The 143,838-nt window shown below is 40.7% G+C and overlaps 8 protein-coding genes across 16 annotated transcripts; 7 read left to right on the plus strand and 1 right to left on the minus strand.

Annotated features, from left to right (window-relative positions):
• Window positions 1-583: 583 nt before the first annotated feature.
• LOC307015659 (uncharacterized protein) lies at window positions 584-11,148 on the plus strand. 4 transcript variants are annotated; one of them, XM_079644420.1, is made up of 17 exons: window positions 612-958; window positions 1,169-1,377; window positions 2,271-2,445; window positions 2,983-3,210; window positions 3,328-3,447; window positions 4,901-5,034; window positions 5,122-5,166; window positions 5,259-5,298; window positions 5,523-5,597; window positions 6,101-6,217; window positions 6,317-6,453; window positions 6,835-6,903; window positions 6,990-7,126; window positions 7,648-7,762; window positions 7,849-7,920; window positions 9,542-9,685; window positions 9,850-11,148. In XM_079644420.1, the coding sequence occupies exons 2-17, from the start codon at window positions 1,234-1,236 to the stop codon at window positions 9,946-9,948; spliced, it is 1,851 nt and encodes a 616-aa protein (XP_079500546.1). In that variant the 5' UTR covers window positions 612-958; window positions 1,169-1,233; the 3' UTR covers window positions 9,949-11,148. The 4 variants fall into 4 exon arrangements, with proteins under 4 accessions (XP_079500549.1, XP_079500547.1, XP_079500546.1 ...); XM_079644422.1 differs by having other exon boundaries at window positions 613-958; window positions 1,258-1,377; XM_079644423.1 differs by lacking the exon at window positions 7,849-7,920 and having other exon boundaries at window positions 584-958.
• A 647-nt stretch (window positions 11,149-11,795) lies between these two features.
• LOC307015661 (uncharacterized protein) lies at window positions 11,796-18,587 on the plus strand. Of its 2 annotated transcripts, none has more exons than XM_079644430.1 (5): window positions 11,796-12,593; window positions 13,114-13,182; window positions 14,022-14,195; window positions 14,825-15,117; window positions 15,887-18,587. In XM_079644430.1, exons 1-5 carry the CDS (start codon window positions 12,398-12,400, stop codon window positions 16,733-16,735), a joined length of 1,581 nt encoding a protein of 526 aa, XP_079500556.1. In that variant the 5' UTR covers window positions 11,796-12,397; the 3' UTR covers window positions 16,736-18,587. The 2 variants fall into 2 exon arrangements, with proteins under 2 accessions (XP_079500556.1, XP_079500555.1); XM_079644429.1 differs by having other exon boundaries at window positions 11,797-12,593; window positions 13,114-13,287.
• A 67-nt stretch (window positions 18,588-18,654) lies between these two features.
• On the plus strand, window positions 18,655-25,061 carry LOC307015686 (GTPase IMAP family member 7-like). The gene is made up of 3 exons (XM_079644470.1): window positions 18,655-19,042; window positions 20,047-20,235; window positions 21,859-25,061. Exons 2-3 carry the CDS (start codon window positions 20,169-20,171, stop codon window positions 22,848-22,850), a joined length of 1,059 nt encoding a protein of 352 aa, XP_079500596.1. The 5' UTR covers window positions 18,655-19,042; window positions 20,047-20,168; the 3' UTR covers window positions 22,851-25,061.
• A 10,637-nt stretch (window positions 25,062-35,698) lies between these two features.
• LOC307015697 (uncharacterized protein) lies at window positions 35,699-40,244 on the plus strand. 2 transcript variants are annotated; one of them, XR_013801616.1, is made up of 5 exons: window positions 35,699-36,000; window positions 36,222-36,287; window positions 36,377-36,510; window positions 36,596-38,439; window positions 38,587-40,244. XR_013801616.1 is itself a non-coding variant. In XM_079644483.1 (4 exons), the coding sequence occupies exons 1-4, from the start codon at window positions 35,793-35,795 to the stop codon at window positions 38,744-38,746; spliced, it is 534 nt and encodes a 177-aa protein (XP_079500609.1). In that variant the 5' UTR covers window positions 35,710-35,792; the 3' UTR covers window positions 38,747-40,244. The 2 variants fall into 2 exon arrangements, 1 of the variants encoding a protein (XP_079500609.1); XM_079644483.1 differs by lacking the exon at window positions 36,377-36,510 and having other exon boundaries at window positions 35,710-36,000; window positions 38,340-38,439.
• A 971-nt stretch (window positions 40,245-41,215) lies between these two features.
• On the plus strand, window positions 41,216-51,217 carry LOC307015687 (GTPase IMAP family member 7-like). The gene is made up of 2 exons (XM_079644471.1): window positions 41,216-41,388; window positions 49,203-51,217. The coding sequence occupies exons 1-2, from the start codon at window positions 41,322-41,324 to the stop codon at window positions 50,192-50,194; spliced, it is 1,059 nt and encodes a 352-aa protein (XP_079500597.1). The 5' UTR covers window positions 41,216-41,321; the 3' UTR covers window positions 50,195-51,217.
• Window positions 51,218-52,700: 1,483 nt separating this feature from the next.
• On the plus strand, window positions 52,701-59,420 carry LOC307015658 (uncharacterized protein). Its single transcript, XM_079644419.1, has 9 exons — window positions 52,701-53,327; window positions 53,555-53,856; window positions 54,281-54,462; window positions 54,686-54,748; window positions 54,838-54,926; window positions 55,142-55,256; window positions 56,555-56,911; window positions 57,022-57,121; window positions 57,269-59,420. Exons 1-9 carry the CDS (start codon window positions 52,743-52,745, stop codon window positions 57,426-57,428), a joined length of 1,953 nt encoding a protein of 650 aa, XP_079500545.1. The 5' UTR covers window positions 52,701-52,742; the 3' UTR covers window positions 57,429-59,420.
• Window positions 59,421-59,436: 16 nt separating this feature from the next.
• ccdc97 (coiled-coil domain containing 97) lies at window positions 59,437-64,650 on the minus strand. The gene is made up of 7 exons (XM_079644473.1): window positions 63,949-64,650; window positions 63,614-63,790; window positions 62,846-63,005; window positions 62,180-62,268; window positions 61,892-62,087; window positions 61,060-61,183; window positions 59,437-59,744 (listed from the first exon to the last, which is right to left on the minus strand). Exons 1-7 carry the CDS (start codon window positions 64,117-64,119, stop codon window positions 59,612-59,614), a joined length of 1,050 nt encoding a protein of 349 aa, XP_079500599.1. The 5' UTR covers window positions 64,120-64,650; the 3' UTR covers window positions 59,437-59,611.
• On the plus strand, window positions 63,806-110,591 carry LOC307015647 (myocardin-related transcription factor A-like). Of its 4 annotated transcripts, none has more exons than XM_079644400.1 (20): window positions 63,806-63,820; window positions 67,292-67,461; window positions 82,430-82,495; window positions 91,181-91,236; window positions 92,009-92,084; window positions 93,145-93,306; window positions 98,233-98,393; window positions 99,639-99,755; window positions 100,367-100,435; window positions 100,538-100,722; window positions 101,101-101,269; window positions 101,988-102,243; window positions 102,859-102,986; window positions 103,649-104,551; window positions 105,222-105,404; window positions 107,364-107,474; window positions 108,638-108,772; window positions 108,895-108,978; window positions 109,542-109,590; window positions 109,807-110,591. In XM_079644400.1, exons 2-20 carry the CDS (start codon window positions 67,323-67,325, stop codon window positions 110,310-110,312), a joined length of 3,555 nt encoding a protein of 1,184 aa, XP_079500526.1. In that variant the 5' UTR covers window positions 63,806-63,820; window positions 67,292-67,322; the 3' UTR covers window positions 110,313-110,591. The 4 variants fall into 4 exon arrangements, with proteins under 4 accessions (XP_079500526.1, XP_079500525.1, XP_079500528.1 ...); XM_079644399.1 differs by lacking the exon at window positions 63,806-63,820 and adding an exon at window positions 65,088-65,522; XM_079644402.1 differs by lacking the exons at window positions 63,806-63,820; window positions 67,292-67,461 and adding an exon at window positions 68,949-68,967.
• The last annotated feature ends 33,247 nt before the right edge of the window (window positions 110,592-143,838 follow it).

The following is a 143,838-nucleotide window of genomic DNA, read 5'->3' on the forward strand; positions in this document are numbered from 1 at the left end:
AGATCTCTGTGGAAATGCCATGTCACAGTCATGGTTTTAGAGTCAAAGCTAGTGAGAGGAAAGTCAAATGTTCACTAGTTATTTTACAATTACCCACTGTTGGGAAGGTTAGTTTCAAACTGTAAAAAGTTAAAGTGTTCAAGTTACACTGTGGACAAATGTAAAAGGCAATGATACTTGTCTAAATACTTCCAACAAATGTTATTATATTTGATTACTTTTATAACAAAACTGGACAATAAAGCTGAAAAGTCCGACAAACAAAACATAAAAACAGTGAAAACCTCACTAGAGCACTGACCACTCGTGAATGTAAGACTTTTATTTTAAAGTTCTTCGGTATAACTTAAATCGAGATAAGAAAAAAGCAACATAATACATTTAATATTTTCTCCAACAATGCAACGAACAATATACTTTACATAAAAGCAAATGGTATAACATTGTGCAATAGAAAAAATGGTGCAAGTTCCTTTAAGGAATAATAAAAATATATACATATAAAGTAGAACAGAGATAATATGCAGTAAAATAAATGGTGTATATTGTGATTTTATATAGATATGTTGAATAAATAGAGAACAACTAACCAGTTTATTATAGAAATACAGTAAGACAATTTCTTGAAGCTCATGAGATTAAAAGTCTTATGACATATACAATTCCCTTGATAATCAAATTAAGTTTGAATAGTAGATTAATTAAAAATAAAACTGTTATTTTTCTCACTAACTGACAACTAAAATAACATGTATTCTTTCATTTAAATAAATAAGAATTCAGGAAGTCTCTTTTATGGATGGTGCCCTCTGCAGACAGGGACCAGTAGTGCATTTATCTGTCAAAAATAAAAAACTAGTTTCACTTTCCAAACGTCACCCCAAAGAGAAGGGAGGTATTTCAGGAATATACTATTCCCTGAAGGAGGAACTGAGGACACATTTGTGGGGAGATACAGGTAAGAAACTCCGCGAATGAATGCTTCTAAATCTCTACTTGTTTTGATTTCAAACCTCCAACACAGTAGTCCACGGTGAAGTTTTTTATGCGCATTTGAAAGGGCCAGTGTCCAAATAATATTAATCGGGACAGTTTACACGCAGGGAATGAGGCCTAATGCATGGTAAACAACGGAGGGTGACTTTCTAAAGCACTTTGTTTACTTTAGTGCCATAGTTTGGATGTGGAGCATACGCGGTGTCTCTGGGTGTTTTGTGGCTGTGACTGTATCTTATGGAACCGATGGATTGGCTGCAGGATAATGAGCTCCTGCAGTTTTTCCGGCGAAGTAAAACGGCAATGTCCATCATGGAGAACCCGCAAACCTTTCTGCGACAGCTGCGGGACCACGAATTCCTGCTGGATGACACATACCAGGTGAGGGGCTGGAGTGGAAATGCTGTTGTTATTACCTTCTTCATACACACTTCCTGTTTCAATGAAATGGCTGCTACTAATTTCTGCACAAACATTTTGATGAGGCATGTGAAAAAAAGCGCCAAAACTGCCACTTGTAGCTGGTTTCAATATCTAATTCCACTATTTTTTGACTCAGATTGCGCCCACACTCAAAGTCTAAACTTTACAAACAACACAAACGAACAATATTTATAACAATTACTTTATTCAAAATAATGTAGGCCTATATTTGGGCTGCCTACTTTGCAAATGGATTTTGAATATGGTTTGGTTATTTTCGACTTCCTTAAATTAAATTTAGTTTCTAATGGGCGTTGTCATGCCCCCCTCTACCCCAAAACTATTTGTTGTCCCCTATTATGTGCACTTTGAGACGTTTGGTGAACAGACATTTTATATCAATTAAACCATGACAGTGATCAGCAGTAGGAATGATCTGTCAATCAGGTTAAAGTATTTTAAAATCTATTTTACCCAAATTGAATGGAAGCATTTCAACTTTATCTGTCAACCATTGGATAGATTAAATGAATGTTAGCATACATAGGTATACATATTTTCAAATAAACCTTTAATGGAAGTGTCAAAGCTAACATTGTGATCGGATGACCAAGAAATATATCCTGGTGTTGTAAAACAAGTTCAGTTTATTTTTGGTTTATATTTTAGGTTTCACAACTTTTGTAATGTACACGTAAAACAATATTGAGGTTGTGATCTTCAATCTAGGCTCTTTGGATGCTGAAAATGATCAAACAAAAATGTGTTTTGGCTCAATCTGATTCTGCGCTCTGAGGCTATTGTGCAGTTATTGAACCGCTTATTTTCTCCTTTTGTTTGTGTGTCTGTAGAAAGTGGATCGCATGCAGAGTATTAAAAACATAAGGAGAGGTCTCTATGAGATTCTGGACCGGTTGGAGAGGAAGCAACCACAGCGCATCAGAGTGTTCTGGAGCTGTGTCTTCAAGGACACCATCTTGAACGAGTACCCCACCCTGCGAGAGCTGAGAAACGACCTCATGAACGGTCAGACGAAGTCTTTATTTTGGTCATTAGTGTGTTAATGATTAAGATTCTGTTCACCATGTTCCTGTTCTCTTTGGAAATTTAAATCGGAATCACTGATCTCACTTTGTGGCTCAACACTAACACCTAATAACACGGTTTACTATATTTTAGGATTGATAGGGTTAGCGAACTAGCATACCTGTTTAACCGGTGAGCTGAAAGTAAATTGACTAACTTGAAAAATATGGATACACTCAATTTTCTTATAAAGTAATGAAAAAACAAGTAGAAATAGTTGGCCATTGATAGTAATAACGTAAAAGAGTTCTGCTTAAACCATGGTAAAAGTAATGACCATGGATTAAACCATTGTTGAAATTGATAGCTAGAACAATAAATACACCATTGTTCAAATAGTTAGCTAAACAAATGAATATGTAGTTATAAATTGACATCATTATTGGCGAAATCTGCTGAGGCCACACTATGACAATGAAGTTAGGAAGGAATCTTTCCGTTATTAACTATATCAATGGCGGTTAATTGGAATTGCAGGAACTTTCCAATCCGACATAAAGCGGTCTGAGAGGGCGGAAACAGAGGAGGCAGATGAAGGGAAAAGGAAGGATGTTTCAGAAGATGAGGAGGAAGCGGAAAAGCAAGAGAGCTCTGTTAAAAAGAAGAGAAAACTGAAAAATAGGGACGTGTGCGACGAAGAGGAGGAGCAGCCAGGTCCGTCGTCTCGGGTGACTCAGAGGAAAAGGCCTGAGAAAATACACTTCTGTAAGTCACCTCCCACTTCTGCTTCCATTTTTAAACATGACTGTATATTACTCAAAGTTCCCCTGCTGAAAAGTAACTTGTAAAGTAAATTCTTTCTTCTTTGTTTTTATTTTCCAGCCTCTCCCCTGAAGAAGGGAGAGAAGAACGACATTTGGAACTGGGAATTCTACAAGTCCCAGCTGCCGGTGACCTGTGGAGAGAAAGAGGGGATACTCAGCAGAAAAAGACTGGCTGATGGTGAGCAGAATATAAATAACTGAAGTATGGGATCATGAAAAAAACATCATTGAAAAAAAAAAAAAATCATCATTGTCTACTCCAATATGGAAATCAAGTAAATTAGGACCAGATTTAGAGATCATTAATCACAATATAATTTCTGATATCTAGTGAAACTTCTCCAATCTTATTCTGACCGGAGAAAGATAGTGACATACTTTATATTGTTGATCACATTTGTGTCAGACTTTATTAAAGGTGGGGTAGGTAAGTTTCAGAAACCGGCTTGAGATACACTTTTTGTTATATTCCATGGAATGTTCTTAACATCCCGATAGCAATGAATATCTGAGGTGCTTTGACAAAAAATCCATAAAAAAATGTCATCTGTGGAACCCGTAGTACTGTAAAAACTACAGCCAATCCGTCTAGCCCGCTAAACGGATTGGATTGCCGCCCTGCCTGTCAGTCTTCCATCTCGTGCACGCACAAATGTATCTCGTGCCCTCATTGGGCGTGCCGTCATTGGGCGTGCATTGCAGCAGTACTTCAATGACTCGCCAGCAACAGGCGGCCACTTTCACCATGGCAGAGTTAGGTTCAACATCGTCTAATGGTCGCAAAAGAAAAAATGTAACGGAGCAAATTAAGAACAAAAAGAAAGTGAAGACTAGGAGAAGTCAAACCAGAGTCAATATCGGAGTTGCTTTGGCTGTTTAGTATTGCTAACCTAGATGTGTTTAGCTTTGCCTGATATGTAACGTTACTGCAGCCTGCTCTCGCGGAGGAGGTGCTCTGTAAGGAAGTCTGAAGGAAGGGGCGGATTCTTTTTGGCTGTGTACTTTCAAATTTTAGTGCACTCGAGCCGGTTTCTGAAACTTACCTACCCCACCTTTAAGCAAGTAATATGTGTGATAACATATTCTCAAAATAAAAGGGGAGATTTATTCCAGATTTTGTTATGAGCAAATGTTCTCCTGCAGTGCAAACTGATATGATTTTCAAGACACTAACATAGTGACAGTACTCTGTATCATTCATGCTCCAAGTGTTTGTGCTCCATTACATTGTAAGTGATAGCCTAAGGGGCGGGCCATCTCTAAGCATTTGACCAATCACAACAGAGCCGGCCAACTAACCAATCAGAGCAGACTGGGCTCTGATTTCAGACCGAGGGTGAAAAGAGGTACTAGGCACACACAGGCAGTGTGAGAAAAATAAAGAGCTTTTTGAACATTAAGCATGGAGACATGTCACAGTACAGGCAGAAGGTACTAATATGAACCTGAAAATGTACATAATATGTCCCCTTTAAAAAACTTAAATCACCGTCAATTTAATATCGGCAAGACTGGTTGCTCAATATGCAGTTTTGTGACATGGGGAAGTTAGATTTAGCTGGAGGGATTTTCCAATGCTTGATAAATATTGATTGACATTAACCCATCCTCAATACTTTATTCTGTTTCAGGGGACAAGTGCATCGCTGTTGGGAGACAGTGGTTTTCTCCGGGTGAATTTGAGAGGTTTGCGGGCAAGGACAGCTCCAAGAACTGGAAGATGACCATTAAATGTTCGGGCACCACTCTGGGAAAACTTATACAGGTTTGTTAAACTTGGATTTGACAGCTTGAATGTTTTACTATTGGAAATGTTGCTACAACTTGTAAGATTTTGGGAACTTTACTGCAGGCGGATCATCTGAAGGCAGGAAACTACAGAGCAGGATGGAAAAAGGTAATAACAAAAACTTATGTAAATACATATATTCTGACTACTTAGTTTTTAATGATCTGACCCTAATAATATCCCTTTTTTCTTACTGTTAGACCAAGAAAACCCTGTTCCCAACTGACGATGTAAACACAGGTTTGTTGCTAAAGGTGTATACATTTTTGATATGAGAAAACTCTGAATCCCCGCAAGCTATCACAAGATGTACCGGTCTAATCTAAATGGTTTTCATCTAAGTCTGCATGTGTAAAATGTTGAGTTTCAAATTGGCATATTGAAGAAGTGAGTGTTTTAACTGTAGGATCAATTATTCATACGAAGAAGCAATGGAAAACCTATTTACCATTTTAATTTTTTAGTGTCCGAGGAAGAAGAAGATGAAGACGAGGATGAGGACCAGGATTCATCAAGCAGCACAAATATTTCTGGAACAGGTCCTGCTTTCCTCAGAGTTATATATAGGGTCACTGATGCTAATGTTAGAACAAATCATAGAACTTGTTTTTTTTGTACCAAAGGCTAATTTACCAGATTCTTGAAGCTAGCTAGCTTGGTTGGCATCCATAATTCACGTTACCTTTGATATCAATTGGGATGCTAATTTCGGCTAGCAAAAAAATGCTTGTTTGGTCACTACTAAAATGAACAGCTAACTCTTTAAAGTGACTTGTACATCAACGAGCTAAGCCAACAGGCCAGGTAACGTAAGTGCAGACATTGATTACCTGCTAATAAGTGCCAACATATAAATAGGATAACACTAGACTGACATTTTTTTTGTAGAATAATTTTTGCTGAAACGATAGCTCTTTAAACCTCCCTTTTAGAGCCTCAAGTGGCCATTTGAAGAAATGCAGTTCTTGGCACTCTTGCATAGACTGCTGCTTGACCCAATCCCAGTATCATAGCATTAGGATAATCATGTTGTCTATTATAGATGAAGAAGGAGAGAGAGAGGAACAGATAGACGCCAGCCATGACAGTGGCAGGAAGGTGTTCAAAGTCACATGTGGACCTTTAGCGGGGGACTTACACAAAAAACGATTTGCAACAGGTAGCTATATCTGACTGAACACAAAAGCTTAATATGTGTATTGAAATAATAAAGTTTTTACTGACCAGCTGAATCTAGTTTAATGTGTCTCCTTGCCAGAGATCTTAGGGAAGAGTATTCGTACTGAGGCCAGATGGGTGACCCCAAGGCAGTTCATGCTGGAGGCATGTCCAACATATTTGTCCTGGAAGAAAGACATCGAGTGTGAAGGGAAAGCACTCGGTGATCACATAAAGGTAAACATGTAACTGTGCATTCTTGTGAGATGCATTTTGATAGGAATCTTTAAAGGTGCCTCATTATGCTCTTTTTTAGGTTCATATTTGTATTTTGTTCCTCTACTGTGTAAGGTTAAAAAATATCTTTATTTGTCCCCTTCTGCCTGTGCTGCAGCACCTCTTTTCACCCTCTGTCTGAAACCAGAGCCCAGTCTGCTCTGATTGGTTAGCTGTCTAGCTCTGTTGTGAAAACAGTGATGTTTAATAATTTTCAGAGCAAATCTTCAGTTACAAAAATGTACCTGTAGCCAGGGAGGTAATGAGCTTTTGAGAGACCGAAGGACTTGTCAAGCCTGAACGTTGTTAACTATGTAAAACATAGACGCTGTTTATTTTCAGGCAAATATCTTGAGGATCCACAAAGTGCGGTGTGATTGTAAACAGTGCAAACCAGGAAGTAAGGATCTGGTAAGTTTGTTAATCAGTCAGTTTCATAAACAAGGAACCTTCTGTAATGTAATTCTACTGAGATGTTTACATTTCTGTCTTGGCAGGAAGATGAGAAAAACGATGACGAGTGTTTCATCTGTAAAACTGAAGAAGAAGAAGACGAGTTTGTGATGTGTGATACCTGCCCCCGCTCCTTCCATAAGAAATGCCACCTTCCTCATGTAGAGGACAACATCATAGGGTGAGCTTTGAATCAAAACAAAAGAACAAAAAAATGTGTTCCCCTTAAATCTGGATTAATACTTGATTCTGGTTGGCTGCAGGTTGTTCATTATTTTCTTATAAAGGACACCTACCAAGTAGTTCAAGAGACATTGTTTTTCCACCAGTCTAAACTCATGGATGTATCTAAATGAAAGCAATGGGACTTGCTTTGGCCTTGAAAACTGACATCCATAAAAAAATGTAGATTAAACTTCAACTGGAGAATACTACTTAATTCAATACATTGTATTGTAATGCAAGTCACCTAATCTACTTTATTTCGGTAAAAGCATCGCTGCCTTGGCAGAGACCCTGCTTTATTACATGTTAAACTAACTGTTCAACTTTATAAATCAGCTTATAAATGATCTACGCAAGTGTTATGTCACGTGGTTTCACTTATTTAAAGAGGGATCTATGTTATATACTGTTGAAGATTGCTAATTGTCCGACCCAACATATATACCTTTTATTATGTTTGTGTGTCAATGTGAGCAGCGATGGAAGCCAATGGATGTGTACGTTCTGTGTATACAAGGCCAATGAAAACCTTTACCCCAATGAGTCGGAAAGAGAAGCAGCCTTGTCTCGCACAATATCACAACGACTGCTGGTGAGCACACTGCGACTCAATCTCTCTTTTCATCGCTGTGTCGTGTTTTCCGTTAATCTCATCCCTCCCTTTTCTTACATCAACAGCATTGCCAATACCTCCTTCTGTGTCTGCGCAGTGCTGATAAGGATCAAATATTTGCTTCTAACCCATGTGGTGTAAGTGTTTTTTATTGTTATTCCAATATTGCTCCTATTAATGACAAATAATGCCAATGATTTAATTTAAAGCATATAATGTGTGCTTCATTATCTGGTTCTTGGAGGACTATCTTCTGGTCTTTTGTGAATCTGAGATCAGATAAACGTGTTTTTTGCAGACTGTTTAAAGAGGACTTATTCTGTTCATGTTCAGGTTCATACTTGTATTTAGTTTCTCTACTGTGATATGCTTTATGCTTAATGTGTTCCAACACATTATGGGCTCGACAGTAACGGTTGCCAGGTTGCCATTGGCAACCATTCAGAACAAATGTCAACCACTTCTTGGCCTTTGGTTGCCATCAGTGGCAACCAGTTTTTAACTTAAAGAAATAAGGACAGCAAACAGCAAAATGTGTTCCCCAAAATAGATGAATATTAATTATTTGTTGTATTAAGAGTGATATTTATTTTTGTTGTGACCAGTCGGAACCTAATAATTAAGTTGCACGTGCATTGGTGTGATTACGGAGCCAGAAAGCAATGCACGTTTACTCGCGTGGGCGGTGCGCCGTGTGTTTGTTTTACAAAAGATTGTGAAGCAAATTAAGTTGTTTGACTGTGGGGTAAAGAGTTCGGCCAACCCGTCAACCTCTCAAACAAATGTTCAAAGTGATTCAACTGATAAAGCGCAAGCTGAACCCGAACGAAAAGCACAGAGGAAATGTGCAAAGTTTTGGGAGGCGAAACATTCTGCTCCGTTTTGCATCCACTTCCGGCAAAAGTTCCTTCAAAATAAGAGTCCCGATTTTATTACTACCAAAATAAAAGTGCAAAACGAAACTAAATATATTGGCATACAAATATAATCACTTCTATAAAAAGGTAACACATTTTAAATATAGTTACACATATTAAAGGCAATTTACAGCATTCATAATTCATATCTAATTCTTAACTGTGAATGGTTTTCATTTATTTAACATTAAAAATGTGTTAGTCTGGCCAATCCAAGACTTCAATGCTGAAGGGCCAGTGGATCTATGGTGGGGGTCAGCACAAAGGTCAAGAAAACCCACATTTCAAAAGGGAGACAACAGATGACCAAGAAACTAGTGACTTGCTCAGTTCATTTGTGCAGGATCTGTGAAGAACAGGACAACAGCTGCACTACTGGTATTTAGTATACCAGCAATTGAGGGTGGACAAGTTTCCTACCACTTAAGTTTCAAATAATTGTGTTAATTACTTATTGTAAAGCATTTGAACATTATTTTGTGTCACATGTTCATTATTAAGCTGATGTAACTGTATAGTATCTTAATTATTTAAAATATAAGGTGACTAAAAATGGCAATCGTATTTTCATTTTTGGCAACCAAAAGCTGATGCCTGGTTGCCAGCCTGGCAACCACTTTTAAAAGTTAGCGTTGAGCCCTGACATTGTAAATGATAGGCTAAGGGGCGGGACATGTCGAAGTGGTTGAACAGTCACAACAGAGCTGGCCAGCTAACCAATCAGAGCAGACTGGGCTCTGGTTTCAGACAGAGGGTGAAAAGAGGTGCTGCAGCACAGGCAGTATGAGAACAATAAAGCATAATAGGCCCTTTTTAATTAATTACTGCTTTCCGCCCACAGTTGGAACGATACTCCTCTGTGATTAAAAAACCGATGTGGCTGGAAAATGTAGCCGGCAAACTCCAGAAGAAACTCTACCAGACTGTCGGAGAGTTTGTGTCCGATGTCCAGCTCATTTTCTCCAACTCTGCTTCATACAACCAAGTAAGAAACAGTGTCTTTCATAAGCTCCACATGAACTGCGGGGTTGGGAGTTTTCATCATGTTCACATCTGGTACTAAATGGTTTAAAACAGTCAAATATCAAAGTAAAGATTCATTTTTTATTACATATTTTAGTGATAAGGTCTGTTGTGTTCTTTTTGCAGGGCAATGCTGGATACCTTGCGATGGGAAAAGGACTGAAGGAGTTGTTTGACAAGGAATTTAATAGTGTGTTCAACATCTCTGAACAAACTGTTGGCTGACAGATTTCATTTTTAAGCTCAGTAGATACTGGGAAACGGTTACAAAATGTGTAAATAGTCCCGTTTATTCCAAACAGAAAAGTTGCTAATCAAGAGAAGGCAATGGAACTTTACTTTATTTAAGACACAACTTGTCTATTTTACCTAACGTACTTTTTAAATTACATTTGAATTTCAAAGTGTAAACCTGTGGAAGGTACATCAAAAGATGTCTGATTTACAGGTCATAAACAGTACTTCCAGATAGGTTAGAAGTTGTAAAAGCCTTTTGAAATTGCCTTAAGTGATGTCACTTGAGTCAGCGTTGCCTCTTTGTATATAACAATCCTGGGGGGGGAATAGATTAATCATTTTTGTAATAAGTGAGATGGCCAGACCTTTTGAGTCGGCTCCATATCTCTGCTTGTGTAATTGAACTATATTCCCCAACCTTATGTTGCATTTCAGTCAAAGGTCCAAAAGTTTTTCCGGTTAAAGTTTTCAACTTCCCAAGTGTTTCAGCTCCAGGATGCAAATTGAGTTCTGATCGTGGGGAGATGATGTTTCTCTGGCAAGAGTACAGCAGCACTGCAGCAATTTGACTGTTTTAACGTTTTCCAAATAACTTTTATAATGTCAAGATAACTTTCAAAGATTTTTTACTGTAACCAGCTACCTTGTTTCCTGCTCTGACATCCATTTACACTCAGGTTTTACTATCCAATAGTATGAATATAATTACAAATAAGTAAATATATTATTAGATAATAGCAACACTGAGTTTAAATGGTGTTTTATGTATAGAGATGTTTGGACTTTTCAGTCTCATCCTGTGTAATTAATTCAACAGATTGTTCAAGGAAGACAAATGCGTGAACAAAGTCTAGAGTGTTATTGGAGAGCTTTTTGGATAAAAAGGTTAAGTATGGTATCATTAGTATTTGTTTAATTGTTTTCTTAAGTTTTGACAGCTTTTCGTTAACCCAAGTTTTTACAATGGAGGTGTTTTATTTGAATATGTGTGATTTTATTCAAAGAAAATGTAACTCCCAACATTATTTTCAATGGCACTTTATTATAAAGAATAATCACGTTAGGATAAGAGGGTTTCATAAATTATGAATGTATGTTTTGTGAAAGTCAGAAATTGACTTTGTATTAGTCCAAAGTATTAGCATAAAAAATGATATTGCTTGTTTTGATAAACCTGCTTGTACTTCACCTGAGTATTTTCATTCAATGCTGCTTCATACTTCTACTCCACTACTTTTACACTACTACATTTATCTGACAGCCATAGGAACTAGTATATTTTGATGCCACTACTTTCGTACTTTACTTAAGTAAGATTTTGAATGCAGGACGAGTATTAATAACCCTTTCACTGAGTACTTTATGCAGAATGAAAACAAAGAAGATTGACACTATTGTAGTAATAAAAATATGAAAACTTGAAAAGCTTAAAAATGAAGTTTATTTTAATTATAATGAAAAGGATGGAAATATGTCTTTTAAAAAGTAATAACATGAGGGAACCAAAGGATTTTCTTTCCTTCTATATTTACCCTTAGTCATTTGTTAGATAGAATCAGAATACCTTTATTAGTCCCACAGAGGGGATATTTACATGTTACAGCAGGTAAAGAGCCAACAATAGCTGAATATTACTAAAGAAGCATGCATAAAATATGAAAGATAAAAATGACACCATTTACTAAATACACATCCAGTACCAACATGTCTTTGTGCAGGCAATGTTTCAGAAGATTTGAAATGTCTACGTCCATACTGCTAAGGACACCTATGATAGAAAGTGTCCTGTTGAAGCTTTACTGGTGTCAAACTCAAGGCTCGCAGGAAAAATCCGGCCCACGACCTCGTTTTATGTGGCCCGCAAGAGCTTGCAAAGAATATATTATAAAATGGTGTAATTGTTGAATATTTGCTTTCAATTATTTGCCCTAGACCTCTGCTTTCAGACGTAGTTATTTATGAGGTTATTACCAGAACTGATGATAGTCCAATGCAAAGCCAATAATATAATATAATACATTATTTAATATATATTATATATTTACATATGTATATTTATATAGTCTTAAAGTTACAACCGGCCCTTTGAGTGCAACCATAATGCTAATGTGGCCCGCAATGAAATTGAGTTTGACACCTCTGCTTCCTGCGTGTGACGTCACAGTCACAGTTGCCAGCAGAGAGCTGCGCAGCCGCTCTGCCTCAGCAGGAGAGGACAGCGCAGCCATTTCTCTACCCCTCACCAAAAGAAACCTCCAGCGGGGGTTTGTGAGGGTCTTTCACCCAAATAACTTCCCCGACCTGCGGGAATCATGAAGTGAGCAGCACATACCGAGGCGCAGCTCGATCCCGGAGCTACAAACTTTCTCCCAAATGTAACGCCTGCGCAGGCGACACACACACGCTCGGTCTTTTTTCCCGTTGTTTTCTGTCAGAAATGGAGGGACATCTGCAAGGCGACTGCGGGGACATCGTGATCCTGCATGTGAAAACGGAAGCGGTGGATGAGAACACGTCTGCGCTGGTTCTGAGCAGCCGAGGCTCGCCTGCGCCTTGCGGAGATTCCGCATGCCGAGGCGGGGAGCAGACTGCCGAGGAGCCGGGAGAGAACACCGCTGCTCCGGGGCTGCTGTGTGAGTGCTGCTGGGCTTTCTCTTTCTCTTTTTAATGCACAATTTTGAAACAATAATTCAATACGTGGGGTTTCTGATTAAGAGGAGACACTACAGGTGGATGATGTCCACATCTGAATATTTAATTCATTCTTGGGGAAATTGGGGTTCATGACGGATAGTTTATACTAACAATAAATATGTAAATGTGTATAAGAGCTAATATATAATTATAATAGCCTACTTATAATATATACTTTATAGATTTTTTTATTTATTATAGTATTAATGAAGATATTAATGCTGAAAACCACCTAAAATATACAAAAGAAACTATGGATATTACTTACATGATTAATTACATCAAGACATATATTTATAAAAAATTGCTCAGTTGCCTAAGATTCTTGAAAGCCATACACTTCCTATGCAAATGCTAAATATAATACCAACTTTTGGTGAATCTAGTAAAAATCTACAATCCTTTTTAAATCTGTTATCATGATGATAATAATGTGCCTCTTATCTGTTTTCCTTTTAGACCCGGTGAGTACAGACCGCTTCTTCACCACATCGGGGGACGGAAAGACGTACCTGAAGATAGCTCCAGGTGAGAGCATCAGTGTGAGAGGATCACTCCCAGGGGCGCACCTTGCAAACAGGCAAGGCAGGCAACTGCTTGGGGCCACGGACCAGAAGGGGCCCCCCAAAGAAGGTAGATTAAGAAGGTCCACAGAAACGACAACTTGAAACACCCTTTAATTTACTGCAACGACATGTCGGGAAACCCCCTCAAGGCTGCCTAATGCATAGCGTGCCGTAAAATGCTGCTTCTTATCTTATCTTCGGCTGCGCGTGGTGATGAAAAGCTGGTTCGTGGGGCCCACAGTGAATATTTGCCTAGGGCCCCCACAGACTGTAGGATCGCCACTGATCACACCTTTACAATTATGATTTTTGATCAAAATGAAAAAACTCTCCAAGTCTAATCAGCATGCACACACATGAACGAGACGACCTTGATGTAACAACATTCATAATTAAGTAAAGATAACACCCTGGTTACATTTTCCGAGAGAGAGAGAGAGAGAGAGAGAGAGAGAGAGAGAGAGAGAGAGAGAGAGAGAGAGAGAGAGAGAGAGAGAGAGAGAGAGAGAGAGAGAGAGAGAGAGAGAGAGAGAGAGAGAGAGAGAGAGAGAGAGAGAGAGAGAGAGAGAGAGAGAGAGAGAGAGAGGCTGTTTCTACAATTATGTGGAGGGAGAGGAAAACGAATAGATGGCACTATGAAACTTCACAGTCTATCACTTAGTTGTATGAACTTTTATGTTTAATATGCAAATCATGCTAAATATAATACCAACTTTTGGTGAATCTAGTCAAAATCTACAATCCTTTTTAAATCTGTTATCATGATGATAATAATGTGCCTCTTATCTTTTTTCCTTTTAGACCCGGTGAGTACAGACCGCTTTTTCACCACATCGGGGGACGGAAAGACGTACCTGAAGATAGCTCCAGGTGAGAGCATCAGTGTGAGAGGATCACTCCCACGGGCGCGCCTTGTGAACAGGCAAGGCAGGCAACTGCTTGGGGCCCCGGACCAGAAGGGGCCCCCCAAAGAAGGTATTAAGAAGGTCCACAGCAACGACAACTTGAAACACCCTTTAATTTACTGCAACGACATGTCGGGAAACACCCAAGTCTAATCAGCATGCACACACATGAATGAGACGATTCATTTGGTGTAAGAAATGTTAAACTCTGACATGACTTTAGTTTTGTTAACAAACCTTTTTGGAATGAAAGAATCATTTAAAGTAAATAACAACATGTAAATATTTCAACTGTATTTTATGTTAAAGACCCTCAAAACAGGGGTTTACATTTTTTAAAATGTCTCCATAACATCAGGTTTTGGCAACACAAAAGTTTAAAGTAATATTCATTTATATTTTAGTAATAAAAGGTAACTCCTAAGTACCATACTGTATGTAGATCTTAATTAGATTTTTTAAAATATTGCTAATCCTCATTGGAGAATGTGACATCACTTTTTCCATCCAAGCCCTGCCCACCTTACACCATCAAGAAGTGCACAGCAAATACACAAAATATCTCAAGTTAAATCAATGAAAAATGTTATCACTTTTGCTGAATTTTATACATTCTATATTAAGAAACTGATTCAAAAAGTACGTCTCTAGGCTTTTATCTCTTCCATATCTAAATCCCACTTCTTTCCTCTCCCCCAGCGTCAGCGATGCCTCCTTCCCCCTCAGAGAAGACGCTTCTCTCCGGCTCTGATTTCTCCTCCAAAGCCGTGCTGTGTCTGATTGAGGCGGTGGGCCGGCGCTGGGGCCTCTACGAGACCCGGGAGCGCTCACAGCTCTTCCAGAGTGTCCAGGAGGAAATGGCCTCCAAGGGCCACCTGCTTCCTGTCGAAAAGATCCGCCGCAAGTGGAACAACCTCATCGTCACGTACAAGAGGGTCAAAGACCGCAGCCAGGAGACGGGACACGCCAAAACATCCTGGGAGTTCTTCGATGTAAGTCTTCAAGAAGCCCTGCTTTGCTTTTTGGGGTTTTTCTCGAACACTGTTTCGATTTCTAGGAATAACTTTGTTTAGGTCGGCAGCTTGCTCTAGAAATGCAACTGGATCATGTCTGATCTATACCATGAACCATGTTTATCGATAGTGAGTGCTATGCAAGCAGGTGTTTTTTTCAAGAGTTTTATAAGGAAGGTTATAATTAATCTAAATAAAAGTCCCATTAGGGGACTATTATATACTTTCAGATCTCCGTTCCCTTTGTCGAATTCACTTGGATGATCTCTCATGCTCTGCCTTTATACCCGACATATATACACACCATGTTTAAAGCTCTCATAGCTGAATTTTCACTTTGAGCTTTACCAGGCATACTTTATTTCAAATTAAAACCGACCCACCGGGTGACCTTAATCTGTATGAGGGCATTTGATTTCAGAGGTAAAAATAATGGGTATCGTGGCCACCCAGGGCCCTGGACGCTGGGTCTGCATTAAGGAATAATGTTATTGGCCGTTTGCCAGGTCTCCAACAACAGCCAATCATAGCTTAACCCTCAAAATCTGGCGCAGCAGGCCTGTCAAGCTTTAGATTTCTCTGCATGTTGACACAGTGTACATAGTGCCGTAGTAAGAGCGGTAGAGCTTACTCATTGTAAGAGATCGAAGTATGTTCTATACATTCACCAAAAAGCCTGAAACAAAGGTGTTTAATCGCTTTTTAATTCCTTTTTCCATCTCTTTGTGTTGATCTTCTTTCACTCTAGTTGATGGACGCCACTCTCTGCGACACCGTTGGCACTCAGGTCATCAACAACAAACGAAACAAAAGCGTGAACGCGGTTTCCATGCTGCCTGGTCCTTTGGCCAAGATCGCTGCGAAACCTGAGGCCGCCCCCCCCACCATCATCCTGCCCAATGGGGACTTTGCTTCGAGCGGTGGTGTGGACTCAGTGGGTCAGGGAGCCATCAGTGGTCAACTCATCAGTACTGCTGCTGCCATGCCCTCAATGACCACCGTTAGCCCACCGAATGCTCCCGAGCTCCAACCCCTGATCATCCGTGACATTGTTACAACCAGCATTCACCCAGCCACCATTGTGCCATCTCCATCGTTTATCTCCTCTCCTTGCTTTACAGAGACAGCTTCCCCTTCCCTTCTTAGTTCCACTAGCAACACGGACGCATCGCGATACGTAGGCCGTAAAGCTCCGTCGTTCTCATCAGGCGTGGTACCCTTTCGTCTTAGCAATGCGCCGCTCTGCAACACCCAGAATCTCCTCAGCCTTTCCTCCTCTTTCCCCCCTACTTCTTCCTCTCTCACTCCTTCGATTTCCCAAGCAACAACCATGTCCGCGAGCGAAGGACAGAGCCAGAAAGGAAACGAGGAGCCGAGCAGCGCCGCTTTGTCTCAGGAGATCCCGCAGCGACAGGAGGAACAGTCCTACCTGGATGGAGTGGCCGGACGCCGAGTGGAAGCCAGGGAGAAGAGGCGCGAGAGGAGGGAGGTCCGGATGGCAGGGTCCCTCGGCAGGATAGCCACCGCGCTGGAGCTGCTCTCCTCAAAGCAGGACACAGTCATCGCCCTCCTGCAGAGACTGGCTGATCGGAAGTGATGGAGGCCGGAAACCTGGAAATCAGTCCCTCTGTAATCCACGCTAAGGCTGCATTCACATGACACTCGGTAAACGGCTCTGCGATGACGTTGTGTTTTTATGGGAAGATCGGTTGCCCCTGACTACGTGGAAGGGCTAGCCTTGGCATCGTGGACCGCTCAAAACATTTGTACGAGCTGATCACTTTTCTACGTTAAGGGATGAGTTGGTGTTTTTCAGCCTGGGTTGAAACAATGGGGACACTTTTCGAAATGGGTCAAGTAATGAGTGAGAGCACTGCAGCTGCAAAACATACTGCAATGGAGTCGCTCGCATTCATTCCACACCGTCGTTGTTAGGACATTGGCAAAATGCTTGACTTACAGGCTCAGATTTGTATTATAAGTGTCTGACTTCATTACAGAAAATGTCCTACTTCATTTCATTTCATTTCAAACCTTTATTTAGACAGATTGGTCCCTTGAGATCATCGATCTCATTTACAAGGGAGACCTGCATCATTTAGTTCCACATGAAACATAAAAACAACATACAAACAACAGAGGATATCATATTTACATATTCAACATTTACAAATACCCAGAGTGTCAGAAAGCATTTCATTTAGACATGCCTTAAATACATTCAGAGAAATAAAAATGCTCAAAGACATTAAATGTTTTACTTGACCTTTCACCTCATTAGGTATATCTGTTATTCCAATTAACCAAATCTCGCACAATAATCCTCAAGAATTTTTGTGACACATCGTTAAATGTAACGTACATTTTTTTTGTTGACAAAAGTGGGCTACACTTTTAATACTCCCACACAATCAATGTTCACAATAAAGGCCTTTATATATCAACTCTCCCTTAGGTTTTCACTGTTGTCTTCAGGCAACAAGTCAAATGACACAATAACAAACAGACCATTGGCAAAACAACGCTTTGGACGTTCATTGACATTGCAGAAAAGCCCCCCAATGAAGCCCATTTTGCAGCTCTCACTAAATGCTGGCCCTTTATCAAAAATAGTTTCGCCACTAGTCACATGAACACAAAAAAATGGGGAAGATGTCAAGGTTAAAAAATACCTAAATGAACCTTTAAGTGACATGGGTGGCTATTGTTACATGTCTTACAGTATAATCAAATACATGTCAAACATTCTCCTTCAACCTTTGGTTAATATGATTTTGACTCAGTGGATAAATAGTAATTGTTATCTCTTAAGAAAAGGCAAAACTTTAGTCAACATTTGCTCTTGGCACAGAAATGCACAAATGACTGCCAATGTTTTTTCAAGTTAGGTTCAAAGTTTTATCCTTACTGTCAATACTCACGCCCCCATATGTACATGGAGTCCATTTTTGGTCTGCGAAATAATTATTTATTTCAATACTGGCCAAGAAGATTTCCCATCCTAATGTTATTCACTGTAAAAGTAAGAGAAGGAGAGAAAATCTAAACTATGTGTTGAACCCAGTGAGGATCTCCTATTGGGTCAATTTGGGGTACTTCAAGTTTTCACACTAAGCAGTTTGATCAGATTAAACTGAAATGGTTTCCCTGTTGTTTTTTATTAGCATGGTTTAGTAGCATACATGTTGTCACAAAGCATGTGACTTTTCATTTGAACAACACAAAAGAACGGTTTAATGTTTTACCTTGAATGCAATGTACTTAAAATGATGCTTTTATATTGCGTTTTAATGTTGGCAATTCTTTTTTAGGGGAGCATTTTGCAGACCTTTGGACCTGTACATATGGAAAACTTGAATTGTTGTGCCAGTATCCGAACTTTACTTTGGCAGGACAGGCAACTGGAGAGTGGACCGATCTAAATAAAATAAACTTTAATAACAATTATATTTTCAGAATCAGTCTCTTTATATTCAGAAAGTGTAAAACAGCCTTGACATCAGGCCTGGTGCTGAGCAAGAGGATCAGGGTAAGTATGAACTTTAACTCTGCTTTTTAGATGTCTATACCATAAAGCGTTTGATAATGGATGAACTTTATTCAAAAATAATTCAGGCTGATTAATGAAGTTTGTTTGTCTTTCTGAAACCAAAGCTTCTTCATTTAAAGCAAACTAAGGCAAATAAATGTATGGTCACTTATTTTAGCAACACGTTTGAATTATTCAGGGTTTTTATGATTATTTTGTGCAATGTGACTGTTAATGTTTTGGTGAGTGGTGACCTCTGTTGGTTTCTTTAAAACATGAATATGTCTCTGCTGGATGGAAGAGCTGAACATCGTCGAGGTGAGTCAGTCACTTGTTAGTTTCTGTTTCACTTCCTTTGTTTTGTGAACAGCAGCGGTAAGACACTCTCGTTATTCTGGGGATTCTTAGAAAAATGTAAAGCTGGTTATTTCTTCTTGTTTTTTCTCGTACTGCATTTTGGTAAAACAAATGTAACTGGACATAACTGCTGTGTGTTTGCTGTAACTCAGTCATAGTAGCCGTGCCTGTGTATGAGCATGTGACGTTAACTCCCTCTCTAACTTTCCATAACATTCGGGTGGAGAATATTGATTTCTCTCGCAGATTTCGGCTTTTACTTGATATCTGACTGGGTCCCTTAAAGTCAGTTAAAGCGGTTGAACCCATTACCTCGCGCCAGGAAAAGCGGAAAAAAACGGGAATACGTATAGGACCATTTTATCAGATTTGGGTTTGTCAACAATGGCCTGTAGTCTCTTTTTGGTGTAAAAGTTGTAATCTTTCCTGCTGAAAGGACAGTATTTCAGCGGTCGGAATTAGCCCTAAAACTTCCACGTTTAGGGGATTTATTTGTTTGAAATCAGTAAAACTGGTCTGACTAAACCCGGACTATTAGGTGTGAATGCCCGCTAAAGAGGTTAGAAAAGAAAATGTAATAGGTCAAGAGGAGGAACCTGTCTCCTATGGGCGGGACTACGTAATGACCTGTATAGAAAAAATAGCAATCTGTATTTCACACTGCTGGTACCGAGGAATTCTTAATTTAAATTATAAAACTCCAAAATGCAACTTTAAAATACAAAAAACATATAGGATAAGTTGAACGGATGTATAATATGGCAAGGGCCACATGAGAATAAATAAAATAGGATGTTACCAAAAGTAATTTCAATTTTCTTTTAATTTTGGTCACATTTTTCTCATGTGAGATTTGGGAGCGAAAACGTAAGGGTATGTGTGGGTTTTGTGTAATTATGCGTAGGCATTTCCTTACTAGGTAAATACTGGCAGGATACTGTTAGCCTGTAAAACATGTACTGTATCCTGCCTTTATTACATTTCCTATGCATAATGTCACTTTCATTCTCCTTCCTTGGCAGTCAGGACCGGGAGAGTGGACCCATCTGAGTGAAATCTACATCACATTGAACTTCCCTCCTAAAAAAAACCATCTTGGCATCCGGAGGGTGAACACTGTAAACACTGACATAACAAAGAATCGATGGAAGAGGTTGATGTAAACAACCTCGACATTATGCCTTGTGCTGAGCAGGAGGATCAGGGGAATCGTAAGTATGAAAATGAACTCTTATATATGTCAGTTGGTCTCTCTTTTTTCAGATATCCATAGACACAAGCCAAATTATTTAAAAATAAACTGAACTTCATTTACAAAGATTTAAGCTAACTTTTTAACTGTTTATTTGTGTGTGTTATGTCTTAAACTGAAGCCTCTAAGCAGATCACCTCATGTCCTCTTCTTATTTCAATACTTTTTATTTTTATTTAACCAGATAAAATCATTGAGATAAAATCTCATTTTCAATGCTGACCTGGCCAAGAAGGCAGCAACGTTACACATAACACAAATATATAAAATACAGAGAACACAACTAAGAAAACAAAAGATGAAAAAGGGGTCACTACATTGTGCACATTAGGACAGTAAGAACGGTACACTACTTATTAGAGCAGCTGGTGGTAAGGACCTCAGACAACTTCAATTTAAAACATGCTATTGAAGTGCCCTCAGTTTGAGGCTTGATTGAAGGTCATTCCAAGACCAAGGACCATCATAAAAAAGACTCCTTTTCCCAGCCTCAGTCCGCACAGCAGGAACCTGGAACCGTATCCAGGCACTGGATCTGAGGTTGTAAGAGTCACAAACTGGAGAAAATTTGGCACATATGTAGAGTGGAAGCTTACCTAAAATGGCTTTATACATTAATAAAAACCCATGCTGCATCCTACGCATAGTAAGGGAGGACCATCCAGTTAGGCTATACAGTTTGCAATTATGAGTCCTATAGGGTGCATTTGATATAACGCAGGGCAGCATGGTTTGGCCATAAAAGTGGGAAAGGCAAATCTATATAATAAGAATAGTTACACTTTGAAGCAAAATTAACTCTATGATGGCATCAAAATAATCTGCTTTCCATTGTGTAGAAAACAACCCGATAAATTGTTTAACTTGAATATGACAATTATTGTAAAACCTAAGCCTACACATTGAGTTTGACCCATAAGTCAGGGTAACAACATTACAAAATAGTCAGTATAACATTTCATTTGGTGAATACTCAAAAAGTAAATAAAATACCTATGTATTTTTTGGTTGAAATGTCATAGTGTTCACCTCTTGCACGCCTGTTATGATGAATACACAGTGGCAGTACATTACTCAAATAACGTACTATACTTGTAGCACCATTTCAAAAATATTTAGAGCGAGGCAACTTTACAATTTCTACTCTTTCTATGGACCTCTGGAATTTTAACCTTTGCAGACCATTTACATGCACAAAAACGGATATAACACACTACAGGAAAGGGAGACCCACAAAAAGCAGAATAGGGCCCCTTTAATATGGTCCTCCAAGATGTTGGAAAAAATCCCCTATTTCTGCGAAATAAACCATTTCAAACATGTTGGTGATAACACTTGCATGTGTTTACTTAAGTTAAATCTTGAATGCAAAACTTTCTCTTGTTCTGAAGTATTTTCATAGTGTGGTACTTTTACTGCAGTAAAAGAAGTAAATATGTCTTATGCCACCACTTATGGACCACCATTATAACCACTATTTAAACACTTGAATAAAGCTTGCTCAGCAAAAATGAGTAAAGCACTCAAAGCTAAGCAGATTGTGCCCGTCTTGTAAAATCTTTCCCATCTGTTGAATTCACAGATGTGCCGCCCCTGAGGATCATGCTTCTTGGGAAGAGCGGGGTTGGCAAGAGCTCGAGTGGGAACACCCTCGTCGGAAAACAGGTGTTTCTATCAGACATGAGGCTGAAGAGAGTCACTCGATTCTGTGAGGCGGGGAGTGGGACAGTCAAGGATGTTCCCGTCTCTGTGAAAGGGGAAACAAAGGATGTGCCTGTCACTGTGATTGACACTCCCGGACTTTTTGAGACAAACCGCAACAAGGAGGCACTAGTGAGGGATATTCTGAAATGTGTCAAACTCCAGGAACCAGGACCCCACGTCTTTGTGTTGGTTGTCCCGGTAGGAAGGATGACTCAGGAAGACGAAGACACCAACTCCCTGCTGGAGGAAATGTTTGGCCCGAAGATTTGGGACTACACCGTCGTGCTGTTCACCCATGGGGATCGTCTGGAAGGTAAAACGATAAACGGCGTCATCACCGAGAGTGACGACAAACTCCGCAACTTCCTACGAAAGTGCAGCGGTGGCTTTCACGTCTTCGACAACAAGAACCCGCAGGACCAGGACCAAGTGATCAGCTTCCTGGAAAAGATCCAGACCTTGGTGGCCCTGAATGGAGGGCAACATTACAAAACAGATCTGTATCCAAAGCAGGAGAGGAAGATAAGAGAAATGCAGGAGAGCCTCCTGGCAGAGAGAGCTGAGGAGATACGCGCCAAAGAGAAACAGCTGAGAGAGCATTTGAGGGGGGAAGACCTGGAAAAAGGGTTGATCGAGATGTGGAGAAAAGAAGAGGACAGAGCAAGAGAGGTTGCAGAGAAATACATCCGCAAGAATTCCTACTTTTGGACTTTCATTCTCTTCCTGGTAGGAATAGCAATGCTATGTTTCTGTCTTCAGACACCAGTTGTGTGGCCTCTGGTGGTATTTTTTATTTTGATTGTGATTTTCCTCAAGAAATGGTTTATTCGTCCAGGAAGAAATCCACTGCTTTTTAAGAAAAAGCTATAGGATTTAGTGTGTTTTGAGAAAGTGAAGCTCATCCAGAATGCAGTTGCATGATTGGTCGCTCACTTGCTCACTTGCTCACTTGCTCACTTGCTCACTTGCTCACTTGACCCATGAAACCGTTCAACAAAAACCCACCTGTTTGCTACCCTGACTTCAACATGCTGGAACGATTTCCCATTGGCATCAGGACAGCAGGAAGTCTACACATCTTCTGTTTCCACTTTACCTACGCTAAATCAAGGATTAATTTTTTTTAAAAAGGGTGCAGAGAATGATATACACGTGACTTCCTACATTTACATTAGATAAAAAACAAGTAAAACAGTATTCAGAATTTGAGATGGCATATTCAGATGTTGGCCATGTGTATCGTTTTCTGATAAATATGTGTGAGAAATGACCATGTTTATCAAGATTTAGTTGGTGATGTATTTAGTGTGTCCCCCGAGGTTCAGTTCTCGGCCCCCTCCTCTTCATCCTCTACCTGCTTCCCCTTGTTCACTTAATTTGCCATCATGGACTTCAATTCCACTGCTTTGCCGACGACATCCAGCTTCTCATCTCCACCTAGTCCATCTCCACTGCTACCCACTCCATCCTGACAAACTGCATCACTGAAATAAAATCCTGGCTTAACTTCCTGAAACTTAACTGCGATAAATCGGAGATAATAATCATTGGAACAAAAAAGCTCACCACACCTATCCATGACTTCACCCTCAACATAGACGGCTTCCCAGTTCCAAACTCCCCTCACATCCGGAACCTAGGCATCATATTTGACCAAACCCTCTCTTAGAACAAATACATCCAACAGATAACAAAGACAGCCTTCTTCCACCTCAAACACATCGCCCGTCTATACGTCCATCCCTCTCCCCCACTGCTGCCGAAACCCTCATCCACGCCTTCATCACCTCCCGTCTGGACTATTGCAACAGCCTCCTCTGTGGTTCACCAGCAAACATCCTCAACAAACTACAATACATCCAGAGCTCTGCCCCCCGTCTACTCACCCACACCCGAATCCGTGAACACATCACCCCCGTCCTCATCAAGCTCCACTGGCTCCCCATCCTCCAGAGAATTCAGTACAAAATCCTCCTCATGACCTCCATAACCTGGTCCCCTCCTACCTGACTGACCTCCTCCCACTCGCTCCCTCCGCTCTGCTCCTGCCAACCTCCTGTCCTGTCCCCCCCACCCGGACCAACCTCAAGTCCTGGGGCGGCAGAGCCTTCTCCGTTGCTGCACCCACCCTCTGGAACTCACTACCCCAATCCATCAGAGATTCTTCCTCCCTCACAGCATTCAAAACATCACTCAAAACCCACCTGTTCAACACTGCATTCAACCACTGCCCCCCCCCCTATTTTCTGTTTGTTTATCTCTTTTCGTATTTGTTTGTTTGTTTTTTTGTTGTTGTCTTTTTTAGTTCTCTGTCAAAGCGTCTTTGAGTTTCCAGAAAAGCGCTATATAAGTCCCATGTATTATTAGTGACTTTTGAATATGCATCTTAATAAGGGATTTTTACCGCTTTTGCGACACATCGCAGCGGCAACTTTTTCAGAAGGTGGTTGATCAAAGAGGGATTTGCGTTCAACTGGTCGATACAAGGGCCCCACCACTCATTCAGTTAATCGGAATTGAATATTAATCCTAACTATTGCAAGAGCCGAGTATAATGACAAAAACTATATATGTGGTGTTTGTTTAAATATTCATTATCAGTGGGCTAATCAGTTATTAAGTCTCTAATGGATGTTCAACTATTGCTGCTGATTTTTCTTTCAGTTTTTTTAAAACATTTTTGATTTTCCCACTTCCCTGTGCTATGACATATATACTGTAACCTTAAAGAGAGCTAGCTAATCATGTATTATGTTTAAGGTGGTATTTTGTGTCAAAGATAACTTCTGGGTGTTAAATCTGGGTGTTTTGTGATTATAATGCAGTGTGCAATGTGACTGTAAATATGATGGGATGGCGACCTCTCGTGGTTTCTTTAACACATTAACATGACACCGGACCAGTCAGTTTGAGTCAGTTACTTAGTTGTTTCTGTTTACTTTACTCTGTTTTGGCACAGCAGTGGTAAGACACTCTTTTCTGATTTCATTTTGTCAATGCTTATTCTGGTGATGTTCTAATTTCACGTAATACATTTTTGTAAAAAAATGTACATGGACAAAATAAACAGACATACTTTCAGACTGCTGTGTATGCTGAGAAGCTCAATATCTTTGAGAACGTACATTATTGCAAGACTGTCCTAGCAGCGTATATACTACAGTATATAGCTATCTTTAATATATATTCAACAATATACTGTATCCTTCCTGCAGCATATAACACACTTTATCATATCATACTGAGCAACCATCCCTTATCTCACATAAACATACATTTACATCACATAATATATGATATACTTTAGGTGTCTATATTAACAAATACACTGATAAACATAAACTCATAAAACGCCACCAGTAACCAATAGGCATATCATGTATTTATTTTTGCTATGTTTGTAAATGTCTTGTTCTTATATGTTGTATTAGTGAGGGACTACGGATGGAAACTCAAAGCTAAAATCCGGCATATTTACACTTGACGCATTATTTGTTTAAAGTGTTCATTAATGTGCATTGTCCCTGTTCAAATAAACGATTAAAATAAATGCATCTTAAATTACAGTGGGACATAATAACGTTGGTTATGTAAAAACCTTATTAAAACACACACGTATACCGCCTCTGTTGTCAACAACAATCGTAATGGCTACGATACATACTCAGATCTTGTACTTGATTAAAAGTAAAAGTACTCAGATCTTGTACTTGATTAAAAGTAAAAGTACTCAGATCTTACTTGATTAAAAGTAGAAGTACTCAGATCTTGTACTTCAGTAAAAGTAGAAGTATGTATATTTATCGTCTGAAGTGGCAGGACAGGCAACTGGAGAGTGGACCGATCGAAATAAAAAAAACTTTATAAGAACTATATTTCTCAGAATTAGTCTCTATATATTCAGAAAGTGTAAAACAGCATTGACATCAGGCCTGGTGCTGAGCAAGATGATCAGAGACCGTATGAAATATAACTCTGCTTTTTAGATGTCCATACCATAAAACATTCGACAAATTATTAACATTATTCTAAATCTTTCAGGCTGAATAATAAAGTTTGTTTGTCTTTCTGAAACCAAAGCTTCTTTATTTAAAGCAAACTAAGTCAAATAAATGTCTGGTCACTTATTTTAGCAACACGTTTGAATTATTCAGGGTTTTTATGATTATTTTGTGCAATGTTAATGTGATGGTGAGTGGTGACCTCTGATGGTTTCTTTAAAACATGAATATGTCTCTGCTGGGGTGGACTTTAAAAGAGCTGAACATCATTGAGGTGAGTCGGTAAATTAGTTTCTGTTTCACTTCCTTTGATTTGGGAACAGCACCGGTAAGACTCTCTCGTTATTCAGGATTTAGACAAATGTTATGCTGGTTATTTCTTGTTTTTTTTATCGTACTGCATTTTGGTAAAACAATGTAACTCCACACAAGTGCTCTGTTACTGTTTGCTCAGTCATAGTAGCCATGTCTGTGTATGAGCTTTGTATGCATGTATAATGCATAAGTTATCTCAGTGCGTCTCAAACGGTTTGGTCACAAATTATTCAAAATATTATTTCCGCGGCACACCTTCATATGATCATTATAGTTCTAAAAAAAAAAAAGAGAATAAAGGAAAAACAGTTATGAAATACTATATGGCAGTAAAACAAGAATACAGTTTGAAAGGGGAGTGATTTGTAAAATATCCATAAAGAAAAAAGAAAATCTGTTTCCAGTTCTGTTTCATATGGGTGTTGAGAGAGGTATCCATAGATCTCTTAATGTTGCTCTCAAAGTGCACCAGATTGATGCTTTTAACTTCAATATTTAAAAACAAATCTTCCCGCTGGACAATCCCCCCGGACCCCCCTAAAGGAGGTTAGGTCCACCCCCCAGTCATAAAAAATAGCACTTTACCCCTGCCTATGCTGATTATCGAGCCTTCATTGTAAAAGTCGTGGGTGTACTGTGTGTTTGCGTGTGGGGAGGGTTGCAGTAGAACATTTATGGGCTCAGAACAGTCTCATAATACACACATGCACACAGAAGGATTCACACTTGTATTTCATGATCCGCAAAAGGATTCACACTTGTATTTTATGATCCGCAAAATAATTCACACTTGTATTTCTGGATCCACACTTGTGTTTTTCAATGCACACACAAATGTGTTCCGTTTCATATAGGCCTACATGTAAATAAAATCCAAATACAGAAAAGAGTTTTACATATATTTTTACATATTTGTTTTCCATTTAAAACTGCTGCACCTGCAAACACAACCCACAATACAGCCAGCTTTCTTTGCATGGATCGCTGTAATGGCATGGGCGGCGCCAGAATTTGTTTGCTGCAATAGTTTAGCAGTTGTTATATGACAGCACGGCGTTGCTAGTTAATTTTCAAAATAAATAAACAAACAATACCAGTGGGCCAAGCACGAGCCTGTTCACATTGTAGCGTTCACCGCTATTCAAGATCACAGATCACGCCTTCAATGTCGAAAACTTTCTCTTTATTTTCTGGTATTGACGGCCACAGCCACGCCTTACAGAACCAATCAATAGTTTAACACTCATTATGACTTCCCCACACTCGAAGACAACTCCTGTACTAAGGGGTTCCCAACCTTTATTGTGCCAAGGACCGGCAGATACATTAAAAAAAATTCGCGGACCGGTTGTCAATTTTAACTGATTTGAATATTTACTAACCAGCAGATGAATAGAACAATATGCAATCCAAAACATATTAACACAGTTTAAAACCAGGATACAATTAAAAAAAATTAGGACCACTGTACACATATTGATATAACTGAAATGTCAGTGAGACCCCTGGGCTTGTTTGCCAGCCATAATAACGTCATACATTCGTTCCGGTGCACTCCGACAGCATTTAGCACTACATCGAGATTAAGATTAAACTAATTTATTTTGGGAACACCCACATACCTATGGAGTTGGCCAGATGTGTGTAAATTACTGTTCATGGTCATTTGAAAACAAATGCAGTTGTTGGACACACACACACATACACACACACACACACACACACACACACACACACACACACACGCGCGCACACACACACACACACACACACACACACACACACACACACACACACACACACACACAACGGAGCTGAGCAGAGCATACACACACACATCATGCGCCTTTGTGACCGGACATTTCCTTCATACAACGAGTAATAGGGGGAATAATCGGGCCGTTCGATGTGTGTGTGTTTAGAGGTGTGTGTGTGGTTGAAACGTAGCAGCCTGCAGTGGGGAACACAGTGAAGGCGGTGTGTACGCGCTGGTGCTGCACTTCTCAGAGGCTGCCTCCTGATGCTGCAGCCATTTCATGAAGTGAAGGAGGCTTTACAAATAAAAAAATAGCTCTACACCCCTGGCCGGAATGTCCTTAAAATGAAGGTCGAGTTCGAAATATATCTCAAATAATGTATGCACTGCCATTCCCCCACAAACATAGGCAACGGAGGGACTATTTTATTTTATTCCCGGGCTGATTTTTTGTCCCAGTCCGCCACTGAACGTAGCTATTATGTAAGGTGCTGGTATATATATACTACTGTATGTGTGCTTTCCCCCCAAAAAAGTTGTAAATTAAACAAGTGAAGTACATGTTATGTTATAAGCCGTGGAGGGCGGTAGTTTATAAACCAAAGAGTAACCTGCAGTGCCGAGAGATAGGGAGTCAGAGGCGGTGCAATGATAGTATAAAAGTTGACTTTATTTAAGACCTGTTAACTGGTTGCAGTCCGGGAAGAAGAGAGAGTGAAGTCAGGAACTACAGCAACTCCAAGCTACCCCCTGGCGCCGCCCCTGATCGCTGTGCATTAGTGTGGGTTTTTTGAGACTCCCCTGACGGTCAGCCTATTTGTACTTGTAAATTAATTGTTTCTATCTATAGCCAATCAGATGTCTCCTCAGTTCTAAGCCAATCACATGAGCGTGCCCCCACGAGGGTAGATTTCTTGCGTTCATGACGTAGCGCTTAATGTACGCATTTTGCGCTGTCCGGAGCTGACAGGTCCATGGAGCCTGCCTGCAGGCGCTAATCTCAGGACAACTCCACTCTCAGTACATGGCCACTTTCCGAACAGGAAATGCACGCAAATACAAGCCTTTATATCATTAAGGTACAGCGCCACTTTCCGAACCATTAATGAATGCTTGTGTACACAAAAAAGGCAGGCAAAACCGTTTTAAATGTGTGTTTCCTGTATGGCGAATACAGCTGCTCAGGAGAGCTGGATCTGATCGATATGGACATAAACGCGAGTGAAGTTTTAGCGAGCTGCATGAGAAACTGACGGGCTGTCAGGAGAGAGGGAGGGAGAGAGGAAAAGAGAGGACCCGTTACTCCCGTGTTATTAGCCATATCCGGTCATAGTCCAGTAATTACCTGCTAACGGAAACTCTACTACACAATTCTTCTTCTTCTTCTTATTATTATTATTATTGAAACATGACCGGTACGTTTCAAATTTGTCCGGTAAAATTAATTCTGTCCGTGGAAACCCTGCTCCGGACAGCGCGAAATGCGTATATGAAGTGCAAGCCCGCCTTAACCTGCCATCAGGCCCTGGGGCTGATAGTTTTTGTAGGCCCCCTATTTAAACAACAAATCAAAGTCATTTATAGCCTCGGCAGGCTCTGTGATCGCACTTCTCCACTCTGCTCTACACGCGCCTGGTCCTCTCCTCCATATGAGTGACGTATCGGGCCTCCCTCATGTATTTGTCCGGTTGCCGTTGGCTCCCCTCCACGTAGCAAGTCCTCGTCGTCCTCATCATCTCCTCCAACAGATAATGTCCCTCCTGTCTGTTTTTCCTCTCCCGCTACTCCATCGCTATCAGAACCAGACGGCCTACTTGTCTCCGAGGCCCCGCGGCCGGCACCGCTACCGCTCGGTACAGAACTCATCTGTCCTTCCTCCTCATCCTGGCCTACAGGTTTAAAATAACCTGTAAGCGTCGGCATTTTTTGTAATAGCTGCTTGTCTCGAAACTCCTTTTCCCTCAACAATTTCCTTTTCCAAGCGCCACTCAAACCTTTTCTTCACTCAATCACTCGCAATTTGAATAAGTCACATGTGAAACATATTCTCATTCTGACGTGTGTGTGTTTGTGTATATTTGCGTTTGTGTGTATTGTGTTTGTTTCCCGGGGAAAACCCTCACGAGAAACATCGGCTGTTGTTATGCCTGCTGTGACGTCAAGTTACTCCGTTCTCCGCTTGTAATTATGCCGTTACAAGCTTCAAAGTTGTATTTATCATCTGAATTTGCCGAAACAAGTTTAATATTCTGAAAGCCAAGACTTTGTTTTTTTAAAATCAGATGAAAACAAACTGTAACGGACCTTGCTGTGTTATCTATCATTACTCTACGTCTTACAATAATAATTTCAGTGGAGGGAGGGGGGCGGCGCTGTGGAACAGCAGAGTGGAGAGGGAGAGCTGTCGTCTTCCCTTTACAAGATTCAAAAATGTATTTATCGTGTGATTTTGGAAATGAAAGTTTCCTATTCTGAAAGCCAAGAATTTGTTTATTTAAAAAAAAAAAAAAACACCCGAAATAAAAAAAAAAGATTTTTTTTTTTTTTTTTTTAATTGGCTCATGATAGGCCCCCGATCTCCGTAGGCCCCTGGGCTTCAGCCCAGGTCAGCCCGTGCATTAAGGCGGCCCTGATGAAGTGTCATGAACGCAATAAATCATACCCTCGTGGGGGCGAGCTCATGTGATGGCTGTGTGTGGCTTAGAATGAAGGAGACATCTGATTGGCTATAGATAAAAAAAATACAACTACGAATCGGCTGACCGTCAGGGGACTCTCAAAAAACCCACACACAAAGGCACAGCGATCCCTGCACAGAAAGCGGTTTGTGTTTGCAGGCTCAGGGGATTTAAACGGAAAACAAATATGTGAGGATCAAAAATACATTATGTAAAACTTTTTTCTGTGTTTGGATTTTATTTACATGTAGCCTATATGAAACGGAACACATTTGTGTGTGCATTGAAAAACACAAGTGTGGATCCGGAAATACAAGTGTAATCCTTCTGTGTGCATGTGTGTATTATGAGACTGTTCTGAGCCCATACAAATTCCACTGTAGCGCCGCGGCACTGTGGGCTAAGCCCCGAATGTTTTCAGGTCCAGGCGATGCCCCTGGTTTAGGCCCCCCCCCCCCACACACACACACACACACACACTTTTACTATGCGGAAAGTATAGGATATAAGGCGCTGTTATTAAAGAGGTGGATGGAGAGTCCTCTCCTGTCAGACTGAGAGGCTGATAGCTCAGTGAGGTAAAGGACTCTGAGTGTTTAGTCTAAGTAGTGGGTCTCAAACGGTTTGGTAATCATTTAGTATTTCCAAGGCACACCTTTATATGATCATTATAGTTATAAAAAACAAGAGAATAACAGGTATGAAATAATTCCAACTCATACTATAGGACAGTAACACAAAAATACAGTTTAAAAGGGGAGTGATTTGTAAAATATGCATAAAGAAAAAGTACATCTGTTTACAGTTCTGTTTCACATGGGTGTTGTTGAGAGATGTATCCATAGACCTCTAATGTTGCTCTCAAAGTGCACCAGATTGATGCTTTTAACTTCAATATTTAAAAACAAATCTTCCCAGGGGAGCATGCCCCCGGACCCTCCTAGAGGAGGTGAGGTCCCCCACCTGCCCCCACCCCCTGTCAAATTGTCCCACCCACAATGAGGATGCTTCCTACGCCCATGCTCACAACTATGAATGAACCAAAAATAAAACAAGTTTCAGTTTTTTTTCATATTGGATATGGGATGTTATTGGTTATGGCCATGATTGTATGATTATTGAAATGTATACAGTTCTGTTTCATATAGGTGTTTCCATAGATCTAGTCTCTTTATTTTCCTCTCAAAATGCACCAGATTGATGCATTTAACTCCAACATTTAAAAACAAATCTTACGGACCCCCCGAGAGGATTTGAGGTCCACACCCACTTAAAATCACATGGATCGGTTCCTAAATACATATACAATTATTTTGCAAATAGTAAACCATGTCCATATGTTTATTTGTGGGTAGTAGATTTAAACTATAGGGCTATGGGCAGCAACGCTGTAAATATTAATAAATAAATCCAGCAAAATGGCACAAAAAAAAACTGGTAGTGGCCTGGCTGGGTGTATAATTTGCGGCCTGATTTATTAGCCGCTTTCATACCAACTACTTTGCCCTACTTAGTCCCGCCGAACTCTTTCGTCCCGGAACTGTCCTAGTAAATCGCGTTCACACCGGAATAAATCCCTGAGGGAGGATTACGCAAATGAAGCCGCTGACGTCACTTCTTCACCGTCCACATAGCTATAGTGAAATAATATAATAGAAAACATAAAGCTGAAACCTCTCTGTCATCTCATATAACACACACTTCCTTATTTATCTTTGAATAATAATAATAACGTAAAAATAAAGACGACTATACTTCGGTCCATGGACCTGTCAGCTCCGATGCGTATGCGTATATGAAGTGCTACGTCATGAACGCAATAAATCATACCCTCGTGGGGGCGCGCTCATTTGATTGGATTTTAATTGAGGAGACTATCAGACACAAGTACGGGCACGAGCAAAAAATAGGACTCAAGAGCACAATCAGGCAAAAAGGTCTTTAGTCAAGCGTTTAATCCAAAAGGTAAAAATAAAACAGGTAATGATCAAAAAATGTACTTACTGGAAGCAACGAAAAAAACTAGGTTGGTACAAATGCTAAGCAGCTAGAACAATAGCTTACGTCAGGAGAGTAACATGGAGCACTTTCTGCTATAGACGAACTGGCCCTGACCAAGGAAACAGCACAGACTAAATACACAGGTGAGGAGTAATGATTCGGGACAGCTGAGTTTCATTGAGGCCAGGCAGGTGATTAACAGGGAGCGAAAATACACAGGTGAGGGAGTGAGGCGATCAGCCAGGGCCAGGATGTGACAGAGACATCTGATTGGCTATAGATAGACACAATTCCAAGTACGAATCGGCTGACAGTCAGGGGAATCTCAAAAAACCCACACACGAATGCACAGCGATCCATGCACAGAAAACGGTTTGTGTTTGCAGGTGCAGCGGTTTTAATCGGACAACAAATATGTGTGGATCAAAAATACATATGTAAAACTGGATTACTGGTGTTGTTTCCTGGTTGCTGCTAGGGGTCTGCGTACCATGTTAGCGGGACATTGCGGAGCTCAGTCTGAGCCCCGCTTCGTCCCGCTGACATGGCACTTGGTCTATATCCAGCATCCAGGGAAACACAGTGGGAAATCCACCTCACGCTGTCCGCTCCAGGGGCCTTGCGGGGCAGACTCGTGAGCTCCGTAATGTCCGGCTGACATGGCAGAGGGTGTGCCAATGGTCTATAGCTGTGTGCCCTTAGCCGCTTTCACACCAAGTACTTTGCTGTACTTAGTGCCCAGCACTTAGTGCCAGCACTTAGTACCCCCATGGAACTAAGTACGGATCGCGTTCACACCGGAATAAGTTCCCTGAGGGAAGATTACGCAAAAGAAGCCGCTAACGTCACTTCTTCTTCTTCTGCTTTGGGTTTACTGGCAGGCCGCAAACCACTTCAAGGCGTATACTGCCACCCGAAGTCCCCGGCCGGAAGTCCCCGGAGTTGGCGACTGGCTTCAGTAGAAGCTGCTGGGACTCCCAGCAGCTTCTACTGAAGCCTTTCGAGTAAATCGCCAGAAGCGCAGACACCTCCTCATCTCCACCGCTCGCACGTTTTATTTTGCGTTGCCATAAGTTAGTCTCTCTCCGTTGGTGCGCTGGGCTAATGCAAATAATGCTAATGCAAGCAAATAAAATGACGGAGTTTTATTTTAGGGGTCGTGGTTTGCAATTCGTCCAGCCAATCAGAAATTGTTAGTTTACGGGGGGTGGTTTGCAATTCGTCCAGCCAATCAGAGATTGTTAGTATGGCCGACACACCCAGGAACCTTTTTCTACTCAGGAAAGTCCCTTTCTAGCAGGGGCTGAAAGGGACTTCTCTCCTAGAAAAATAAGCAGATACAAATAGGTAATAAACAATATAAAACATTTGATTTATTTTACGGAACAACCTACAAATAAAATAACATACAAATAAAACAACATTTAAACTATATACACATTTGGGCTGAGCAGGGAGTCCCAGGTGGTGCTTCTGGACCTGGATGGGCTGCCACAATTAGGACCCTGGTGTCCTCTGATGGTGGGTGGGGCTTCATTTTGGGTGGCCTCCAAAGCTGTTGGGGATGCTTCTCTCCACTGTACATCGGATTGTCCATTAGGGCTAGGGTTCGCAGGGCGGACGCAATCGACGTCTTCCATGTCCCTAAGATGTTTTCAGCAGCAGATAAGCACCGAATAGTCAACGACTGGAACAGTCTTCCAGATAATGTACTGACAGCTCAGAGCGTCAATGCCTTCAAGAATAGACGCATTCTGGAAAGACCACCCTTGTTTGTATGACAGGGAAGACGACTCGAGACTTATCCACCCACGATAGGTCTGGAGTAATAGTCTGTAATAAAAGTTTAATTAGGAGGATGATGACGATAAAAGCAGAGATCTGGTCATAGGGGCCAACTGGTCCGCGATCAGTAACATCATAAACAATCATTAACAATTCAATGTTTTCAATTTTAAAACGATAATCAAATATCCACTCGTATTTACTTTTTTAATATCCTTTTGTGAAAAGAAAAGAAAATGACCAAAACATACACTGACCTTTAAGATGATCCAACTTCATGCCTGACTGATACATTTCAGGCCATTTAAACCGGTTCATCCTCCCTTACCTTACCGCCTAAAACCGATCTACTCGCGGTACCGGGCGCGCGACAGGAAAGCGGAAATAAACGGTAATACAAATATTTTTAAATATTTTAACTGCCAGATATATTTAGGCTATATATGCGTTTATCGGAGCGATACATTAATCGTGAGAGTGAGAGTTTGGGAAGCTTATGATGAACCCCTAGAAACAACAGGACTCTGTATTGCCATTCTTGCACCCTCGATTTTAAACATACACATCTTACATTTTAAAAACAATTAATTTATACGATGAAAATCACAAGGTTGATCAAATGTCACATTTGTTGGCGTGTGTTTCTTTTACCTGTTACACACATGACATATGAGGTTTAGAAGTGTGAAGGTTGTCCCTTCTTATACACCTTTTCAGGTAGTTTGGATACTACTAGAATATGTTTACATAATGTAAATAATGTAGGCTACTGTATCTAGGCCAAACTAAAATAATACTATAGTGTTAAAAACAGTGGTGTTAAGTAACTAAGTACATTTACTTAAGTACTGTACTTAACTACAAGTTTGAGGTACTTGTACTTTACTTGAATACTTACATTTGATGCTACTTTACTACAATTCAGAGGTACATCGTTTACTCTTATTCCACTACATTTATTTAATAGCTTTAGTTACTTTGCATATTTGGATTAATGATGTTAATGACCTGACTTTTACTTATTACAGAGTATCCCTACACTGTGTTACTTCTACTTTTACTCGAGTACAAGAGGTGAGTACTTCTCCCACCTCTGGTTAAAAATGACTGTAGAACATTATTATTTTAACGATGAAAAATGTTATATCCTGTTCTTTACTTAAATGACTTTTATCCAATTAAACACTTTCAAAACAATACACGTTTTAAAATGAAACAACCTAACATCGTGAATGCCGTCTAAGATGTTATCAGTTGTTTGTTTCAAAACAGAAGAATGGAGAAGAAAAGATCTCGGAATCGACTCGATTCTGAGGACAAAGAAGGAGAACATTCGATCAGTAGAAAAAGCCTCAGGGACCAAAAAAGGATCAAATATGATGGAGATGATGGGGACAAGAAGGAAAGAGAAGAGGAGGAGGAAGATCAGGGAGACGATGAGCAGCCAAGCACATCCAAACACTACAAGAGAACACAACGACATAGTAAATAATACATTTAGCATCCATTTATCTTTTATTTTTGACAATCTGAAAATTAAAAAACAACAAGGCCTTCCCAGCTGTTTTGCAATGTGCGAGACATTCTCTAAGAACATTGTCTCTATGACATTAAAATACACTAAATATTTTTGCAGCTGATAAGTATTCTGAAAGTTGTTGGTCATTGTTTGTTTGACAATTATGTCCATTTGTGGAAAATTCAGGAACTTGGACTGTAACCTGTGGAAACAAAACGGGAATCCTCTACGACGTAGAGAAGCTGGAGAGGGGTAAGCACACACTTGTTTTTCTATTTCCTTATTCATTATTCCTAAAGCCTGTTTTGTTTTTTAACATATGTTGCTTTATGTGTGTTTAGTTGAGAAGTGTATCATAAGTGAGGGCCACCGGTTTAATCCCAAAGAATTTGAGATCTTTGGGGGAAGAATAACTCATAGAAAATGGAAACACAGTATTCAACATGAAAGAAAGCCTCTGCAGTTTTGGATTGATGTAAGATATTTGTCCTTTCATACACATTTTATTCAAGAAAACCAGAACAAACACTTAATTGACAGCATTCTCACTATGATCACAGGAAGGTTACTTTACCAACAATACATCTAAAAGGAGAGTGACTGGAAGGGTAAATAAACTCAGAATACAATGTGATATCAATGAATGCAACATGACAGTGATGATAATGCTACATTTCCTTTATTCTCCCAGAAATGTAAGATCCCGTCCCCAGATCTCACATCAGAGAGCATGCCTGAAGGTTGGTTTGCACTTTCAACCAACCCAATTCAAATAAACTAGATTCAAATAACAACAGCGACGCAAAGGCAAGAACATTCATTTGATATTTATATAGACTTACCGATCAATCAATCAATCAATCAATCAATGTTTATTTATATAGCCCAATATCACAAATGTTACATTTGTCTCAGTGGACTTCACAGTTTGTACAGAATATCAGTATGACAATACGACACCCTCTGTCCTTAGACCCTCACATCGTACAAGGAAAAACTTCCAGATAAAACCCCACAGTTTAAAGGGGAACATGGGAGAAACCTCAGGGAGAGCAACAGAGGAGGGATCCCTCTCCCAGGACGGACAGACGTGCAATAGATGCCGTGTGTAAATTGAAAAGATAATACATTTGCAACATAGGTAGTCCAAATGTTTGGAAATGCATGTGTGTATAATAGGAAGATGAATCCACGAGGATATCCATCCAGGACTTATGATCCAGGACCACAGCCACGACTCAAGATCCAGGACTCGCAATCCATGACACAGGACCGCAGGATCATCCATGACTCCGGATCCCGGCGTATATAGACACCAAAAAGAAAGAAATTTGGGGAAGCTGGGTTAATCGGAACATGAGAGTACACAGGTATAGACAGAGAGAGGGAAGAAGTAAGATGTCCCCCGACAAACTAAGCCTATATCAGCAAAACTAGGGGCTGAATCTAATCAGCCCTAACTATAAGCTTTATCAAAAAGGAAGGTCTTAAGCGCACTCTTAAAAACGGATAGGGTGTCTGCCGTCCGAACACAAACTGGAAGCTGATTCCACAAAAGTGGAGCTTGATAAGAAAAGGCTCTGGCTCCCATTGTACTTTTAGAGACTCTAGGAACAACCAACAACCCTGCATTCTTGGAACGCAATGCCCGAGTAGGACAATAGGGTATAATGAGTTCTTTAAGGTAAGATGGCGCCTGCCCATTAAGGGCTTTGTAGGCGAGAAGAAGAATTTTAAATTCTATCCTGTGTTGTATAGGGAGCCAGTGTAAGGCAGCCAGAACAGGAGTAATGTGGTCCCTTTTCCTAACTCTGGTTAGTACACGAGCTGCAGCATTTTGAATCAGCTGAAGCGACTTGACTGACTTCTTGGTACACCCTGATAATAAGGAGTTACAATAATCCAGCCTTGAAGTAACAAATGCATGGACTAGTTTCTCTGCATCGTTTTGAGGCAAGATATGCCTGATTTTTGCATTTTCGTTGATAACTTAAAGTGCATATACATTACATTCCTGTCATAGAATCAGAAATTGAGTCTGCAGAAGAAGCAGAGGAAGATGATGGTCTTCACATTGATAAAGATTTGGCAATGGAGGCAGAAGAGGGAGAAAGTGGCTCCCCTCCGCTGTTAGTCACACACATAACTGGAAACACCAGAGACGCTGCCTCAAACACAGCATACATTCAGAAAGTTAAGGAAGAGACTCTAGACACAGCGTGTAAGTTATTTAGAAACCATTAGAGAAGTCTTTTTAAATGTTGGTACAAGACCACTTGGAATAATATTCTACTTCCTGTGCAGGTCCTCAGAGCGAGCTGGATGGTGGTTGTCATGACGAAACAGAGGCAACAACATCTGGTCATGATGCTGCACAATTACAAGGGATGGAGACAGAAACAAGGTAAGGTGCAACACGCAAATAGTACAAATAAACAAAGAAGCTTCATTTGCATTTAAGCAAGACATACGATAAATGTTTTCATTTGTACATTGTTGATTGTTTTCAGTTATTTCTTTCTATATTTGTTTATTTATGTTTCTTCCACAGGGTTCCCCAAGCCTCAAAGAACACTCCAGTCTCCACTTCCTGTAATCTGGACACAATGGACCTTGAGCAGCTGAAGAGAGAGAAAATCAAAATGAAACTAAAGATCATGAAGTTGCAAGAGGAGTACTACACTCTGAAAATAAGGGAAATTAAAAAGTGAAATAGTTTTACTGTGGCATAAAAACATGGTGAGCCTAAATGTTATCGATGACAAAAGGACAATGCAATCACAGAGGGTGCAAACCTGTATCACCAAAAAGGACAACAGTTGTTGGACACTGATAGCAAAAGACAACCAAACCTCATTTTTGCTGGTTAGAAAAATGATTGTACTGTACAAGACAAAGACATTATCTAAAATGTGCATCTGAAGTTTATGAGGTACCAGCTGGGTTTGTTTCCTATGGCATCAAATGCCTTCCTTCAGGTTATATAAAGTAACCTTTTTCAGCCTCAAACCATTCCCTTTTCCTTCACTTTTATTCTAAATCCTAACGTTAAACCATATGTTTACTGCGACTGTAGCATCACAGTTTGACTTGAAGTGACGCCATGTATTTAGGTTGGGAATGAGGAATACGTACGGGTTTGAAATAGCTTAAAATCAGTTTCAACTAAAGAAGGAGGACTCCATGTAAATCTGGTGCAAAATGTACCTTCTTTGAATTGCCTTGTGTTGAAAGGTGCTATGTAAATAAACGTGCCTTGCCTTGCCTTAAAGCCTATCTAAGACCAGTCTATATGACCTCAAAGCAAAAAAATAAACTCACTGCATCATCCTAAAGCAATAAAAAAGTGTGATCATATAATTATTAGTCCAAATAACCAGGTGGAGCTGAGTTAAAACAACAAATGACCCAACAATGTGTTCCCTTAATATTCGACATGTTTTCAGGAATTGTAATACTTGAAATGTTGCAACAGCGCATCTCGTTTAAGTGTTTGTTTTTAATAAGAATTGAGATGGCTTTTAATTATAATTTGTTTTAAACGTCCTTTATTAAATATGTAGGTTGTCTGTAGCAGAGACAGTGTCTAAATGAGATGACAGAATACAGGTGATTAATTTAAAATATATTGTATAACTTACAATAAAAACGCGTTAAGGGAAAATCAGCTACCAACCAGAGGCTTTAGCTCTTGATGGTTTACGGTAATTTATCAACGTATTATCTAATACATGTCTATTTTTACACCTTTCTGTGTGCATTAATGTAGAGGAACCATCCAGAAATATCGAAATATTTTGGGATAACTTGTAATTGTATTTAGCCGATTTTACATATATTAGTAAAGACCTCTTAGTTAAACTTTCGTTCAGCTTTAAGAGAGGAAATGTATATCACATATTGACATTTAACTAAAATGAAATGTGTGTGTAACCTTTTTATAGTGTGTGTGATAATATCCTTGTTTTTAGTTTGAATCTTGAAGATGTTTGTTATTTAAACTGATTATATATTAGCAGGAGGTAAACAAGTGAGTCTTTATTTCAGGGTACCATATTTATTCTCAAAAACAATATTTATTACCAGCCATGTTTGCATTCATGTGTAAGATTAACAAATAGAAAGCATAGCATTATTTTTGTACATGTTGTATTTACAGAACGATGAGTGAGTGTAAACAGTTGTTACCATAAAGACACTATTCTGTCATGTTGTCTTCCTCCTCATCATTTTCCATCTCCTCTTCATCAAAGTATTTATCTTCCTTATCTCTGCTGACAATGTCCAAGTTGTCATAGTCCGGGTTCTACTCCACCTCGCTGAAATGGAAACACAAAGGTTTAAACTACACGCTTTCAAAGAAAGACAAGAGTTTGGTAACTTTTTCTGGACATTATCATACATGTACTTTTGTTGTTTGTTTTCTGATATGATATAAGTTTGAATATTTTCCAATAAGCCACAATAGAATATTTATAGAATCCTTAGAACATACGTGTCAAACTCAAGTCCCGCGGGCCAAATCCCGTGGTGGATTTAATTTCGGCCCGCAGGATAATTTCTAATTACTGTTAGATCTGGCCCGCCGGTATATTGCAGGCACATCCTGAGGGTCTCCTCAGCTCAGAGCCTGAGCCCAAACATTGATGAACTTGCACCCAAGATGAGATGCCAAGTATCTGAACTAGCATCACAGAGCAGCACACTGAGTTTACATGGATGTTTCCTTCTGCACATTTTCTCTCACGACAACAGGGCATGTTTGTTTTTTTCTTTGAGGGAAATAGTTTTGTTGAAGCTGTTGTTGGCCTGTGGAAAAAAGTTGTCGTGAAGCAAGCCAGTTTTTTGATATACTTCAAGCACTTTATGCTTTTTGCTCTGCTTACCCACCGATGGAATAAAGTGTTCACTGAAAATGTCACACTGACGCTAAAATGTCTCTCCTGTACAAGATGAAGCTGCAGAGGAGACTCCACAAGAGCTCTTTGTGAGAATTACACTGCAATAATACTTCATTCACATGCCGACCCCTGACATAGACTGATCGCTTAGTTGAGCAACCACACCATTTTACTACATATTTTACTTTTGTAACTCTCAATGTTTGTGACTAATATAACTCCTTGTGTACTTGTACAGCCAGCCAGTCATATTTTGGCATTAAGTGGGGTGCTGGGAGAGTAGACCCATCTGAGTGAAATCTACATCACATTGAACTTCCCTCCTAAAAAACCATCTTGGCATCCGGAGGATGAACACTGTAAACACTGACATAACAAAGAATCGATGGAAGAGGTTAATGTAAACAACCTTGACATCATGCCTTGTGCTGAGCAGGAGGATCAGGGGAATCGTAAGTATGAAAATGAACTCTTATATATGTCAGTTGGTCTCTCTGTTTTCAGATGTCCATAGACACAAGCCAAATTATTTAAAAATAAACTGAACTTCATTTACAAGGATTTATGCTTTCCATTATGTAGAAAACAGCCCGATAAATTGTGTAACTTGAATATGACAAATGTTGTAAAAAAAAAAAGCATACACATTGAGTTTGACCAGTGGCGAGCCGTCAGGGCCCTCTAGGCCCTCTCTTAGGGCCTAAGATATTCTAAAAAATAATCTTTGAAAAAACAATTTTTCATTAGTTTTACCAAAATAACTTGATTTAATTGTATTTAAAATAACATTTTCAAAGAAATAAATCCCTCGAATCTGCCTGTTCAGTTTATGTTGGAATGTGAAGGCTTAAAGAAGCTCCTTTAGCTGTCTCTGTGAGTTACTGTGAAGACGGGAGAGCTTGTTGGTCCCTCTGTACATTCACAGAGGGCCCGCTATAGTAACTCAACGAGAGAGTAATGTCAAATGACAGTACAATTGACCATATCTTCCCTCTAAATGGGTGGGCTTTATTTTCGCGGACTTTATGACAAGTTCCGCCCCCTGTGAAGTCTATAGAGTGGCGAAGTCACGCCCATCTACTTCCGGTCCATGGGACCTTATTTCGGAAAAATTAGGTATAGAGCTCCTGCGGTCACGTGACTTTTGGTTATCAGCCACCATTTTGGCAGTAAACATGACGACCGGCGCCAGCGTTTTCCTACCGTGCGAGTATACATCTCATTTTAATTCAAGTGAAATTCGGCTTTATAGTACAAAATTAGAAAGATTAAATATAAGCGACCCATATAATGCACCCGGTGTGCTTTTCAAGAGCATAACCTCCTGCTCTGAAGACGATGTACCCGACTTGCGCTACGCGGACATCCACAGCTATCTTGTAAGCTTTCCATCAGTGTACTCAGGAGACTCCCTCAGAGCTTACAAAAGCTTGGAGGCTTACAAATGGTGTCAGTCCGGCTTCGTAAACAACATTCAACTGTGGAGTCTTACATCCAAAAACTTCGGCATCATCACTGCAAGGGTAAGTATTACATTATTCCAGTTTGATAGGCAGTGTCACGTTAGCATTGTTTGTTTATTAGCTTGTCTAGCTACGGCAGTGTCACGTTAGCATGTTTGTTTATTAGCTTGGATAGCTACTGCAGTGCGTCTGAAACTAGTTTGTATTTTTGAACGTACTCAACCAAAGTGGCTGGCGTTTTTAACCTTTATATAACTAGCTTGCTACAAGCTAACTGGCTAGGCTGCACCAGAGCCACACCTGTTGAGTTAAAAAGGGACATCACAGAGTCCGTTAGCTATAATAACTGGGTGCTAGATTCTACTTCGGTAAAAATTAAACTGACCAGAAACTTTTTGTAGCATTGTACTGTATTCCTTCACCCACCTGATATGAAGTGATCACTGCATAAGCGAAAGCAAACGGCCGGGGGGTCCCATCTTTCAGTCTTGTTCAGACGGCTCCTGGCTCTTTTAATCGCTGCGATCCACTTTTCCCTCCTCTCCGCGTCTTTTGGAATGCGATAATAAGATACACCTTTCTTCTTCCCACGCCTATTTGTGCAACCTGGTGCACAGCAGTTATCCACCATCCTCGACAGTCTGCCAGTGCCTGCCAATGAATTTACTGACGCGATTACTGCCAAAATGGCTGCCCCCTTCGTTTCTCGTCACGTGACCAGCATATGTGACATCATCCGCAGGAGCTCTATAGAAGTCAATGGAGAGAGAAAACGTATCTTTCGATCCCGTTTGAATTGTGCCACGAATTACACATATGATGTTTGTCAATCTTAAAAAACAATTTTCATGTCAAAAAAGTCACAGTTTGTCGTAAAACTGTTGAAATATAAGACTATGAAAAATACGCAACTAGAAAGACTACAAATCCCAGAGTCGCGTAAGTGATGTCATAACTGATGTCACAATTGTTTTCCTCCGCTAAATATACGAGATAGCTAAGATAAGATAACTTTAACAAGATGCCTGTGTGCTTAGTACCAGGTTGTTATCATACCAGCAATGGGTCTTGCTCGTTCTTTCGCTTCCCGTCTGATGAAAGGACCAGGATTGGCTGGATCAAGTTAGCTACCTAGCTAGTAGCAAGCACGTTAGTTAGCATTACAGCCTTAGCCTTGTCATTTTTATTAGCCTTAACATGAAGTAACATTAAGTAACCCAAAATGTTAAACGGAAAGAGTAGTAGTCATATTTCGTGAACCCTTTGAAGAGTACTGTCACACTGGTGTGATCATTCTATAATATGTGGTGCCGAGAGACGGGAGTACAAGCTAGACTTTTATCTAGCATCTGATAACACATGTCCGGCTCACTAAAATGTCCGTGCAGAACAATACCCCAACCCATAGATCCATGGGTGAATAATGTCAATCACCACACAAGCCCCCCCAGTATTCACCCATAGTCAAAATCCTCGTGCCTGGGAGGAAGTACCACCCGACCCCGGCGCGTACGGACCACAGGGGCCGAGGAGGGCGGGATCGAGGAGGGCGGGGCCGCAGGCGAGGGCAGGGGCGCCAACGAGGGCGAGGGCATCTCCACAGGGGGCGGGCCATGGGAGGGCGGCCCCGACGTGGGGGCAGAGCCAACTCCAACGGCCTGGAAGCGTCCACGTGAGCAGGCTTAAGGCCTGCCACCAACGTCAACCGCCAGGCTCTTGTCCCCGTGACGTATGACCCTGAACGGACCGTCGTAAGGGGGCCGCAGGGGACCGCGGTGGGCGTTGTGGAGAATAAAAATGAAATCCGCCGACCGTAATCCGGGGGACACATGGAAAGCTGGGTTGCTGTGCTGCGACGTGGGGATGGGCGCGAATGTCCCGGCGGTCTCTAGCAGGGAGGAGCGCTGCCCGGCCGCAGACCAGGGCAGAGGGGCAGTGGGAATGAAATCCCCGGGGACCCGTAGCGTCTGGCCATAGACGAGCTCCGCCGACGAGGACTGCAGGTCTTCTTTGGGGGCACACCTGAGGGCCGAGCATAACCCACGGGAGCTTATCCACCCAGTTGCCCTCTGTCAAGCCGGCACGCAGTGACACCTTCATGGACCGGTAAAACCGCTCACACAATCCGTTAGCCTGGGGGTAATATGCGGTGGTGCGGTGCAGCTTGACCCCCAAACCCACAGCAACAGCGTTCCACAGCTCCGAAGTGAACTGAGAACAGCGGTCAGAGGAGAGGTCAGACGGGGTCCCGAAGCGTGCCACCCACGTGCCGATGAAAGCGTGGGCGACGTCGGAAGCGACGTCGAGGCGAGGGGAACAGCCTCGGGACAGCGAGTCGTCCTGTCCACCATCGTGAATAGGTAGGTGAAACCGTGAGAGGGGGGAAGCGGACCTACGAGGTCGACATTGACATGGTCAAACTTCCTCTCAGGAACCGCAAACAATTCAAAAGGGGCCCTAGTATGGCGGTGGAATTTGGCTCGTTGACAGGCCACGCACGAGTCGACCCAGGACCTCACGTCCTTCTTAAGCCCCAGCCACACGAACTTCTGCGACAACAACTTCACGGACGGCTTCCTACCGGGGTGGGAAAGATTGTGAACCGCCTCAAAAACGGGTCGCCGCCAGTCCGCAGGGACCAGCGGTCGAGGCTGGCCCGTGGAGACGTCACACCACAGCTTCGCGCCAGAGTCACGGACCGTGACCTCCTCCAGGCGTAATCCCGTGACAGAGGCCTTGAGGGGCTGGACCCCGTGGTCAGAGGCCTGGTCAGCGCCCATGCGGAGGTAATCGAGGCCCAGCTGCACAGCTCCGATAACCGCTCTGGAGAGGCAGTCCGCGACCACGTTAGCCTTGCCAGCGATGTGTCGTATGTCCGTGGTGTACTCGGAGATGTATGAAAGCTGGCGTTGCTGTCGGGCGGACCACGGCTCGGCCACCTTGGACATGCAGAAGGTTAGTGGCTTGTGATCCACAAACGCCGCAAACTCCCGGCCTTCCAGCAGGAAATGGAAGTGGCGAACCGCGAAATAGAGACCAAGGAGTTCTCTGTCGAAAGCGCTGTACCTGTGCTCCCTGGGAGTCAACTGGCGGCTGAAAAAGGCAAGCGATTGCCAGGCGCCGTCGACCCATTGTTCATGCACCGCGCCCACTGCGTAGTCAGACGCGACGGTGGTGATAGCGATGGGGGCCCTGTGTGACGGGTGAGCCAACATGGCGGCTTCGCTCAGGGCGGCTTTGGTGGCGTTGAAAGCGACCTCCCTTTCAGCCGTCCAGTCTATGGCCTGGCCGAGGGACTTGTCCTTGAGGGCCTCGTACAGCGGGCGCATGGTGTGGGCCGCCCGGCGGATTAACCGGTGATAAAACGTCACCATCCCGAGGAACTCTCGGAGCGCCCGAGCTGTAGGCGGTCGTGGAAAGGCAGACACGGCCTCCACTTTCGATGGGTGGGGGGCGGCCCCATCCTTGCTGATGAGGTGCCCGAGGAAATGGATGGAGGACAACCCGAACTGACACTTCGCCAGGTTGATAATCAGGCCGTGTTGGTTGAGCCTCGCGAAAAGGACCCGGAGATGTGCCTGGTGCTCTTCGGAGGAGGAGCTGGCGACCAGGATGTCGTCTAAATAGACGAAGATGAATGGCATGTCTCTGAGGACTGAATCCATCAGCTGCTGAAAGGACTGAGCTGCGTTCTTAAGTCCAAACGGCATACGCAGGAACTCGAAAAGCCCAAACGGCGTAATTACCGCAGTTTTGGGACGTCCGAGGGGTGCACCGGAACCTGGTGGTAGCCCCGCACCAGATCCACCTTGGAGAAAACCAGCTTGCCCGCCAGGTGTGCAGAGAAGTCCTGGATGTGAGGGACCGGGTAGCGGTCTGGCATAGTGGCGTTGTTAAGGCGGAGGTAGTCACCACCGCCAGCCACCGGCTGATTTAGGGACCATGTGAAGCGGCAAAGCCCAAGGGCTGTCTGAGCGGCGGATGATGCCCAGACGCTCCTTGTTGACAAACTCCGACTTGGCGACTGACAGCATGTCAGGGTTGAGCCGCCGGGCCCTAGCGTAGACAGGGGGGCCTTCAGTGTCAATGTGGTGCCCTACCCCGTGTTTGGTATTGGCAGCGGAATAGGTGGGATGCGTCAAGTCGGGAAACTCACTGAGAAGGTGCTGAAACTTGTCGCCCTGTGAGAGTGAACTGGAGAGCCCGCTGATTGAAGCCACACCGCGGGTACAAGTGAACGAGGCAAACATCAGTGCGTCGACCAGGCGGCTGTTCTTGACGTCCACCAGCAGTCCCTGAACGCACAGGAAGTCCGCGCCGAGGAGGGCGAAGGAGATGTCAGCCGTGACGAAATCCCACTTAAACCGCTGACCCTCGAAGCACAGGTCCACTGTCTTTCTGCCATAGGTGTGAATAGGGGTGTCGTTAGCGGACATTAAAGGTGGGCCGTGGCCCCCACCGGCGGCGTCCTCCACGGTAGCTGGCAGGACGCTCCGCTGGGCTCCTGTGTCACAAAGGTGGCTGCGACTAGAGAGGGTGTCCCTGATGAACAGGAGCCGATTGGACCGGGCGCAGGCCTTGGCGTTTCTCGTTACCTTGTAGGTGCAGGGGGGACGGCACATCTTCGCTTTCGCCCCGTAGCGTGCATGGTAATAACACAGGCCAGGGCTGGAGTTGCTGACGTCGGCCTCGGAGCTTCTGCTAGGTGGCATGCCTGTACCAGGGAAGGTGCCGCTGTCTGTCGGGGCCAGCACCTCCGGGGCAAAACGCTGGGTTGCCAGGAAGAACCGGTCAGCCTCTTCGGCCAAAGCGCGGGGCTCAGTAATAGCCGTGTTAGCGAGCACTGTCTGAACATGCGGCGGAATGTGCCGAAGAAACAGTTCTATGTACAAACATTAGGTTCTTCTGTACCCAGCAGGCTGAGCATCATCTCCATTTGGTCAGAAGGCTTGTTGTCCCCCAGGCTATGAATAGCGAGCAGGCGTCGGGCCCGTTCCGACCGTGACAGCTCGATTGTCTTCAGCAGGAAAGCCTTGAACGCTGCTTATTTATCCTGGGCAGGAGGAGATGTAATAAAGCCCACCGTCCGGGTCGCAGTGGAGCTCCCCAGAGCCGAAACGACGTGAAAATAGCGTGCTGCGTCGTCAGTCACTCCGCTGGGGGCGAACTGAGCCTCCGCCTGAGCGAACCATGCAGCCACAGATGTCTCCCAAAACTCCGGCAGTTTGAAAAAAACGGCGTTATTTGCAAGACCAGAGATGTAGTTCATTGACCATTTCACACAAAAAAATGTGTTACTTCACAGTTTAACGACACTTTTTTTTTTTTTGACTGGCAAAATTATCTTTTAAATTGACAAACATCATTCGTGGCACAATTCAAACGGGATTGAAAGATAATCTTTCTCTCTCCATTGACTTCAATACATAATTTTTCCGAAATAAGGTCCCGTGGAGGTCCACCGGAAGGGGAGGGACTTCGCCACTCTATGCAAGTGGTGCAGTGACGCATCCTAAAACCCGGAAGTAAGCTGCGCTCGGGTTCCCTAGACAAAAAAGCAATGGGATTTCTCCATAGGATTTTGGAAAATAGCTCGAAATAAGGTCTGTGGAAAACGAACCTGTTAGATAAATGGACGTTTTGTTCAGCCGGATAATATCCACATGTCTTCCCTACTTTTATAATTTTCTAATCATAAATCTAATCGATAGATTTAGGATCGATAGATTTATGATTAGCATAAGTTCGTTCATGGTGGCTCATGTCAGTGATAGTGATGACAACGTTGCGAAATTATGAACCGAATCATTTTCAAGATTGAGTTACAATGATTAATTGGAGTGCTTCATCATGCTTTTAAGTGATTTGATCATCAAAGGTAGGTCTAAGTCATTTTCAATGTGGGCCGCCGTGCCGACTTAATTTATTTGTAATTGTTACTTGGCTGTGGGTGGCTTGTCATGATAGTTGTTTATATACATGGTGTTGTTTTGTGTGATAGAGGGTCGGTGTCATTGATGCGTTTTGCACCCCGGGCCTCTGTTTTGCTATTCCGCTGAAGTATACGCTGTGATGTAATAACTCGACTTTTTTTTTTTCTTCGAGGGAAGGGGTGGGGGTCAGAGGGCCTAGGTATAAAAGTGACGGCTCGCCACTGAGTTTGACCCATAAGTCAGGGTAACAATATTAAAGAAATAGTCATTCATTTGGTGAATACTCAAAAAAATTATAAAATACCTATGCATTTTTGGGTTAAAATGTCATAGTGTTCACCTCTTGCACGCCTGTTATGGTGAATGAATACACAGTGGCAGTACATTACTCAAATAACGTACTTTACTTGTAGCACCATTTCAAAAATATTTAGAGCGAGGCCACTTTACAATTTCTACTCTCTCTATGGACCTCTGGAATTTTAGCCTTTGCAGCCCATTTACATGCACAAAAAACGGATATAACACACTACAGGAAAGGGAGACCCACAAAAAGAATAGGGCCCCTTTAATATGGTCCTCCAAGATGTTGGATGTTCCCCTATTTCTGCGAAATAAACCATTTCAAACATGTTGGTGATAACGCATGCGTTTACTTAAGTTAAGTCTTGAATGCCAAACTTTTTCTTGTACTGAAGTATTTTCATAGTGTGGTACTTTAATACGTCTTACGCCACCACTTATGGACCACCATTATAACCACTATTTAAACACTTGAATAAAGCTAGCTCAGCAAAAATGAGTAAAGCACTCAAAGCTAAGCAGATTGTGCCCGTCTTGTAAAATCTTTCCCATCTGTTGAATTCACAGATGTGCCGCCCCTGAGGATCATGCTTCTTGGGAAGAGCGGGGTCGGCAAGAGCTCGAGTGGGAACACCCTCGTCGGAAAACAGGTGTTTCTATCAGACATGAGGCTGAAGAGAGTCACTCGATTCTGTGAGGCGGGGAGTGGGACAGTCAAGGATGTTCCCGTCTCTGTGAAAGGGGAAACAAAGGATGTGCCTGTCACTGTGATTGACACTCCCGGACTTTTTGAGACAAACCGCAACAAGGAGGCACTGGTGAGGGATATTCTGAAATGTGTCAAACTCCAGGAACCAGGACCCCACGTCTTTGTGTTGGTTGTCCCGGTAGGAAGGATGACTCAGGAAGACGAAGACACCAACTCCCTGCTGGAGGAAATGTTTGGCCCGAAGATTTGGGACTACACCGTCGTGCTGTTCACCCATGGGGATCGTCTGGAAGGTAAAACGATAAACCGCGTCATCACCGAGAGTGACGACAAACTCCGCAACTTCCTACGAAAGTGCAGCGGTGGATTTCACGTCTTCGACAACAAGAACCCGCAGGACCAGGACCAAGTGATCAGCTTCCTGGAAAAGATCCAGACCTTGGTGGCCCTGAATGGAGGGCAACATTACAAAACAGATCTGTATCCAAAGCAGGAGAGGAAGATAAGAGAAATGCAGGAGAGCCTCCTGGCAGAGAGAGCTGAGGAGATACGCGCCAAAGAGAAACAGCTGAGAGAGCATTTGAGGGGGGAAGACCTGGAAAAAGGGTTGATCCAGATGTGGAGAAAAGAAGAGGACAGAGCAAGAGAGGGTGCAGAGAAATACATCCGCAAGAATTCCTACTTTTGGAGATTCATTCTCTTCCTGGTAGGAATAGCACTGCTATGTTTCTGTCTTCAGACACCAGTTGTGTGGCCTCTGGTGGTATTTTTTATTTTGATTGTGATTTTCCTCAAGAAATGGTTTATTCGTCCAGGAAGAAATCCACTGCTTTTTAAGAAAAAGATATAGGATTTAGTGTGTTTTGAGATAGTGAAGCTCATCCAGAATGCAGTTGCATGATTGGTCGCTCACTTGCTCACTTGCTCACTTGCTCACTTGCTCACTTGCTCACTTGCTCACTTGACCCATGAAACCGTTCAACAAAAACCCACCTGTTTGCTATCCTGACTTCAACATGCTGGAACGATTTCCCATTGGCATCAGGACAGCAGCCGGAAGTCTACACATCTTCTGTTGCAAACTGTTTCCACTTTACCTACGCTTAATCTAGGATTTAGTATTAAAAAAAAGTGCAGAGAATGATATACACGTGACTTCCTACATTTGCATTAGATAAAAAACATGTAAACCAGTATTCAGAATTTGATATACGGCATATTCTGAAATGTTGGCCATGTGTATCGTTTTCTGATAAAGATGTGTACGAAATGATCATATTTATCAAGTTTTAGGAGGGTTCGTTGGTGATGTATTTAGTGAATTTGGAATATGCATCTTAAAGGTCCCATGTCATGCTTTTCTGGTTATCACCCGTCCCCTTGTGTGTTATGAAGGTTTTTATGCAAACGGTCTGCAAAGTCACAAACCCTCAAAGTACACCCTGTAGCAAGTACAACTCTAGCACAGAAAATACCTGTCTATGCTGCCCCAGAACGCCTCGTTGGAGATTTCTCTTTTTCTTCTTGGTACTAAGTGACGTAACGATGACCCAAATGGACCCATTGGTCCAAATGGAGCAATCCGTGGAGCCGTTACGTTACGTCAGCGGAGCCGTTACATACACTCAATCTTTTCTTAGCTGCAGCTCCGCCGACTTCTCCTCCAGGCCAGGCTGCGGGTGTGTGTGTGTGTGTGTGTGTGTGTGTGTGTGTGTGTGTGTGTGTGTGCGTGTGTGTGTGTGTGTGTGTGTGTGTGTGTGTGTGTGTGTGTGTGTGTGTGTGTGTGTGTGTGTGTGTGTGTGTGTGTGTGTGTGTGTGTGTGTGTGTGTGTGTTCGAGCTGGGTTTCGCTGTTTCTCGCTGTCTCGCAGGCGGCCACTGGGCTCATAGGGGGGGGGGGGGGGGGGGGGGGGGGGGAGCTCCAACAAGCAGTTTAGGACAGAGAGTGAATACACATACTATACAGAGATGCTGTATGAGAAACCAATGCGATTTTTGTTAACATGTTTGATTTTCCCGCTTCCTTGTGCTATCACATATAACATTAAAGAGAGCTAGCTAATAATATATTATATTTAAGGTGATATTTCGTGTCAAACATAACTTCTGGGTGTTAAATCTGGGTGTTTTATGATTATAATGCAGTGTCTAATGTGACTTTAAATATGATGGGATGGGGATTTTCTGTTTAGTTTACTCTGTTGGCACAGCAGTGGTACGACACTCTTTTCTGATTTCATTTTGTCGATGCTTATTCTGTTGATTCTTTTTGTGAAAAAAATGTACATGGACAAAATAAACAGACATACTTTCAGACTTCTGTGTGTGTTTGCTGAACTTTTGCTGTAAACCAGTCATAGAGTCACGTTAAGTAAAGGACTAAATTACATATAGGCTTGATATAGATTTACAGTTTATGAGCATATTACCTACATTTCTTGTTCAACTTTCCATATAACATTCGGGTGGATTAATAGAAGGATACGATCAGATATTTTTGCGTAGGCTATGCATTTTCACAAAGTCGCGTACTGCTTTGCATGAATTTGTGTCTCGGATTTAGAGCTTTTAAGGTCAGTGTATGTTTTGGTCATTGGATTTTCTTTTCACAAAAGGATATTCAAGAACAAAAAATGACTGGATATTTAATTTTCGGGCGTTTTTTCGTTTCTGTTTTCTAGTGATTTTAGTTTTAGTTTTGAGAGGTAGAACATGAAAATCATCCCGTTTGCCTTTTGACCATGACAAAGAAAAAAGCCTTGTATTTCAATTTTATTTTTTCAATTGAAATGAAAATCAAATATCCGCTCGTATTTAGTTTTTGATTATCCTTTTGTGAAAAGAAAATCCAATGACCAAAACATACACTGACCTTTAAGATGATCCAACTTCATGCATGACTGGTACATTTCAGGCCATTTAATTGCAATTCTTGCACTCTCGATTTTAAACATAGCCTACATCTTACATTTAAAAACCAATTACTTTATACGATGAAAATCGCAAGGTTGTTATAATGTCACATTCGTTGGCGTGCGTGTCTTTTACCTTACACACATGATATATTAGGTTTAGAATTGTGAATGTTGTCCCTTCTTATACACCTTTTCAGGTCGTTTGGATACTAGAATATGTTTACATGTTGTAATGTAAATAATGAAGGCTACTGTATCTAGGCAAAACTAAAATAATACTGTAGTGTTAAAAACAATGTTGTTAAATAACTAAGTACATTTACTCAAGTGCTGTATTTACGTAAAACTTTGAGGTACCGCTCGAAGCCGCTGGAGACGCTGTAGTATGTAAGTGGCGCTGTACTTCCGCCACAAAATACACCAAAAGCAGCGAATAAGACCCCCGAGCATGGGCATAAGGCATAAACAAACAAACAAGGTAGAAGATGGCGGATATTGGTGCAATACGGGCGGCATTTTTGTGGACTGACGACGAGGTAGAACTTCTGCTTAGGGTCACACTAGAGTACAAAACGACCAAAGTACAGGAGAATGTTGACTGGGAGTCCTGCAAGTGTAAATATATCGATATTTCTCGCGCATTTCACGAGCAGTATCCGAGGACCCGGGCAGACAAGGATTTCCCTCACGACGCGAGCGCCATTACAAGGGTCCAACTTACCGCCAAGCTTAAGCAAATTCGCACCAAGTATAGGCAGTTGGTGAACACTGGGAGTCGGAGTCACCAAGGACGTGTTATGCTCTTGTTTTTCGAGCTGTGTGAAGAAGTCTGGGGTGGCTCGCCTTTTACGCGCACCATTAGCTCCCCTGCTACGCGCACCATTAGCTCCCCTGCTACGCGCACCATTAGCTCCCTAAGCTCCGGCATCGAGACGGGGGACCTGGAAGAGTCGTCTTCCAGACAAAGTTCATCCCCGAGTTTGGAGCGTTCCAAAGATTTGCCACAGCCGAGCCAATCCAGCGAAAGTCTGCCAGCTGCGGTTGTAAAGCATCGCAGGGATCTGCTCCAGGTATGTTCATGATTTCAAGCGGACTTGCTATATACTATGATACAGTACCTTCCACAGAAAAACTGAACATGTTTAAGCTTTGTATAAGTATAAGGTATTGAGAGCTGTTGTATTTGTAAAAGTAGAATGACTTGAGAGCTATTTCACAACATGCCTTTGGTCTTATGTTATCTGGTGGCTATGGTCCTATTGTGTAATAATACAACAAATGCTCTGGTTTATTCAAGCCAAAGCTGAACAGTCACAGAAGTGAACGGCTGAAGAGAACACTTCCAGTTGACCATGCAGTGCAGGAAGACATCCAAATAAAAAGGAGGATGTTGGGGACAATGGAGCAAACATCCAGCCGCAACGCAGACAACATGCAGCAGATAAATGCAAACTTTGCCAGCATTACAAGCACTATTCAGGAAAGCTTTTCCGTGATGAGGGAATTAATGCATGCACACCCCCACAGTAGCGGCGGTGGATATGGACAATCCCAGGAGCGCTCACCACCATTCATGCAGTCATTACTCAATAACAAGACGTGAGTACTTCTCCCACCTCTGGTTAAAAATGACTGTAGAACATTATTATTTTAACACCCTATTTTCAGATGAAAAATGTTATATTGTTAAACAACTGAACTTTTGAAACAACATTAATCTGGCTGCAATTTAGAAATTATGTATCTAATATATCATATTCAATCACTTGCATATAGACTCTTATTGCACTGTCTTTTCTGTTTTATTGTGTTGCTATGTTGGAGGAGCCTGTGACCTAAGATGTTCATTGTCATAACTACACTGTGGCTATGCACGCATGACCAATACCAGCCTTGAACCCTTTCTTTACTTAAATAACTTTTATCCAATTGAAAAAACTTTCAACACAATACACGTTTTTAAAATGAAACAACTTAACATTGTGAATGCCGTCTAAGATGTTATCTGTTTGTTTCAAAACAGAAGAACGGAGCCGCAAGAAGTGGAACATGTGAACCGAAGAAGTAGCTCCAGGATTCTGAACCAAAAGCGGTTAAAATATGAAGTAGATGACGGGGACAAGGAGACAAATGAAGAGGAGGAGGAAGATCAGGAGGACGATGAGCAGCCAAACACATCCGAACACACCAAGAGAACACAACCAAGTATAAATAATACATTTAGCATTCATTTATCTTTTATTTTTGACAACATGAAAATTAAAAAACAACAAGGCCTTCCCAGCTGTTTTGAAATGTGTGAGACATTCTCTAAGAACATTGTCTCTATGACATTAAAATACACTCAATATTTTTGCAGCTAATAAATAGTCTGAAAGTTGTTGGTCATTGTTTGTTTGACAATTATGTCCATTTGTGCAAAATTCAGGACTCGTGACTGTAACCTGTGGAAACAAAACGGGAATCCTCTTCGTAGAGAAGCTGGAGAGGGGTAAGCACACACTTGTTTTTCTATTTCCTTATTCATTATTCCTGACGCCTGTTTTGATTTTTAACATGTGTTGCTTTATGTGTGTTTAGGTGAGAAGTGTATCAAGAGTGAGGGCCGCTGGTTCGATCCCACAGGATATGAGATCTTTGGGGGAAAGCCTCTGCAGTTTTGGATTGATGTAAGATATGTCCTTTTTATACACGTTTTATTCAAGAAAACCAGAACAAACACTTAATTGGCAGCATTCTCACTATGATCACTGAGAGGTCACTTTCCCAACAATACATCTAAAAGGAGAGCGACTGGAAGGGCAACTCAAATCAGAATACAATGTGATGTAAATGAATGCAACATGACCGTGATGATAATGCTACATTTTCTTTATTCTCCCAGAAATGTAAGATCCCGCCCCCAGATCTCACATCAGAGAGCATGTCTAAAGTCTTGGCAATGAAGACAGAGGAGGAAGAAAGATCGGTTCTTGATGTTACTGATAACAACAGTAAAGGTGACCGAAACATGTTTCACAGATTTATAAGAAATTATGGAACCTAGAAAGATTACCGTTAGGCTTGTCACGATAATACATTTGGTTGGACGATACATTTTCCCCGGAAATGAATGCGATAAACGATAATATTGTCGGCACCGTTGTAAGACCATTTTAGACCACTGACATAATGATAATATATAATAATAATTCAAGTACATCCTTTCAAACATAACTTTTTATTGAACATTCAACATTGCAAATGAAATGTAAAATAATATTCAAATATATAAATTATATATAATAAATAAAATAAATACATTTAATAACAAATTAATTAAAATCAAAGACAACCAATAGACTCGGGCTGGAAAACCGAGCTCTCTCTCTCTGTAGGGAAGGTGGGGGCTCTCCATCTCGAGCTGCCGTGTTTGCTCCCAGCTGGGAACACGGAATGGGGTGGTTGTGTTTCAAATGCAGTTTAAGGTTGGTCGTATTGCTAGCTTTTGTTGCTAGCTTTTTTTAAACAAATGCGACACACCGCCCGGCTCATTCAAGTCCGTAGAATCCAAAATATTCCCACACCGGAGATGTGGCATTAGGTTTTGCAACCACTTCCATTTAACTTCGAGTAAGTCACAGGTTGTCTCCTGCTTGTCTCTCTATATTATTAATTGGCTGTTGCACGCTGAGTGTCCTGACCTGGCTGTGTGTGAGCCCCGCCCCTCACAGCGCGCCGGGCTAAAATGCTGGTCACAAACATGCATGTAAACGGCAATTTATCGAGTCCATTTTTATTTATCGTACGATAAATCAATTTATTGGATTATCGTACGATAAGTCAATTTATTGGATTATCGTACGATAAGTCAATTTATTGGATTATCGTACGATAAGTCAATTTATTGGATTATCGTACGATAAGTCAATTTATTGGATTATCGTACGATAAGTCAATTTATTGGATTATCGTACGATAAGTCAATTTATTGGATTATCGTACGATAAGTCAATTTATTGATTATCGCGGCAGGTCTAATTACGTGAAATCTTTTTATTATTTTTTTCAAGTCATAAACACGGGAGAGAAAACTATTTGGATCAGACTTGTGAAATGAATCACTATGGTCTTTTTTCTGATTTGCCTCTCAGGGCTTCCGTAGATTTGCTAAAAGCCATTTTAATCTATTGATGTGTCAGTATGGACTCTGTTTTATTATGGGCGACATCCAAAGTCAAGAAAGATAATTCCACAGCTTTATCTAACTTTAATATTCAAGTGTCTAATCTTTAACCTTCATTTAATTTGTGAGCAGACAGTTGGTGTAAGCCATTGCACGAGGGTGCACAAAATGAAGAGAGGGGAGCTCACAGAGTCTCGCCAATAGATGATCCCATTGATATCTCAACAACCGTCCAACCGTCAGAGGAGCAGTTTACACAAAGTAATGAAATAAAAGAAAATGGACAGAGAGAACTTCAAACCGAAACATCGCTACTGGCTCCAGCTACCTCAACACCAACAATCAAACCTGAACTCCTGGAGAAAACTGAAGACACTGAAACAGCCAGCGTTCAGACTGCCATCTTTAGTGGCTCCCCTCCGCTGTTAGTCACACACATAACTGGAAACACCAGAGACGCTGCCTCAAACACAGCATACGTTCAGGAAGGTAAGGAAGAGACTCTAGACACAGCCTGTAAGTTATTTAGAAACCATTAGAGAAGTCTTTTTAAATGTTTGTACAAGACCACTTGGAATAATATTCTACTTCCTGTGCAGGTCCTCAGGGCGAGCTGGATGACGGTTGTCATGACGAAACAGAGGTAACAACATCTGGTCATGATGCTGCACAATTACAAGGGATGGAGACAGAAACAAGGTAAGGTGCAACACGCAGATAGTACAAATAAACAAAGAAGCTTCATTTGCATTTAAGCAAGACATACGATAAATGTTTTCATTTGTACATTGTTGATTGTTTTCAGTTATTTATTTCTATATTTGTTTATTTATGTTTCTTCCACAGGGTTCCCCAAGCCTCAAAGAGCACTCCAGTCTCCACTTCCTGTAATCTGGACACAATGGACCTTGAGCAGCTGAAGAGAGAGAAAATCAAAATGAAACTAAAGATCATGAAGTTGCAAGAGGAGTACTACACTCTGAAAATAAGGGAAATTAAAAAGTGAAATAGTTTTACTGTGGCATAAAAACATGGTGAGCCTAAATGTTATCGACGACAAAAGGACAATGCAATCACAGAGGGTGCAAACCTGTATCACCAAAAAGGACAACAGTTGTTGGACACTGATAGCAAAAGACAACCAAACAAGTGTTGTGTTGTTCCTAAGTACCGGTAGTCCTTTTTATCATTTTTTTTAAGTGAAGGAAATATTTCTTCTTGAATTCTCAAAACGTGACATCATTTTTGTTGGTGAGAGAAAATGATTGTACTGTACCAGAGGCCTGTACTACGAAGCTGGTTCAACCTAACCTGGATATGTTTGAGTCAGCCGGTTGGCCTAATCCAAAAACATAAGCGCTCTCGCTAAACGGTACTACGACACGGGTTATCAAGTGGATCGCTCAAGCCAGCCGTATCTATCTAGTTAGGTGCGCGTTCACATGAAAGGGGTGGTATGTGGAGCATTCGACCAATCACAAACATGGACAAGCGTACTGACAGCGCAGCGTCATACTTCCTGAATGAAAAGTGAACTATAATATTAGACATATGAAGAAATTAAACTTTAAACATCCATGACTTAAACACTTTATCCAGGATCAAAGCCACCTGCAAGGCGAATACAGCTGGTAACAGAAAAAGTGTTTGAATGCGTACATTAACAGGTTTATGATATCACTGCCCCGTCTAAGACACCATCTGACTTTAACTACATTTGACTCGAGTGTTTCGTCAACTTAATGTGTTGCTTAAAATAATACTTCTGCATACAGTATGTGACACTGTGAGTGTTGCACGGCAAGATACGGCTCAGCTGACTCAGATAAGGAGATATGATACATTATGATGTGATATGCAGCGGACTGTACTTAATGTTACTTTGATCCGGTTACTTATGTTGTGGCAGATATTTAAGTAAGCTTTCTTAACGCTAATGTTATAATAGTCAGATTGCTCTGAAGATGGGAGGTGATATTCTATAATGTTCACGTTCACACAGTCGGTGATTTTTGCCGGCCGTCTTTCCTGCAACGGCAGCTTTTCTGTATTTCCTTTCTCCTGTAATATGACTTGATCGCTTTAAACTCCGCAGACTGAGCTCTGATTGGTCAGCAGGCAGTGCTTTCACTGAGTTGAGCTCTTAGCCTGCAACCTAACCTGCTCCGGGGCAGGTTAGCCGCTCAGCATAAGTTACCATGGAGATCTAGCCTGCTAAAAAGAGAACCAGCGTCTTAGGAGCGGAAAGCCCGAGCTTTCCCTGAAGTTAGCCGGCTAAGCGAAAATCCTGCTTCGTAGTATACCCCCCAGACAAAGACATTATCTAAAATGTGCATCAAAAGTTGATGAGGTGGCCAGCCGGGTTTGTTTCCTATGGCATCAAATGCCTTCCTTCAGGTTATATTAAGCTAATCACTTTTTTTAAACCTCAAACCATTTAACTTTCCTTAACTTTGACTCTTAATCCTAAGGTTAAAACATGTGTTTACTGCGACTGTAGTAGAGCATCGCAGTTTGACAGTTTGACCACGGAAACATGAAGACAATAAAAACATGTGCCAGAAGTTAAGGTTAACATCAAAACAAAACGGTCAACAAAGGGTTAGGGTCAAAGGACAAAGAACCTTACGCACATCTCAAGGAGACACAAAGGCCAATTTAAATACATGTGGGTCTTCACTTGTTTCTTAAAAGCTTCTACAGCGACCGCAGACCGAATGTTTTTAGTAACAGAGTTCCATAGTGTTGAATCCACTACTATTCTATGTTTACACCTTTCTGTGTGCATTAATGTAGAGGAACCATCCAGAAATGTAGCAATATCAAAATATTTTTGGATAACTTGTAATTGTACTCTGCTGATTGTACTCATTAGTAAAGACCTCTTAGTAAAACTTTCTCTGAGCACATATTGACATTTAATAAAAACCCAATGTTTGTGTAACCTGTTAACGTGTGTGATACTATCCGTGAATAAAAAGTGAATAGTAAACTGCGATCTGGTGACTAAAAGGGACAAATACAGAGTCTTTATTTCAGGGTATCATATTTACTCTCAAAAACAATATTTATTACCAGCCATGTTTGCGTTCATGTGTAAGATCGACAAATCGAAGGCATATCATTATTTTGTACATTTTGTATTTACATATCGATGAGTGAGTGTTAACAGGTGTTACTATAAAGACACTATTCTGTCATGTTCTCATCCTCCTCGTCATTTTCCATCTCCTCTTCTTCATCTTCATCATCAAAGTATTTATCCTCCTCATCTCTGCTGACGATGTCCAAGTTGTCGTAGTCCGGGTTCTCGTCCACCTCGCTGAAATGGAAACACAAACGCTTAAACTACACGCTTTCAAAGTAACACAAGAGTTTGGTCACTTTTTCTGGACATTATCATACATGAACTTTGTTGGTTGTTTGCTAATATACATTTCCTATATAAGTTTGAATATTCAACAATCAACCACAGTAGAATATTTACAAAATCCTTAAGGCATCTGTGTAAAATGTCAGCACCACCAATAACATGTATTTAAATACTGGAGACCAGCAGTGTAGATTAAGGCCCAATCCCAAACCGCCCCCCACACACTACCCCTCCGTTCGCAGAGGGCCCGCCACATTAAGTGCTGTTCCAAACCAACGAGTGTGGAGGGGGAGTGGGCTATCAAGCCATCAAACAGCGAGTCTGCATCGGTGCTAACTGGAGACCGGTGTCAACGCTGTGTGTGTCTGTCAGGAAACACGCTGTTAACAAGTAGTTCCAGCAAACACCCACTGATAAACTGCGATGTTAACAACCTCATGGTAACCTCATATGTTTTAACTTAGGATCATACCTGTGTTTGGTCTAGAAAAAGGTTAATGTGTGCATTTTATTATAAAGTTGTGAATATTTACAGACTGTCGCAAAAACCAAGAAGCTTATAAACATCAGGTTTAAAACTAAAAGAGACACAAAAAAGAACACAATGAAAGATGTTTGGAGTTTTATTTGAGTTATAAATTTAAATGTTTTGACTAAGAGATGCTGATTTGAAACCGTTGTTACATACAGTTACGGCTTTTCCTGTTTCTGCCGGAGAGAGGGGAGTTTGTCCCAAAGCTTGCCGCTGTATTTACTCCCTCCATCTGACAGGAGGAGCCTCGTTGAGCTGCGAGTGTCATTCCACGGAGGGGGAGTGTGTAGGTGTAGGGCGTGGTTTGGGATTGGGCCTTAGTCTTACAAATAATCAACAATCTAAATAACCCTTCAGTGCATATATTTAATATTAATAGAAAAACAGACAAAACAATGTTTACCTTTATTATTAATAATTGGAAAGTGTATGTATGCCTGTCCAAATCCGCTCCGTATCACCTAGTAACGCAATTTCTAAACCCATAACCACTTTCTAGTTTGTTTCCACTTTAGAGTTAACACTAATCACATGGCCTCTCTTAAATCTATTTGAGGTCATTTTTTCATAGTGTCAGATAAGCTTCAGTATTCATTTACTAACGTCTTCCTGTTCAAATGTATTGTAAAATAAAGCCTCTTTTTCTTTCCTTACTATGACGCCCTATTCCCTGTTGTGTAACGCAGATGGCGCCCTAACATAGCATAGATGTGAGCTGTTGTTATGGCTGACCTGTAGTTGATATCCTTGTCTTTGCCATCCAGGAAGCGCTGGTGCATCTGACCGATGAACTCCTCCCTGAGCAGAGCCTTCTCCTCTGCCGTGGGCTCCCAGTCCTTCTGCTGGGCGGTGATCACTTCCGTAGGAACGAGAAGAGAGACAGACTTAGTGAGTCAAAGTAGGATCGGGAGAAGAAGACAACAGAAACAGGGTTCTTTTCACTTCAGTCCACAGGAACCACATTTATTTAACAACCCCCCACTTTAAGTGTTCCTTTAGTCTTTTTTATTTACCTACTTTTATATTGTTTTATTTATTTTATAGGTCTTAATCTTTTTATTTGTACTTCTGTAGTGCCTATATGTTCACTTTGTTTTATGGGGTTTTATATTTTATATTGTTGAATCGATTCAGTTGTCTGGCGTGTGGCGCAGTGGATAGAGCGTTGGTGTTCGGATCAGAGGTCAGGTTCAAACCCCACTACAGTCAGCATGTCGTTGTGTCCCTGAGACACTTCACCCCAAATTGCTCCTGTGGGGATTGTCCACAGTATCGAGTATGGAAGTCGCTTTGGATAAAAGCGTCTAACAAGTGAAATGTAATGTCTTATCTGTCAGAGAGAAACCTTTATTTATTTTATTTATTTGTATTATCAAGAATTTGACCTCCTTGTGTCTATAAACCTGATAAAATGTTATATGTTGCTGCGTGTACCTTCAAAGTTCTTAACAAATAATCTGAGGGGGTTTGTTTTTAACTTGTGATTTGGAGCTGCATGTGTTGTATGAAAAGTGCTGTATAAATAAAGCTTTATTATTATTATTATAACACCAGCCTCTCTCACCATCTTCCTCATCCTCATCCTCGTCCTCCTCCCTCGCTCCGTCCTCTCTCTCCTGCTCCCTCTGCAGGCGGTCCTGGATCAGACGCTCCTGGTAGGAGTTGAGGAGGAGTTGTGTGAGCCCCCCTTTGTTTCCTGCTGGAGCCCCCGGGCCCCCCTGTGCATCGTCCAGAATGGACTCCTGGGAGCGTGCCAGCACCTGGAACACAAGTTGTTTGGAAATGATGTAAAAACAAAAGAAGGTAATTATGAAATAGAACTTCCCAGCACCGCCCTGCTTCATGCTCTCACCTCCTCATCAGTCAGGTACTGGCCGATGTATTGTTCATACAGCAGCGGCTCCCTTATCCGCATCTGTTCGTCACTAAAATACTCTCCGCCTGGAAGAGGGAGGGCAGAAGAGGACAGCATCTTAATTTAACGCACAGGTAATATACTTCATCAGGTATATGGTGGATACAAGACTGATAGAAATGTTCGGGGTGGCAGCAGATATCTCAGCAGAAGATGTCTTTAAACCTCACTAAGTAGAACCCATACTATCTTTTTTAAAGTCTGAACTGGGGATTTGTTTGTCTGTCAAAGGACTTCATATATGCTGAATATACAAAAATATGTTTATCTATTCTTTCCCTGGAATATTGCAGTTTAATTGGATACTATTAAAACATTGACAATTAAATCAAGTTTAATTTGTTTTACCAAAAACTACAACAAGTTACAGAATCTTCTCACACTCAAAAAGCCATTGATAAATTACAAATCCAAAAGGTTAGAGAATAAAAAACAAAAAATGGATTGCAGCATAACCCACTTTATACATGTTTGAGTTTCCCAGAAGAAAACAGGTGAAGCATATGTCAATCAATATGTCCATTTTCCAGCCTGTCTTATTGATTCTTGTACTTGCTGTGAATGAACAAATCATCTCTTCCATTTGACTAAAGAAGGCCCTACCCTCCTGCAGGGCCCTGAGAGCCGCATAGCGCTGGTTTCGAACCCTCGTCCTGTTGGTGAACGCTGCAGCTCGTCTCTCTATCACTTTGCCGTAGTGAAGAACCCGTGGGTCTGAGCTGACGTGGGCAAACACTGACAGGTCCTGGGGCTTGAGGCAAACCTAGAAATGGGTGAAGAGTAGATAGATGTTTAACCTTAAAGCTAATAGCTCCTTTCAGCTGCTGCCAAGTATATATACACCAGTGGCGAACCGTGTCTATCACAACTGGACCTTCTGTAGACACACAACCCCCCCCTGCCGCCTGTAATATTGCAGGTCAACAACACAGATACAATTCTCTTTTATTTATTTTATTGACATTTTATTTATAAAATTAAATCGATTTTTGTTTATTTTATCTGAGTGTTTCAGGGTATTCTCTTGAAGGCCCTGACGGTTCACCACTGATATACACACCAATGCGTTTGTATATAGAAACATAATGGAGCTGTATGGCGCCGGTGATGATGGCTGCCGTGTCTTTTGCTCCTCTCCAACTCTGCCTTTTTTTCCCGCTTTATTTCAGTGTTTGTTTACTTTTCGTTGTGCGCTTTTCATATTCTGTTCTTCTACACATCAAATTCTATTTACATGTATATAGACTTTTTATTTTGTATTTTATTATATATGTTGCATTGTTGGAGGAGCTCAGGTCAGAAGAATTCCATTGCCATTTCTACACTGTAGCTTTGTGCATATGACAATAAACCTTTACTTTGAACACTTACATGGTACCTCTCCAGGAACACCAGCGGTCTGCTCCTGTACTGCTGCAGGAGCTCCTCTCTGCGCTGATCCAGGGTCAGCTCAGCGTCTCCTTTCTGCTGGCTCTTCACTGAGCTGCCACTCCTGGCTATGGCCTCCACCATGTCATTCACACAGGTGGACTCTGCCTGGCTCACAGGCTGAAAAATAAATAAATAAGATGATAAGTAGTGAGTATACAAAACAGGTCATGCTGCTGATGTTGGGGGTGCTTGGGACTTAAGACTTCCATTGCCATATCTACACAGTAGCCACTTGACATTAAAGCTTTTGAATATTTTAACCTTGGATATCTCACCTCTGTGTCTTGTTGTTGTTGTTGTTGTTGTGGCTGACGTGTGTCTGCGGGGCGGTGAAAGCCACATATCTGGGAAAATGTGACCCCATTTTCTTCTGGTAATTCAGGCTCGTCTTTGCTCTCACATAAATGAGGTTGTGTTTTAACTGGAGGGTCTATTTCACCCCACATGGTTAACTGTTAGCTTAGCTTTCTAACGTGTTTACAGAGGAAGCTAAGTGAATTAGCATTAAACAAGCTAACGTTTATGTCCGTTGTTGGCCGTTATACTGTACTGAAAAGGTTGTCGTGGAAACCGAAGGTGCTGGTAAATGTTCTCAATTTGGTGTGAACATTCACTCGTGAAAAAAAACTATTAATTCCACACATTTGTTTCAGTTGTTTAGCATTAGCAATGTTTTGCCGCCATGTTGGTCCGTCAAAATTATTGGTCCCCGAGACGGAAAGAATGGTTCCGCCCGGACGAGGCTGTGCTGTTGAATTTGTCGCCATCTGGTGGTAGCTTTGTGACAGAAGAAAGTGGACCTACTGCCTACTGCTTAAAAATATATATCTGTGTGGCCTCAAACTGTGGAGAAGCTTCCCCTTGGATCAGCAAACTCCCGTAGAAATGTAAAAGAGTAGGCTACAATTAAGAGCTATCTTTTAATCAGTTCATGTTTGATTGTTATATGGGTTTGTGATGTAACTCTTTTTGTTTTGTTTGTATAATTTGTTTTTGATTTTGTTTCTTATTAAGTTATTTTTAACTCGTTGTTATTGTTTTTAATTATCTTATCTTGCTCTGTAAAGCACTTTGGGCTGAATCTTGCACGTCAAACAGTGTACATTTAAACTACTGCTAAATTTAATCTCATCTTCAATTTCCACCTTCTCCCTGATGTATTAGTGCTGCTGATTAATATTAACCCAACCACACAATAATAATAATAATCCTTATATTTATTATAGCGCTTTATCAATGACTCAAAGCGCTTTACAAATACACATTACATATACAGATCATACATACATGTAATGGTCATCTACTGTGGACAATACCCACAGGAGCAAGTTCAGGTGAAGTGTCCATGCTTTAATGTTTGCAATAACAAACTAAAATAGAGGTGCATCCTCTGTTTGCAGGACAGGCGAGTCACATACTGTAAATGTTTTACTACGGAGCCAAGAAGCGCTCAGGATCAAAGAGCCACTCCCACAGAAATACATGGACTTGCATTTTATATCTGCGTATCCAATCCACTTTTTATTGTTAGATAGTGTGTTGCGGACCAACAACTGACAAATAGCACGGACTGTTAATGTCTCAGTATGTCTTTGAAGAGGCGGCCTTACACCGTCACATCGATGCTTTCAAAACAATTGCTCTAACTTACTTGTCTGTCCTCATTCAGTAGGCTAAACAATGCGAGTTGTATTTTGAAAGTTTTAACAGGAAATAGTTTGTTCTCATCCTAGTTGACTTCGCACAAACTTCTCGCGTCAGCTTCCAGAAACTCTGCCAGTGTTTCGGTTGTATATGTTCGAGATTTACAATAACATGGACGCCATACAGGAACAAAGATCATACCAAGGTACGTATATAAAACGGATTAATGCATGCTGCGTAACTCTCTTTAAGAAACTGCTTTAAAGTAGAGTAGACTGTCAAACCTATATTAGTATTACTTTACATTTAATTTAGCTGACGCGTTATCCCTACAATAAATGCAATAAACCATGAAGATACAAACTCAGAGCAGCAAGTTAGATTCACTTTGAATGAACCAAACCATCGTAAGTGGTGTTGCAATAGTTTAAATAAGGTAAAACCCTTTAAGTCTACTACGTTTTAATATTTTTTACAAAATCAGGAGGATACATACTTTACTGACTCAGTAATATTTAACGTGAAAAATATCATAACATCAATACAAGTTATAGTAAGTTGGTGAAAAGTCGACTATATTTACTCCAGTACTGTACTTCAATTGAGGTACTTCTACACCAATTGAGTATTTTCACAGTATAATACTTATAATATTATAGTATTTTTTCCAACTTTTCTCCACTTCTGAGTAATTTGCAGGAAATTTGGGAGCATGGACATAACTTTGTTTTGAAAAGTGGCCAGGACCCTTTATTCACCCATAAAACAAAATGCAATACACAAGTAAAGTAAGCCTTCTATTTGTCAGCAACACCTGTAAAGCCAGGATTTACAATGTGGGGCTACAACCTAATTACAACCTTAAAGACAATATCAACACCTGCAGCCTGGATATTCAACAGGATTTACACGGACAGACTACAGGACAATATCACTCAACACATGTATCATCTGTCATACAGGATTTACACAACATGATTACAACAATATCAACACAGCAGGCCTTTTCAATGACAAAAGCAAACACTTCTGTCCCACAACAGATCCATGATTCAGATTCTTACTTGACCGTCATCCCGCCCTGCTGCTGCAAAGCGGGAGCCATGTTTGCTTTGCTATTTTCCATTCAAAGTTGACAAACTTTAAATGTGTCACATGTCTAAATTGCACCTCTTAGGGTTTCACAGAAATACACACCCAGCAAGTGCAAATAGACACATTTTTCTTGAGATCTGTTTTTGAGCTAAGAGTTCTTTATTTATTACATTTCTTTGTGCATGGAATCTTTCCAGCAAAAAAATCATACTTTTAAAAGGTGGTAGGGGAGACAACATTGGCCATTTCAAAAAGTGTTGGTGTCATGTCCAGCGTGAATTACACAGATTTTTGCAAGGTTTTTCTCTCTGCTTTGCTACTGAAAAAGCTGCGGAAAGCAGAGTCATGTTTTCCCCTTCGACTGGACTTAATGACAGCTGCACTCAAAACATTGTTTACATTCCAACACAAACACGCAGGGATATTCTGGGGCTAAATTAAGCCGGTGTTGCCCCCTTTGTCTTCCTGTGCAGTGTTCCATACAATAGATATGTCTCATGGCACAATGAGTGAGGTCATCTTGTCAGCTCTGATATCAGACACGTTACATTAGTAGCCTAAGACTTGAACTGAGTCACAGATAAGCTTTTGGTGGGACCATAACAAAAACTGCAGTGTTTTAATAATACTGTCTCTTAAAGTGTTTTTTCGTTAGGACCATAAAGAACATTTTAACGCTATATTATAGAAGGACAATAATACCCCCGCAAAATGATCGAAGACATGCTCTCTCATTTCTAGTCTTAAAGAGGCCCTATATGTTATGAGGTTACACTAGTACAGTATTAGTGTTTGTTTGTTGTGCATGGAAACTCATGGCCCTTAAACTCAGCTTTGCAACATCCTAAGTGTGCGTCAATGTTTTTCTTCACTTCCTAGGTCCAAGCTTCGATCTGAATCCCTGGTAATAATGGAGACCGAGTTTGGAGCGAGTCCTAATTCAGGTGCCTTCATCCCGAGCCCCCATAGTGACGCCGTGGCCAATGAGCTGCAAGAGATGTCCCTGCAGCCCGCCCCCAACCTGCTGCCAGTCAGAGAGAGGAAAGATGGTGAGCTGCAATTTTTTAAAACTCAAATATCAACCCGCTTCCACTCATGCAAAGTTACATTTGGTGTTCCACAAGGGTCTTTAATGGGCCCATACATTATGTTATTTCTAAAACAATGGAGCAGAAAAACTAAGGAATAGTATGTGTCTGTGATTATAAATACAATACTTTATAGAAAAAAATCTTATTTGTTCACCTGATAGGATGTTGCATTGTTAATGAAACTCTGCAGAGTTCCAGATGTGTATCTAAAGCAGTCTGTGGAAAAAACAGTTTTTTTTGGCTTCAGATGTAAGGCTTATTTACACCTTGTATTAAACAAACACTCAGGTTTTTATTTTGGGTCCTGATGTCTACTTGTGAGTGGGTTGTCAGTCATGTTTTTTCAAAGGCTACAGCTTCTACTTGCTGTTGTTTTAGCTGTACTTGCTTAAGGTAGCATGAAGGGATGATTTAGTTCGATTTGTTTGGCATACTTTTTTCTCACGATCCTGGTCATGCTGTACTAATTTCTTTCAAACTTGGCTATGCGACTATAAAAGAGTGAAATGCTTTGTGATATTTATCGCCCTATTCTTTATTTTTTTCCTTTTAGTTATGTTTTTAAGCATTTGAACAATTATAGCCAAATCCTGAGCACAAATTAATATAGATTTCATGCCAAGAGATCCAGATAAATCGCCATAAAGAGAGAAAGGACACGGTGCCTTAAGTGTAAACCCTTTTCCCCTGAATGGATAAAGTTGAATCCACAGGAGAGAATATTTTCCTCCTTTCTTCTCCTCAGAAGGATACATCACAGGGATCTTCACTTTTTTACATTTCAGTTTCAGAAGTGCAATAGCAAAATATCTGCTAATGTAAGTAAACAACTGACAGTTAATTGAAATGTAGGCAAAGGACTGTACCAGTTAGACAGGAATGACCTCTATTTTACAATGTGGGCATGTCACCACCTGCTGGCAAATACTAATACTACAACAACCCTTTTTTTAAAAATAGAAAACACATGTGAACCGAACACAATACGGTTTGATGTAGTTCATTTTTAGTGTCCTTCAAGTCGTGGGAATCAGTCCCAGATAACCCCTTTTTATAGTGTGTGTGTGTGTGTGTGTGTGTGTGTGTGTGTGTGTGTGTGTGTGTGTGTGTGTGTGTGTGTGTGTGTGTGTGTGTGTGTGTGTGTGTGTGTGTGTGTGTGTGTGTGTGTGTGTGTGTGTGTGTGTGTGTGTGTGTGTGTGTGTGTGTGTGTGTGTGTGTGTGTGCAACTCTAGCCCCAGTGTGCACAGTTTAAGAGGCTCTGGATATAGCGATGAGGGCAGCTGGTCCTGCTATTTAAACCAGTTGGAGAAAGTAAAGAGGTTAAGAGCAAAGAGAGATGTAATATCAGAGGAGGGGGATGGGTGGGAGTAAAGAAAGCTTATTGGCTGAGGAAATGGGCAAACTGGGTGCAGGAGTTCTTAAGAGGAATGAAATAAAAGGTCAAAGGAAGAGATGCTACTGTATGTGAGTTTAAAGAGGAAAGGTGTAAGGGCAGATACGGGCTTATACCGACACACTGTGGTTGTTGTGAGTTTGTTTTTGAGGTTGTCTGGGTCTCTTTGTTTATGCATGTTTTCATGGTTTTCTGTTTCTTTGTGTGCGGCTATTTTGTCTGTTGTATCTTTTATTGATCTGTCCTGGCTTTTATTAATATCTTCTAGGTCATTTTGGGTCTCTCTGTTGCATTTTAGTGCCTCTTTTTGGTCTGTTTCTGTCTTTTCTTGGTCTAATTTTTCATTTTTATTGGTCATTTTGTGGCTTCTTTCCTAGTTTTTCTGTGTCTTTGAGGTCATCTTTTTTCTTAAGTAGTTTTTGTGTCTTTTCAAGGTCATCTTTGTGCCTCTATGTGGTCATTTTGCATCTCTTACTCGCCTCTTCAAGTGATATTTTGGCAGACTTAGACCCCGCGAGGCCTGTTTAGTATTCCACACTTGTCCGCAATTAGCAACTTCTGCCAGAGAGACTTAGTCGACAACACATGCGCTGATGGAAAAGTCACTGATGGAAAAAAGCGTCTCCTACTAATCTGTCTTTGGATTTGAGTTTGAATGACATCAATAGTAAATAACTACATTTCTATTCGTATATATGAAATCAGGAAGTAAGAATATTGCACCTGAGAATCTCTATGGAACCCAAACTTGGTGACTGCTTTTGTCCCATTTACATTTTCAAATGCTGAGTCTAAATATTGAAAGAAATCTGATTATTGTATACCGAAACATTCATGACCACACCACCAGGGGGAGGGGGAGATAATTTGACACTTGTTTACAGGTTTGTCTTGTTTTAGGTAGAGCATAGATGTCGAAACCGAAGACGAGGCTGACACGTACTAATAAATAACTGTGTAAAAATACATAAAACTCATTTATAGCTATGGTTAAGTTATTAAGAAAGGAATTGTATCCTGGCTTATTTCAATTCTGTATCTGTTTTTCCTTTAAAACATTTTTAATTAATCTTTTAAAACGCTTCTCAGTAACAACCACATATGGGATTCACAGCCTTCACATACGTATTAACTGTGACGAGCTAGCATGAATAATTAGCTTAATGTCTTGAAGCCGGGATCATTTCCTTCTGTGTGTAGTGTATCCTCAGAGCTTTACTTTAATATCTCTCTGAAGTACTGAGTCAGGTTTTGAATGAACACACACACTGACAAATGCATGTACAGCAGCCACTTTTGGCTGACCTTTGCCCTTTAGTCTCACCATTTCCTCTCAGTGGCATTACAACAAATGCTTTTAATAGATCCATGGACTTCCTCTCCAGAGAAGACAGATAACAAGGATTTCTAAAGGGTCAAAGAGGTCAAGCTCAAGGCTTAAAGGGGACTTATATTGCTTTTTCGATTTTTCGATTTCCTGATGTGTGTTATATAGGTTTTTGTGCATGTAAATGGTCTGCAATAGCTTAAGACCCAGAGTTTCTCCCCCACACCCCCCCCCACTGTCTGAAACTCCTCCATTGGACTCCTTTGTTTACTTTCTGAATATAATACTATCACTTTGTAACACTCGTGCTTCTATTGGCTAGCGCTACTACACATTGTAGACTTAGGGGCAGGATATCTCAAAGAGGTTGACCAATCACAACAGAGCCAGCAGAGCAGACTGGGCTCTGGTTTCAGACAGAGGGTGAAAAGAGGTGCTGTAGCACAGGCAGTATAAGAAAAATATACCTTTTTGAACATTAAAGCATGGAGACGTGTCAGAGTAGAGACACTAAATACAAATATGAAGCTGAAATAATACGTGCTCTTTAATGATGCAGCTGGTAAAGGTGGCGTTTATTTCAAATACTTTATACTGGTGAGTAACTTAACCAGGGACGTGCACAGGTACGGGCTACTGTTGCCCGGGCAACGGCCCGTTTCCCCTTTTTGACTGACCTGCCCCTCTGGAGAGAGCGAGAGTTTTTTTTGTATTTCTGTTGTTGTGGAATCAACCTGATAAGCCCACAATTAATATTGTAGTGTCTCGCTGCGGGAAACACACCAGCTTCATTTTTCTTCTACTACTTCTTCTTCTTCTTCTTCTCCTTCTTCTTACATGTAATTGCCCACATGGTAAACTCCCTCGACGGGGCCGCTCACTCTCTTCTCTTGATCGCCCTCTCTCAGAGAACACTTCACTGCCCGCTTCATTGTAGGATTTCTGCCATGTCTCTACTTTAATTTGACCATCTCTGTTATCAAGTTATGGAATACTAAATAAGTAATTAGATACCTTACACATTACTGCGCTCATAAAGAAGGAGAAGAATAAGAATAATGCGTATTGAACTGGTTTCATTCATTAGTGAGTTTATTTAAGGTAATTATAGAAGCCCTATTTTATCAGTATGTCTGCAATGGTTAAAATACATTGAATTGCCCCATTTTTTCTTTAATAGTTTCCAACATTAGATATTTTGATGAGATATGGACCGCAAAACAAAACATGTCCCTGGTTTTCATTTTAAAAATCAAGTCACCGAATGCAAGTAGTTGCCTTCGCTTATTTTGTTATGAGATGATGATGTGAATTACTGTTCAAATTAGTTCATGTAATAATCGTTTTGGTCTTATATTTTTTTTCGGGGGGGAGGCCCTTTTTCCAGTTTAGAGCAATAGCCCCTCCAAATGTCTGTGCACGTCCCTGAACTTAACCTATAATAATATATCATAATTGATTGATTTGATTTATCTTTTGTATTAATAACATGCATCTGCTAAGTAGAAAAAAGAGAAAGCACACTTTGTAATCCTCTAGGAGAAATGTAGCCCGTAAATGCAGGGGTGTAAAAGGTTAGTATTGCCTTCAAAATGTAGTGTATTACGACTATAAGAAAGCATCATTTGAAAATACTCAATTGAAATACAAGTAGCTCCCTTTTTTACAGCACATACATGTAGATACGCTCTTTGAGAATGAACACAACTACACACAAACACACCCAGCTAAGCGGGATTATCCCTGCCGGCGTTTTTGTCGGGGTCTTATCTGAAGTAATGGTGGATCACAGTCCTGATTCGTTTCCCCTCTCTTGTCAGACTGTGGACTTCTTCGCCTGGGGACACCACATCTTGGATATTAACACGCTCTCATACAGAAATGCACCCGCAGACACATCATCCTGCATATTTAACGCACACACACACACTTGCAGAAACAGCTATGTATGTGCATCAGATCCCTTAACAGTCCTCTATGCCTGCACTCATTGCTCTGTTTTTCAAGCCACTAATTAATTTGTTTCATCAGCATAAAGTGAACATGACAAGCAGCGACGGTTCGTTGTAACGCCACCCGACAGATGAGAAGGGAGCGCTTTGTTTTTTCACCTTGAACAGGCACCTTTTTATGTCATGTCACATTATCTGGTGTCAGCGGGGACAGAGCCTTAATAATGGAGATGAATGAAAGTGTCAGCGGACGATGCAGGTGTTTCATTCTGACAAGCAGGAGGGGAGGAGAGCTGAACGAGAGAGATTGAGGCGTGCATGTAGATATACGCTTCATTGTCCTTCAGGAAGGGAATACACCAGCTAGTAGTAAGGCTAGCCATGCAGATTTTTTTTTTTTCTCAAGTTAAAACTACAATTGTTTAATGTGGAAGTTACAACAAAAGGGAAAAGGCTTGTTATATTTAAATAATATCTCCGCTTTGTCTCCTGCATCTTAAATGATTGTACTTTTAAAAAGGTCTAAAGGAAAAGCTGATCGACTGTTTGTAAACAAATTTTCTGTCTCTCACGGACAGTTGTATAACGTATTTTTTCAAGCTGTGGATGATAGAAAGTTTTCGGTGGTGGTGGGAGTTTATAGAAATTAGGATTCCTTTTATTTAGTAAAACCTTGATTGAATTCCTTTGAGCATTTGTACATGGTGCAACTTAAAAGGAAGACTTAAAGAGAAAGGAAAAGCTACTCCTGTGTTACTGACTTCAACTGCCCCGCCTGTTTATCCATATATATTTTAAAATGTGTTGCCAATTCAAATAGTATCAGTGTTATGTAAGAGTGGGCTTTAAAGCAGCTGTGATGCTCCATATTTTTGGTCCGGCTATTTTTTCATTTACTCAGAAAGTTATAACTAATGCTGCGTCTAAATTCGGACACTTCCCTTAGTACACTGCCATGTGGCTAGGGTTGCAAAGGGGCGGAACATTTCCGGTAAATTTCCGGAAAGTTTCCATGGGAAGTTAATAAGAAATATTTGATGCAAAATTAAATAAAAACACATGACATTTCAACAGATTTTCTTTTTTTTAAGTAGAACAGAACATGTGTTAATTATTTTATTGAACAATTATTTGTTTCATTGAAGAGCGAAAACAGGAAATTGAGTTAAATATTACTCATCCCCCCCAACCCCACAAAAATGCACCCCCCATCCAAAGATCCCCACAAAGTCCCATTCAAAATGTTAAATGAAAAGAGCCCTTCTCCCTCCAAAAAGTTAAACAAATCTTCCTTCAAGCGGTCCTCTGCATACTTGCTAAACCCTTTCAGTCAAAGGGCTCTTCCTGGGCCTCATCAACATCACACTCTGAGTCCTCCTCTTCAGTGTCACTGTCCAGCCTTGTTGAGGATGGCTCTGTGTCACGCTCAAAGAGCCTTAGGTTTGCCCGAATACCAACCAGTTTTAACACTCTCACATGTGTGAGCCTGTAGCGAACCTTTGTGTGGTCTTTACATTACATTACATTACATTACATTTAGCAGACGCTTTTATCCAAAGCGACTTACAATAAGTGCATTCGACCAGGAAGATACAACCTTGAAGAAAACAGAATCATATAAGTACATCAGGTTTCATAGAGCCAAACATTTCAAGTGCTACTCAACTGGCTTTAGATAAGCCAGCCCTTTATTAGTATATATACATAGTATTTTACATCTTAATAGCCATGCAGTAAGCAGTGTGCTATGGCATGGATATTCAAGTCTACTTGAATGGCATCTGTTTGTTTTAGTCAAGATTATGATCAAATATACTTTCCCCAACTCTATGTAAGTTCCCTATGAAGAGCCAACCTTCAATTTAGAAAATTCCCAGTTTATTCCCATTAATTCCCGTAAATTACCGTGGAAAGTTTCCATCTTTGAAAATTCCCGGAATTTTGCATGCGGCACATGTTTGAGCTAGCAGTAGCTAGCCACTAGCAACATTATTGTTGCCGTTAGCAAATCAAAACAGACTGCTCAATTGAGTCAATTAATGGTTTCTTCTACAACTAAACTAAAGTGGTACGTTACATAAATAGAGGAAATATTCCACATTTTTGTTTCTATAGTGCTGTGTAACCTTATTTGCTGATAGTCCTGTTACTTAGCAAAAACTAATCCAATAGACAATATTTTGTCAAGAAAATCAGGTCAATGCAAACTTCAGTTTTGGCCTAAAAAAAGATGTCCTCCCTGCAGATATTTAGAGAAGCTTTCAAACATGATTAGCAGGAAACAGCAAGACAGGTGTGCAGCAAGAAAAACCGTGAAGAAAATATGTGTTGACGAGTGGAAGCAGGTGGTGTGTGTGTGTGTGTGTGTGTGTGTGTGTGTGTGTGTGTGTGTGTGTGTGTGTGTGTGTGTGTGTGTGTGTGTGTGTGTGTGTGTGTGTGTGTGTGTGTGTGTGTGTGTGTGTGTGTGTGTGTGTGTGTGTGTGTGTGTGTGTGTGTGTGTGTGTGTGTGTGTGTGTGTGTGTGTGTGTGTGTGTGTGTGTGTGTGTGTGTGTGTGTGATTTTAGGAGGCCTGAAGGCAAGATGGCGGAGAGGTGCTCACACAGGTGCATATCCTTGATACCGCACTCAGCTTAGATCAGAAGTGCTAAGTGAGAGGAATTTGGTGAGAAGGAAAGGGGCACCACTCACAATGTGTGTGTGTGTGTGTGTGTGCGTGCGCGTGTGTGTGCTTGCGTGCAGGACGCCTGTTTGTGTCTGTCAGTGTCTGAATGACGTCCAGCCGTGAGTTCAGCAGCAGCTGGTACAGACTGCTTGATCACAGATTCACAGACAGTTGACACACACACTCTCACACACACGCGTCTCAGTCAGTCCTGTAGCCGCAGCAGTACTTCTGAATTTATACACTTTTTTTTACTTCAACATTACATACATTGAAGGAGGACTTTGTTGTCAGGAATTCTTTCATTCAATGTAATTAAGGAGGTTTTTCCCAAAAGATTTTGAAGCCTCTTTTTAAGGTCTTTGATTTCAGAAACTTTGCCCAACTCTTCTTTTCATGTTTCAACGCTTTGAAGAATATTTTTTGTATTGATAGCAACGTCGTCACAGAGGATTACGCTCTTCTGTTCACCGGCCGTAGAGCCTCATCCAGCCCACTTCCTGCTCCTGCCTTTTCCCTGCTTTGGACATATTCAGATTAATATCTTAGTTTGATGGCCATGCTGGAACACCTGCCTTGCATCCGCATTAACCCCGCCCCTCTCAGGCCTCAGCCAATCAGCAGGGACATGGAGGAGAGAGCGCTGCGGTTTGAGTTAGAGCGGCAGGCCTGTCAGAGTCTCAGACAAGGTGGGACACGTGTTGTTGTGTTTCATGCTTTGATTTTAGGTGTGATACTATTGTGTTATGATTCACTATATTGGAGAGATTGATCATTTTAAATCAATTTAAGTTTAAATAATCATGGTTTGATTACTTAAGAGGATCGCTTCTGAGCAAATATGTTTTTTTAAGTCTATAGAATACATTTTGTAGGCCAGGATATCTCTGCATCTTCATTCAAAATGGTCATTTGAGCACATATTGAGCCTTAAACCAATATTGTAGTTCCTGCGATTTCAATATTGCACTAAAGACTATACTGCCATTTTAATTTAATGAATGGTGGATCTCTACTTTGTAATAATAGTCAAACCTCCAACACATGCTATGATTTGTAAATGTGTGTAGCTTTCATGGTGAATTCTTTGACTTGAGTAGTAGTTCCTTCAGAGAACAAAGGCAGTATTTGTCCCAATGTTTGAAGGATGTCAATTTAAAAAAGATGTTACAAACGGCTTTGAATGTTTTTAAAGTGTAGAATTTGGCACCTTTTAACGTTTTATTGCAGATGGCCCCTTGTGCTCAAACCTTCCCTTTACAAGACTGTTGTTACCGGCCACCCAGTGTGAAACTCTGATAACGTCTCGGTGTGTTTCAAGACCTTTGCTTTGCTCAGGCCACATTTACTACAACACTACACTAAGGGCACATTGAAGTTGGCAGCTGGCGTTACAGCAGACAAGCGTGTTGTTTACCTGGGCTGACAGGTAACGTAAAAACAAGAAAAGTCCTATCTTGAGCCAGTGTACGGTCTGTCCATTTCCTCCGTTTAACTATTGAATCCGTGGATGAGGAGCTACTCCATGTAAATATGAAGATCAAATTGTAAGCTAACAAACACACAACAGTTCTAAGTTTCAGGTGATAAATATTTCTGCTAGTATCCCCCTTATTATGGCACACTGGTCCTTTAAGTGTAAAGGTCTTCCTCAGAGTGTAATCCAAGTTTATTTTCTGGGCTCAGGTGTTAAGTGGATCAAATACATTACAAGTGGCCGGGTTACAGTAGGGGGGAAGGGGGAGGGGGGGGGCAGCCCAGTATGCCTCGTGCTCATGAGCTCAGCAACGGGTGGACTGGAGAGACCTCGGACCAAAGAAGCTGCTCTGAGAACAGTTTGGACCGATTAAGGGAAGGACAAACTCTGTGAACTTTGAGAGCCTTCCAGAGTAGTCTAAAGTATAATGACAAAGTATGTAATTTACTTTAGGGTCCATTTGATTATTGACAATATTATTTTATTATTTCTTTACTGACATTATACATGAAACTCCAATATGGCAAGTAAACGTGGTTTCGAGTTACAGATGTATGTATTGTGGTTTTCTGTTGACTGACGCTAGGAACATGTTTGAATAGAGACTCACAGGTCTTATTACAATTAGTAGGAATAATGACGTATATTGACATAATTTTTTCCAAGGTAATCCCATGAACTTGAAATTACATTAAATTAAGTTACACTCACTTAACGCTGTGTTAATACTTTTTTTTAAAAAGTTAAACATGTCATAATTCAGTTTTTAATATGTTAATATCGTCAAATACATCCATCAAAACAACTGTATTACTAAATTGAAATCATGCATTTATCACTTTACAAATAACATATGAACACATGGCGATAACTTCTTTTCCTCACCTTGAACACATCGTCATGTATTTTGAATCGAACACTGCTATGTTTACGTTAGCTGATATTAGCACAGGTATTCACCAAAGTGTAACAGTGCTGCCCACCGGCTGCTAACAGCTAAGGTATAGCTATCACGTCAATTTTAGCTGTTGTTTACATTGTAGCATTTTTTTTTATTATTGTTGACGCCGTTAGTCTCGAGTGCTAGTCACCTTTTCAAGATTTTGACATAAAATTGATACCGAAATATCAGTTTCTCTCATAGGGCGTTTACATTGTTGCTTGCCCTCTCAAGCACTCCAAGGTTCCTCCTAATCAAGTGTTCCTGATATATCTTAAAGGTGAAGTCGGGTTATTATTGTTTGCATTAAACTGTTGTTGAGTGAAGGTGCACTCGCTGCTATGTAGTGGCATTCGAGCAATGAGCACACTTTCTCAGAATAGACTCTGTATCAGCACATTGCATCACCTGCCTGTCATCTCTTGGCACAAATCATCAGCCTTGAAAACAAGTGTTCTGTGTGTGTGTGTGAGAGAGAGTGTGTGTGTGTGTGTGTGTGTGTGTGTGTGTGTGTGTGTGTGTGTGTGTGTGTGTGTGTGTGTGTGTGTGTGTGTGTGTGTGTGTGTGTGTGTGTGTGTGTGTGTGTGTGTGTGTGTGTGTGTGTGTGTGTGTGCGCGCATAGTGTGGGTGGGCACGTTCCATGTGTGTGTGTGTTTATTCACACCATGCAGTCGCAGAGTGAGGTATCAAACCGATGTGTTTATTTCTGTTTAATACGCTCTCCTGCATATGCTTGCAAATGTCTCGCGTTCCTCTAACGGGTAACTGTGTTATATTTTGATTTGTTAGTCTGGCTGTGTTTTCCTGCACCCAGTTAAAAAAATGTTGCCGCTGCCAAGGGGAGAAACTGCAGCATCGTGCGTCAGCCCCGTCCTCGTCACAGACTTCAAAAGAAGATGAACGTTTTTTATCTGCGGCTACTGTAGGACACACAGAGCGGCTGTCTGCAGAGTCTTCCTGCAGGAGGCCACAGCAACAGAGCTGGCTCTCATTACTAACTCCAATGTACAAATACAGATCTTTTCTACACTGTTGAAAAGCATACTTCTATAAAAGAAGGTTGCTGCATTTAGAGCAAATGTAGAAAAGAGGAACAAAAGGCAGATGCATTAGAGCAGGGGTGTCAAACTCAATTTCATCGCGGGCCACATTAGAATTATGGTTGCACTCAAAGGGCCGGTGGTAACTTTAAGACTATATAAATATACGTATATATAAAATATATTAAATAATGTATTATTTTACAATATTTCCACTGCATTGGATTATTATCGGATATGGTAATAACTTCACAATTAACTACGCCTGAAAGCATAAGTCTAGTAAGTAATTGCAAGTCTCTTCAGTTCGCATCTCACAAAATGAGATGCATTGTGGGACATGTAGTTTATGGTGCTCCTGTAAAGCGGCACGTGACCTTTATAATAAACGTATTATATTCTTTGCAAGCTCTTGTGGGCCACATCAAATGAAGTGGCGGGCCGGATTTGGCCCCCGGGCCTTGAGTTTGACACCCTTGAATTAGAACGATAAGCACACTTTATCTTTTCTTTTACTGTGTGGGATTAAAGGGGCAAATGAATGAAAATAGATAAGCTAGCTTTTGTTATTCGACCTGCAAGAGACCAACACAAAAGGAAAAGTCATGTTTTGGTGTGTGAAGTGTTTTTGTGTGGAGACAGAAGGAGAAAAGATGAAAGGAGTGGATAAAAGGTTAAAGAGAATGACTTTAGGACACAGTTTCGACACAATGCGTCTCATATGTGTGATTCTACAGTAACTCTCTGACTCACTGCAGGAACAGTTTGCCTTCCTTTCCAAAGTGACAACACACTAAATTTGAACCCTGCAGTTCCCCTCAGCTCTACAGAGCGTCTTTTAGCTCATTCTTTGAGTTTCGCAGCGGGTAACTCTACTGTTTTGGTTTACTGTTTTCATTATTGTTTTTGGCCGCAGCAGGCAGCTGTTTTCACCACAAAAGCTAATTGTACGCCTCATAGCCAGCACCAGACGTATTTATCGATTGACCTCTGAACTCACAAAGTGCAGCATTTAGCCTGAAACAAGTGGCTAATGAAAATGAATGTTTCTCCCAAGGGACACAAAAGGGTTTGTTTTTAACGTTTTGAGTTCCACTTTTTAAGAAATGTCCAACACAAACACAAAATTACTAAAAAAAGGAAAATAACTGCGCTGTTAGTATACACGAGTATCGGCTTTAATAACCCAAACAGTCAAATCTAATCCTTCATTGTCCGCCATTATGAATTAATTTAATGTTGAATGTTTTCTAAATTCCTCACCAAGCATTTCGGAGCTTCTGCTGAATCACTTTTTGGTCTAGAAAACGATCCGTTTTGTTTTGCTCCACCTGAGGGAACGTTAGCTAGCTAGAGTTTGCTAAACACGAACGTCGAAACTTACTGGCCTCGAGATAATGCTTTTCTTTGGTGTGTTTTCTTTACGAACGTAGATTTAAAAAAAACGTTTCCGCAATACCTCCGATGCCTTCTAGATTCTGCTTCGGGCCCTTGTTAGGAATAAATGCTGTATTTAACATCGAAACACTTCTTAAAAAGAGTAAAAGCTATTGTTGGCTATTATTGTTGGTTTATGTCTATTTTATGTGTTGTCTGATAAAAGTATAGTTTTTAAAAAAGTGATTCTTAACTCATTGGTTAATAGTATACTACAGCTTCATATACTGTAGATACATTTACAACATTTAAAGAATAGTTTTTATTACGCTCTGATAGGGCTGCTCAATTAATCGTATTTTAATCGCGATTACGATTATGGCTTGCAACGATTACGAAAACAACGTAATCGAAATAAAACTATTTTTTTTTTATTACTTTTTTTTTTTTATTACTTTTTTTTTTGGTTTTTCAGTTTAATTTTACTTAAAGTTCAGGGTAATCAACTGTTAAAACATACTGTTCAAATGCTTGTTCTCCAATAAATGGATGTTTTCAAAGTCAATGAATAATCGCATTTAATAATCGCAATTACAATTATTGACCCAAATAATCGAGATTATGATTTTTGCCATAATTGAGCAGCCCTACGCTCTGAGTTGTATCACGTTTTGTTCCCATTCATTCATGATTTATGACAGCTTTGAGAATGATTTACAAGTTCTACTGGCCTGCAACCTTGTGTTTAGATATTACTCGTACAAAATCATGTCACATATGAGTGTGTTGGTCATATGAACCTAACTTGTCTAAGGCTGATCAAATGACCACACGTTGGGTCTCAGTTCGTGGCGTAGGAACGCTGTGCAGAGGAAAGTTGAGCTACTGTTTGAATGTCATCGGGGGGGATTGGCTTCGGACCAGGAGGGCCAGCAGTAAATTCACACTTTATGGATTTGTCCTCTCTCTGATCAGGATGTCGCAGCAGGGAGGGTTTGTGTTGGACACTTAAAAACATTATGTTCCTTTCATCAGAGGAGGGAAGATTTAACACCTAAGTGTGAAAGCTCAGGATATTAGGAACTTGTTTTACTGAACATTAACAGCATACAGTTCACGCTGTAGACAAGGTCATGTGTTCAAAATTCCTGCTTTGCAACACCTCACACACAGCTTCGCAGAGCAGAGATGTGTGTCAAGTTCGTTGGGTTTTTTGGCTTTCTCCCAATGTCTGCTTGAACTTGAAAGACTGGAGAACATAAGCGGACCAATTCAATTTCCTTTCTTTGTCGTTAATGAGTCTTTGAAACGATCCTTGACTTAAAGGTAGGGTAGGTGAGAATGGAGAAACCAGCTCGAGTGCGCTAGAATTTGAAACTACGCAGCCGAAATCTGCCCCTTCCTTCAGACTTCCTTACAGAGCCCCTCCTCCAACACACACGAACGCGCACATGACCAATGAGGGCACGAGATAAGTTTGTGCACAGATGGAAGGCTGACAGGCAGGTAGGCCATCCAGTTACTTTAGCCGGGCCGGCTCAGATGATTGGTCGTGCTTTTTACATCGCCACGGCTTCCACAGATGAAATCTTTTTAAATACTTATTGTCAAAGCATTTCATGTATTCATTGCTATCGGGATGTTAAGAGCATTCCATGGAATATAACAAAAAGTGTTTCTGAAGTGAATTACCTACCCCACCTTTAAGTAGACACTTCAATTCTTGGAGTTTTCAGGTAGAAAATCTTTGAAAAAAGACAACTAATAGACCTGTAAGCCACAGCACGGCCATTATTACACACATATGTGGGCGGGTAAAAGAGGCTTCTACCAAACATGTTCCCAGATGCCAGTTGAAAGAGTCCCTATTGTAAATAGTCTGCAAAGGCTCAAATCCCCAAGTTTCCGGCTGAGGAATTTCTCTCAAATACCTAAAAATGATCATAATATGTGCTCTTTAATGCAGATTTCATGACCCAGATTTCATAATACACAGCAGTTGCCGATCTGCAGAAAATCATTTCCTACGTTTTTGCTGATATGATATTCCGGCTGAGAAAATGTAAGGTTCAGTTTATGTTATCGTCCAACTCGAGAAAGTTTTACCCGCAACAAATCAAAAGAAAAAGCAACAGTAGAAAACATATATCAGTGCAAAAAAGACCATTTAAAAAACATATAAGGTAAGGCACATGTTCATAAGTGCAAGGTATCATTTACCTTTTGTGCAAATGAAGCATGTTTTTTGGCTCTAGGAACAATTATGATTATGTTCTCAGCTCAGCACAAGGCGAGTCAGTACACATCTGATCTTTTCTGAGCAATGACCCCATGCAAATACCAGTTAACACAGATCTCCTTTTTGTCACACAATCTATGTCTCCTGTGGTGAAGAGATGGGATACATGCAGCAGTAAAGTGTGTGAGCTGCTTCAGAATCAAATACTTGAAACAGGAAGCTGCGCCGCGGTTTCTGAGCGTTGTTCACGTCTGTGTGTTTCCATAAAGTGACACAACCTTTATACGACTTCTCTCCGACGACCACAGAGACACTAATTGCGATCATCAGCAGCTCACAGGGTATTTAAAAACCTCTGAACATCGCTTCAGATGTCACCGTTGTTACTTACATTCCAACTTATTTGAGGTGTCTTTACTCACACCGTAGTTATGAGTAATATCTGTACCTTTGTGGCGTGCTTTGAACCGAGGCACAGATGATGCACGGTGGGTTTGACTCTACTTTTTTGTTGTTCAGTTCTGCAGCTGAAGCTCCAACAGAGAAGATCCAGAGAAGAGTTGATCAACCAGGGGATCATGCCGCGTAAGTACACAGCATTTTTATTTGAGTGAGAACAGTAAATCCATGTGTTGAAAAAGTAAGTTGCCTTTGTGGAGTACATTCAGACTGTCAAGTGTTCTTAGTGCTTTTACAGATATTTAAACATCTCTTTTCAGAAGGGCTGCACATTTGATTGAAATGTATCAGAGTCTCAATATCAACTAATGCAATATTCAAATAACAGGAAGCACAACATTTCTTAAAGGTTATATATGTGTTGAAATAGCATTGTATTGAAGTATTGCAGATATATCCCGGAATACAGACTTCACAAAATATATTTGTTTGGTGCAGACTCTTTGAAAAATCACACCAGAATCATTAAATATATTTGATAATCACAAATGATCAATACCAAAAGTATTGTGAATAATATAATAATAATCGCAACTAGTGACTTTTCCCAAATCATGCAGCCCTACTTTTTTAGTGTGTCTTCATTTTTAACATTGTTTGTTTCATACATTTAAACAAAATAGTACAAAATAGTAAACAGTGCCTATCTCAGTATGACTAGCTAACAGTCTCTGCCTGTGAGAACATGGCAGAGCCTCATTACTCGCTGCTGAAGAGATTTGGATTGTGGTTCAGACCGTGCCACCGTCTCCTGGCAGACGGCAGTTTCAGTGAAAGGTATATCAAGGTCAAACTTCAACTGCCATCACAAACACCCGCTTTTTGTCTGATTAAGAGATTTTCCCGTACTTCCTTACACTCGAAAGGTTTAGAATCTTTTGATTAAGGACTTTTAGAGTTGCTTATGTGCTTCTTTTTTCAGATCCAGTCACATACTTCTGCTGTCTTAAAGAGGCCCTATTATGCTTGTTGGGTTTTCCCTTTCCTTTAGTGTGTATAGGTTTTTTGTGGACGTAAATTGTCTGCAAAGGCTAAAATCACAAAGTTTCCAACAGAGGGAGTTTCTCTCCCACACACTCCCCCCTGTCTGAAACGACTCAATTGGACTCAATTGTTGACAAGTGACATCACGATGTAACGCTCGCACTTCTATTGGCTAGCGCTACAACACATTGTAAGCGATAGGCTAAGGGGTGAGACATCTCTAAGCGGTTGACCAATCACATATAATTATGCACCACAGCCATCACTAAATATTATTAAAGAAGCATACATTAGAAATACTACAGTCAAATATAGCAAACTTAAAGGGGTCCTATTATGCTTTTTGGGGGTTTCCCTTTCCTGTAGTGTTCCTAAACGGCTGACCAATCACAACAGAGCCGGCCAGCTAACCAATCAGGGCAGACTGGGCTCTGGTTTCAGACAGAGGGTGAAAAGAGGTGCTGCAGCACAGGCAGTATGAGAAAAATAAAGAGCTTTGTGAACATTAAAGCATGGAGACATGTCACAGTAGAGACACTACATATTATGTCCTCTTTTAAAAATACTGTAAGATGAATCAGATACCGTGAAGTACATCATGATCTATGTAAATAATCACTAGGAACTTACATTTATCTGTAAGAAAATACCCTAATGGTTTATATATAATAATCACATTTTAAAGTGTTATTCTGGGTACAGCTCATTAAAAGTGCAGCTTGTTTCCCCCAACATTAAAGTTCAGCCTCCACATTTGACTGTTGATCTCTGTATAATCTCACATATTGTCACACAGGAAGTGTGTTTGCGCTGTTCGTCTTATCTGCTGGTATTTCTCTGAATTCACCATGCACAAATACACTCACCATTTCCTCTTCTCACAGTATTAGGAAGTTCTTAACTTTGTGATCAGACAGCATTAGTAATGAAGCTCAGACCTCTTCTACCTGAGAGCTATCTTAAAGGTTAAGGATCAACAATGAGTTTGTTCACTTTGAGAGAACTAAGGATCTTATTGTCTGTTTAGCGAGTATCACATGCAGGAGTATAAGACAGTCGAGCTGTGATCAGACCAAGTGTGACAGGAGGAGTTAGTGTTATCACAGCTCTCGTCTTCTTCCACTAACTCACTGAGACTGAGATCAAAATGTTTTGTTCACATGGTCTCATCCAATTAGCCTACGCCTCTCGAAGCTCCTTAACCAAAGGGCTTGTTGTGGCTTCATTAGGTCTTGTTTGTGTCCCTCTGTCGTGTCTCCTGCAGTGTTCAAGCAGATTAGATGATGTCCCAACGAGCCCCGCTGATAGTATTTGTAAATGAACAGAACAGAGATGCTTATGGAGACAGGAGGGGGGGATACTACAGGGGCAATGAAGACTTGAAGGCCATATCATACGGATGGGGCAACATAATAAATGTACACATGTTAACTATAAACCAGAGAAATATAGTCATACACCTTCTGAAATCAAGATGTTTCTATCACTGCCCCAACGAATGCCGCTTCGTAATAATTAAACAAAACAAATGTACAACACATGTTTACCTTTAGGGAGGCGTGTGGCGCAGTGGATATGTAATGTAATGTAACAAAAAATAAGAAGAAGAAATACAACCATTCCCGAGACCCACTTTGCTTCATTTAATCTCAACAAAAATAAAACTCATCTATAAATGTCTTGGATTGTTTCTCCAATATTCAAGCAATGCCCAACAAACATCAAGCTGACTTTACAAGCTTTCACCACTACATTAGCGTCATTACTTGACCCAAAACGGAGTCATTGGTGTACTCCATTACGGATGTATTCGTCCAATCGCCCATCCTTTCCACTTGACTACGTTTAGAACTGGTTCAGGTTGTGATGTGGTTAATGTCAGAGTAGGGACATGGCAGAACAATTAGCCACTGACATTAAGAAGTCCTTCTCGTGTCTTATGACCTTTCCTGACCTATGGTTTTCCCTGAAGTATCTCATAAGGAGAGAAGGCAGTGATCAGACAACATCTCTGCAACTTCAACCTCTGACTCATTTCATTCTCATGATCACGTCTTTCCTTCTTTCATTCACGTCAGATCCCTTCGCCCCTGTCCATTTATCGCCATCTTTCAGCTTCTTCCTTCTGTCCATTTCATTAAACGTCTAGATTTACCTTTGAAAAAAAAAATGCTAACAAAGGTAAGCAGCTGTGAACATGACAGGATGTGTGATTACCTAGAAGAGCATCAGGACTGTTTGAGGCATATGATAGCTATGTGATTAACATGATGATTCAGCCTCTATGGAGAGAGACATATAACAAGCATGATCATTTCTGACGTGGAGCTAATCTGAAGTAAACATTGAATACTGCTTTCTATTCCTCCATCTTGTGACTGTGGAACTCCCTCTCTTGGATACAAGCATGTGAAGGACACTGTTCAGGAACTAGTCGTACCAAATGTTCTGTATGTGATATATATTACGGCTGCTCGATTATGGCCAAAATCCTAATCTCGATTATTTGGGTCAATAATTGTAATTAAGATTATTAAATGCAATTATTCATTGATTTTGAAAACATCCATTTATTGAAAAAAATAATAATTGAGAAGTATGTTTTTAACAGTTGATTACCCTGAACTTTAAGTATACTGAAAAACCCAAAAAAAAAAAAAATATTTAAACATAAATAAATAAAAAAAATCGAAATAATCGTTTTATTTCGATTACGTTGTTTTCGTAATCGTTGCAAGCCATAATCATAATCACGATTAAAATACGATTAATTGAGCAGCCCTAATATATATCCTTTATTTAACCAGGTAAAAGTCTCATTGAGATTAAAATCTATTTTCCAAGAGCGACCTGGCCAAGAAGGGCAGCATGAACAAAGTTACAACAGATAAAACACAGACAATACATGTAGACGAATACAGCGGTCGTAAAACACAAATTAAATGGCACATTTACCAGTCAATATGCAAATAAAAGAAACTATTATCAAACGTAAAAAACTGGCACAATTTAAAACGACTTCAGTTATGGGATATAGCAATCACATCGAACAATGGATTCTTGTTCTCTGTCCTTCAACCCTTAGATGCATGAGTGGGTCTTTCTTGACCCGGTGAGGTGGTTTTCTTGAAGTATCTTTGTAATTACATATTTTTGTCATTTCATATTCCAGCTATTCCTCAAAAAACATGTTTTGTATATCATGCCATTCTCATTTGAAATTTACATTTGATACATTTTAAGAAATTGTAGTTTTTGTATTACTACCCCAAGCTTCCAAGTGGGTCTTTCTTGACCCGGTGAGGTGGTATTCTTGAAGTATCTTTGTAATTACATTTGATTGTCATTTCATATTCCAGCTATTCCTCAAAAAACATGTTTTGGATATCATGCCATTCAAATGTTTTATTTTATTTTTAAGAAATTGTAGTTTTTGTGTTACTACCCCAAGCTTCCATAAGTGGGTCAAAAATGAACCGCATGCATTTTCTATGGAATCCTATGGGAAAAAGTTTTTTTTTTTAAATGTAAAAAAATGTCCAAAATTATAAATAGTGAACGATTTAAATATAAAATATTTCTAGTGTGAACCAAAATATAATACTAAATATTATACAAGTGATTTTTCTTAACCAAAATGACAAAAATGGCATATATTATTCTAATACGGGTCCTTTTTGACCCACTTATGGAAGAGTGTAGGGTCCAGTCACTCGTGCATCTAAGGGTTAAGATGGACTTGTACTCCCCCATAGTGATGACTACTTCCATTCTTGAGATACATGTATCCTGATTAAGCCGGTGACGAGTGAGATTTTCCCAACAGTCAGCAATTTCCTCTTGTTCTGGGTCGTGATAACAACAGTGAATAAAATATGTCTTTCTCTATTCTCACAACTATCCACTTGACCTCTTTTGGCAGTTGTGTTTTCCCTCATCCTTTGTCCACCCCCGGTGTCTCTTCATCACTCACCCTATCTCCATTCTCCCTCCCACTGCTCATCCAAAAATAATCTTTCAAAAACCTGCTTTGTGTCGAGAAAACGCATTTTTCTTCTGTTAGCCTTGGGACGGTGCTGTGTGAGAGGGTGTGTTCATTTGACCCGGTGCTATAAGAAGCTCACAGTGACACCCTGCCTAGAACTGTATTTATACACTTCTCAGATGTGTGAAAATGTTTCGCAGTTCATACTTATCTACACATGGTTATCAAGTTAGCTAAAATAAACTTTAGTTGCTAATGAAGCCTTTTCCAAATATGTGTTAAAAAGTCCAAAGAACAGAGTTAAAAAAGAAGAAGTAGAAAGTTTCAACGCACACTTCTGGACTATTGGTTCCCTACCAAAAAGCACCGTCATCACACTTGTTTTAACTTTTTGTTTGAGTTAGCTGTTAGCTAGCTAGCAGTTTTTTTAAGCTAGCAACCTTATTGTTTGCGGTACCAAATCATTACAGAACGTTCAATTAACATGATACAATGTTAATGATGGCTTCTTTTTACGACAACAGTGAAGTTTATTAATTATTATTTAAAAAATGTAAAACTTTTATTTGTAAAGTTGTGTGTTCAGCGTAGCAAAGGTAGCCTAATCATGGATACATAGCCAATTGCAGATTACTGAGGGTGATGGTATTGCACCATCCAGGTACCCATAATGCACTGCATTTTTTAGACACAGCAATTCATTTAAATCATACATGTATTTTGAAGCCAGTGGTGATGTTTTACACATTTTCTGCTCATTTAAGATATTTCCCACAGTGCCAAAGTTGAGTTAAATGTTATATTGGGAAGTTTCTTAAGCAACAAGCCAGTCAGTGAAGAGATAAGAATGAAAACAAACTGCATCAGACTGAACATAAAATCACAGTCGCCATCAGAGGAAGCGATTTTGCTCCATGTGAGCAAAGTTTAAAAGCAGCTAGCGTGGGTTAGCTTCAGCTGGGTGGCAAGAAGCCAATATGCAGCCACTCATGCACATAATGGTGTCTTTTCTCTCTGACCTCATCCCACCACTCTTTATTTCCTCCTCTTCGTTTGCCCTTCGGTCTGTTTTTCCATTTTTCTTCCAGCTGCCTCTCTTCGTGTATCTCCCCGTCGTCTTCCCTACATTTTCTGATGCTCCGTCTTCTTCCTATCCCTTTCCAACCATTTCACTTTTTGCCCCCTCTTCTAAAATCTCATTTTGTGCTCATCCATCCATCCGTCTAGCCCTTCATCCCAGCGCTCGTTTCCCATGCAGCTGACTGACAGGCAGGTTCAAACCCTCTTGTGGATGGGTGAGAGGTCTGAGAGGGTGGATGTCCCCGGGGTGTGTAAGAGTGAGTGTGTACCAGCAGTGTGACAATGCTCAGCGACGTGAACTCAGGCTTGAGCAGGTACCGGCAGTCTGGCCCCAGGGACGCTAATTTAATAACACAACTCGTGTGTGTGTGTGTGTGTGTGTGTGTGTGTGTGTGTGTGTGTGTGTGTGTGTGTGTGTGTGTGTGTGTGTGTGTGTGTGTGTGTGTGTGTGTGTGTGTGTGTGTGTGTGTGTGTGTGTGTGTGTGTGTGTGTGTGTGTGTGTGTGTGTGTGTGTGTGTGTGTGTGTGTGTGTGTGTGTGTGTGTGTGTGTGTGTGTGTGTGTGTGTGTGTGTGTGTGTGTGTGTGTGCCGTGAAGTCAGAAAGTATTAGAACAGCAACACATTTATATTGTGTTAGCTCCTGCATATTGGATTTGAAATGAAGCACTGACTATGAAATGGAAGTGCTGATTATTTGCTTTAGTTGGACGGGGCTGACTTCAATGCATGTGGTATTTCCTCTAGTCAGGTCTGCACTGCAGCTACAGAGTGGCGAAGGAATGAGTCCTACCTGGAAATGAGTGAGCAATTTAGTAAAACCAATGTTCCCTATTCCCAAAGTCAATGGGTTTTTATGTTGTTTTTGGTCAGATGGCTGAAATAATGTCTTAACAGAAGCTTACAAGATTTTAAAGTTTTGTTCTACGACATAATGTGAATGTCTGAAGCTTTTAAATGTCTATCACTAGCCACCTTTAGCTTAGCGGTCACGCAACCATCATGTAGTTCCTTTATAGCCTGACCTTTGCTTAATACTTTTTGGCGGTTGCATTTTCAATTCAACTAATAGAATAGTGGTGTTAATATGTGGAGATTATCCTGCTGAACAGAACATGTCGTGTTTGCCACATCATTAATGTTTTGCAAATTCCAAGAAAAATCCCATTGGCTCTCGTCAAGGGAACTCTTACCTTTACCTGGCTAGTTAAATATGCAAATATATGATAAGCAAAACAGTTTGATGTATGACTTCATCACATATTCTTATCAAAATTAGTCTTCGAGCAAAGTATTTTTTATATATAATTTATTTTCGGAAATAACAGTAGTCCGATGAACCCAAAGTCTCTATAGTAAAATAACATGGGTTGTTCTTAAGGAAACTACGACGAGCACAGTCAAGTATTTGGTGTTCATGAACTCATAACAAGTTGAAAATCAAATATAATCTGGTAGATATTTATTAAGCACGATGTTAGTATTTTTCCTCTTTTCTAAAATCATTTTTATAATTTCATATGATCATAAAATGTCAAGTTGTTCTGTTACACAATTGCCAAAAAAATGCGTCAACCAGATTTCAAGACTTCAAGCCAATCAGAGCTAACATTGCGGCTTCTTTCTTTACTGTTTCTAAATATAGCCTTTGGGCACAAATGGGTTCATTTTACAGAATGCATCTTGGGAAATATTCCACAGCTACTGTATATGACGAATCATAGGATGGTAAAGTGAGGAAATTATTTAAAGAAGAAGCAACATGAAAGCGTTTTCCTTTCTCACAATGTAAGCGTGTCACAGCTCTGTGGAGATGGGGCGGAGTGAGAGGAGTCAATGCAACAGCACAACAATATATATCTGTTATTATTTCACAATTTGGGCTTTGATGACAGCAGCGTTTTAGTCCTAGCTGCAAATGAGTGGGAGAAAAGGGGAGATTGGAAGGGAAGGGATCAGGGTATTAATGATCTGGGTTGTTTCATTGTTTCGGGTCAATGTGGTTGTCCATACACTAGAAATATGATTAATTTATTCTTACGTTTTCTGGCTTTTTCATGAATTATGTGACGTTAAAGGACATCTTAAAATAATAGGACCCCTGGAAATGGTGTTCGTAAAATGCATGATTTTAAATGTGACTCAAGATGTGCTATTCAAAGCTACTCTACCCCCAGTGCATATATTTTCCTTTGTGCAGTATAACATTGTTTAATAGCTTGAGGTTCAGATTCTTGTTTCAGAAGCTAAATCCTAATGCCTGCGCTGATATGCTGCATTTAACTCAGCATTTTGGTGTCATCGCAACCCTTTAGGCTTCTAGGTGTCTAGCACCACTAATCCATGGGCTTTTGCATAATCATGGGCCCACAGCAAGTCTTGCTTGAGTCATTTGTGAATCCGTGAAAAAATATCCCATAAATTCCACTGCTGCAGAAGAGGCTCGATGGACTGAAACTTTACATTTTAATAGCACCACTGCCCAGGCTATAATGCATATTGTTCTGCCGTGGCCTATAAAGATGTGAGTCTTTACAGCGAGAGCGAGATTACTACGCTGACATTGCACTCAAACTGTTACAAAGGAATAGCTTTGGCAATATAAGAGCAATAATCCTCACTATCAGTAAACCTATTCAAGTGAACTGGAGCTGAACAGTTGAGGCAAACAGCCATTCAGAGGCATTTTGCTCTCCATTTCTCCACGGTGCCTTGAATGTACACACTGCCATGTTAATGTCCTCTCTCTCTTCTTTATTCTTAAAGCCCTGAAAAGTTCAGCTGCCTTCCACGAACAGAGACGCAGTTTGGAGCGAGCGCGGGTGAGCATTGATTCAATCAGTGAAGTCAAAACATTCAATCACTTTCAGCTTTTCAACCTCTGACATCGTTACAGTAGCTCCTGAATGACAACAATGCACCACAGAAGGGCTGAACGTGGCAAATGAGAGCTGGGATTAGGTCATCTGCACAATAAAGTAATGCTTGTATTGAATTGTAAGCTGCAATGTATTAAAGTCAGTGATTTAAACACCAGGGGTTCTTGTACTCCAGGGAATGTAGAAAGATTATGAGTTAGCTCGACTACAAATAAAAATTCAAATTTGTATTAAAATAAATATATATCCAAATATTGAGCAAACTGTGACATCTGAACCCAATGTGTTCCGAGTGTGTGAAAAGTAATTAGTAATACATAAATAAATATCTATATTGAAGTTATGGATACAAGTTTAAAATAGTTGTTTGGAAAAAATACTTAAATGCTTTCATTAAATAGCTGAAGAGATGGATAAGAAGATGAAAATAGTCAAAGTTAGCTCAAAGTAAAAGATAAATGATAGGTCCTAATTTAACCAGCAGAAAATGATAAGTTAACCAGATACGAGTGTCCAAATGAACCATAGAAAGTTAGCTATAAGTGGTAAACACATTGAAATAATTGTATTTATTTGATATGTGGGTTCTCTTATCATCTGGTAGTTTATCTGACAGGGCTCTAAGGGGAAATCTGACCCAAAACTAGCACTAATGGTGGCATGAATCCAAAAGTGAGTAATGTGTGTATCTCAATGTTTCTCTCTCTTTCTCCAGACTGAGGATTATCTAAAGAGGAAGATCAGAGCCCGACCTGAGCGCTCCGAGCTGATCCGGATGCACATCCTGGAGGGTGAGGTCTATACTTCGTTTCTGTACTTAAGTACATTTTTCTGGTATCAGCACTTTACTCCACTACTTATTTACTTATCTGACGACTTTTTACTTTTACTTCTTACATGTTGAACCCAAATACCTGTACTTTCTACTTCTTACATGTTGAACACAAATACCTGTACTTTCTACTTCTTACATGTTGAACACAAATACCTGTATTTTCTACTTCTTACATGTTGAACCCAAATACCTGTACTTTCTACTTCTTACATGTTGAACACAAACACCTGTACTTTCTACTTTTTACATTTTGAACACAAATACCTGTACTTTCTACTTCTTACATGTTGAACCCAAATACCTGTACTTTCTACTTCTTACATGTTGAACCCAAATACCTGTACTTTCTACTTCTTACATTTTGAACACAAATACCTGTACTTTCTACTTTTTACATTTTGAACACAGATACCTGTACTTTCTACTTCTTACATTTTGAACACAGATACCTGTACTTTCTACTTCTTACATGTTGAACACAAATACCTGTACTTTCTACTTCTCACATTTTCCAAACAGGCTGGTTCCTTTAGTCTGAATGTGTGTTTGGTGGCGTGATCATTATTATTTAAAGTCATTGCGTGCCTATTGATTTGAACACGATCCGTTTATCCATCATTTCCTGGTCTTCTCTAAAGAAGAGGGACCAATGAAAACGTTGTCATGTTGCCGTTGTTCAGCATGGAAACATTCATTAGCTAACAATGACATTATTGTTCTATTAATATAAAGGGAGGTCAGGTACTCTTTAAAACAGCTGCTAGTTATGGGTACTTTTTACTTAAGTACATTTCAAAGCCTCTTTACTTTTACTTAAGTAAAGAAGTTTAGTCAGTACTTCTACTTTTACCAGAGTATTTTTAAACATGAGTATCTGTACTTCTACTTGAGTAAAGGATGTGTGTACTTTTGCCATCTCTGCTGTCTGGACTTTAGGCAACTCCGACTAACAACTTCTCAGAGTCCTTGCACACGGGTAAAAATAAATCTCATGTTTGGTGTCTGCATGCTTCCAGAGTTGTCAGCGGAGCCGTCTCTTCAGGCCAAGCAGATGCAGTTGAAGAGAGCTCGCCTGGCCGATGATTTGAACGATAAGATCTCCCACCGGCCGGGGCCCATGGAGCTCATCCACAAAAACATCCTGCCTGTTCACTCCAGCATCAAACAGGCCATCATAGGTAAGCAGGCAAGGTGTCCCATAGATTATATTTCTCATTTACTCTCCCAATGATTGACTCGCTGACATATGGAAAGTCAGTATAGGTGCTTCTTTGAGTGTTGCCATATTCAGCTGCAAATAACTCTTCTCACAATCACTACAACTGGTCTAGCCAACGATTAAGGGGGCCTACTGTGCTCATTTGGATGTTGTGCCTCTACTGGGACATGTTTACAAGCTTTAATGTTCAACAAGCTCTTTATTTTCCTCATACTGCCTGTGCTGCAGCACCTCTTTCCACCCTCTGTCTGAAACCAGAGCCCAGTCTGCTCTGATTGACCTGCTTTATCGTCTATTTCACTCTAAATGGCACTGTGTCGAAGAGTTCTTGAGACTAGCAATTGGGACAAGAAAGTCATTAGTAAACTCTTTGCTAAGGTATTAAATCAAGTTAGAAGAGGGTAATTCTTTCTTCAATACAATCAAACTTCTTTTTGCGACCGGTCCATTAGACCAGGGGTTCCCAAACTTTGCCATGCCAAGGACTCCCATATAGCACTATCCTCTGGCGGGGACGCCCCTGTTGGCATTTTTTAAAATTACATTATGATGGAAAATATGACAAATTAATCATACAGCTTAATACATTTTCTTAATATATATTTGTATTAATAATTAAAAAGCAGTTATTCTTCTAACAAAATGTTGTATTTATATTTTGTTTGTCATTCATTACATTCATTGTGTCTTCTGTTATAAACATTCTTAACACAATATTAAACAGTAATATCAACAGTAAACATATTTTTAAAGCATTTTTAAAGTGATTTCTGTCTTTATAATATTATATAATTTTGAACAGTAATATGAACAATTAATTAACATATACTTTTTGCATTTTTGAAAGCTATGGACCACATGAAGAGACATTTTCCAAGTTTTAGATGAGTACACCATCTCAAACTTTGCAAAATAATATTTCCTCAACAAAGTTGTCTTCTGAAATAAATCTGATGTATGCAAACAATTCTGCGACATTTGCTACATCCGTGCTCTCATCCAGCTGCAGAGCAAAGTATTCACTTGCTCCAAAAGCTGCAGCAGAAACTCAGTTTCACTCTCAATAGTGGCAGCTCGATTCTTATTGGCTTGAAGGGCAGTCGTGTGATTTAAAAACAAAAATGATTAAAAGATTGGCATCAAAGGACACATAGATTGATAGATATGCAGTTATTAATAACATCTAAAAAGATTTTTTTTTTAAAGGAGACCTATCATGCAAAATGCACTTTTGTACGTCTTCTATATGAATATGTGTCCCCGGTGTTCCAGGGAACTCACCAAGTGTCAGAAAACACAACCCTCTCTATTTTCCTCCATACCCAAATCTCTTAAAAAGGGGCTGCAACGGATCTGATACAGACTGATCCAGATTTAAACACTTCTCTGACGTCACAGAAGTGGCGGTACGGCTATTGGGCCAACTCCACCAATCAGGAGGAGACAGCCACGGACATTGCCGTTGGAAAGCGCTGGAGACGCTGTAGTACATATGCCAGGCCTGTAGATGGTGCTGTTCTCACAGAATCAGCCCATGCAAAGACAGTGTTAAATTGAGCGAAATGAGGAATGGCTAAAATGCATGATCTGTTTGGTATTTTGAAAAATAAAAAGTATAAATATGCCTTATATAGGTATGGTCCTACACTATATTATTCAAATATAGCATGATAGGTCCACTTTAACTTAAAAAAAAAAGAAAATCCCCTTTCCCTCAAACTTTGCTTGACCCCCCTGACGCCTCCTGGCGGCCTCCCGGGGAGTCGGGGCCCCCACTTTGAAAAACACTGCATGAGACAAACCCAGGTTTAAGGCACTTCTATATTGGCTTCACTTTTCATACCAATAGGTTGCCTCTTGAGAACGACATGAGTCAAAGTGAAGGCTAACATTGATCTGTGTAGCCTGGCTTTGTTAGCTATAACGACTTTACATGTAAACCTTGTTGTCCGATCACAGAGGCTTTACGTCTCTCAGCTTGTCTAGCTGTTTTTCTGCCATGAGATACTGGACACGCCTTTAAACAAATGCTACCCTGCATGTATGTGGAGGAGGACGGTGTAATATCAAAGTGATAGTGTGATATATCAACAACACGCCCACAGATCAAGGCTCCTGACAGGGCGTCCCTCATGGCCTCCTCCTCATGAACACACTGATGCTCCATCTCACATGCCTCAGCTGTTTTTGAGACAAACACACACACACACACACACACACACACACACACACACACACACACACACACACACACACACACACACACACACACACACACACACACACACACACACACACACACACACACACACACACACACACACACATGCGCGCACACACACACACACACACACACACACACACACACACACACACACACACACACACACACACACACACACACACACACACACACACACACACATCCAATATGTACACAACACACTAACTCACCCACCTGAGTATTCATGCTTCAAAACAGCCACAAATCTTATAATAGGATACAGTAAATCATGAATGCCTGACAGACAGGAAGGGAAGGCTTTTCCATCTATGCTGTCAGTGTCTGTTAATGAAACCCATTATGTTTTATTAGAAAAATTACATACTAATTGAAGTGTTAAGACTCCATATGAATAAGTGCGATTTTAATCAGTTGCAAATTGGGCAAAGTGATGGAAAATGTGACCCCAATTTCACCCTTTTTCCATAATAACAGCAACAATTAAAGCAACAATTAGCAGTGCTATTTAACTTCTACTGCACATCTTATTATTGACAGGAGGTCCAGCTGCTTGGTGGTTGTGTGGAGAAAAGAACTCATAAATCCATCATGTGTCAGTATTCATCTCTCTGTCACCACAGCACAGTAAACACAATTGCATTAACCGCCACTTATTGTAGGAGCACTGGGGACGTAACATGTATACAGCGTTGACATGCAAAGATACACACACACACACACACACACACACACACACACACACACACACACACACACACACACACACACACACACACACACACACACACACACACACACACACACACACACACACACACACACACACACACACACACACACACACACACACAGCCTGACGTACAGACACACACTGTGAGGAAGTCATCACGTTGTTGGATCAGAGGGTATTAAATCAACCCCATGTAGTCATTTCATCATCACCTGCTGATGTTAGATTAATGAGCAGCGTTTTTTTTTTACAGCTGCAGCCACTGTTATGAATTAACACTCATCCAGCAGCAAAAGAAAAGTCTCTATCTTACTCCACGCGATCTTAGCAGTTATCTTTTACACCTTAAATCCCTGTAAAGACTCAAAAATCTGCATTTTAATGAAATGACTATATGTGATTATTACTACGACCTTCATTTCTTTTCAAAAGGGCGTTTTGAATTCATCGTTACCCCGACTGCTATGGAAATATTTGACCGTTGTTTGACATGCAGTATTTTTCCGACATACTCTCCCGATGTGTATTGTTCATCTACCTTTTAAAGAGAATATCATTAGTAGCACAGAAGGCTGGTATTGACAGAAGGAGCCCTCACATACACAGTTAATGCGTTCATAGCACGAGTTACACAACCGATCCTCCTGAGTTCTCAGAATATCGTCATTCCGTGGAGAGACGCCATCTGTCACATAAAGACCAGTATAAATGAGGTGGCCTGCATCATTTGGCTGCACTTAAAGTGAACTTTGATGAATGAAAATGGTGGCAAGATTCCAATTTGGCCCACTACAGCCTCCCTTTACCCACTTCCACTCTGTGGAGGGTCCGCCATATTAAATGCCATCCCAGACCAATTAGCTGGAAGTGAGTTATGAAATGCATCCAACAGGGAGTCCGCATTGATTAATTACTCACCACATGAAATGCAGTTTTGTGTCTGCTATTGAAGACGTTTCACACAAATGTAGGTTCTGTGCAAATGTACTGACAGACCTTTACTTGGAAGCTACCTAGACATACATCTACTATTTCCATACAGACGTTAAAAGTAAGAGTAAAGACATTCAATGTATGATGACACATACTTCCACTTAGTCTAGAAACAGGCAGATTGTTCTCTATTTGATGTTTATTTATTTACACTGCTTCAAAAACCAAGCAGCTCACGAACACCAGATTTCAAAAGACAAAAAGATTTGATCAGAATAACTTGTAATAAATCAGGTTAGAAGAAAGGTCATTTTTTCATGGACTTCTATACAATCAAATTTCTTTCTGCAACCAGTGGAGTTGGCTCTTAGAAAGAATGCAATTTAAGAAACAGCTTTTTCTTTGTCTCAGGTTGCATTCATGTTTTAATCCGCCTATATCAACCTTTTCCTCTTTCCTCCTTACCCCCCTCTCAGAGAGCAGTTTCCGAATCACAGGAACTTCATTTACAGAGTGAACATGCTGTGTTAAAGAAGACTAAAAAAAGACTAGTAATTGAGACCAGAAAGCCATTAGGAAACTGCTTATTAAGTTAACAAATCAAGTTAGAAGAAGGGTCATTTGTTCATAGACTTCGATTCAATCAAACTTAAATAAACATGCTGTGCTAAAGAATCATTGAAACTACAAACTGAGACCATAACCTCATTAGGAAACTGTTCACTACGCTTTTTATCAAGCTGGATAAACGGGAGTTTGTTCATAAACTTCTATTCAATCAAACCTTTTTTAATCAGTGGAATTGGCTCAAAGAAAGAATTCAGGTTTAAGGCATTTCCGCATTGGCTTCCCTTTTCCCTTCTACATGAGCAAGACAGGCCCACGCACCTTAGTGAGTTGGAAGATACAGCTTTTCATCTTCTCCGTTTTCATCCACCCAGATATCAACCTTCTCCTCCCTCCTCTCCCCCTCTCAGAGACACGGTTTCCAAAGGCTTCGGCTGATAACTCGTCATGTGATGAGGACAGCAGTTACAGTCTGTCTCCAGAAGAGCCTCTGAGCCAGGAGTCTCCTCTGGGTCTGAATCCTCTGCCCTCTCCCCCAGAAACACTGAGCAGCATCCCGTCTCCTGCACAGGTACCATCATCACCCGATGTGAAATTACTCACTCTTAGTTTTTATGCACCCCAAAAGTTCCAGAAAACCCGAGGTCTTCACCAACGCGGAGTTATTTTAAGTCGAGGCCAAAAACACTACTTTTCCCAGCTGCTTACCCAGAAGTCTTTTAACTTGTTTTAGCACTTACCATATTTACAATGTTGTTTTTAAACTATTCTCTATCTCTGTTAATCCATTATGTTGTCTTCCTATTAAGTGTTAATGATGATGGAAAGCACCTTGAGTTTCCTCTGTGTCTGAGAAAGGGCTTTTAAATAAACGTACCTTACCTTACCTTAGATCAGTGGTTCCCAACCTGGGAACTGTAATATAATTGTAAAGCAATACATGATTGTCACTAAAAGCCTTGTCTCTACATTACAATAAATCATAACAAATAATTGATTAATTCATTTGAATACAAATTCAAGTTAGTAGCTATTAAAGGCATAAAAAGACAGAAATGTATAATTCTTACTTTAATAGAAATGTTTCTTCTGCGCGTAAAGTGTCCAAACCAGGCTTCTCTGGATAAGCACATTTTTAAAACATAGTCATCGTCCATGCCGGCTTCAGTTGGATTATTTGTCACAGTTGCTCCGATCAGATCGGTCTCCTCCATTTTGTAGATTATTTACAACTTTTGAATCCACACAAACACATCGGCAAAATCCGGCTTACTTTGAGCATGTGTTTGAAACAGTTTAATCCCTTTGTGAATTGTTTCCACTTCCGCCGTCCTTTAATTTCTTCATACAGCGGGAATCCAAATGAATTAATCCTGAGTCCAATAACCATCAGAGTCACTCCAATAGTGCTCCTTAATTACGCTTTCATCCTCCTTTAACTAAATACTTCACATTCATCCAGTTTGTGACAGTTTTTGTAGCATTTTTGAGACTTTTAAACTTGAATTAACGCTGTTGCACCCCCCCCCCCCCCTTGTGTGTGTGTGTGTGTGTGGGAGGGGGGGGGGGGCGCAACTTCCAACCGGAGTCAATTGCGGGGGCTCTTGGGAAAAAAGGTTGGGAACCACTGCCTTAGATGAGTACAAAGTGAACGCCTACCAATAACAATGTGGCGTTAAGCTTCACTTAACTTTGACTATTAACTCACTTTCTCTTTATAAAAGTAGACCTGCCGAACATCGATTCAATAGACTCATTTCAGGAGATAAAGGTACCTTGTTGATTTATTGGTTAAATTTTTTACCTTATCAATAAGGTCTGTACTCCTGCTCCTGCTCTCACGCCAATCTCTGGATCCTCCCCCTCATTCAAGCTGACCAATGGGACGGCGGCATTATCTGCACATAGGACAGGGGCGCCCTCACATATCAAGGTAAGAGTCAATCAAATCAGTCAAGGCCAACTAAACAATAAATACATAAAACTGTCTCACAGCTCTTATTAGAAAAGAGATAAGCCAACTGCAAAACTCAATATCCTTAAATCCACTTAATGTTATCAACCCAAAAGTAAACATATAAAGTTAATACAAAAGGTGTAAATAATGATGTTGTTGCTCGAGACCAACAGAGCTACAAGTAGAGTGAATACTGGACGTTGATTGCTGCTGTTGTATAAAAGTTGACGATAAGCTAGGGCTGCTCAATTAATCGTATTTTAATCACGATTACGATTATGGCTTGCAACGATTACGAAAACAACGTAATCGAAATAAAACGATTATTTTGTAATCAATATTATTATTATTATTATTTTTTTTGGGTTTTTCAGTTGAATTATACTTAAAGTTCAGGCTAATCAACTGTTAAAAACAGACTGTTTAACATTTTTTTCTCCAATAAATGGATGTTTTCAAAGTCAATGAATAATCGCATTTAATAATCGCAATTACACTTATTGACCCAAATAATCGAGATTATAATTTTTGCCATAATCGAGCAGCCCTACGATAAGCACTTACCATCATCTCTCTTCTTTGTTCAGTCCCATCATAAACCAAGCTCTGACCGCTCTGCACAGAGACACAAGAAACCAAAGGACAGCAAGCCAAAGGTAGACTTTTGTTTCCTCTTTCAAAGATGGTAAAAACTCATTGACGTAATAAGCTGCATACAAGTTGATAATCTTTTATGCCGTTAATGTGTTGCCTCCTAGATAAAAAAGTTAAAGTACCATCAGTACATCCCTCCCGACCAGAAGGGAGATAAAGAGCCTCCTCCCCATCTGGACTCTTCTTACACCAAAATCCTGCAGCAGCAGCAGCTCTTCCTGCAGCTGCAGATCCTGAGTCAGCAGCAGCAGCACTACAACTACCACGCTATCCTGCCCGCACCCCCCAAGTACGTTTAGTGGACGCTCATCGGGTTAGGAGATATTGCACACATCTTACTGTATATCAAGCTAGATGTAATGTTTTTATTTAAACTTTAACTTGAATTAATTAATGGTTCAAAATAATTTGATATGTGATGTTAGAGTGGACGATCTCTGCAGCCAACTTCATTCCAATATTTCACATATTCTCCCTTCACCTGTTGTGCTTAATGCGATTGGGACATTGCACCGGGCTATATTGCGATTCCGATAAAAATGTCAATTAGTTGTGCAGCCCTATTTCCAACCCTAGATAGTCATGTTTGTACTGTGTAGCGACACCTGGTGGGAAACTTAAAACAAGAAGCTTGTAAAAAGGATTGAATTGACTTTCTCCCCAACAGACCTCAGACAGATCAGCCATCTTCCTCTTCCTCCTCCAGTTCAACGACCTCCTCCCCTCCTCGACCTGTCGCTGCCTCGTCAACAGCCGCTAACCAGTCCCGTCAGACTTCTGCTCCGTTAACTGGGACGAAACCAGCGTGCCTACCTCCAAACCTGGATGAAATGAAGGTGAGCTGCACAGAAACACATCAAAAACATAACTGAAGATTCTCATCAGAGCAACAAGTGTGACTTCTGTCAAGTGGCAGAGATGGAAAAAGTTGAATTACAATGACCTAACATATCGTATCATTATGCACCACGGCCATCACTAAATATTATTAAAGAAGCATACATTAGAAATACTACAGTCAAATATAGCAAACTTAAAGGGGTCCTATTATGCTTTTTGGGGGTTTCCCTTTCCTGTAGTGTGCCTAAACGGCCGACCAATCACAACAGAGCCGGCCAGCTAACCAATCAGGGCAGACTGGGCTCTGGTTGTGAAAAGAGGTGCTGCAGTATGAGAGAAATAAAGAGCTTTTTGAACATTAAAGCATGGAGACATGTCACAGTAGGGGCACTACATATAAATATCAACCTGAAATTGAGCAGAATAACGCCCCTTTAAGTAAAATACTTGAGTAAATATTACTTAAATTACATTCCTAGTCCGCAGGCTATCTTTTGAGTAGCTGGTGGATAGAAGTTGACATATGTAAAATATCCTGTTTTAATAACTCAGAGCTGACAGAGAAAGGGACAGTGACGGATTATTCGTTTTTTCTGTTTTCTCTCTTCCTGTTTCATTTGATCCGTTTCAATTTCCCTCTTGTATCAATCCCCGTCCTCTTTCCTTTTCTCCTCTCTCAATCTCAATTTCGCTTTTGCTCCGTCTCTCTGTCAGGTGGCGGAGCTGAAGTCCGAGTTGAAGCTGCGCAGCCTCACAGTCTCCGGCACCAAAAACGACCTGATCGAGAGGCTGAGGAGCTACCAGGAGCTGAAGGGAGGCGCCGACACTTCCTCCTCTCCGACAGCAGGGGGTCCCATAGGGCCGGGGGCTGGAGGAGCAGCTAGAGCCTTCAGATCTGCTGCAAACAACAACAAAAACACATCGCAACAACAGTTTCAGTTTCAGAGCCATCAGATGTCCGCTCTGATCGGTTAGTCAAACAGGAAATCTGTCTCTATTTGTCACAGATGTATGTATTCGAGTGTTAAAGGTCACCTAGTATGCAAAATCCACTTGTTCATGTCTCTTCTACATCAACATGTGTCCCCTCTGTGGAAAGAGACTCTGATGAAAGTTTCAGGAAAAAAGATTCTCTCTCTTGTTGTCCTGATCCATTTCTATAAAAACCTGTCTGGAATGAGCGGATCAGATTTTGGCCACTTTATGATGTCATAACGATGTTTTGGCTTGTGTAACCATTAGCCAATCAGCAACCAGGTAACCCCCCCCCCCCCCCCATTATCGCCTGAATCTCCTCCTAGAGCACCATTGAGTTCTTTGTAACCAAATCTCTCTCAGAGGGGCGTGGGGAGGGGCTCCTTATTTTCATCTAAAGTAACAGACAGAGAATCAGCACTTTGGAAACAGGGCTGAAACAGAGGGGATTATGGGTAATGCTGCAATGAGCTGTTTGGTGTTTGGAGCCAAACACTTCAGAGACGTGTGTTTGTATCTGAGACCTGTAATATATTGATGAGAAACAGTAAAATAGAGGACCTTTAAAATATGTGTTTGTGCTTTCTACTCTTTCTTTTCCTCTGTATAGCCGATATGCCTCTGCAGCAACTGTCCCTCGGTGGATCCGTCTCCCCCCAAGACGACCCCCTCACGCCCTCTGACCTCTCCCCCATGAGTCCAGATACCGGCTTTAACAGCGACCCCCAGGGGGAAATGGTCTGTATTGTTTTGTTGACATTGACCTTACATTCAAGGCCTATTAACGCTCTTCTTTATATCAGATTTTGTATATTGAATAATTGTTACGCTAAAACTGTAAGAAAAAAAACACTATCTGGTTAAAAAAAAGCATAGTCTATTGTTGTAAATGTACTATGTTAACATCCAAGTGAACTAATGAGTAATGCTCTTACCATATTAGTGTTGTCACTATATATGATAACAACAATGTGAGACACGATTATTTTGAAATTTAAATATCTTTATTTTTTTTAACTACGGTGGTATTTTTTACTTTTTTGTACCACATATATATCGATGACCTATACTGCAAATACTTAGTAATATATACTTTGTATGAAATGTAAACAGTACCTGCAATAGTATTTGAATTTCATTTCTTCTCGCATTTTATTTTTAAGACCTTTAAGGTTTTCTTGTATGTAGTTTGGTCTATTTTATTTCGTATTTTATTTGTATTTTTCAACTCTTATTTAAATATTTTGAGGAAGAGGCAACAACTACATCTCATTGTGCCATCCTGTATGATATATATTTACAATGCTAAATCCTTTAATACAATTAATTATGATTAAATGTTTCCTATAAATAGCACAGTGACTGTACATTTACCCATTTGAATGTTCTCTCGTCTCCAGATGAGCTCACCTCTCAGCCCGGTGAATCTTCAGCCATGTTCAGCTGCTCCTCTGGCTACACACATCAAAGAAGAACCAATGTGTTCCCCTCCAGCTCCCTGTCAGTTCTCTTTAAAGCCGGCCTCTCTGCGGACACATTGCCCAATCACCGCCCCGGCTCCAGCGGTGAATCTGGACAAAGACCGGCTGCTGCACGAGAAGGACCGGCAGATCGAGGATCTGACGCGGCTGCTGAGGCAGAACCAGCGTCTGGTGGAGCTGCTGAGGCTGCAGCTGGAGCACCGCAGCAGGGAGGGGGCAGAGCCGCTGGTTCTGGTACGAGTTAAACAAGAACCTCCTGATAAACCCAGCGTCCCTCTCTCTTTCCGCCATACACCGTCACCTCTTTCACGTGAGATGGTAACTGTCAAACAGGAGGCCACTGATTCAGAGGAGAGTGAGACAACCACACAATTACCAGAAAGAACTCAGGAGGCGCAAATCAAACCGCAACAGATGAACACTCAGACTAAACAACTTCTGCAGCAAAGCACTCTGCAGCTGGCCCAGCAGCAGGCCGTACAGCAGCTGTTGCTCCAGCAGCAGCGCAACATTCAGAACCAGCAGCAGCTCATCCAGAACCGCAGTCAGACGGCGGAGAACCTGCAGAAAGTTTCTCAGCAGAGGAAGAAGAAATCTCACAAGCAGCAGATCAAACAGCAGCAGCAGCAGCAGCATGTGTTGCAGTCACAACAACAGCAGCAGTCAAAACAACAACAACAACATCAGCAGCAGCAGCAGCAGCTGAAGCAGCAGATTTTGCTGAAGCAGCAGAAGACGTTGCTACAGCAACAGCAGAGCAAACAGCTGCAACAGATCCAGATCCAGACCAAGATCCATGTGAAGCAACGACAGGCAGCTCAGGTCAGGAACGAGCTTTAAAGAGGCCCTATTCTGCTTTTCAGGGGTTTCCCTCTCCTGTAGTGCGTTATATCGGTTTGTGTGCTTGTAAATGGTCTGCAAATGCTTAAATTCCACACTTCACACCAGAGGGAATTTCTATGTCCTCTTTATAATGTCATTAACGTTGGTCTGCCTCATTATGCTGATGCTCTCAATGTCATCCTGATCTAGTCAGATTCTAGAAAATATAGAATATATTAAGCGGTTGCCAGAATTACCCCGATGCACTCAGTAGCAAGGGAGAAAAACTCATTCTAAATTGTAAATATATATATAGCCACATTAACAACATAAAAGGGGAATAGTCCTTATAAAAAAGCAAATTAAGTTAAAGTACTAATAACACACTGTAAACATAACCCTGACATACAAGTACAATTGCTGTATTGAAATTGGTACTTCAAGTAATACAAGTATAAAAAAGTCCCCTGCGGCTGTTATATACTATTAAAAACATATTGTTTTTAATATGAATTAATGTGCGGATTTTTTTCCCTTTTCAATTGAAATGTTCAGTTTGCAAAAATATAGAAATTATTGAATTTCCAGCTGATTTCTGGGCTTGCTCAAATGATACAAAAATGTTAACATATCCGGCTTCTTCCTCTAAAGTCTTGTGGGTTTCGTCCAGGTGTCTCAGCAGCCAGGCTCAGCGCCCTCTTTCCCTCTGGATCTCTTCAAGGGCGACTCCACCCCCACTCTGGTCACCGACGGCAACGGCAATCACTTCCTGATTGCACTGACCAATCACATCGCTGAAAGCCAAAGAACTGATGCACCTGAGAGCAAAGCAACCAATCACATCGCACTGCAGGTACCGGACTCCTTTTTGTCAGTACCAGAGATGGCAAAAGTACACACATCCTTTACTCAAGTAGAAGTACAGGTACTCGTGTTTAAAAATACTCTGGTAAAAGTCGAAGTACTGACTAAACCTCTTTACTCAAGTAAAAGAAAAGAAGTATGGAATGTACTTAAGTAAAAAGTACCCATAACTAGCAGCTGTTTTAAAGAGTACCTGACCTCCCTTTATATTAATAGAACAATAATGTCATTGTTAGCTAATGAATGTTTCCATGCTGAACAACGGCAACATGACAACGTTTTCATTGGTCCCTCTTCTTTAGAGAAGACCAGGAAATGATGGATACACGGATCGTGTTCAAATCAATAGGCACGCAATGATTCTAAATAATAATGATCACGCCACCAAACACACATTCAGACTAAAGGAACCAGCCTGTTTGGAAAATGAGAGAAGTAGAAAGTACAGGTATTTGTGTTCAACATATAAGAAGTAGAAAGTACAGGTATTTGTGTTCAACATGTAAGAAGTAGAAAGTTCAGGTATTTGTGTTCAACATATAAGAAGTAGAAAGTACAGGTATTTGTGTTCAACATGTAAGAAGTAGAAAGTACAGGTATTTGTGTTCAACATGTAAGAAGTAGAAAGTACAGGTATTTGTGTTCAACATGTAAGAAGTAGAAAGTACAGGTATTTGTGTTCAACATATAAGAAGTAGAAAGTACAGGTATTTGTGTTCAACATGTAAGAAGTAGAAAGTACAGGTATTTGTGTTCAACATGTAAGAAGTAGAAAGTACAGGTATTTGTGTTCAACATGTAAGAAGTAGAAAGTACAGGTATTTGTGTTCAAAATGTGAGAAGTAGAAAGTACAGGTATTTGTGTTCAACATGTGAGAAGTAGAAAGTACAGGTATTTGGGTTCAACATGAGAGAAGTAGAAAGTACAGGTATTTGTGTTCAACATGTTAGAAGTAGAAAGTACAGGTATTTGTGTTCAACATATAAGAAGTAGAAAGTACAGGTATTTGTGTTCAACATGTAAGAAGTAGAAAGTACAGGTATTTGTGTTCAACATGTAAGAAGTAGAAAGTACAGGTATTTGTGTTCAACATGTGAGAAGTAGAAAGTACAGGTATTTGTGTTCAACATGTAAGAAGTAGAAAGTACAGGTATTTGTGTTCAAAATGTGAGAAGTAGAAAGTACAGGTATTTGTGTTCAACATGTAAGAAGTAGAAAGTACAGGTATTTGTGTTCAAAATGTAAGAAGTAGAAAGTACAGGTATTTGTGTTCAACATGTGAGAAGTAGGAAGTACAGGTATTTGTGTTCAACATGTAAGAAGTAGAAAGTACAGGTATTTGTGTTCAAAATGTGAGAAGTAGAAAGTACAGGTATTTGTGTTCAACATGTAAGAAGTAGAAAGTGCAGGTATTTGTGTTCAACATGTGAGAAGTAGAAAGTACAGGTATTTGTGTTCAACATGTAAGAAGTAGAAAGTACAGGTATTTGTGTTCAAAATGTGAGAAGTAGGAAGTACAGGTATTTGTGTTCAACATGTAAGAAGTAGAAAGTACAGGTATTTGTGTTCAACATGTAAGAAGTAGAAAGTGCAGGTATTTGTGTTCAACATGTAAGAAGTAGAAAGTACAGGTATTTGTGTTCAACATGTAAGAAGTAGAAAGTACAGGTATTTCTGTTCAAAATGTAAGAAGTCAAAGTAAAAATGTATCAGAAGAATAAGTAGTGGAGTAAAGTACTGATACCAGAACATGTACTTAAGTACAGTAACAAAGTTATTTGTACTCCACTACTTCCCACTTCTGGTCAGTACATTTAAAACAGATTTAGATTTTTAGATACTTTTTTCTGCCTCAGAATGTGTTTTTTGACTTTTTGTTTGCATAGACGTAGTGTATTACAAATATCAAAACTAATATTATTGTGTACATTTTTCGTTTTCCACTAGCGACTACAGTCCACTCCTGCCAAGCTCCCCAGCCACAACGCTGTTCAGCAGACAAAAGCTGAAAATCATTGCCAACAGAATGTGGGATTTTTAAAACAGCAAGAGACAAAGGTGAGATTTAAAGTAAAATATGTTTCGTCTGAATTTGTCGCCAGATTCAAAGTAGCCGTTTTCTGTGTGTGTTTTCTGTGTTACGGCACAATCAGCTGTCGTTAATTAAAAGCAGAAAACAGAAACATAAGCTTACCATAGTCCACCAATATCAATATATTTGAAAGGATGGTGTTAATGAAAGTGAACAGAGCAGTCTGTTAGAGCTTCATATAGAGAGAAACATGAGGCCTACTCCGCTGAGTCCGATCGATATTAACTGCTGGAGACGGTGAGAGCAGTCTTAGATAAGAGTCTCTGACACTAGCCCGAGGCTAATTATTTATGCTCGGCTAATTACTCTAACGTCTTCTTCCCATTACCGTGATGTATGTTGTGAACAGGAGGAACAAAAACTCCACTGCGTCGCGGCTAATTGAGAAGTAGAGAATCTGCAGGTGTGCTGGAAAATGTGCAGATTTGGAAAATGCTGTCATCAGCAGTCTTTGCCGACTCCTCTTATCGCACTCTGAGGAGACAGGAATTATAAGTGATTTCAGATGTTACTAAAATAACTAGTGTTGCTGCCTTTGAATTATTTTTCCTTATCGTTAACGGGAAAACATTTTTTAACCCCTTTCCTTCTCTCGCACTGTTTTCTTACTCTCTTCTGTCTTCATTGCCCGTTCAGCAGTCCTTATTGAATCCAAAGTTTCATGCACCTGCAATATTAAAAATATAATATTAAAAAAAGTATTCCAGTGTTTTCTGAGTATTAGATGGAAAACTAGTACGTTTTTTTAATCACAGCTGACTTATTTCTGCGGTTTGATATGCCTGCACATTGTCCTATGTTCAGAGCGTCCATAGCAACGGTCTGCTATGACAAACTGCTGAAATTCCAAATTGACCAATCAGAATGGATTATCCAACCAAACTGTTGAATAATCCTGATTATGTTTTAACATATCTTATTTTTTAAATATTTTTATCTTATTATCCTTGTTTGAGCTGGTATTTGTGACTGTTATTATACAATGTTTCGTTGTTGTTGTGCTATTACTGCTCTAAACCTAAACTTCCCTACTGGGATTAATAAAGCTTGTTATGTTTTAATATCGTATTTTATGTTATCTCATCTTCTCTTATTTGACCCTTAACTTTGTTCTGATTTGTATCCACAGAATGGGAGACCTCAGGAGTCTGTAGTCCATCAGCAGGACGTTTCTCAGTGTCTGTCTGCCCCCCCCAGCCTGAAGCCTTTCTTTAAGGACCAGGAGAGTTCTCCTTCAGGGAAATACTCACCTCCTTCTCAAACCGTAAGTCCTCTGCAGATGACATGGACAATCTATCAAGATGACTCACAAATGCTTTAGTTAATACTTCAGATGCACAGGTAACTAACGTTTCCCTTTTCTCTCTCCCTCCTCCTCTCCTCCAGGAGTTGTGTCCCAGTCTGGATGTCTTGTTCAGTCCTCTGTCTCCAGCTTCAATTTGGACATGTGCCTCATCGCCTGATAACAAAGTATGACATTTTATCATGTACAAAATGTATTAAATCGTCTTAATCCACATTTAACTACAGTTTATAGAAAAGAGAGTTCAACCCGATGCTATTTCTGATCATGATGGTTTGGTGTGAGTTGCCTAGCTGTACATTTCTCGGCCTAAATATAATAAAACCTGTTGGCACTCTGCAGCAATGTGTCTTTCAGGAAATCATGACACAATTATTCAAGATATTCCACAGCGCTTGCAGTTTAATGTAGGAACTATTTTACCATCCACCGAACCCCACCCACCATCGTATCCCTGCAAGGAAAGAAACGTTTCCTACTCCTGGACCAAATTAGTGCGGGATGCGATATGTCTTTGCATCCTCCTCGCCTTAGCTGTAATGTTAGCTATTTAAGAGAGAAGCATATAGATTAAAAAACTGCACTACAGGAAGAGGACATGTTTTTTCACTGTGTTGTTTTTCACTGTATCTTTCCTCATTTAACAACAAGTGCTTGTGGCATCTTGTTATGAGCAATGTTACATTTAAACAGAGTTGTAACGAGATGTTTCTTCTGTGTGTGTCCTCAGGATACGGAGCCTGAAGAGGATTTTATTGACATCATTTTGCAGACAGGAGGTAAGCTGCAGCAACAGTGTTTGATTACTTTAAATGAGTGTTTTTAAATGCCATTTTGTAACTTCTTAACGCTCTTAATGTCTTTGAATTGCCTTGTGTTGAAAGGTGCTATATAAATACACTTTCCTTGCTGTATAATATAACGTGTTTATTTAATCAGCAGTTTAATGTGATTACATCGGGATTGACGCCCATATCTGTGTGTTTTCCCTTCAGAAATGTCGACCACCTACAAACCAGCACCAGACTTTTCTCCCCACCATGTAATCTCTCCTCAACCTCCCTCCCCCCTCCACCTGCTGCTCTCCCCCCCCGCCCCACCCAGCTGTGACACCTCGCAGTCTGAGCTCCAGGCCTTTGACGACACCACAGAAGACAAACAACACCTTGGTAGCGCTGGGAATGGCCGCCTGGAGGACTTCCTGGAAAGCACCACTGGGAAGCCTCTCCTGGGGGGGGAGCCTGGGGGTCTGATGACTCTGATCGATGACCTCCACAGTCACATGCTGTGCACCCCCAGCATCCTGGACCGCCCCCTGTCTCCCCTGGATACCTTCGACATGGCAGCGGAGGGGGAGTCGGGGCTGGACTGCATGGATTGGTTGGACCTTACCATGGGAAGAGAGAGGGAGGAGGAGACCCCCACTCTGGCTCCTCTTGGCCCACAGACACCACCAAGTGTCTTTTGCGCCGACTTCCTAGACACCTATGACCTAATTTAGTCACTTGTTAGCAAACTGCTGTTTTAAAGGTCACCTATTATGCAAAATCCACTTGTTCATGTCTCTTCTACATCAACATGTGTCCCCTCTGTGTAAAGAGACTCTAAAAGTTTCAGTAAAAAAGATTCTCTCTCTTGTTGTCCTGATCCATTGATATAAAAACCTGTCTGAAAATGAGCTGATCAGATTTTGGCCAATTTATGATGTCATAACGATGTTTTGGCTTGTGTAACCATTAGCCAATCAGCAACCAAGGTAACCCCCCCCCCCCCCCCCCCCCCCCCCAATCTCCCTCTAGAGCACCATTGTGTTCTTTTTAACCAAATCTCTCTCAGAGGGGCGTGGGGAGGGGCTCCTTATTTTCATCTAAAGTAACAGACAAAGAATCAGCACTTTGGAAACAGGGCTGAAACAGAGGGGATTATGGGTAATGCTGCAATGATCTGTTTGGTGTTTGGAGCCAAACACTTCAGAGACATGTTCTGTATATATCTGAGACCTATAATATATTGATGAAAAACAGTATAATAGGGGACCTTTAATGACACATAGAAGCTTCAGTGGGGTATCTACTGACCTATTATATGTCATAGAACAAACTGTGAAACTCTTGTGAGCGGAGACCTCTTTTCCGGCATCAACCAAACACATTTTCAAAAACCCATTGACTCTTAAGAATAGGGAACCATGCTAACTCGTCTCCGGGTTTTAGAACTCATTCCTGCACCACTTTATGGCCTATAGCAAAACGATATGCACACTCACTTACTGTACAGTGCCACACATGCATACAAAAGTATGTCATTGATTGCTGAGGCTTCAGTATCTGATCACAGAGCTCTCACTCTATCCTCTCACGTACTGGTGTATTGAACTTCCAAGCGCTTTGACCCTTTATTTATTTTATTCACACACGGATGTATTGACTTGATTCGGCAGGTCCTATCTGTTCTTGCTGCTTTAGCAACAGTTTTATCAACACATTTCGGACCCGATAAATGATGAGAAAAATGTAACCATGGATCTGTTGCTTCAACTTAAATTCATCTTTTCTCGTCACCAGTGAAGGAGTGTATCGGTTTATTGGAACTTTGTCTAATAAGGACTGCAAATCCGTAGTTGCCTGTAAAGATAATCAATGGTTGACCACTACAGCGGATCTATACCCAAAGTTAAGTTGAAGGACACCTTTTCTTTTCAGCAACATAATAGTTTATGGGGATGGAGGAGAGATTTTTGCAGCCTAACGATATGACCATGACTTTGAAAAGACGTTGTGGTTTGATATACATTTTCAACGGTATTATAGATAATAATTTCTTCTGGGTGCACGCCTGTAGGTGATCTGTGAGTGTATGAAAGCACAGGTTTCTTTGGACACTTGCCTTAAAATCTGCCATTTTGTATTTTGACTCCCTTTCTGTTTGCACTTAAATTCATGAGTACACACATAATATAAAAAGAAAAGGTCAACTCGTGCACCTTTAGATTATGGAAGTTTGTTATAATTTAGATGTTGCTGTTAAAGAGGTCCTATTGTGTTTCCCTTTCCTTTAGTGTGTTATAGGTGTTTGTGCTTGTTAAAGGTCTGCAAAGGCTAAAATCCCAAAGTTCCCTCCAGAGGGATATTCTGTCTCACACAAAAGAGGTGCTGCAGCACAGGCAGTAAAATAAAGAGCTTTTTGAGTATTAAAGCATGGAGACATGTAACAGTAGAGACACAAAATACAAATATGAACCTGAGAATGAGCATTATTGGGCCGCTTTAATGCTGATATTTGGCTATCCTGTACTGCATCAGTACTTTTGATAATGGGGATGTATTTATATCCTTTCAGTTTTAAAACTGACTGAATGTATTATAAGATGCATTTATTTGTATAGTGGCTGTTTTTTCTGACAAAATGGCTGTTTGCCAAAACCTCTCTTGAGACTGCAAACACATTGTCACGTCTTAGGAATTTGTATATTTTAAAGTGTTATGCATTTGTCACCACAGACCAACTAAATCATACTTTCTGACTCTTGTTTTAGAGATGCGTGAATCTATCATATAAGCAGCTAGATTTAGCTGCTTATATGATAGATTCACACATTTTGAAATATTAAACAACATACCCATATGAACATTAATATTTTATTTCTGTTGAAATCATCCCCTCTGGTCATTCTGGCGATCAAGAGATCCCTAATGCCAGACATCGGCTAAATACTTCAAACTCATTTATTTTGTAATAGTTGTTGATTTTTTAAGGACGTTAAGTGCTCCATCAAAGTCACTTTCCTGCTGTATTAACCTTGTAAGTGTTGAACCTCCACATGTCAATGATTGTGAAAGCATTGGGATAATGTTTTCTGTAGTTTTGTGCAAATGGCTTACGCTTCTGTGTAGGGAAATTGTGTTTTTTTCTAAAATTGAAAGGAAATTGTTATATTATTAAAGTCTGGTTTGGTGAATTCAGATTTCTTTTTTTAATTAGATAAACATTTTTGGTACAACTCAACATGTGGTAAACGTTCATACAACTAACCCGTTTCATTATGTTAAGGCTTAAAACCACACATTATCAGAGGCATGGCTGCTTTGATTGACAGGTGAGCTGTAGCAGAGCCAAACCAATTGCAACCTTCTGCCCTGCTAGGTCCTGTTAATCCACTTCCTCTAACATGCATAGCCTTTCATGAGCCAGACGTGTAAGATTAGGGTTACACAAAGGTCCACACACACAAAATGTATTAACACACACAAACACACACACATGCAACCCTAAATCCAACACTTTAATGTTGGACTCAGTTTAGAAGAAGTTTTGCCGCTGGACATGTAAAAGTAATTCTGCAGATGCTTTGATGCATCTCAGCACAGCAGTGGGGGGTATGCTGTGATGCGGTAGTTGCAAACACACACACACACACACACACACACACACACACACACACAGAGAAACAAATGCATGCACAAACTCAAAGAAAGTAAACAAGGATTAATACTTAAACATAGGAGTGCACAAATACATACATGTATAAACCCACCAAGAGGGGAGAAGCGGTTACATGGTGGGGATGGGGCACAGGTTTAACAAATATTACTTAAAGGGGACCTATCATGTAAAATGCACTTTTTGATGTCCCCGGTGTGTCGGGGAACTCACGCAGCGTCGGAAAATAAAACCCTTTATTTTTTCCTCCGTACCCAAATCTTTAAAAAACGGGTGTACAACGAGCGGATACAGATTTGCTGCCGATCTGACGTCAAATCGGCAGCGGACCCACAGAAAGTTGCTATCAGAAACAATGCCTGACGTGTTTTGGACGTAATCTCGTCTTTTTTTTTTACATTAGCAAGCCTCGCTAACACTCAGAGCTAACCTGTACTTTATAGCACATGTGTTTAAAAAGCAGGAAAGGCAAAAGAGGGGTATGACCAGTATGAGGCATGGCTATAATGGGGGATCTGTTTTGTATAGGTATGGCCCTACAATACATTTGTCCAATATAGCATAATAGGTCCACTTTAAAAGAAAAAAAAGGAAAACCGTTGTTAATCGTAGTAATGTAGATTGTCATTCATTTTCTGATGGTAATAACTTGTTCAGTAATCTGCCATGTTTATGTTTTGTTTATGATCATTCAGGTGTTGAAAATTATACACTACCTGTTCATATTTCAATTTTTTCTGAACACTATAATCAATCAATGTCAGCAAACTCATACACATAAACATTTTCTGATCTGACGCCACTCCCAACAGGACGACATTACGAAAGTTTCGGGTCAAAATATTTACCTGCTTAAAGTTAGCACACAGCCTCAAAAGACTTATGTGCATATATTAATGTCTCCTAATCCTTCACAGGGATCATAATTCCCATGGCCACTAGAGGGCTTTAACGTACCACATGTTTTTTTGGCTTTTTTTCTGAAAGGACTGATCATGGTTACGGTCACCTATTAAGCAAAATCCACTTGTTCATGTCTTTTATACATAAACATGTGTCCCCTCTCTGTAAGAGATTCTGAAAGTTTCAGGAAAAAAGACTCGCTCTCTTATTGGATGCTGCAATGACCTACAAAACATGTCTCTGAAGTGTTTGGCATTTGAAGCCAAACACTTCAGAGACATGTTTTGTATATATCTGAGACCTATAACATATTGATGAAAAAGAGTATAATAGGGGACCTTTAATGTATTGTTTTCATTTGCCACTTTAACAATTGTTTAATTTATAAACGGTTATTTTCCCCCATCTCCATACACTCCACCTGACTGTTCTTCTGTTTACAGTATAATTATAATTATCACTCTTTATATCAGTATTTGTCTTTCAATTATTATTATTTTGCAATTGACCAATATTTGGTGTGCGTGTGCAACTCTAAAAGTAGAGAAAATACAGCAGAGGTCTCCCTCCTTTTTGTATTTGATTAACTAGTAGCCTACATTCTTCCTGCCTAGCCTAAGCCAGCACACTTATTGAGCTACGCTGATTTATTTCCAATTTCCTTGAGATTGTTTTCCAAATGGTGACCAAAACTTGCACGTTATACCTAAATGATCCGTCTTTGGTGATGACAAAGCTAACCAAATAACAAAGTGAAAGCCCCAACAGTCAACGCTACGAAACCTAGTGAGGAGCTGTTGTTGTTCCTGATGAGACGTGACAGTCCTCTTCCAAACTCAGGTTATTTCAGACCAAACATCCTGACATCTCACCGGTGGATGATGGAGTGAAACTAATTTGTGGTAAGCAAGTGAGTTGGAGAATATCAACCCACTGAAGCAGCTTTCTGTCATACTGTACAGCATGTATTCTTAGTAAGATCTTCAAGGTCAACGCAGCTTCACTCCAGATGACAGGTAATCTGTGCCGCTCTAATGGAAACCTGCTGCGGCGACATGCTTCCAGCTCCAGCTGCATGCATGTACGCACAAAAGTGCTGACAGTGGCTGTCAGATACGCATGCAAATAAGTAGAAACACGGCTGCCTGCACATGGACACACACACACACACGCACGCACGCACGCACACGCACGCACACGCACAGACAAATAAGAGTTGTGTGTATTCTAGACTGATAGTAGGACTCTCACAAAAGGATAATTGGGGTTTTGCAGCAACGTCTCGATTGAGCGCAGTGCCATATTAAAGAGAGCAATGCACTATGGTCATAAAGAGTATAGCTGATTCGTTTAATTTGAATGAATCAGTTAATGAATGGGACTGTAAGAACAGGAATGTAATCACTACATAGAGGTCATAAAATAAAACTGCACTGTTAATGAAAAATAAATACTAATTCAATATAAGGTATGATCTGGAGAACTCCACATATCAGTTTAAGTTCATGTGCATTAGAATTAAGCCTATCCTAATTAGTTAATCAGTTGATAAATAGTATAAGGATCAGTGATGATATTGAAGATCTGATACAGAAAACCCTTAGCCATTATTTTTAGCTGAATTTCATGAGTAGCCATATTTTCATTACACTGCTATTTAATACATTCTCAAATGTACGGTTTTATAGCGGCAACAAGTGGGAAATATGAAGCCTTTAAGTTGGATTCTCTCCAACATCCAGCAGGGGGCGCGTTTTCTGATTTAAAAAAGAAGTAGGAATGTATAGAAGACTATAAGAAAATGTCCCTACTTCTCGTTTGACGTCTAACTTTACTACACACACTCCTGAATAGAGTATGGTCACTGCTGCCAGTTTCAAGTTTCAAGTAGTAAAGCATGGTGTTTATTTCATAAGTTGTGGTCCCGTTTTGAGTCAAATTGAAATCGAAGCAGGTCCCGACCCTACCAAATGTTTCAGTTCTGTTTGGGTGTTATCCTAGCTGTATTGTGTATTTAACTCGAAATAGAACCATAGTTTACAAAATAAATATCATGCCGTATTAAAGAAGACTTGAAATGTGTGATGTTAACTGAGGTAGTACATTAAATGAGAAGCTGGAACATTTTCTCATAGACTTCTATGCAATGAGACTTATTTTTACAACAGGTAGAGTTGCCACCTGCTGGCCATTTGAAATAATGTAGACGAGGCCCTTCAGCATTGGCTTTTCACTCAATCACTTTAAAGTTGTTGCCCATTCAACTAAAACAATAAAACCTGTGGTATAACCTCTACCTTCCCCCCTCTACAGGAACCGACTGGAAATGATGGCGGAAGGAAAACGCTGACACAATGTCAATTAAAAACACAAGGGGAACAAAGAAAATTGTGAGAGATAAAAAGGAAGGAAAATAAAATGAGGGATGAGAGGGGGGCTGTGTGTGATGTTCGTGTGTGTATAGAAACATGTGACCTGGTAAAAAAAAGCATGAGCCGGAGAGACCAAGAGAGAAGACAGAGAGGTTATGAGCAGGAGAGTGGAGAACAGAAATAGCTGATGCCCATTATCATCACCTCTACCTGTCGGGCTGTCGCACCTCTAATTATTGCTGCCACATCGCCACGAATAGCACGCAATAAAGTGTGTGTGTGTGAGTGTGTGTGTGTGTGTGTGCGCTTCTGTAGATGTACTTGAATACAGATTATTTATTCATGTACAGGATATATTTTTATTCCACATTTGTGCACCTTTACAAGACATGTTCCGGGATGTTGAGTCTCTACAGTATGTCTCAGTTCCTGTTATTCTTTTTGTGATCTTGACATCGTGTGTGTGTGTGTGTGTGTGTGTGTGTGTGTGTGTGTGTGTGTGTGTGTGTGTGTGTGTGTGTGTGTGTGTGTGTGTGTGTGTGTGTGTGTGTGTGTGTGTGTGTGTGTGTGTGTGGAGATTATACCTTTCCCTTTAACCACCTGGAGAGAGGCAGCGTGGTGAGAGAAGCTTAAGGAGAATTTAATCCTAGCCTTAATGTGACAGCAGCATTTTCTGCAAAACTACCATCATTACTAAACTGTTGAGCCTCAGTGTGTGTTGTGTGTGTGAGTGTGTGAGTGTGTGTGTGTGTGTGTGTGTGTGTGTGTGTGTGTGTGTGTGTGTGTGTGTGTGTGTGTGTGTGTGTGTGTGTGTGTGTGTGTGTTTGAGCATCTCATGCAAACACACACACACACTTGCACGCCTCCTTAAAAGCAGACATTTTGCAGGAGGATACAGTAAGTGTGACTGCATGTGTCGTCTTAAGCACACTGTGAGCAGCCGATGTAGGTCAGGCGTATTGCAAAAGAAAAGTCTCTGACTGTTCTCTGACTTATGTTAGAAACTAAATGCTACCATGGGGATTATATGGAGACAGTGACGGGCCACCCACACACACACCCACACACACACACACACCCACACACACACACACACACACACACACACACACACACACACACACACACACACACACACACACACACACACACACACACACACACACAAAACACACACCATCACATGGACACGTAAAGGGCCTTTTTGAATCTAGGTCAGTTAATTGCGAGAGACAGTACTGACCTTTACTGAAGAAAAACTACAGGTATGAAGGAGAAACATGTGATGCTGAAAAACACATCAACACGAGTAACACACGTGTGTCTTTTATGTACCTTCAAACCTACATGTATGAGATTCACTGTCCTCTGGGATGTTTCCATGTCCGTGCCATCAATCTCCCGATCTGTATCCATGTGTAAAATGCAGCGGCAGCATCATATGGCTCCTGACAGATTCCATACTTTCACCCTCTGACAAAAGCGCTGAACCTCTGCCAAAGAGAGACAGATAGACACACACACACGCACTGGGATAGAAACAGCATCCAGCTCCCATCTGTTTATGGTGATGCACTTTCTCTTGTCACGGTCTCTGTCAGGTTTGTATGTTTGATGTCATGAGTCGGTGTGTCCATCTGCCCATGTTTACCTCAATCTCTTCTTTGGTTGCTGAGAAGGTGGCAGGAGCCTCTCTCTGAATTTAAAATCATTGGTGTGTATGTAGTTATGATCTGGTGTGGATGTACTTAAATTCATTATATTTTTGTCCTTCTCTTACAACTTATTTTCTTGTGTGGTTTATGTTTGCATAATGTGTATGTGTAAACGTATATGGCAATAAACTCGTATCTGATTCAGATGTTAAAACCATATCTCTTGTTTGTTTGTTTTGTGTGAAGACCCCTTCCGTTTTCTTTTCCCAGAAATATCGCCATCTGACATCTTCAAGTGACTGTTATCCTATCCTTCTCCTGTAAAACTGTAAAAGGGACACTTTTGCAAAGAAGCCAAACCGCAGCTGAACTTTTCCTAGTCTTTTCCAATCACATTTTCCTTTTTAACATTGTTGTTTCCTATCTGTTGTGATTCCTTAGTCAATAGCACTGCTGCTTGTCAAATGTGAGTCTTTCTCAGTTTACAGGACTGTTGGTTGATTCATAGATTAAACTACACATATTCACTGTGGAAGCTGAGGAACCTCTCTAACGCTGTTGACATTGTGGTTACTGATCATGCAAAAGCGGAATAGGAAACAGTTTTCATGCAGTAGATGTAAATTAAGATTGTGACAGATTGGCCATCTGGAAATTGGGCAAATGCCAGAAGGGCCAAAAAACGAATGGGCCTAAATTGGTCATCTTCATATCGATACAATTAAACGAAATATTTTTTAAATGTTTGTCGATCGTGATTTTAATAAAAAAATGTTACTTTATGTATTCAGCCCTAAAAATATGTGTACAAAAAAACTGAATTGTACTTTAATTGCTACTTTCCCATAATCCCCTGCTCTTGCTCGTGCCCTCGTGCCACCTTCACTTGGCTAATGGAAAACGAACTGTAGCACAAATGAGACAAAAAGTGAACAACCAAGGAGAGCTATTTGGTTTAAGGTGACAAAGAAATATAAAAAACCCCGCAATGTATCGATTATTGAAACGAGCCACTGCCGAGGCTACAGGACAGGTGTAGCTATGGCAACTAGCCACGGTGCTGCTTTAGCTAGCGCCGCTAACGTTAGCATGCGGGATATGTGTCAGAAAATGGATATAAAACATGAATGTATAATGGATATAAACAACAGAAAGCATGAGAAAGTGGATAACCAGAGGCAACTCATTCAACACGGGGGTATGGCTTCCTAATATGTAAGTTATGTGTCACTGTGGCTGTGGGTGCTATATTATGCTAATGAAGCTACTGTATTGTTTGCTGTACTTTTCTGATTTCATATTCTGATTAATTACTGTATTATGCACTGTAGCTGCGCAGTGCTGTTTTCATATAGGCCTACTTATTAAGCTACTTTAATATTCGTTACAGTGATGTTTTCATATTCTGATAAAGCTACAGTAATACATTAATGTCCACTGCTCCGCAATGCTGTTTTCATATACTAACTGCTATTTTTTTATATTTGAAGCTACTGTAATGTGCACTGTAGCTGCGTAGTGCTGTTTTCATTTGCTAAGGAAGCTGCCGTAATTTGCAATGTGGTGCTGCAATGCTTTTTTCATAATGCTAATAGGCTACTGTAATATTGTGGCTGTGCAGTTCTGTTTCAAATATGCTACTGAAGCTACTGTAATATGGAATGTGGTTGAGCACTGCTGTTTTCATGTATGAAGCTACCGTAATGTGCACTGTATATGCAGTGCTGTTTTCATTATGATCAATTACTGTCATATGACATCATGGCTGTGCTAATTCTGTTGAAGCTTTTGTAAATCGTCCTTTCAGTTGTCATCGCTTATGGTTTGTGTTTTGTGTTGGGAATTCCTGCATTGTAATCTGTATGGATTTATTTCACGGCTTTTATGTTAGGTAGGGCTCGTTTTGATCTTTTAAAATAGGGCCGGTCGGTTCAATGGAGAGAATTTCTTAATCAAATTAGCCAAACAGGCTGCACAGGTCTAAAGCATAAATTACATTTAACAACCACAAACTACATTTCCTAAACTGGTTCCTTTCCCTTTTGTGAGTCCAGAGAGTCCAATTTAATTTATGTAGATTTCCCTCTCCAGATGTCAGGAAAGGTACAATAATGTTCAGTATCCGACAATGTTAGAGCTTGAAGCTATGGAACAATCTCCATGCTGTATAACTGACTTTCTTAAGTGCCCTTGCCTTTTCTCCAAGTTATCATACTTGTTTCTTTTTTATCGCATTTTAGTTGAACTTTGGCCACAAAGCCTGGAAGGAAATCAGCGCTGTGCTTGACACTACTGACTCGCTGCCTGAGAGAGCACAGCTGTTTCTTTCAGTGTAAATTATGGCCTTGCTCCGAGCGATGGTGAACCTGAAATATGTTGTGCAAACTGAGATGGGGGGTCAGAAAATATGACCATAGTCATAAACTGAGTGGACCCCGTGGGACTTATGGGAACCGGAAGGTCGCCAGTTCAAGTCCCCGAACGAACCAAGAATCGAGATTGAGCTGGTGTTTTGAAAGGTGTCAGTTCACCTTCTGGGCAATGCTGAGGTGCCTTTGAGCAATACTCTTGACCCAAACGATGCTCCCAGCGAGCTGCGTACAATAGCTGCAGACTAAGATCAAAATGGGTTAAATTATCCCTAAATATCCCTTTCATATCCACCCGTCCACTTTCCTCTCTCAAACAGCGAACATCTTCACTGTTTCCTCACACCACATCATGATAGAGTCTCTGTTTTACCCTCAGTCTGCCCACACTCTCCGAAAACCCTGCGGCATAATCAATGAGTCAGTTATTTCCCCCTGTATTTTCAGCCAAGCATATTAAGAGGTATTTGTGATATTCCCAAGGAGAGAAGATCAAGGCTGAGAGCTTATCCACCTCCTGTTCAGCAACCTCACATTTCCCATGACAGCCGGTAGAAGGTAGAGTTTAAATGTTATTATTCTCCCTCTGATCTCCTCTTTCTCCTGCAGGCCCAAGTTGTATGTCTTACCTAACGTAGAGCTAGTTGTGTAACTACTAAGGATATTGCCAGTAAAGCTGCCTCTGCACCCGCGTCATGTTTTTAGCCCCATGCAAACAGGCATGCATTAAAAAAAACTGCTTGTGAAAAAGGAGATATATATAGTATGTGGGGCCAGTCTACTATTTTTTCTATCTCTTTGTGTGAGTGTAAGCTGATGCAAAACAGAGTTATGTGGTTATTATATACTTATAGTACACTATATGGGTAGTGAGTGAAGCAAGCAAACATTTTATTTGACCAATCGTCTAAGCCTGTGGATTGAAAATATGTATGGTCATGTGTGTGTGTGTGTGTGTGTTTATCTGTATATTTGCAGCTTATCTCGCATACTACCCGACCTATCAGCATAAAACTATTTTTTTCTCATCCCAACGACTCTAGTATCTCTGCGGGGAATCACAATTTAAAGGGTCCCTATTCAGCTAATTTCCAGGTTTCATATTCATATTGTGTGTCTCTAATGGGACATGTCTCCATGCTTTAATGTTCAAAAAGCTCTTTCTTTTTTTCCTACTGCCTGTGCTGCAGCACCTCGTTTCACCCTCTGTCTGAAACCAGAGCCCAGTCTGCTCTGATTGGTTAGCTAGCCGGCTCTGTTGTGATTGGTCAACAGCTTAGGGATGTCCCGTATCACGTATCATGAGCGCTAGCCAATAGGATTGCGAGTGTTACAAAGTGATGTCATGAATTGAGTTCAAAAAGATATGTAGATATCTGATACACCATATCAGATAAAGAAATCCCTCTGCGGCCATTTTGACTTTGCTGGGAAGGAGTGTGTGTGTTTGTTGAATTATTCGAGGTCCATATCCTCTCAGGAGAATGGAGGGGGAAATGTTAAGTAGCAGTGGAACGAGGTCAGGTTCACACACATACTCAAATGTGCACACACACTTTGATATTATTGTTTTGCGTGTCACAGAGAAACACTAAAAGCTTAATATTTAATTTGTCTGCTTCATAATTTCAAGATTTAGGGTCAAACCTACGCTTTTTATCCGTCTTCTGTTACATCCGTCTCTCTTCCTTGCTCTTTTCCGCTGTTCCCTTCCTTAGCCTTTCACATTTCAGACCTTCTCTCCATTTCCCCTCATCCTCGCTCCACATTTAAACCTCTTTCCACACATTAGCCAGCGAGGATTCTGTAACAGGAAGTGCTGCTCAAAGATTAAGGGCTGTGACAAAAACAATCAGAGCCTCACAATGAGCACCTCACCCCCGTGTGTTCTCAGATCTGAACCTTCATGCTAACTCTGCTCTCACTTCCCATCGCTCTCTCGGTCTGATGTCTCGCCTGGTAGATGTAGCAGAGCGTGCCAAACTGTAGTGGTGCAGGGATTTAAAAAATGCAAAATATGCATCACTTCTTTGGCCAACACGTCTACTTCTTTGCATATCTCCATTTCAACATGTTGAATTAAAATACAAATATTTAAGAAACACAACACTCTGAAAAGTTAACTTTATTTGAACATTTTACAAGTGTTGATAGTTGAATTGATAGTTCACCTTTTTGGTATAACTTTGCAATTAAGCACTTTGGCAACTGACTTGATCTGGATTTGCAGATTGATTATCTTTCAAATAGTCAATTAACCAGCTTTATGAAATAACATCATCTCTGGTACATATAGATAGACATTCAGTGTTTCCCACATAATTTGATTCTATTTGTGGGGGCACCGCACAAAGAAAGAAAAGCCAAAGACCCCTTAACCTATTCGGGTGGTCCACGCATCCACCCCCCCTCAAATAAGATAATACATGCGAGTTCATGTCTACTGTAGACAACGTTCTTGTTGCTCTGTGTTGCGTTGTTAATGAGTGAAACACACCGGACTTGAGGATCTGTGGGGTTTATTCTCCCAAAAATATAATTTACAATTTACAATTCAGGCATTTAGCAGACGCCTTATTCCAAAGCGACTTACAATGACCAATTACAGGGACATTCTCCCTGGAGTAACCGAGGGCTAAGTGCCTTACTCAAGGGCAAGTGGTGTTCCAGGCAGGATTTGAACTTGCAACCTTCCGATCATCAGCCCACCTCACTATCCATTAGACCACCAAAAAAAAAAGAAGAAGATAATAATATATATATTTTTTTTATGAGATCCATTTGTGGCGGACCATATTTAATTGTGGCGGCCCGCCACAAATAAATCAATGTATGGGAAACACTGGTGATTGGACTCCTTTCTTCAATGATGACAGAAAACTATATTCATACATTTTTGATTTTCAATGTCCTCATCCATTTCCACCTATAATACATGTGTGTTTAATTGTATTTCTCACAAAGAAGTTATTCATTAAGTTATTTATTACGTTTTTTATGCAATGCCTTTCTGTGGACATCTTTCAAAATGTTGTGACATTCTGATCCTTATTTCCATCCATTTAAAAAAACATCATAAATCAAAGTAATACAAAGTGATGCTTTGTTCCACCTCGGTAAGGGGTAGTTCTTGTTTTGGGGGATATGTTCTTCCTCTACAGTTTTAGTAATCGGCAACCTCAGGGCTTAACTGGTTGATGTGTACTCCTTGCCCCTGCGTTGCTATTCTCGATCTCTCCACCAGGTGCCCTCATCTTTCTCACCTGACTTCTCATTCACCGGCTAAACCTTTTCCACTTGATCTCATCAGCCCTGCCAGGTTATAACGGGACTTCTGTGTATGTCAGCGTTTGAGTCCTCCTTTGTTTTTCATGGAGTCCACAGAATGTGTCCATAACTGTCAAACAACAAATATACAGTATACCCCTCTCCAGAAGCTGCAGCCGCATTAATTGTATTTACATCACAGCCATTGTTCTTTCTTTACCTTTATTTTCTCTCACTCTCTCCCCTTCTTCCAGCTCACAGCCTCCACTGCCTCTTTCCCCTGCTTTCACACTCTCTGCACCCAGCATCTATTTCTATTTCTACTTCTAAAAAAACGTATTTTTCTAACAAGTTCACTGCTAACACCCACAGAGTGCAACAAATCCACAACAACACACTAAGAGGATTTAAAAACATAATGTGGAAAATAGAGAAATGGGTGCTGTGATGAAAAAGAGGAAAAGTAGAAAGAAATGGGGAACAAATAACATAATTCTCCTTAAGGAAGCACATTTTTTAGAAAAAGAAATGTTGAAGACAAATGAACACACACACACACACACACACACACACACACACACACACACACACACACACACACACACACACACACACACACACACACACACACACACACACACACACACACACACACACACACACACACACACACTGATCAAAGCTTCCCTGCACAAACCACAGGTGGTTTTGTTTGAGACGATGCTTAATATTTTGTTGTCATTTTTCCCCAGCACTTGTTCTCATTACTCTGAATCCGGATGACAGCTCGGATAGTTTTACAAATCTTCTTTAATGTCTGCATCACTTCTGAGACTGTCAGACTCCAAATGATTCCTTTCTTTTCCAATGCTTCTTGTTTCTTTCTTTTAAAGACAATCACATCTGATGTTAACAGATAGGGCGTCCTCAAAAGTGCCGTTTGAGTAGCATATTTAAATCCTTTTGTCGGAGATAAGACAGAATATTGTCTCTGCTGAGAATGAACAGTTGGTTTTAAGGGAGAGAGCGTTGGCAGGGTCAGTGTCGTGGCACTTGTTCATGTCGGAGGGAGCGCGGTGAAAACATCTTATCAGGAAATGAGGTTATTGCGGAGAAAGTCCTCTAATTAGAGAGTGGGACATGTGAGGTTATTCTGTGTGGACCAGGATCTCTTGCACACACACTCACAGTATTTGTCCTTTTTGTGCTTTGGCAGCTTGTCTCTAACAAGATGCATGTCCGTGCTTAAGTCCTAATGATGAATAATCAGGCCAGTAATGCATGCATCAATGTCATGTGATTCTAGCACACGGAGAGTAAAACGTAACGTAAAGAATAATCACCACAATGGATATCCTATACTTGTTGCATGATTTTTAGCTATTGATATTTCTCCTAGATTCAGCAGCAGCTAATTTGCAACAGAAAATATTTTGAAGGAAACTTAATGGAGTGTTTTATGTTTCACACTAAGATAATCAGGAAATGTTGTTAAAGGGGACACATTACATTATATTTTTATTTTCTTTAATTGCGTTTGTAACATTTAAAATATGTTGATACGGAACATAGCAAATAAAAGGTTCACTGTCAGCCTTTTGCGCGTATATGGCAGTTATTTTCCCCAAACTATTATGCAAATTATCCCAAACCTCAAAATTGACCAGTACATGTTTTTGTCTGTAGTGTCTCAAAACAACTTAGCATAAATTAAAAAAGAAGCAATTTAGATGAACGCCATCAATAAAAGGGCCACAGACGGACTGGGGAATTCAGAAAATATTTAGCGTCGGACTAATGCATAGTTGATTATATATTTTTTCATGGCATTTGCTGGTAATAACAAAACCTTAGAATGTCCGCTGGCTTATCCTCTAAGACAAAATGTGAAGAAATAAGAACCAACCTCTACCTTTATTTCTCTCAGTGCAATGTCAATATGATGAAGTCCCAATTTGGCAAAAGCAAAGAAAGAACAGTTTTCTTTTAGCTAAATCCAGGGCCACTGTAAAGGCCCCTACACACGGCGGCGTGCGTTGAAGCGTATGTCTGACGCTCGACCAACAACCAATCACATGAATCTCCCGCCCCAGACACACAAGCAGCGGTTTGATTGGCTACGCTTTGCTCCCACAATGCAGTTCGGCGAAGCGTGACGTCACCCCATTCAAAGTGAATGGGCAGAAGCGTTGAAGCTTCAACGCACGCCACTGTGTGTAGGGGCCGTAAGGCACAGACGTTTCGTATCGTGTCTGCTTTGTTCTGTTGACCCTTAACACGTGCTAATGGCAGTAATCATCCCGGCCTCTCTGCTATAGGTTCAGTGTTTACCTCTTTAGCACATAAGGTACTATAGGGACACTAGAAAGCCCCAGTGCAGGGCTCTCTGTGTGGATTGCCTTCACATAATTGATTTCCAATACATGCGTCAGCAGAGAGGGGGATGTGTGGCCGGGCAGCATGATGTTTAACCAGCAGAACAGTGTCAGGCCCACCTCAGATACATACAGTGGAGCGTGTAAATACATTAGCACGCAACACTGTTTTGGTTTCTAAAGGTCTCAGGGGTGCAGTGATAATGTAGGCCCAACTGGAAATTACCCTCACAAGGGCTACCTCTGTAAAAAGAAACTGGATGTTTCAATTGGATTTGTGGATGTAGCACAAAATCAGATCCGTGGCAAGCAATCGTTTATCATACTTTTATTCAGCAGGATCATCTCCAAATATTAACGCGCCTTTTATAATAGTCGAAGCAAAAGCAATTGCTCGAAGTAAAAAGCTAACGGCTTTAAACAAACTACATCACGGTCACATGACTCCACGTAACCACGGCCTATGTTCCATGCAATAATGATGCTTAGTAGTTTCTCTAGCTACTTGTCAGCATCCGCCGCGTTACGATACGTAGAAGCTTCCACACAAATGGGGTATTTAGTGATGTAATCATTTACTAAAAATCAGGTTTTGTTGTTGTCGAACAAAACCTGATTTTATCGTCAAATTGTATTAATCACAGACCTTATTTCAGGGATCTAACAAAAAAACGAATTCAAAAAAGCCTTGAATTTGAGATAAGCTACCCAGAATTGCTAAAATGCTAACTCATTTCCAGATGTAGCAGATTGCGTGGGGCCTCACCTTGCGGAGGGTGCCTCAATTGAGCCGAAAATGCGCTTATGCGGCGCAATTGCTGTGGCGCGGCACGGTTTCGCTGTTGCGAGGCTCCACCAGCACCCGTCCCCGTCCCCCCGTCGACGCTCGCAAAACAGAGGGCCTCATCATATAACTTTGCGTGGGGCCTCATGTTGGCCAGGGACGGCCCTGTGTAGGACTCATTCCTGCACCACTCTATCTGCAGTTTATTTTTCAATCACCATTGGGATTTCGGTGCTCGTCGTTTGTGGTGAAATGAATAGGCTATCTTCTGCCTCTATAGTGCCTCTCTGTTTGATGTAACTCCAACACTTCTGCCTTCAAATGCCTGTTTTCCATCCATCTCTCTCGTTCTTACTCTATTTCCCCTGCTCTATCTTCCTTCTTGTTATCCTGATTACCGCCACAGCATCAAAAAATTGCAAATAATGGCCCGGAAACTGCTGCTGTCATGCCATACATTCGGGAGATGTGTGCCTACGAGGAAGGAGATGAAGAGGATGAATAAACCGGATCTGTCAGCAAAAGTATTCCAAACATTTTACCTGATTAATATGAAAATACATGAGACACACCGCCATGATCGCATGACAAAATATGTCTCAGTTTTCTACCGCTTGTTGAAAGTGGAGATAGGCCCGTGTTTATGGAGGCAGTTGTTATAGACGGATGGCTGAATGTTCTCAGGATATCCTCACGTATGTTATGCTCTGTCGACGGCTTGATACGTATTTAAAATCCTCTCCTACCCTTGGACATATTCCTAAGAAAATAGCACATTTTAATGGAGCCTGTCGTTTCACAGCACACGCTCCTCTGCCATGTTTGTTTGTCTGTGTTATTAAGACACTATGTTGTTAAGGCAGTTTGCTGACATGTGGTTATTGGCTTGTAGAATGGGATGCTGGTTTTCTGAGCGGGTAAATCAGTGATGGTATGATGAAGCCTCTCACATAATCTTCTTCCACTCAACAGTTTGTTGCTGCGCTCACTGACTTTTAAATCAGACATATAATTCGGGGTTTAACTTTAAAAAGGTTCAAGATGGTCAGAAGTGCAGTCATTTCTTTTTTAAAGGGGCCCATTCTCATATCCCTCTGTCTGAAACCAGAGCCCAGTCTGCTCTGATTGGTTAGCTGGCCGTCTTTGTTGTGATCGATCAACTGCTTAGAGATGTCCCGCCCCTTAAACTATCACGTACAATGTGTTGGAGCACTAGCCAATAGAAGCCGAGTGTTACATAGTGATGTTAGTATGTCACGGAAGTAAACAAAGGAGTCCAATTGAGGCGTTTCAGGTATGGGGGGGGATTGTGTGTGTGTGTGTGTGTGTGTGTGTGTGTGTGTGTGTGTGTGTGTGTGTGTGTGTGTGTGTGTGTGTGTGTGTGTGTGTGTGTGTGTGTGTGTGTGTGTGTGTGTGTGTGTGTGTGTGTGTGTGTGTGTGTGTGTGTGTGTGTGTGTGTGTGTGTGTGTGTGTGTGTGTGTGTGTGTGTGTGTGTGTGTGTGTGTGTGTGTGTGTGTGTGTGTGTGTGTGTGTGTGTGTGTGTGTGTGTGTGTGTGTGTGTGTGTGTGTGCGAGAGAGAGAGAGAGAGAGAGATTTTCAAGCTGTAATGGCAATTGACAGTAAACTGGGCACTTGTTGCAGTTGACTTGCTCTTATTTTCTAACCTTTAAACAGGATACAAGACAAAATCGTAATAGCAAGCATTAAAAAAAAAGAAGTAACTGCAACCGATCAGCATATTCTTTTGATGAGAGGGACTGTCCTACTTACAACTACTTTTAATTAGCCGGCTCTCATTTCTGCGTGCGTCTCATGCAGCACTGAGACGAAACGTTTTCACACAACACACACACAAAGAAAAATGCAAATGGCATGCGGCAGAATCAATGCGCATCAACAGACAGCCAGGCGGAAAAACTGAACACACATGGTAACTGACACGCGCGCACACACACACACACACACACACACACACACACACACACACACACACACACACACACACACACACACACACACACACACACACACACACACACACACACACACACACACACACACACACACACACACACACACACACGAGCGCACGCGCACAATTTCAGCATATGCCAATGCGGCATACATGGTGATAAAATGCTGACACAGCATATGGTGGTGGTGGTGGTGGGGGGGGGGGGATGATAACGGGGCAATGGGGCTGAGTGTAGACGACGAGAAAAAACTCATCAGAGCTATTAGCATCGGCCTGACCTCATTGGCTGCTATGACGGCGAGCTGATCTATCACTGATCACTGCACCGGGAAAGAAAGGACGAACATTATCAACACATTAACATGACAGTGCTGCACAGTTATTCAAAATGTTATCGAAAATGCAATACGCAAGGCCGGATGAGTACCTCCAGGGGACCCTGGGCACTGAGCACTCATGGCCCCCCCCCCCCCCCCCAACCCACATACCAACAAGTAACACCACGCCTACCCAATCCTACCAACATGACCAATTTTTTTAATTTTCAGTCAATCTGGCATGTCCACCTATTTTTCAAAAGCAGGGCAGCCACATAGTAGGTCTAGCCTTTTGCCCTTTCAGTCAAAAATCACAAGACAAAGATACATTACATTACATGTTACTTGTTAGACGCTTTTATCCAAAGCGACTTACACTGTGGGCAATCCCCACAGGAGCAATTGGGGTGAAGTGTCTTGGCCCCCCCAGACCAAGGCTCTATCCACTGCGCCACACGCCTCCCACAGATACAATGGAGAAGATCTCAAGACAGTGTATGACTCAAGAAGACCTAGGTAATATCACTCGAAGCCTCAGAGCAGCACCCCACTTAATGCCAAAATATGACTGGCTGGCTGTACAAGTACACCAGGAGTTCTATTAGTCACAAACATTGAGAGTTACAAATGTACAATATGTAGTGAAATGGTGTGGTTGCTCTAGGGTGGGGCTGTGATTCGGCTATACACCTCCGCCGCGTAGTAATACATTTGGGCGCATACATAGTGAGACCTACAGTACAGTACAGAGATGGTTTAGAAAATATATGAATTTGACCCTATAGAAAAGCTGTGTTATTTATGGTGAAGATTGAGTGTCATTTAAAACAATGTATGATGAGTGAGGTTGTGCCCGGAATTTAAAAAAAAATAAAAAATACATATATATTTTTCTTTTTTATCTTGTCACTGAGGGCCCTCTTTGCTCAAGGGCCCCTGGGCACTTGCCCATGTTGCCCATATGGTTAATCCGGCCTTGGCAATACGGACAAGTGCAATATTCAAATCACAGGAAGCACATCTTTGTTAAAGGTTATGTGTTAAGATACCATTCAAATTGTGGCACTGCAGATGTATCACCGCCTATAAATCGTATTGTAAAGACGTATTCTTTACACCAGTCAAAATAATTGCTATTAGTTATTTGCCCCAAATGGTGCAGCCCTAATGGCTCTAGTGTGCTTCTAAAGGTCCAGACATCAAGGCCAGGAAGCTTTTGCTAATATGATGCAAGTTAAATTGTATATTTTTTAAGTGGAACAATCCATTTTTAAATAAATAAATGGCATTTTAAAAACACATTTTTGATTTCATGCTCAAGTCCTATTTTGGACCAATTATGTTTTTTTAAATGTACATATTAGAAAAATCCTAGCTAAATTAAATTGCCATGCATCTAAACTGCATTTCCATAATAGTGAAACATATTTTGTCCCGGTTTGCGGTCAACGTATAAAAATGTGTTGTAAACAAAAAAATTAAAATAATTTTTGGGTTATTATTGATTAACATCTGCCTTTTAAAATAAATTCAGTTTAAGCCAAATACATGACATCCACCATGATCATCATGACCCAGACTTTATTTACAAACGTATTTGTGATACGTAAAAAAATGCAAAAAAGGACAAAATACATTCCCTTTTGAAAAATGTTTGACAATGCATTTTCTTTGTTTGTGAACCTCTTTTGGAGATCAAACTAAATATGATGCACTTCTAAGTAGTAGCTTCTGAGGTATCTTGTCATGACCTAAATAACTATGGATAAGTGAGACGATATGTCAGTCATGTGGATTCATCCCGTGGTGAGACTAAAGTTCTAAGTGATTCACACCCTAACATCAGCATCCCATGTGCCACCGCCTCTAGCGTGGCTAAAAAGACATTGTACCACAAAAAATGGGGAGAATTACGTAACGTGTAAAAGAGATAAGAGAGTGTGTTTGGTGTGTTAGAGAGAGGTGGGACCGAGTGAGAAGGAAGAGCGAGGTGAAATGCAGACGTTCTATATTTAGCCGAGGAGCTATTGTTTTCTGGCTGGGGGGAAATGGGGAAGGCCAGATGCTTTGCCAAACGGAGCTTTCTCACTAAACCTTACCCCGGATGCTCAGCCATGCACATGAATACAGATACACCAAACCAGCCCATACACAAACATGTACAGTACATATATCACAATCCACTGTGTGTGTGTGTGTGTGTGTGTGTGTGTGTGTGTGTGTGTGTGTGTGTGTGTGTGTGTGTGTGTGTGTGTGTGTGTGTGTGTGTGTGTGTGTGTGTGTGTGTGTGTGTGTGTGTGTGTGTGTGTGTGTGTGTGTGTGTGTGTGTGTGTGTGTGTGTGTGTGTGTGTGTGTGTGTGTGTGTGTGTGTGTGTGTGTGTGTGTGTGTGTGGGCCTTGTCACATTACGATCATTATTCAGCAGACGACCTTATCAGTGTGTGATTTATTGCTAACTCCAGTACAGTTTTATTATCATCCCCTGCAATCTCGCAGATTTGGTGGCCGGGCACCTCTGCATCTCTCCAGCCTGATTTAATGAGAATTCTCAGACTGCATATAAACAGCATTATACAAGGAATTGCAGAGTGTGTGTGTGTGTGTGTGTGTGTGTGTGTGTGTGTGTGTGTGTGTGTGTGTGTGTGTGTGTGTGTGTGTGTGTGTGTGTGTGTGTGTGTGTGTGTGTGTGTGTGTGTGTGTGTGTGTGTGTGTGTGTGTGTGTCATATATTCACACAGAAATGTACACACAGTGAGAGAAGCATGTTTGCATAGTATGCTGTCGAAGGTGCATTTTACGCATTATTTTTTACGGGCCAAGTAGAGTTTTTTCCTAGGAAACAGTCTAGACTAAAAATCCTTGGCAATGTTTTTGTTCCTGTCTTGTAACCCACAGAAGTCATGCAAGTCAACAAGTCTTTCCAAATAATATGGCAATCTATGTCAAATAATTGTTTGGCCTTAAGATAAGGGTTTTCTGATGTCATTTGTTTACCTACATTCATCCATGATTAAAAATGAATACATGCCTCGATTATTAGGGATGTCCCGATCACCTTTTTTTGCTCCCGATCCGATTCCGATCATTTGATTTTGACAATTGGCCGATACCGATTTTTCCCGATCCGATCTTTATGCAATGCATTAAGAGAAAAAAAAAGAAAAAAAGCATTCAAGTTGTCCCTTAAGGTTATTTTTTTATTTAAATTGGATATTCTATCCAACAGGGATATAGCTTCTTTTTTTCACAGCAGCATTGGATCAGTTCAGTTGTGCAGCATTGGATCAAAACAAAATAAAGCTTATCAGTAGTCGTTAGCTTACTGTTACAATTAGACACTGCGCCCTGCCCACTCTGTTGCCAGATTTGAGAGAAATAAGCAACCAGGTCTATGAAAACAAGCCCCAAAGAAGCAACACATACATGATGTTGTGTAATTTGAAACCAAAACTAAGGCCTCAGGATGACTTTAAGACTTGAACATGGTCATTTTTGTTTTGTAACATTGAATACAAAATTTAAAAAAAGTATTTATACAAAAAAAAAAAAAAATCCCGATCCCTGATTTTTTTCCTCCCGATTCCGATCTTTTGAAAATCACATGATCGGCTCCGATCCCCGATCACGTGATCGGATCGGGACATCTCTATCGATTATGTAATTATTTATATAGCCTTTCTATCAAGCTCAATACCTATAATATTTGACCTGAATGTCTTCCATTAGTCCGAGACAAATCTTATTGTACATGTACATGCCCTCGGTGTTCCTACTGTATCAGTGGCTTACACTGATTGACTCCAACTTTTTATAGAAAAGGAAACGCTGTGTTTGCGTCGATGCTTATCGAGCAAAAAGTCCGAATTGGGGTAAAAGTTGCAGCAGTGTTGCAGATGCGTTTTCATTTTTTAGCATTGATTGTTTGAACCCCCCATGACTCCACACAGCTGTGAGAATCAATGGTTAATGTTACATAACACTGGAGAGAGAGATGACCCGGAGGAAGCCCTCGGTGTTCCTACTGTATCAGTGGCTTACACTCCTGAGTTGGCTGATGAGGCATTGAGTGACAACCGATCCTCATTATCTCGGCTATATTTGTACTTCTTCACCATCACCCAGGGGGGGGAAAGAGCACTGTAACCCATTATACTGGGTTGTTTACAAGAGTGTATGGCAGGATGGGTGTTCAGTTTTTTACAAATTGACTTTGATCCAGAAATATAAACAAACTGCCTGCTTTTCACTTTCTTCAAAAGTCAGTAGAGAGTTGCAGCAAATTAAAAGCTCCAATACTGCAACTTTATGCCCCCAGGCAGCGAGTGTATTGTTAGTCTTGGCGCTCGGTTCAGTTAGTTTAAAACACTTGTTTCTCTTCGTGATGGGCTGTCTACCTTTGGAGAAACATGTAGCCTCAGGTAATCTAGAGAAGCTGTGGGTGAATTTAAATAAATAGCAATTACAATGTAAGCAGATGGCTGGTGTGCTACAATTCAACTTCAAGGTGTTTTTACTTTTTCATTACATTTACATTCAGTAAATAACAAAAATAATAGACAAAAATCATAAATTGAATGGGTTGCCCTATTGACAGACGCCATATGGTATGAATTATTTAATATTGTATCTTTTTCATTTAGATTACATAAATAATACAAATAAAAGTGGGCTCCATGGTCTGTCTCCCCATGGTGTTATTGAAATAATACAATATCATATATCTTTTCATTAAATGTACATAAATAACACAAATAAAAGACAAAAAAAAAATCAATAATATAAAATAAATGCGCCGCCCATGGTATAACATGAACATATGGTCAAAATGGTCAAACTCGCATAGCATGATATCAATTATATAACATTGTTTTTTGTATAATTTAATTAACTTAAGCATTTAAGAATTACATAAATAAAAAACAAGAAAAAGTGAATTCAAATAAAACTCCCCATTTCTGAGGCTCCATGCAAAAAAAATGAGTGAATTATATAATATTTTGTCAACATACATAAAGGCAGTTTAAAGACCTACTGTATGACAATATGGTCCTCATTGTTTTATCTCAGAGATCCTCATCCTCTTGCCTTCACATATTCCAATGGTTTCCATGGTGATGACTGTACCGTTACTTGAGGGCCACCAATCACGAGTCGGCACGAAGAGCAGAGGGTTCAGGGCGTCTTCAGGTTGAGTCAGGGAGAGCAGAAGCAAACAGAACATGACGACACACTCAAGTCCCTGAACTCACCGTGGACGAAGCTCCTGCCATGTGGGGCCAAAGAGAATATTCATCAAGATTAAATACAAATCCTAGCATGGCTGCAAATAAAGCCAAAGGCAAAATGAGAAAGAGTAATGGACTGTACATTAAGTTGACCTTGAAATGACTTCAGTTGCTGGAATGTAAACACTGCTACATATAACTACACTGCTGCTATAAACAAACGTTGGAGGCGGATTTATGTCCTGTGAGTGTTGTGACAAAACAGAGTCATCATACTATTATCATAATTGCCTTGGAGAGCAAATCAATAGTGCACGGAGCATTGTGTCGGCATGAGGTGAACCTGCAATTTTCTATATGTTTCTGAGCATCTTGCATCCACTTTCTTTCAGCAGTACTTTCTGACTGCTGGCAGAAAATCGATCTCCAGACGGAGAGAATGAAAAAGGGTATTTCTGCTCTGCAAGCACACACATCAATATATCAGAGTTCCATCTTTACCAGATAGATTCATACAGGAGCTAAATTTGACCTTTTTCGAGATAAGAACATGTCTTTTGTTTATTCAAGGACCAAACTTAAATTTGCTTTTAAAACAATCTCAGCTCGACGACAATTAGCTGTGATCTCACAATATCCCAAACATAAAGTCACAATGAAGATCTTTTCACTTGTGTTTAGCTTAAAGTCCCTTAATTCAGATATCAGGGATACAAGCCATTGATTAGTCAATTGGGATGATTAATAGGGATGCTCCGATCGATCGACCGCCGATCATTATCGGCCGATATCAGTCTTAATAGTTTGATCGGCGCTTTCTAAAGGCCGATCAGGAGAGCCGATCAGATGATGCAAAATACATGAGACTTTTCTCTGTGCGCGGCAAAACAAGCTCGCCAAAATGGCTTCACCGGTCTGGCAGTTGTTCAAGGTGTCCTAAAAAGACAATAACATAGCGGTATGCAACGTGTGTGAAGCAGAAAGAGAGAGATCAGAGATCACGATCAGCTGACGGAGAACATGCAGCTCTAGCGGATCACAGCTCCGCCCGCTGTGACGGACCGGTGAGCAAAACACACACTTTAAAGTTAGACCTAACACACATTTTATCTACCTCTGGAACAACCTAAACTAGTTATACATATGTTTATTCTTCACTGCCGGGTCACTTATTAATGGATCAGCGAGCTGCATGAGATACTGACGGGCTGTCAGGAGAGAGAGAGAGAGAGGAAAGGAGAGGCTCCGTTTATTTCTCCGTAAGTTAATGTAAACTTTTGAATAATGTACTTCATCTACTATAAGTAGTTTGTTTGAATGTAATAATTATGTTTTTTGTTGTTTGTGGAAGCGGATCATTTATTGAAAAATGAATCGATTATTACGATTATAAACTGAAGCAATATAAAAATGAGCCCCATTAACTGAGTTTTAAACATCAGCATATATTACCGGTCATAGTCCGATAATTACCGGCTAACGGAAACTCTGCTACACAATTCACAATACAACACTTAAAATGGAAGATCCCCATAGCCCCCACCCACCCTATGATTGGATCGGAGATCGGTATCGGCCGATTCTGATTCCGGTGATCGGCCCCAAAAACCCTGATCGGAGCATCCCGAATAATTAAGCAGTGTAAATGTTGTATCACAAAAAGTCCTGTTAATGCTAACTAGCTAGCTAACAGTCGCAAACGCAAGTTCCCGTAATTGCACTATAGCTGTGTTTCTTTTCGAAACAACACTATCCTGAAACAATGTACGCACTATGCAGAACAAAGTGTACACAATAGGCGCTTTCACACCGCAGTACTTTTCCCACAAAGGTTCATGAGAACTTAGTTCATCAGAACTCTTTAATTCTGATGAACTAAGTACAGATCGCGTTCACACCGGAATAAGTCCCTGGGGGTGGATTAGGCAAATGAAGCCGCTGACGTCACTTCTTCTGCTTTGGGTTTACTGGCAGGCCACAAACAACTTCAAGGCGTATACTGCCGCCCAAAATCCCCGGCCGAAAGTCCCCGGAGTTGGGGACTGCCTTCCGAGTAAATCGCCAGAACGCCGACACCTCCTCATCTCCACCTCTCCCATGTTTTATTTTGTGTTGCCATAAGTTAGTCTCTCTGCGTTTCTGCGCTGGGCTAATGGTAATGCTAATAATGCTAATGCAAGGGTAATAAAATGGTGGCTTCACAACACTTTTTTTGAGTTTTACGGGGCGTGGTTTGCAATCCGCCCAGCCAATCAGAAATATAGCTCTTTTCTCACAAGAGAGCCGCATGAGAGTCCCTGCTCTCAAAGGGGGTAAAAAGGTTCTCATGAACTAATTTTAGTTCCGGCTCTTTTTGGTGTGAACGCGACATTTCGGAACTATATCAGAACTAAAGTGAGAAAAGTACTGCGGCTATTGTACTACAAGTACTAGCAGAAGTGTCTAAAATGAGTCATAGGTTGCAGTCGAATAATCTTTTTGGCTTAGAAAGAATACCAACAAAGTTAAAGGCCAAGGAACAACCTAAATCATAATAAGAGATTATTTTAGTGCCGTCAATTCCTTCACCAAAGGACGTTGGTTAGGAACAGTGGTTAGGAAAAGACGTAGGATCAGATTTATTTTTATTTTTTCGACCGCAGTCATATATTTATCCTTGAAATTCTGCTATTCCACCATCTCCGATACAAGTCCAACCATTCCCTTTAGGTTCTTTCCACTGAGCATTTCTATCATCTTTATTCAACCACCACCACCCCCACTGTAGTCTCTGGATGATCCTTTACTGTATTTCGATGACGATGCTTTACATTAACTGTATCCAATCACTTGCTCTGTTTCCAATCTGAAGCCATCCATTTGATATCATCTTCTTAATTAACTTTTGAGAGTGTCCAATCATTTCCACATTGTCGTATTTTATAAGAAGTATAAAATGAGGAAGATATGTGAAACAAAAGCCCCTACGATGCTGCTTCAGCAAGGCGATTGAATCGAGTCGAACACCTTCAACAGTGCAGTCCTCAACCCCCCTTCTATTTTTGCCAAAACCCAAAGCAGGGAGCACTCTTTAAAGCAGCCAATCTCCTGAGCACTGACCCGTTCACACACACGAACCTGGTTAGGTTGGCTGTAAAGCAGCCAGCAGAAAGTGCTAGAGTGAGAGCATGGGAAATGAGATAACTTTTAAAAATCAATGATAATATCACATAGTGCTCCCCATCCCGCTAATTTGCAAATCTGTAGGAATAATATTATTAACCCTTCATTCATTGGAAAACAGACCCCTTAGGGCAGGGGTTCCCAAAGTGGGGGTCGTGACCCCCCGAGTGGGGGTTGCGAGATGATTACAAAATAAAAATGGAAAATAAAAAAAATAAAAATTATTAAAAAAAATAGATAAATTTTTTTTATAATTAAAAAAAAATATATATTATTAATAATAACGTTCGCATAGACATTTTCAGGGGCGGACTAGCCATCTGTATAATTTCCCCGCAACGAGGCTCCCCCTTTGACAATCCACTAGCGCAGTGTTTAGTGAGACAATAATGACACTCCCGTGAGAGTGTGGAAAAATTATTCACGCAGCAGCGGTAATTAAAGTCTCAAAAATGCTACAACTGCTGTCACAAACTGGATGAATGTGAAGTATTTTGTTAAAGGACGACAAAAGCGTAATTAAGGAGCACTATTGGAGTGACTTCGATGGTTATTGGATTCAGGATTAATTTATTTAGATACCCGCTGTATGAAGAAATTAAAGGACGGCGCAAGTGGAAACAATTCACAAAGGGATTAAAATGTTTAAAACACATGTTCAAAGTAAGCAGGATTTTGCCGATGTGTTTATGTGGATTCAAAAGTTGTAAATAATCTACAAAATGGAGGAGACCGATCTGTTCGGAGCAACTGTGACAAATAATCCAACTGCAACCGGCATGGACAATGATTATGTTTTAAAAATGCGCTTATCCAGACAAGCCTGGTTTGGTTTACGGGCAGAAGAAACATTTCTATTAAAGAAAGAATTATACATTTCTGTCTTTTTATGCCTTTAATAGCTACTAACTTTAATTTTTATAAAAATTAATTAATCAATTATTTTTTATATTTTATTGTAATGTAGAGACATGGCTTTTAGTGACAATCATGTATTGCGTTACAATTATATGTTAAAAAAAAAAAAAAAAAAAAAAAGTGTAAATATGATATTTGGCCTCAAATCATCTGAGGCCTGGCGCCCCCCCTGCGATCTTTGGCGTCTTAGGGAAACAAAAGTAATAGGTCACATAAATGTTGTGAGTCACAAAGGGGACTTTCGAATATCAATGATTTCAGAGATAATACAGAGACAAAAGGAGAGACGTTGAGGAAGAAAAACACAGAGAGATTGATAGAAAGTTGGATTCGAGAAGCTTTTAATTGCTAATTAATGGGATAATGTTTGGGCTGCAACAAACTGTAAAGCCTTGTGGGACCTCTTCAGTGGCTTCTTATGGCGCTGCCTTTAAACTGCCTTTGGAACACTAATTAATTCGCATCCTGCTGCTAATTAATTTGCCACCGCTAATTAAACTGAAAGGCACCTTCTTTTCACCCAGTCCTCTGCGTCCCACAGCTCCTCTCGCTGTTTCTCCATCTCTGCGTGTGTCTCTCATTCAACGACCCGCTCTCTCCGCAGTGTCTTCACGGCTGACAACTGATGCTATTATTGTGTTGTATGCCCCCAGCTAAAAAGCGAAACATCTTGCTTTTTTGTACCTTTTTAAATGGTTCCACCAACAGGGGCATTGTTAGTGGGATGTCGAGTATAATCACTCTCCGAACTCCAACACCGCACTCATCTGATTCAAAGCTCCCTATTCCCACTCAGACAATCACAACGACATAAACGTGGCAAATGGCTCTTCAAATTACGCAATCCTTGTTTACCTAATGATGTAAAACTAATCTGCATACTTAACATATAAACACAGCTGTTTTTAAGCAATTGTCTTTTTCCGATGACTCACGAATTTCGTCAAACCATAATGGGCTTTACTTCCATGCCTGAAATCATTTTGTGGAGGTGTTATCTTTCTGGAAAATGCGTCAATAGAAAAGCACTGTGGTTGAACCGTAGGAAGGAGGATGTCCGCTGAGAACTCCTTGTGAACCTCGATGCTGATTTGTTCTCGTGCCGTATGTTGAAAGTCGTATGGGGATGCGTTGTGATTCTAGCCTCGCTTGGACGGTCCCAGTGTAAGTGTCGTTCCCCATGTGCGCGTCCTGGCCTCTTGACCCCCTCGTCAATAATTCTGTCACGGTAATGTATTGCATGTCAATTTGACCAAAGCTCTATATCCACTCCCATCCACCCGGGAGCTAATGTGCATGACGAGCCCATTTGAACCTCACTCCAGCTGAATGGACATCTTTTCAAATAATTTATTGTAAGTCATGCCGTATAACGTGGAATTGTAATAACCAATTACATTCGTAATAATTGGAAACAACCTCATTATATCTGCGATTTAGTCTACTTTTTGACTCATAATGAGCAGCGATAAAGCTCCTCACGAAGCGGACACACACACACACACACACACACACACACACACACACACACACACACACACACACACACACACACACACACACACACACACACTTAGCCTGGGGTTATCTTTACCTGGCTTAACGGCTGACTGAGGAGTTTTTGACACACAGGAATAGTTTGGATTTTTTAAGTGGGGTTGTAGGACTCACTTATCCATAGTCAGTGTAACACCTGCAGTAGATAGCTGTCGGCAAGTCCTACAGTTTGGAGAAACAGACAGAAGTTAAGGCACAGAAGCAAACTAATGTTCCTGCTGTTGACGGGGACTGTGGCAAAATACAGTATATTTTAACCACCTAAAAAAAAACATATTAGTTGAAGTGTATGCTATATTTAAAGTTCTTTTTTTTGCTTTACCTTACCATCAGCAGACACGGGAACTGAATCCATAATCTATGCTCTCTTCAAAGCAACTACCATCCTTTGACATAAGAAAGTAATTTAACCAATCTAAAATCTAAATCCTACACACTTCTTCTTTAAGTGAAGCACATGAATACCTATTTAATCACTGGCTTTATAATGAAATTCAATAAGGTATTACAACAACATCTTCAATTTTCACTTAACTCCATATAACTTATATTCACCTAATTTAAATGAAACCCTATCTGCTGAAAATACCAAAGGAAAACAAAGACACATAAGGTAGCTCATTTAATAACTGTCTTAATGAATGGCTTTAATACAAATAGGTCCAAAAGTGTGTTCAAAAAATACTTCTTTAAAGTAACAAACCTTAAGATTTCCCTTTTAATAAGTAACTGTTGAGTTTCTGTTTGTTGCCAAAGGATGTAACACAATGGTGACCCACTGATGAATGTATTCCAATATCTATTTATTTGCTGTATTACAAACCAAGTGTCTGTGGTGACTATACTAATACAGGTTTTCTCCATTTTCTCCCCCAATGTTGCTCTGACACGTTTAACGTCTTGACACAAGGATAAAACCCCACATCTCTAGTTTGTTCCCGTATTTTATTACAAAGCTCTTGCAACAGATCCTCAACCAAACGATCTTCCTGAGGATCAGTGCTGTGCTTTAAATATCCCTCCACTTACATCAATAACAATTACGACTATGATTATGATGATAAAGGATTGTGCTGCAGTTCTCTCGGGCTATGATGTGATTATATTACCAGCGACAAAGATAATGAAAGTCATACACTATTGATTACGGCTGTGATAAACCTTTACAGTGGTGGAGTACTCATTAAACACCAACTCCTCATGGGAGTGTGTGTGTTCCTGTGTGTGTGTCAGGTATCATTATGGTACAATGACCTTGTGAGGGTCATTAATGACGGTATGTCTCGAGGGGTTAACTTGATGCATAGAGAGTGTATTTGTGTACGAGCAGAAATATACCATGTTTTAACATTCACTACATCAAAACACCTTCATATGCTCCAAATAGATATGTCCTATGGTGTGAGTGTGTGTGTCTTAGCGTGAAAACTGACAGTACGTGTGATCACATAATGAGATTCTGGTATTTAAAGAGGCGTCGTGTACATATTTTTCTAACTCACGTGCAAACCTATATGATGTTTTTCATTATTTTGTTTGCTTTTTTTTAGTGTTCTCTCCAGATCTGCCCCTTCTGTCAGATTCCCACTCTCCTCAAACACCCCTGTCTTTCACGCTATCTTGAATGCAATGAATTTCTAATGACTGGTCTGATGGAAATTACATTTCAGTGTTTGTTCTCTCGTTGAGATGTGTGCTCGATGTAATCCACCGGGAGATGTCGGGAAAGAGAGTCTGCCTGTGAAACAACTGCTTCGGGACCCCTGTGAGTGACAGATGTGGCCCATTGTTTTTCACTGTTTTTGTTTCTAAGAGAAGTAGGACATAAGTCTAAAAGGATGACCTCAATACTAATCACAAAAAGAAGTTAACCCTTTAGAGATGTTCTGTGACGATTCCACTCCAAAAGAAAACCTGGAGGACCAGAAATAACGTGGCGGAGAAGTGTGACGGACGAGCTAGCCAAGATCAACTCAACTTTAGGGGGAGGCTCGGCGTGTTGCCAAGGAGAGGAACGACGGAGGAAGCTCTTTGTGGCCTTATGTTCCACAAGGGATGGAAAGGGATTAAGTAAATTAGCAATGTTAAGCTTCATTTATTCTCCAGTATTAAAGGGTTACAGTTACACCATCCCTACGGCGGCTACGAGTATTAGCTCAGAAGCTACAGCTGATGTGTACATTACACAGAAATCCGTCTCTGGTCATTAGCATACCCTCATTGATAAATGGGGTGGGCTATATAATAAGAAATAAACAGTAACTCAATGCAAATAACCAAACCAAAATGACCACAGTTGAATCAACACCAAACTGTTCCGAACAGAAATATACATGTAATGTTCATTAAGGTAGAATTATACAAGACTATTGGACAGCGTTTCTGCCAGGGTGGCGTCTTGCTGTCATTTGACGCCATTATTCAGCTCGGAACGCCCTGAACTCGAGCCGAGGGCGTCCAAACAAATAACTAATTGGAGAGAAGATCGAGAGTTTTTATCGCTTGAAATGACGAAAAGAAAAAAGGACAAGGACATCCCTCTGTTGGAGGGGCAAAGGAGTCTGGTGGGATTATTTTCGGAGTATTGAAGATCGTTTCCCGGACATCGCGGTGTCTGCCACAGGACAACAAGGAACGTGCACGATTTGGACGCGATGAGCGAGGGGTGGGGGGGTGGTATCTATAAGGGACGGCTCAATTCAAAATTCAAGTCACGACACCCCAAAAGTTTTACATAATATGATACAAAATCTACAATACAAAGACATTTGACACCGTAATATAAAAAGGCTAAACAATAACTAAAACCTTCTAATGTGTGAAATAAGTTGTGTTTAATGCTAATTTACAAAGTGTTCCCCCTGCTTATCTTATACTCCCGATAGAAGCTTAGATGCCTCCACAATAACTGCTAGTATAATGGAACCTGATAGGTTTGAGTCCCAGTGCCGTGTAAATGGAGTCGTGCATGTAACCTTGCACAACCCCAGGTGTAAGGTTAGCAGGCAGCGGGGTCAGACTTAAATGTCTCGGAGCAGGTGTATCTCAGTGGAGGTCACATGTAGACAGTTAAGGTTCAGTAATGCACCGAGCAATGCATCGGCCTTAAATGTCTCAAAGGAATTGTAAATGAATCTTAGTGAAAAAGCTCCTGTGTGAGGTTCAATAAGATCAGTTTGATTGATTTGCAATTGTGCAGTTTAGAGAAGTAACAAACTTGGCTTTCCGTATTAATTATTCAGTTGGATATCATTGTCTGTACATCAAATCTAATAGCTTTTAACATGTATTTCCCTCTTTTGGGAACAAGGATATTCTCTAACTGCACAGGAGAGAGCCTCGTCTTGATTTAGATCATTCGTGATCGGTGGAGACAGATTTTGTGATGAGCCCATTTCAGAAGAGCTTTGAAATTTGAAAGGGATAATGAGGTCACTGCGGAGGGCTTTGATGAAGGCGAAGAAAACATCTCTGTCGTTCCTATAGCTTCAGTGCAAAGTGAGCTCTGGAATATGAAAGAGTAAAGGAGACACTTTGCACTTTGTACCAATCTAATTCAGTAAGGTGGTTTTACTGTAACAAGTCCTGCCAAACCTATCCGTGGGGAAAAAAGGGGGAATTTTGTGTTGTCAACATCAGGAATTCACCGGGACCACAAAATCACTTCTAGTGTTTCTAGTAAATCTCTGATGCCCGCATTGTGCTGCCAC

The sequence above is a fragment of the Notothenia rossii genome (assembly GCF_949606895.1).
Source record: "Notothenia rossii genome assembly, chromosome: 8".
In the NCBI taxonomy this organism is placed as follows: Eukaryota; Metazoa; Chordata; class Actinopteri; order Perciformes; family Nototheniidae; genus Notothenia; species Notothenia rossii.

Excerpts from the sequence above, each read along its gene's own strand:
- LOC307015687 (XM_079644471.1), top strand. The coding sequence starts at position 41,322 with ATGGAAGAGGTTAATGTAAACAACCTTGACATCATGCCTTGTGCTGAG. Across the intron at positions 41,389-49,202 it reads GCAGGAGGATCAGGGGAATC|ATGTGCCGCCCCTGAGGATC; the intron begins GTAAGTATGAAA and ends TTGAATTCACAG.
- LOC307015686 (XM_079644470.1), top strand. The coding sequence starts at position 20,169 with ATGGAAGAGGTTGATGTAAACAACCTCGACATTATGCCTTGTGCTGAG. Across the intron at positions 20,236-21,858 it reads GCAGGAGGATCAGGGGAATC|ATGTGCCGCCCCTGAGGATC; the intron begins GTAAGTATGAAA and ends TTGAATTCACAG.
- LOC307015661 (XM_079644429.1), top strand. The coding sequence starts at position 12,398 with ATGGAGGGACATCTGCAAGGCGACTGCGGGGACATCGTGATCCTGCAT. Across the intron at positions 12,594-13,113 it reads CGCTGCTCCGGGGCTGCTGT|ACCCGGTGAGTACAGACCGC; the intron begins GTGAGTGCTGCT and ends TTTTCCTTTTAG. Across the intron at positions 14,196-14,824 it reads GAAGGGGCCCCCCAAAGAAG|CGTCAGCGATGCCTCCTTCC; the intron begins GTATTAAGAAGG and ends CCTCTCCCCCAG.
- LOC307015659 (XM_079644421.1), top strand. The coding sequence starts at position 1,234 with ATGGAACCGATGGATTGGCTGCAGGATAATGAGCTCCTGCAGTTTTTC. Across the intron at positions 1,378-2,270 it reads TGCTGGATGACACATACCAG|AAAGTGGATCGCATGCAGAG; the intron begins GTGAGGGGCTGG and ends GTGTGTCTGTAG. Across the intron at positions 7,127-7,647 it reads GTAGAGGACAACATCATAGG|CGATGGAAGCCAATGGATGT; the intron begins GTGAGCTTTGAA and ends CAATGTGAGCAG.
- LOC307015697 (XM_079644483.1), top strand. The coding sequence starts at position 35,793 with ATGGAGAAGAAAAGATCTCGGAATCGACTCGATTCTGAGGACAAAGAA. Across the intron at positions 36,001-36,221 it reads CAAGAGAACACAACGACATA|GAACTTGGACTGTAACCTGT; the intron begins GTAAATAATACA and ends TGGAAAATTCAG. Across the intron at positions 36,288-38,339 it reads CGTAGAGAAGCTGGAGAGGG|GTCCTCAGAGCGAGCTGGAT; the intron begins GTAAGCACACAC and ends CTTCCTGTGCAG.
- LOC307015647 (XM_079644400.1), top strand. The coding sequence starts at position 67,323 with ATGGAGACCGAGTTTGGAGCGAGTCCTAATTCAGGTGCCTTCATCCCG. Across the intron at positions 98,394-99,638 it reads GCATCCCGTCTCCTGCACAG|GTCTGTACTCCTGCTCCTGC; the intron begins GTACCATCATCA and ends CTTATCAATAAG. Across the intron at positions 108,773-108,894 it reads ACTCACCTCCTTCTCAAACC|GAGTTGTGTCCCAGTCTGGA; the intron begins GTAAGTCCTCTG and ends CCTCTCCTCCAG.
- LOC307015658 (XM_079644419.1), top strand. The coding sequence starts at position 52,743 with ATGGCGGATATTGGTGCAATACGGGCGGCATTTTTGTGGACTGACGAC. Across the intron at positions 55,257-56,554 it reads TACTGATAACAACAGTAAAG|ACAGTTGGTGTAAGCCATTG; the intron begins GTGACCGAAACA and ends ATTTGTGAGCAG. Across the intron at positions 56,912-57,021 it reads CACAGCATACGTTCAGGAAG|GTCCTCAGGGCGAGCTGGAT; the intron begins GTAAGGAAGAGA and ends CTTCCTGTGCAG.
- ccdc97 (XM_079644473.1), bottom strand. The coding sequence starts at position 64,119 with ATGTGGGGTGAAATAGACCCTCCAGTTAAAACACAACCTCATTTATGT. Across the intron at positions 62,088-62,179 it reads AGTACCTGACTGATGAGGAG|GTGCTGGCACGCTCCCAGGA; the intron begins GTGAGAGCATGA and ends CTTGTGTTCCAG. Across the intron at positions 61,184-61,891 it reads GGATGAGGATGAGGAAGATG|TGATCACCGCCCAGCAGAAG; the intron begins GTGAGAGAGGCT and ends TTCCTACGGAAG.